General features: G+C 42.8%; 2 protein-coding genes across 11 annotated transcripts in view; one reads left to right on the forward strand and one right to left on the reverse strand.

Annotated features, from left to right (window-relative positions):
• The window catches only part of CKB (creatine kinase B), a 17904-nt gene extending 1763 nt beyond the window's left edge, over positions 1 to 16141 (forward strand). Inside the window, exons 2-8 of one of the 3 annotated variants that reach the window (XM_081914371.1) lie at positions 141 to 350; positions 2849 to 3003; positions 5485 to 5617; positions 7078 to 7249; positions 9561 to 9684; positions 10939 to 11128; positions 15736 to 16141. In XM_081914371.1, coding sequence (XP_081770497.1) covers positions 158 to 350; positions 2849 to 3003; positions 5485 to 5617; positions 7078 to 7249; positions 9561 to 9684; positions 10939 to 11128; positions 15736 to 15914 — 1146 coding nt within the window. In that variant the 5' untranslated portion in view covers positions 141 to 157 and the 3' untranslated portion in view covers positions 15915 to 16141. Of the gene's footprint in view, positions 1 to 140; positions 351 to 879; positions 1068 to 2848; positions 3004 to 5484; positions 5618 to 7077; positions 7250 to 9560; positions 9685 to 10938; positions 11129 to 15735 lie in introns of all 3 variants that reach the window. The other 2 variants (XM_081914373.1, XM_081914372.1) reach the window with 2 other exon arrangements.
• A 28978-nt stretch (positions 16142 to 45119) lies between these two features.
• Positions 45120 to 113856, reverse strand: MARK3 (microtubule affinity regulating kinase 3). 8 transcript variants are annotated; one of them, XM_081910779.1, is made up of 19 exons: positions 112795 to 113856; positions 101341 to 101379; positions 96328 to 96519; positions 92355 to 92408; positions 89416 to 89464; positions 84189 to 84254; positions 77871 to 77941; positions 76330 to 76386; positions 74361 to 74597; positions 74117 to 74236; positions 71662 to 71761; positions 71323 to 71435; positions 69521 to 69674; positions 64420 to 64637; positions 61979 to 62082; positions 55634 to 55891; positions 52256 to 52282; positions 47520 to 47564; positions 45120 to 45724 (listed from the first exon to the last, which is right to left on the reverse strand). In XM_081910779.1, the coding sequence occupies exons 1-19, from the start codon at positions 112855 to 112857 to the stop codon at positions 45379 to 45381; spliced, it is 2313 nt and encodes a 770-aa protein (XP_081766905.1). In that variant the 5' UTR covers positions 112858 to 113856; the 3' UTR covers positions 45120 to 45378. The 8 variants fall into 8 exon arrangements, with proteins under 8 accessions (XP_081766905.1, XP_081766906.1, XP_081766908.1 ...); XM_081910780.1 differs by lacking the exon at positions 52256 to 52282; XM_081910782.1 differs by lacking the exon at positions 47520 to 47564.
• Positions 113857 to 144179: the final 30323 nt, after the last annotated feature.

The following is a 144179-nucleotide window of genomic DNA, read 5'->3' on the forward strand; positions in this document are numbered from 1 at the left end:
GTTTGAATGGGCAGGTAGGGCAGGCGGCAAGGTGACCTTGCTCCGTGGCCCAGCCTCCTTCCGGAGAGCGACTGCTAAGCCAGTGCCCTGCGGGAAGAGGCGAGGTGACGGCAACACGCTCTCTTCTTCTTCTCCCCTAGCCAGTCAGGTGCCAGCCATGCCATTCTCAAACAGCCACAACCTCCTGAAGTGCAAGTACTCTGCGGAGGATGAATATCCCGATCTGAGTGTCCACAACAACCATATGGCTAAAGTGTTGACCTTGGAATTGTATGCCAAGCTGAGGGACAAAAAGACTGCTAGCGGCTGCACCGTGGATGATGTGATTCAAACTGGGGTGGACAACCCAGGTAAAAAAATAATAATGGACACCTGCTTTGATCCGGATCTGTTCTCCCTCCGTTAACGAGGAAGTGCTGCTTTGAAATGGCATCTGGAAGGGGATTCAACCTTGAAGCCTCCAAAAGGCCTGGCTACTTTAAAAAGCCTTGCGTATTGGTGCAAAAGCCCTTGACCACCCAAAACCTTGAAGGTGGCTTTATTCAAGGAATATAAATCCGGTCATTACATGCAATGGCCTCCATGGTCTCCCAGCAAATCCCTATGTAAATACCCTGCTAAATATGCAAACTGCTGCACAAGAAGAATTTTTCTTTTTAACCCAAGTTCTTAAAACTGAGGCTGTGTTATATATATATATATATATATATATATATATATATATATATATATATATATAAATTCCCTTCCTTGGTTGTCTTCCGTGGCACTTCTTTGGCAAATAAAAGGGGAGCAGATCTTGGTGACCTTTTTTGCTGTCTGTCTTAATGCTGCCGTGTTTGCGTTTTGTTTTGTTTTTGTCACACCTTCTCTCTCTAGCAAGGATAAAATGGCCCTCTTTAATAACCAGAAGCTGCCTGCGGATGAGGAATACCCAGACCTGAGCGTCCACAACAATCATATGGCCAAGGTCCTAACCCCGGAATTGTACCAGAAACTGAGAGAAAAAGTAACCTCTAGCGGCTGCACCGTGGATGATGTCATTCAGACTGGGGTTGATAATCCTGGTAAAAAGCCTTGATTGAGATTCCTCTCTGGACCGGTGGCTTTTTGCTTAGGCTGGCATTGACCCCTGTGTGTGTGTTTGTGTCTCAAGCCGTAGCTGTGATTGCGGAAACGTTCCAGCAATTTTACGAGAAGTGTGGTTCCAATGAAACAAGTTACGCAACTGAGCCGAGCTCATAATTTGTGATGGAGTTTCTTAAGGCTTGCTTTTCCCCCACCCCCCACTTCCTAATTTGGAAACAGTGCCCTGTGCCATTAACCTTAATGGCTTTAAAAGGAGATTAGGAAAAGACAGGAACGTGGTTACCAGTCACGATATCTATATGTACAGGATCAGAGCTGGAGTTCTCTGAATATTGGTTGCTGGGGAATGGCAGCAGGAGAGCAATGTTGCTCTCGTGCTTTTGGGTTTCCCTTAAAAACTCTCCCTCCCCGCCCAAGGTATACCTTGGAGTACCAGACATTTGCCCGAGGGCTGCTCTCTTGACGTCCTGCTTGTAAGTTTCTCGGATGTCTGGGCAGCTAGGTTGGAGACAGGATGCTAGACTAGGTGGCCTCTAGGTTTGTCATCTTTTTTTTGGGGGGGGGGAATCTGTGTTAACAACTGGACAGGCTCCTGAACTGTGTGAAGCTTTGTATAATAGCGATTGCATCATCTAAGCAGTATGACATTTTCGAACAAGGTTTTTTTGGCCTTCATGGTCCTATATTGGTTCCAGGCAATACATACTTTGGTTAGCTCCATTGGAAACTAGTTCCTTAAAGGATGGATGGCACACCCCCAGACAGCATAAACACACACAGCATGAAGCTAGAATGTATGCCATGATTATGTGAATCACAGGATTTAGCACTGGGTGCAGAACTTGGTTTCCTGGGAAACTTGGCTGGCTGATGGAGAGAAAATGTTTGCAGTCCTTACTGCTGAAACTTCAGAAGCCAAAGGATTCTCTTGATAAAATTCCAGAGGTTTGAGTGTGAAGCTTCTTCATAACTCCTTGTTCCTGCAATATTAAATGGTGCAAAAAGGAAATGAAAAAATAACTAGAGTTATGCAGGAAGACGGTTCTCCCTCCCCCTCAAATTGCATCATGCGTACTAGCTTCAGAATCTTGATTAACTGGGTCAGAATTTTAATGTTGATGCTGAAAATACAAAGCCCTGTAAATGAGAAATGGTGGCCAGACTCTTTGAAGAGGCCAGTATGGGGCTTGCCAAGCTGTAACCTTCCATTGGGTGATTATATTCTTACGTGGAATAGATGCAATTGAAATCAATCAACTTTAGTCCTTTGGTTTCAATGGGTCTACTCAGAATATGAATGACGATGGATAATTGCCCATTGTCAGTAATCTGCCAGGCTCTTTCTCCATACTAGGCAGTGCCCCAAAGCTAGAAACCCTTTGTAATATCAGTGAACAAAAACCAGTTAATTGTGACCATCCAAGTCTAGTTTCGGGATTTCATAATGTTGAATGGGGACAGTGATCCAGGCACCTTTGCTAAAACTAGCTTTCTAAAAATATTGCATTTTTGTTGTTGATGTAAGCTGGTGTTCCGGATGGTCATATGCATTTGTCTGCAAACTGCAAAATTGATTGAATCGGGCTTCGGCCTTTACACCACAGTGAAACATGCTTTACTTATACCTTATAAAGTGAATGGCATACAAAATCTGTTTTTGTTCTTCCTGATGACTTGAGTGCATGAACCTGTTGGTATCTTGGAACTAGACTCGAGCACCACCCAAACGTTGGCTTTTCTGGCTTCTTGACCTCTGTAGGGCACCCCTACATTATGACAGTAGGATGTGTGGCCGGTGATGAGGATTGCTACGACGTGTATAAGGAACTCTTTGACCCCATTATTGAAGACCGACATGGAGGCTACAAGCCTACAGACCAGCACAAGACGGACCTGAATGCCGATAACTTGCAGGTAGGAAAAACCTCTTTAGGTTTGTTGGAATTGCATTTTAAATTGACCTTACAGGGCTGACAGGACTTCAGTACATCTGAAGGGGGGGAGGCAAAAGCTCCCTTGGTCTGAGACAATATCATAGGTACTTGCCAAATGTTACACCCTGCCTAGGCGCCGCCTCTTGCAAAAGCGAAACAGGCTTCCTTGAAGGCATCCTTAGTTTGACCTTGATATTTCCACGGGTTGACTAGGACAACTGCTCCTGCTGGAAGAATAGTAGACTCAGACTTGTAGAGTTGGGGAAGGGACACCGGGGGCCAACCTCCTGCAATGGAGGGATTTTAACGAAAGCATCCACGACAGATGTCCATCCAACCTCTGCTTACAAACCTCCAAGGAAGGAGAGTCCATCACCTCCCAAGGGAGACAGTTCCAATGTCAAAGAGCTCTTGCCACCAGAAAGGAATAGAGTAGCCAGCAATATTTTGATCGTCTGCATAAAACTGATATTGCTACATGTGGCTGAGAAAACCGATCTGTCTATACCTGTGGTTCTCAGACTTTTTTCTCTGGGCCACACTTCCAGAAGAAAAATTTGCTCATGCCACACCATTATTTTTTTGTTGGAAAACGAAAAGGAACAACTCTTAGCAGTGCTTGATTTATGGCACGGAACACAACTATTTTATAACATGATTACAGGACATCCAGGAAGTATAAAACAATGCGGCTACGTATGATTAGGAATCATTCCCAAAATATAATAGATTGTCCTTGGATCTTCCTCCCACACACATGTTGAGTAGCACTGATCCATTCAGACAGCCAGAGATACTGGGATTGAATGAGCTCTAGATCACGTTGATGGCTGTTGGTTTTAGTGGTGCCATTAGGTAATCTTGGACTTTTAGATGTAATGAGCTTATGGGGCCCCCCTCTGGTAAGCTGTGTTACTTCCAAATGCGGTAGGCTTGACTTGCTGTGCTGGGGGGTCTCATTCTGCTGTGTGGGGCCTGGGATCTCAGCCCCCAAGTCCTAACCTGAGTGAGCTACTGGCTGGATTTGACCAGCAAGCAGTCTTTCTCTGTGTTTGGAAGGTAACTTCTTTCCTGTTTAATGTTCTGTGTGCGCACATAAACACCCGCACACTAAATCTACGGTCCTGTCCACACCATATATATATAAAAAACACATTTATACCACTTCAACAGTCAAGGCTTTCCCCAACGAATCCAGGGAACTGGAGTTTGTTAAAGGTGCTGAGAATTGTTACTCTGTGAGTAATAAGGTTGAAGAGGGGAAATCATGGCTGTTGAAGTGGGATGAATTTGGTTGGAAGGGATGGTGTCGATGTGGCCAGAGCTTGTTTAGTTTAAATTGTAGCCGCTTCCCAGGATTGCTAGGTGGCCTGGTCTCATGGACAAACTGAATCTTGCCACTTTTCCTCCTTGACCACATCCAACAATCGGGAGGGTTGTGGAGCAGGGGCAGGGCACATGCCTTGAATGCAGAAGGCTCCAGGTGGAATCCCCAGCACCTCTAGGTAGGGCTGGGAGAGATCTCAAAACCTGGAATTTCTGTCAGTTGGTGTGTCAACAATACCAACGATGGAACTGAAACTTGTATATTATCATGTGAACCACCCTGTGATCTTGTGTATCATCATCATCATCATCATCATAGCAGCAAACTGCCTTATTAATATAGTAACCCCAAGAGCATTCTCTTTAGCAAGTCTGCCATTTATGGCCAAAGTCCTGCCTCTTAATATGGACACGAGCCATGTAACTATGACTTCTCCCCTTCAGGGATTACGTTGCACTTCTCTGCGTGTGGATGACAAAATGCTGCTTTCTGCAGAACTTCAGGACCAGCGCTTTTAATTTAGATCAGGGTTTCCCAAACTTGGGTTTCTAGCTGTTGTGGGACTACAACTCCCATCATCCCTAGCTAGAAGGACCCAGTGGTGGGGGATGATGGGAACTGTAGTCCCAAAACAGCTGGAGACTCAAGTTTGGGAAACCCTGATCTAGATGCTGTCTGTGCTTGAAATGTCTGAAGGGAAAGCTTAACAGGAGAAATAGGACCTTATCATAAATTGGCTGCACCATCGTCTGGATAGCTCAGTTGGCTAGAGCATGGTGCTGATAACGCCAAGGTTGCAGGTTTGATCCCCACATGGGACAATTGTGTCTTTATTCCTGCATTGCTGGAGGTTAGACTAGAATGATCCTCAGCGTCCCTTCTAACTCTACAATATATATATATATTGTGGCAGCTGAGAACTTGTGATCTGCTGGCTGGGAAATGCATCTGCACCATCTATAATGCATGGCTGTGAGGCAGGCCATTAAAGTTTCAGTGCAGAAGCTTCGCCGAATGACTAGTGTTTTAATTCCCGGGTTGTTGCACTCATTAAATGCTGGGCAGGACAGCCTGATAGATCGTCTGCGGTTGCGCCGGGGTTGGTTCTAAGACGTTCCTTCCTGTATCTTGCAGGGTGGCGACGACCTGGATCCCAACTACGTCCTGAGCTCACGTGTCCGAACTGGTAGGAGCATCCGTGGCTTTTGCCTGCCACCTCATTGCAGCCGAGGAGAGAGGCGTGCTATCGAGAAGCTGTCCGTGGAAGGTAAAAGGTTCTGGCATTTGCATGCTGCAAAAAAAAAAAAAAGCAGCGAGCAGAGACTCTAGCCCGTAGCCCTGAACGTAACCTGATCACGTGGGATGAGGAAGAATGCAAAAAGCATGAATCATTCAAGCCTTGTATAAGATGATATGCGGGTTCCAGTTAAACAAGGCGCTTGGGACTGAATCCTCTCTGGGTTCACCCCCCCCCCCGCTTAGGTTCTTGGCAGCATTTGGGAAGCTGGCACCTCTGTTCCATAGCACCTCTTTAAAAGACAAAAAGGACTGCATTGTTGTCTCCAAAAGGTGAAATGTGGAAGAGGAAGTTTATTGTGCAATAAAGGCACACAGCCAGACAAGCCACACCTGTGGTAGGAAGCTGGAGGAGTTCTGTGTTCTTTCCCATGCTTGCATAATAAGCCTTAGCTCCTCCCAGGTATGGAAAAGCATACCTGAGCGCAGATAAGCAAGCGTTGCTCCTTGATATGCGACAACTTAATAGGGCAACAAAAGGGTTGAGAATAGTGGGCTCGGATTCCTCATTTTCTCTTCCCCCATCCCCGACTACCTGGGGAAATTGCCAGCTAAGCCGGTGGAGAATTAAACAATTATATATAAGCACACCTGAGTTGCCATGCTAAGCTTGGATTTGCTGCCATCTTGGTATGCTGAGGTCATGTCTGCGGCATGCATTTGAAGCACATGACTTCACTCAAAGAATCCTCGGAATTGCAGTTTAGCGGAGCTACAATGATCAGCACCTTAGACAAACAGCAGTTTGCAGGATGGGGGAGGGGAGCCACATGAATCGAATCTTAGCTTTGGGACCCAGGGGTCATCTAGACCAACCCCCCTGCAATGCAGGAATCTTGGATAAGCATTTACAACAGATGGCCATCCAACCTCTGCTTAAAAACCTCCAAGGAAGGAGAGTCTGTAACCTCCCAAGGGAGACTGTTCCGCTGTCGAACAGCTCTTACTATCAGAAAGTTCTTCCTGATGTTTATTTGGGATCTCTTTTTTTGTAAATTGAAGCCATTGGTTCGGGTCCTAGCTTCCTTTATGATGCGCACTTGTATAATTGAAATAAGAACGTTGTTTGAATTCCCTTAGAGATTGTGACGTGTGTTATGTACTGAAGTTCTCACCCTGGGCCAGCAGGGGGATACTGTAGATAGTTCAGGTCCACATATGCAAATAAGGGATCGAAAGTGACGTTCAATGATTGGATAGTTACAGAAAGATGTTACAGTTACGTTGTACTGGAGTTCTATATAAGCAGGCTGACTGAACCCTTCAGTTCTGTTCTGTTCTGGCCTGTGAATAAACAAGAGCTGTTTGAAGAATCGCTATATTGTCTGATATGTTCACCCACAACTTAACAACGTGTTAACTCATTTTTAAAAAACAACAACAAAAAAACTGCAGCAGTAATTCTGCAAGCCTCTCTCTTGCTTTTTCCAGCTTTGGCTAGCCTGGAAGGGGACCTGAACGGGAGGTACTATGCTCTGAAAAACATGACGGATGCGGAACAGCAGCAGCTCATTGATGACCACTTCCTCTTTGACAAGCCGGTCTCTCCTCTGCTCTTAGCCTCCGGAATGGCACGCGACTGGCCTGATGGCCGGGGCATCTGGTGAGTAACGCCCAGTAGAGGCAACCCTTTAAAAAAATGATGGAAGGAAAGAAATGGGGGATTGCTAATATTGACTTGGCTGGCAGCACCAAATATGTGTAGGTAGATTCTGGTCTTGCATGTTTTCAACAGACAGGAAGAACAAGCCCTGGTCAGTAAATAGGAGAATTAAGACCTTTTGAGCCATGATTAAAAAGCAATTGCTTCCAGTGTAAAATGGCCTTAGGGGGCAACCTTTGTCAACCTGGTGTCCTCCAGATGTTTTGGACAACAACTCTGACCACTGGGCATGCTGACCAGGGCTGATGGGAATTTTAGCAACTTCTAGAGGGCCACAGGTTAGCCACCATCCTGTAACTAAACTCACCTGGAGCCATGAGGCTGATTCCAAGGGAGGTGTTGATATCGACTGCTCTTCTGATAAAACAGTTTCACGACCTATTATCGAGCAGCTGTTCCCAAAGCAATGATATCCTCTTCCAGGATCTTAGCTTGGCCTCAAAGAATAAAGGCAACATGAAGCGTTCCCTAGATTGCTCTGATATTCAGTTGTAGTGTGTGAATTTTGTCTTGGGAGCAAGCCAAGTCATGCGCCAGGGAGTGCCGGTTCTGGGATGGGAATGAATCCCTTCTATGCAAATAAATCCAGCATTGCTCACTTCTCCAAGCAGCCTGGATTATAGACGTGGGCATCCCCCTCCGGTATGATTTAGGGTTGCTATACATAAGAGGATGAGAGCTTTAAATGGCACAGCCATGTCTTGGCAAGAATATATGGCAGTCTGAACTTGTCCCAAAGTGAAGATCAGAGCTAGGAATTGAGGATTTTAAAAGCAGAATGCCAGTGACTATTGCAGGCACTGAAAATCTTTCAGTAAGATTTTATTACAACCTTTCATAATACAATACAGTAAAAAACCAACTGATCTAAACAAGAGACGGAGAAGAATGCAAAGTCCTCTCTCACAGGTAGATTTTAACTTGTCCCACACCGAAAATGGTGAACCCTCCCAGCTTCCCTTTCACCTCCCATCCTGCCTCTCACACAGGGTCCTTCTCCAAGCGTCCCTCACCTTCATCTGTATGCAAAACCTCTCATAAATACTGAGTAAAGGGTAAAGGGACCCCTGACCATTAGTCCAGTAGTGGCCGACTCTGGGATTGCAGCGCTCATCTCGCTTTATTGGCCGAGGGAGCCGGTGCACAGCTTCCGGGTCATGTGGCCAGCATGACTAAGCCGATTCTGGCAAACCAGAGCAGCACATGGAAACGCCGTTTACCTTCCTGCCAGAGTGGTACCTATTTATCTACTTGCACTTTGACGTGCTTTCAAACTGCTAGGTTGGCAGGAGCAGGGACCGAGCAATGGGAGCTCACACTGTGGCGGGGATTTGAACTGCCAACCTTCTGATTGGCAAGTCCTAGGCTCTGTTGTTTAACCCACAGCGCCACCCGCGTCCCTTAAACACTGAGGAGACAATAACAAAACAACAACACAAAGAAACAGAGTAAAGTTGCAGCAAAAACAAAGGGGGGGAAATTAGAGATAAAAATATTAAAGTAGTAAAAAAAGAAATGAATTAAGAAAAAAGATAAATCCAGTAGATGTTCCTACTGGCAGAATTTCCACTAATTTACCTCACTGCACTGCAGCTCATGCTGTGCTCCCAAATCTCTAGAGCAGGGGTTTTTTGGGGGGGTGGGACACACAATAAACTCTAGGGACAAGGGGAGATCTTGATAGTTGCTTCCCCCCACAGTCTTCTACTGGTGGGAATGATAAGTTAGCAGAATTCCAGTTGTGGGATCCACCTGCCAATGGGATCAAACTCAGGATCTCGGTCCAATCCCATTTTATCTTTCCAACAAACCAAAGTAGAATAGGCTGAGAAATGGCAATTTGCCAGGGCTCCCTTTTTGGGATCCGAATGCAGATCTCCAGGTTTTGAGTGCATTGTGTTACCCACTGCAAGACCCTGAGTTGTTGCTGTTTTAGAAACCCAAAAGTCTTTACCAGATGGATCCCTACATTTCAGCTGAAAGCTAAAATAGTCAATTTGCAGTGTGCATAACATTTGGTTGAAGGCAGAAAGCTCAAAATGCCCTAGGGTAGTTTTGATGGCCATCTGAGAGGGGGCTGGGCTTCTGCAAAGTCACCGTGGGCACAGAAAGCGTCTGTGGAAGATATCTCAAAAGCTACAACTACTGATGGAGCAAGGTTTAAAAATGTGGCTAGCTTAACTTAGATCTATGGCTTAAGGAAAGGTTAAAGGAACAGCTCTCAACACCGTCCCTGCTTTGTGTCCTTCAGGCACAATGACAACAAGACATTCCTTGTGTGGATCAATGAGGAAGATCACCTTAGAGTTATTTCTATGCAGAAAGGTGGAAATATGAAGGAAGTTTTCACCCGCTTCTGTACTGGGCTAACGCAGGTAAATATAAGTGTGTGTCAACGCAAGTGAAAGTCCCCCCCCTCCCTCCCTCCCTCCCTCCCTCCCTCCCTCCCTCCCTGTGTGTGTGTTCGTGTTTTGATGTGGTGCAACCTTCTCTGCAGAGCTCAAAAGTGCTGACCTAAGTGTCGGCTCTAAACTCAATGCAGCAGAGTGTGGCTTTGCGAATTCCCAGTTCAGGCAGAGGTGGTGGCGCAGTGAGAAGAGAATGCAGCTGCGTCCTGGCAACAGAGCCCTTGTGCCTGCGCTGGAGTGCTTCTTACCTTCGTATCTGGAGAAGTATGAGAAGTCTCGGGCAATTGACCTTGGCCATGTGCTCCCAGGGAGAAGGCCTGTCTCTGAAATTTCTGGAGAGCACTGGAATGCAGGCAACCCTGCATGCTTAAAGCTGTCCTCTTCAGATGGAAACACGGTGCTCTTTGCGGTTGCCTGCATGTACCCAGCAACCTGGTAGGCTCGAATAGATGCTCTAAGGCACATCCGTAGTGGAAGGCTTTTGTAATCTGTTCCTAAGGTGTACCCCTCTGAAAGGGGTAAGAAGGCAGGCTTCTCTTCTGTGTTTCCAAATCTTGCATTAATCATCTGGGTATTTGGGCCCTGCCTCTAAGAAAAGAGTTAGTCGAGTGTGAGGCAGTAGCTACATATTGAATGGGGAACCTGTCTCAGCCTGAGGGCCACTTTCCTTCACAATCAACCTTCCAGGGGCCACACGCTTGTGGTGAAGGGAGCCAGCTGCAAAAGTTGGCAGGGAAACAGGTGCAGTTTGCAGTAACAAAGCCAGAAGTTTTCATGCTCTTCCACCTCTTCATGCTGGCAGGCAAGAGGCATTTTTTTGCCTTCTGAGGACATACTCCTGAAGGACTGCATTAAGCCTCAAGGCTGTGAGGCCATGTGTAGTGGTTAGAGTGCTAGGAGACCAGGGTTCAAAACCCCACTTAGCCATGAAGCTCACTGGGTGAGCTTTGGGCCCAGCCACTGCATAAGCTCCTGGTTTCATCTCCCTTTTATCATCGCAACTACACAGACCATTAGGTCAGGTTGAGAGACTGTGGCTGGCTTCTTGGCTGAGGGAGGATTTGAACCCTGATCTCGCAGGTCTCTAGCCCAATACTCTAACTGCTGCAGCCAACTGACTTCTACCACACTGCAATTATAGCCATGAAGAGGCCTTGTAGCTCCTTAATCTTGAGAGAGGGAGGCGTTACTTCATAACGGCCTGTCTATTTCCCCACGTAGATTGAAAACCTCTTCAAATCCAAAAACTACGAATTCATGTGGAACCCTCACCTGGGCTACATCCTGACCTGTCCATCCAACCTCGGGACAGGGCTCCGTGCCGGAGTGCACATTAAGTTACCCCACCTTGGCAAGCACGAGAAATTTGGCGACATCCTCAAGAAGCTGAGGCTGCAGAAACGGGGCACAGGTGAGGAACCCAAAGCCTGGACTCGGGGCTTTGTATCAAATTTACTCCTTGCTCTTTTGGCAAGAGCAAGCGGTACTCAGGCTGTCCCACAGACCAAGCCATCAAAATTTGCGAAATGATCACAGCAGGCATTTTAAAAAAACGAACGTTGATAATTAGGGCTTTGCACGACCATTCTCTCGATTTGGTGGCCGGATCCAGCACTTTGGAATGGCCCTGATATCAGTGGCGTAGCGTGGGGGGTGCAGGGGGGGCCGGCCGCACCGGGCACAACATCTGGGGGTTAGGGTTAGGGGGCGCAAATCCATGGGTTAGGGGGCGCAAATCCATGGGTTAGGGGGCGCAAATCCACGGGTTAGGGGGCGCAAATTACTTGCCTTGCCCAGGGTGCTGACAACACACGCTACGCCACTGCCTGATATAACCCTGAGGGCAGCCAGTCAAAGCACTGAACCCACTTCATGCAGTTGGAGCTGGAGAATCGTGTGCAGGGTTTTTTTTGAGGGGGGGGGGGGAGAGAGCCCTGATTTGGCATACAGGGGGAAGATAAGGTGATGACAATAACTTTATTTATATGCCACCCATCTGACTGTGTTGCTTCAGCCACTCTGGGTGGCTTGCAACAAAATATTAAAACACAAAAAACCCTCAGGTCCAGCTGTTAGGCTCTAGGTCAGGCACAGGGAACCTTCAGGCAAATTATGCTTGCTGGGGTGCTGAATCAGCCTGCAAACCCACAGCTGCAGCCGAGAACACATGGCAAGGCTGTGGTTGCAAAGGAGCCTTGGAGTCCATTCCGGATTGTTCCTTTTGGTGCCTTCAGCACCAAAAGCGAGCCCTGCTGGGATTGGAGCTATTCAGGAGCTGTTGAGTGTAGCCAATTCCTTTCTATTCATCACTCTTCCTGCTTTCCGCAGGAATCTTTCCAGCCATGGTTTGATTTCAAATAATAATAATTTATTATTTGTAGCCCGCCCAACTGGCTGGGTTTCCCCAGCCACTCTGGGCGGCTTCCAACAAAGATTAAAAATACATTAAAATGTCACACATTAAAAACTTCCCTAAACAGGGCTGCCTTCAGATGTCTTCTAAATGTCAGGTAGTTTACTTCCTTGACATCTGCTGGGAGGGCGTTCCACAGGGCAGACGCCACTACCGAGAAGGCCCTCTGCCTGGTTCCCTGTAACTTAGCTTCTCACAGTGAAGGAACCGCCAGAAGGCCCTCGGCACTGGACCTCAGCGTCCGGGTAGAACGATGGAAAGGAAGAATTCAGGCATGCACCTTTGAAGTTGAAAGTACCTGGTGCAATGCAACATTGGTTGACAGACAAGTCAGTGGAAGGGAGGCTGCATCTGGCCTTCCCCACTTCTGCTCTTGATAGTGCTAAAAAAAAAGTATATAGTCAGGCAGTGGTGCCTATTAGGCAGTGAAGCCAAGGTGGGGCACCCTTTGAAATTCCTCAGGACAACACTAGGGTTGCCATATCTTGAAGGGCAAAAAATAGGAGAGCTTGAGTTGCTGCCAGCCCGAGAAAGAGGTGCATGGGGTCGTAGCCACACTCATGCACCTCTTTCCCCAGCTTGGGTTGGCAGTGGCCATGGTGTGCAGAGCAAGCCTGAGCTGCTGCCAGCCTGAGCATACACAGGATCCCAGCTCCTACCTGATATTTGCTATGACGGCCTCACTCTGTGGTGGTGCTTCCACTTCCAGGGCACAGCACCCTCCAAAGCATGTGCATGACCCCCAGCCTCCCCCCAATATTTAAGGAACCCCCCCAAATCCAGACATTTCCTTTAAAATGTAAAAAATCTGCTGGGATGAGCATGTTGGCTCCCAAAAAGAGGGCATGTCCTGGTTTTCTCGTACGTATGGCAATGCTAGAAAACAGTTATTAAGTTGAGTTAAATGTGTGATGTTAGTTAGCCATTTGCAAATGGCATCCTGTAAACCTAAGAGGCTGATTCCTAAAGACCAAGGTAGTGGAGAAAAATCTGTTTTAGGATTCGGTGCAGGAAGGCATAGATCAGGCATGGCCAAACCTGGCCCTCCAGATGTTTTGGGACTACAACTCCCATCATCCCTAGTTAACAGGACCAGTCATAGAATCATAGAGTTGGAAGAGACCACAAGGGCCATTGAGTCCAACCCCCTGCCAAGCAGGAAACACCATCAGAGCACTCCTGACATATGGTTGTCGAGCCTCTGCTTAAAGACCTCCAAAGAAGGAGACTCCACCACACTCCTTGGCAGCAAATTCCACTGTTGAACAGCTCTTACTGTCAGGAAGTTCTTCCTAATGTTTAGGTGGAATTTTCTTTCTTGTAGTTTGGAATCATTGCTCCGTGTCTGTTTCTCTGGAGCAGCAGAAAACAACCTTTCTCCCCCCTCTATGTGACATCCTTTTATATATTTGAACATGGCTATCATATCACCCCTTAACCTCAGTGGTCAGGGATGATGAGAATTGTAGTCCCAAAACATCTGGAGGGCTAAGTTTGGCCATGCCTGGCATAGATGGACTCTGTATTCCTAAATTTCTTAGAGCTGCAGCATGCTACTCATGTTTCGGAATTTATATCTCCTTATTTGAAGGACCACCCCAAAGCCAGCCTCATAAGTCAAAATAATTAGAAATAACACAGCAATACAACCTCCGGAGCAATGAAATAAGTCATAAATTTGGATCCCATTGTTCGCTTTATTGTACTAGCCTGGCTGTGGGGAACGTCTTTCATCCCTTCAGGCTAACCTTTATGTGCTGCTAATATATAAAAATATCAAAGTGGTTTACAACAACACATAAAAACATAGAACAAAAAAATATTAAAAAGTTAAAAACAGACCCATTTCTGTCTAGCTTCAGGCCTGGTTATGGTACTAAAACAACCATTACTGAGGCGCTTGACTTTTATTAGGAGAAAGAGGCTAGAGATCATCTATCGATTCTCGTTAGCGTCTCCGTGTCATTCATCACCATTGATGATGGTTTCTTTCTGGAGAGACTGTTGGGAGAAGGGATGCCATGTTTATTTAGGAATACATATATATACACACACATATCCCACAATTCATAAATATCAGAGCAGCTGACAACAATCGTACGTAAAAAAACCCATACAGTAGAAACAATATAAAATATTTAAATCAGAGTTCAGCAGTTACAGAAGGATATTTTCTTAATTGTTGGCATAATTTTGGCAGCATGCAAACATTTTCAGAAAGTGTTCAAAGGTGCGATTAGAAGGCACTTCTTGAATCTCCTTTGGGAAAACTTCACGGGGCGGAGCAGTGACACTTAAGACTCTTGTTGCTGTCAGAGGACCCTCGCCAACTCAGGAGATGGGCAGCAAGGCTCCTGCAGACTGTTTCGGGAGACCAAACTGGATATTAGGGTTCAGGTGCTCCCTGAGCTACCCTGGACCCAAGTTGTTCAGGGCTTTATAAATCAATACAAGGACTTTGATGCTTCATTGACTTCACTCCTCCTTGCTGGATCAGTAGCAAAGGAGGGAAACAAAGATGGCTGCCAGCCATATGGGAAAGAAATTCTGTGAGAAAAGGTTGAAGGAAACGGAGCCTAGAGAGTGGTGGGTCCAGCTCTGTGCGCCTTATAGCAGCCCCCTCATTGTGGGAAGCGAAACTACAGGGAACCAGGCAACAGGGCCTTCTCGGTAGTGGCACCTGCCCTGTTGAGACCCTCCCATCAGATGTCAAGGTGACAACTTGAATAAAATATTGTGGTGGCCTAGGTAAGCCCCGCCCTGCATAATTGATCACATGATGAAGTGCAAACACACCATTTGAATGGGAATACCCATCAACTTTGAGGGGGCCCAGCGCCCCTCAAATATTTTATTGTGGGGGCCAAAGCCTCCACAGCCCCTAGGAGTTGGCTCCCTATGGTCAAGGAGATGAGGAACTAGATAACCTCTAGAAGACATTTGAAGGCAGTCCTGTTATCTTTTTATACACTGTATTTTCCCATGTATAAGACCAGGGGTCAGCAAACGTACTGTGCCTCGGCCCGGTGTCTCCAGCACCGATCGTGCGGCAGGCCGGAGGGCAGGGGAGCGCGGGCCCATATGCGTGTGCACAAGCTATTTCCAGCACACCTCCGGGTCGGATGAGCACCGGAAATAGCTTGTGCTATTGTGCGCACAAGCTTTTTTCCGGTGCTCCTCCAACCCAGAAGTGGGCAGCTGCGCTGGTAAGAGCGGGCGGCGGGAGTCACTGTGGGCCAGATAAATGAGTCCCTCGGGCCTTATCCAGCCTGCAGGCTTTAGTTTGCGGACGCCTGTATAAGACTATATTTCCCCCCATTTTTAAAAGTTTAAAATTGGGGGTTGTCTTATGCAAGGAATGTTGCAATTATTTATTAATTTTGGGCTCAAAAAAATAGGGCTCATCTTATACATAGAAAGATACGGTATGTTGGAAGCCATCCAGAGTGGCTGGGACAAGCCGGTCAGATGGGCACGGAGTACAAATAATAAATTATTATTATTATCTGCAGGGCCAACTTGGGTTTTATGCAGAGTTCTTGGCTCCCTATGGTCAAGTAGATGATCCTCAATTTGATCCCCTTTTCCTGTTTGGTTTTCCTCAGGTGGAGTTGACACGGCTGCTGTGGGAGGTGTGTTTGATGTCTCCAACGCCGACCGCCTTGGGTTCTCTGAGGTGGAGCTGGTACAGATGGTGGTTGATGGGGTGAAGCTCCTGATCGAAATGGAGAAGCGCCTTGAGAAAGGCCAGTGTATTGACGACCTCATCCCAGCTCAGAAATGAAAAGCACTTTAACACCCCAGCTCTCCCCCATGCTTCTTCCTAACTTATTGGATAATTAATTAAAAAAAAATGATGCTCCAATCAAAATCCTGGAGTCGAAAGAGAAATTCCCACTTAGTAACACTTGTAGAAAGTCTTCCATCCATATGTGTTAGAGTTTATTTTTTTGATGGCTGAAATGTCACGGAGAAAATGAAATAATAAAAACCATTGTTTGGCCTGACAAATGATTGATTTGTTGCCATCTGTTTTTCAAGGGCATTTAGTGGCTAAGCAAAGCTTCTGGCTCCTCAGGGGGTACGAGGAATTGGGGATGAACTAAGATTACAAGATAATTTATCCTTTGACTCTAGCTTACTTCACCAACATCATTCTAGGGCTATTATGAAATCCTGAATTGACATATACCCAGAACACACTCTCTCTCACCCCCATATTTATGTATCTTCCTATATAAATAAACATGTAAGATTTGCATGCCTCCCAGTTGAACACCCTCCCATCAGATGTCAAGGGAAGGGGTGCCAACTTGAATAAAATATTGTGGGGGCCCAGCCTGCATAACTGATCACATGACAAAGTGAATGGGAATGCCCATCAACTTTGTGGGGGCCCAGTCCCCTCAAATATTTTATTGTGGGGGGTCAAAGCACCACAGCCCCTAGGAGTTGGTTCCCTATGGTCAAGGAGACTGACTGCAGCATGAGGAATGGCAGGCAACCCCAGATGAGCTGTACAGTGGTACCTCGGGTTACAGATGCTTCAGGTTACAGACACTTCAGGTTACAGACTCCGCTAACCCAGAAATATTACCTCAGGTTAAGAACTTTGCTTCAGGATGAGAACAGAAATTGTGGCGCAGCGGCAGCGGGAGGCCCCATTAGCTAAAGTGGTACCTCAGGTTAAGAATGGACCTCCAGAACGAATTAAGTTCTTAACCCGAGGTACCACTGTACTCCCATAGAGACTACCTTACACTGCGTTTAAAACAAAAATCTCATTCGGATAGAAACTGTTTCTCAGGCAGCTAGTCCCAGTCTTTATAACCCTGTACCTTCTTCCGGAAGACAGAAGCTGAAAGAGATTATTTCCAGGGTGCGCACTATCCTTGCAGATAGGGACTCTCAAGATTCTCCTCCAGCACCATAATTCAAATTCTTTGGCAACCAGCCTTCTTTATGGTCCAGATCTCACTTCCATACATCACTACTGGGAAAACCATAGCTTTTACTATACGGACCTTTGTTGGCAAGGTGATATCTCTGCTTTTTAAGATGCTGTCTAGGTTTGTCCTTGCTTTTCTCCCAAGAAGCAGGCGTCTTTTAATTTCATGGCTGCTGTCATCATCTGCAGTGATCATGGAGCCCAAGAAAGTAAAATCTCTCACTACCTCCATTTCTTCCCCTTGTATTTGCCAGGAGGTGATGGGCCCAGTGGCCATGATCTTCGCTTTTTTGATGTTGAGCTTCAGACCACATTTTGCGCTCTGCTCTTTCACAAAGGCAGTGTGGTATGGCTAAGAAATGCAGGCAGAGACCAAAAGCCCAGGGTTTTCATGGTCTCTTCTTCTGCCTTCATGCAGGGCCTTCATCATGCCATTTTATTCATACAACATCCCTTTGAGGTAGATTGAGTTGAGGGGTAGCAACAGACCGCAAACCACCCAAATCTATGGCTACATAGAGATTTCAACATTGTGTTTCTACCGTGTTGGTCCCAAGGCTGTAAGGAGTGGACTACAGTGGCTTTGAGGGTTCATGTGTCTTGAAATACCTGAAGGGCCTGTCAGGCTTGTTCTCCTGTGGTTCCAGAGGTCTAAAACTAATGGGTGGAAATTGCAAGGACATTGGAGAAGCTTTTTAAACAGTGGAACAGATTGCCTTGGGCCATGCTCTCCTACCTAAACAGGAATTTACTGGTAGGTAGAGGTTGGGCATATGCTAAAGTTGCATCCTACATTCAGCAGGAGGGTTAGACTATAAGATCTCCTTTTAACTCTACAATCCTGCAAGTGACCTTCAGGTATACAAAACAAGATTGAGTGTCAAATGAAAATACAGATTAAATATATATATATATATATATATGAGAGTGTAACAGTTACAACAAATTCTCCAAGCACTTCAAATTATTATATCAAGATCTCCTGGGCTGCATCCCAACTGATGCTTCATCAGAATGAAAGGCAGAATTTTTCACAGCTGTAGACTCCATTTATAACTCCATTTATAACTTCTCTTTCGACAAAATTGTGCTAGGTCATCTGGTACACTTCTTCTGCAACAACTCCGTGCGGTAACAAAGGCTTTGTTTTGTTATTCTAAAGCAGCAATGCGGCAGCAAGCAAAGGCTATAGCAGCCAAGTCTGCTGCTTGTGGCTGGAAAGTCAAACAGGAAGTTTGTGACTGTTGCCATGGGAACAAAGGGGCAGTCCATTCTGTACTGAGCACCGGATGTTAGCTCAGTGGGTTTGTCATATGACCTGTGCTGGAAGTACATGGGTGGAGTTTATTCTAACTGCTGATGAGTGCAGACATGTTTTCTCTGTACTGAAGTAAAAGACAGGAATAAAAGATGTAAATAGATTTCTGTCTGCTTCTTTCCCCTCCCTGGGGACACCAAAGGGGAGAGAGGAAGAACGGTGTGTTTTTCTCACAGTCTGAGAAGAATCGCCGAGACCTCGGCTGCTTATCAGCAGAGTGGCACAGCCGGGAGGTCACAAGGAATATCTGCCGGTGCCTGGAAGACTGGCACATCCCTCTGATTGGGCAGAATTCTAACACTGGTAGCAGACGCCGGTTGCTGTTTTCATCGACCTCTGCATCAAGAAGTGGCCTCCATGGAAGCCTGAGGTGAGAAAGCTGATTCTCTGCAGCCAGAAGCTGACCAGAGGAAGCTGAAAGTCAAGCAACGGAGCCCAGGTATGAGATTTTCGGGCTTAGAAGAGTGAACGCAGATTGAGTTATTCTCTGCTTCACGGGGAGCAGTGTATGGGAAAACAGCTCCTGTTAAAAGAGAAACTGCATTCCAAACATTCTTGTGGTTAATCCTGTCCAAGGGATGGAATGCACTGTTGCTAAGCAACGCCCTTCAGTGAAGGCCGTGCCTCAGAGAGGAGAAGTGAAAGTTAAAATGGAATGTTTTGACTACACAGTCTGAAAAGCTCTTGGAAATTTCCAACGCAGCCAGCGTTGAGAGCTGCCAGGTGGCAAGAGTGTAAACAAGCCAGCTATTGGATTTTAGAGGCTTGTGTTTGAGAGTCAATGCAAGGACTCAAAATGGATGCCAAAAAGGGGGAGGTTTGCCTTCTCCGCCCCTTCTGACCAGTGACATTATGCATCTTGGTCTATTAAGATGAAGGCCCTGCTGCAGAATCAGAGACTGTTTGGGGTGATTGAGAACCCCATTCCAGCAGCACCAACGCGTGCTTGGGAGTCACAGGATGTGAAGGCCAGAACGGCTATAATTCTGTGCGTGTCAGATTCGCAGCTGATACATATACAGGCTTTAGACCATGCGAAAGATGTTTGGGACACGCTGAGAAGGACACATCAGAGAGATGCAGGTTCTTCAGCGTTGCTGTATTTTGAGAAGCTGACCAACCTGAGGCTTGCGCCTGATGGAGATGTTCAAGCGCACCTGACGGAAATGAAATTTCTGCGTCAACAGATGGTGGAACGCAATTTCCGTTTGCAGGAGGAAGTGTTTTGCTTCATGGTGATCAACAGTCTGAATCGGACTTACAAAACGGTTGCCAGTCAGCTGGGGTCTCTCCCAGCAGCTGATCTAACGTCGGAGAGGGTCTTTGCCGTGGTTCTTTGTGAACATGACAGACTTGCCGCCCTGGAAGTCAAGGACAGGGGGAGAAAAGAACGGAGTTCTGACACCCCCACTGCTGAAGCTACTGGAGGAGACGCTGTAGCTTTAAACGTTGTCCGATGCTACAATTGTGACCAGACTGGGCATCTTCAGCGGTACTGCAAGAAGCCACATCAGAACAGAGGAGCCAAGGGAAGCTCCACAAAGTCTGAGGCGTCAGACAAAGATCACACCAAGCCAAAGGCAAAGACTGCAAAGGCTTTGATGTCGCTAAAAGCCACACCAGAAGCGGGAAATTTCTTTGTCCTAGACACCGGATGTACGCAAAATATGTGTCGACACAGAGGACTATTTTCTACGTTTAAGAAGCAAAGCTTCGCTGTGCAACTAGCCAACGGTCAAGAGCTGGTAGGCACCGGAATTGGAACTGTGTATCTTAAAAGTCTGAACTTGACTATAAACAATGTTTATTTGGTTCCAGAGTTGAAGTTTAATCTGCTCAGCGTTTCGCAGATTGCCAAGAAGGGACTAAAACTGTCCTATGATGATCAGAACTGCGAGATCTACAAAGATGGAGAGTTGTATCTTTCTGCCAAAGAGAAAGATGGACTGTATTTGTTGACTTTTGATCAAAATGATTACATGGAATGTAATTCTTGTGATTCTAACATGATCTCTTTTACAGGTGTAGCCAAGAAGAACACCAAGCAGGTGACCTCGAGGGTCGACAAGGCATTTCAGCGGGTGTATGCTGATGTGATTGGTCCTTTAGCACCATCTAGAGGCAATGCAAAGTATTACCTAATATGTGTTGATTCTTTTACAGGTTTTGTCTGGATTTATCTTTTGGAGAGACCGAAAGAAGCCTTAGAAAGGTTTAAAGAGTTTTGTGACAAGGTTAAAAATATGCATGATGCTGACATAGATTGTCTTTGCACAGATGAGAAGCCAATTTTTCTTTTACAGGAGTTCCAGAGGTTCCTGAAGAAGGAAGGGATAAGACACAAAATTGCTAGTTCCGAAGAAGCTTGGAACAAATGTGTTTGTGTTAGGGTGAACAAAGAATTGCAAAAGGGAATGCATGCGCAATTGCTAAGTTCACATCTGCCACATGAGTACTGGGCTGAATCGCTGATGTCATATTGTTACACGTGGTTGAGAAAGTTTTCAAAAGAGTTGGGATGTTCTCCTTTTGAGAAACTGTTCCACAGAAAACCTTCTGTTGCCCATTTCAAGGTTTTTGGGGCTCATGTGAGAACAGAAGCTCCAGGTGGGGTAAAGAATGCCAGAGGCATTTTTGTGGGTTATGAAAAGGGTCTCTACAGAGTAATTTTGTCTGAATCTGGAAAGGTGATTCTCACAAAATTTCTAGAGAGTGCTCCTGAACAGGAGAGAGTGATTGTTCACACATTTCCCACAGGAGATGATGCTGATTCTGATGATGATGATGAGTTTGATCTTATTGAGTTCAGTAGTACTGATGATGACAGCGATAGCTCAGACAGCTCAGTTGTCACAGTCATTGAGAGGAAATCTCACACAATGACTAGACCCTCAGAAGAGGAGGACGAACCACTGATTAAGCTTAGTACTGGTTCTCCAGAGAGTTCAGAGGCTGAACCAGAAATCAAAGAAGAGCAGCACCTCTTACGTAGGTCTGAGAGAGCAACGAAGGGTGTACCACCCAAGATGTATTCACAAGAGTTTGCTAACTTAGCTGTTGCTGTTGTAAACGACCAAGGTCAAATTGAAGCTGTGTCTGAGTCAGAGACAAAGGCACAACAGAGAGTTGCTAACCAAGGTAATGCAGTTGCACTCATTCCTTGGAAGTCACACAACCAGAGAGGTACATTGGTAAAACCAGTGGCGGGTAGTTCCAAGGGTGGAACTGAAACAACAGGGGAATGTTATAAGTATAACAACTGTTTGTTTTCTTCTCTGGATGACGCTTTGCTCGCAGCATGCATTGATACTTTAGGGGGAGTATGTTATTCTAAAGCAGCAATGCGGCAGCAAGCAAAGGCTATAGCAGCCAAGTCTGCTGCTTGTGGCTGGAAAGCCAAACAGGAAGTTTGTGACTGTTGCCATGGGAACAAAGGGGCAGTCCATTCTGTACTGAGCACCGGATGTTAGCTCAGTGGGTTTGTCATATGACCTGTGCTGGAAGTACATGGGTGGAGTTTATTCTAACTGCTGATGAGTGCAGACATGTTTTCTCTGTACTGAAGTAAAAGACAGGAATAAAAGATGTAAATAGATTTCTGTCTGCTTCTTTCCCCTCCCTGGGGACACCAAAGGGGAGAGAGGAAGAACGGTGTGTTTTTCTCACAGTCTGAGAAGAATCGCCAAGACCTCGGCTGCTTATCAGCAGAGTGGCGCAGCCGGGAGGTCACAAGGAATATCTGCCGGTGCCTGGAAGACTGGCACATCCCTCTGATTGGGCAGAATTCTAACACCCAAAGACTATAATATGAAGGAAAAGTTTCAAAATCTAGAAAGGGCTGACCTTGCTGTTGCACAGAATAATAATAATAATAATAATAATAATAATAATAATAATAATAATAATAGTAGTAGTAGTAGTAGTAGTAGTAGTATTTATATCCCGCCCATCTGGCTGGGTTTCCCCAGCCACTCTGGGTGGCTTCCAACCGTATATTAAAAACAATACAGCATCAGACATAAAAAAATTCCCTAAACAGGGAAGTTATCTTCAGTTATCTTTTAAAAGTAAAATAGTTGTTTATTGCCATGACATCTGCTGGGAGGGCGTTCCACAGGGCAGGTGCCACTACCGAGAAGGCTGAAATGCTTCTGCTCTAACCACTGCACAACACTGACCCTCTTGCTCACTTGTCAGGAGGATGGCACAGATGGCTAGCCTACACTGAGCACTCAAACAACCACCTTGCTGAGTGATTGCACAACCACCATGCTGTTTTCACTTGGACCACATCTGCATCATACATTTCATGACCGTCATGGCTTCCCTGCAAAGAATTCTGGGAACTGTAGTTTGCCAAGAGTGCTGAGAGTTTACAGGAGACCTCCTCAGCACCCTTAATGAACCGCACTGCCCAGGATTCTTTGTGGGAAGCCATGACTGTTAAGGTAGGACAAAAGTGCTTTAAATGTATGCTGCAGGTGTGGCCTCAGTAAGTAAGCTATTTGCCCATAACTATACTTGCGCCTGAGAGAGAGCTGGATGTTCTTTCATTTACAAACACCGCACACCTTGAGAATTATATTCAGAAGTCTAATGGGGGTCCGGGGACTGATTCTCCACACGGCTCGTTGAGACTGCAAACATACTGTTGATGCTTATCTCTATCAATTTGAAAGCAGAGAATATTTTTCTTCCCCTCAGTGTGATATGTGCTTTGCAGGTAAACCAGGAGAATCGAGACCTGTTCCACATTTCAAAAGGAGATTTGGGGCCATATGTGCCAACTTCCTGGGGCACTGGGTGCCCGAGCACCCACAAAATCCCCCACAAATTTCAGTGTCAGCGCCATGCACGCTGCGGGGCACCCACGGCCCCAGGTACCCAGGGCCAAGTTGGCACTCCTGCTGTTGACATGCTGTTGACACCCAGCTCTATTTCTCAGTTATGTCTGAATCAGGAGAGACTGTGAGACTGGCTTAAGCCTTTACCTGGACGCAGTGGTGGAGGCAAGCGATGCTTCTAGACACCGACTGCCGGAAACTACAGGAGTGGATCGTGCTCATGTGCTTGAATCCTGCTTGTGAGTTTGCCACAGGCATCTGGCTGGTCACCGTGAGAAAAGGAGGCTGAAGTAGAAGAAGAAGAGTTTGGATTTGATATCCCGCCTTTCACTCCCCTTCAGGAGTCTCAAAGCAGCTAACATTCTCCTTTCCCTTCCTCCCCCACAACAAACACTCTGTGAGGTGAGTGAGGCTGAGAGACTTCAGAGAAGTGTGACTGGCCCAAGGTCACCCAGCAGCTGCATGTGGAGGAGCGGAGACGCGAACCCGGTTCCCCAGATTACGAGACTACCGCTCCTAACCACTACACCACACTGGCTCCCAGTAGGTGGGCCATTGGCCTGATCCAACAGCCTCTTCTTGTGTTCTTATGGATGAAGGCCAACAAACTGAATCCTGGTAAGGTGGAGATTCTGTAGGTGAGTGGTTCCCAGGTCTGGAAGTCAGGGAGTTCAACGGTTCTGGGCAGCGTCACACTCCCTCTGCAGGAACAAGCTTGTACAGTGGTACCTCGAGCTACATACGCTTCAGGTTACACACGCTTCAGGTTACAGACTCCGCTAACCCAGAAATATTACTTCAGGTTAAGAACTTTGCTTCAGGATGAGAACAGAAATCGTGCTCCGGCGGCGCAGCAACAACGGGAGGCACCATTAGCTAAAGTGGTGCTTCAGTTTAAGAACAGTTTCAGGTTAAGAGAGCCAGTGTGGTGTAGTGGTTAAGAGCGGCAGTCACATAATCTGGGGAACCGGGTTCGTGTCTCCGTTCCTCCACGTGCAGCTGCTGGGTGACCTTGGGCCAGTCACACTTCTGTGAAGTCTCTCAGCCCCACTCACCTCACAGAGTGTTTGTTGTGGGGGAGGAAGGGAAAGGAGAATGTTAGCCGCTTTGAGACTCCTGAAGGGGAGTGAAAGGCGGGATATCAAATCCAAACTCTTCTTCTTCTTCTTCTTAAGAACAGACTTCCAGAACGAATTAAGTACTTAACCCGAGGTACCACTGTAGTTTGGGGGATGCTCTCAGAGCCACCTTTGTCACCAGAGGCTCAGGTGACCTCTGTGGAAAGGAACACCTATTATCAGCTTGGGTTGATAACGGGACAAACTGTGCCCTTTCCTGGACAGGGATGCTTCATGGGCTGGTGATGTCACAACAGGACCACTCTAATACTCTCTACCTGAGGCTTTCCTTGTGACACTGAAGTTAGTGCAGCATTCTGAACAACTTAGGACCACCTAAGGGTCTTGGGACGAATAATGTGTCTGATGCCCCCCAAATTCCTGCTGCATTTGCTTTTCTATTCCTGCCTTATCAGTTTTAGGTTGTACATTTTGTAAGGACCCTGCAGATGCAACAATTGCCCAGAGAATGAAGTCTAGGCAGCTTGTTAAGACAAGAAATCCTCTTGCTTCGGTGAGTGGCTTTGGCAAACATGATTCAACCTTACCTTGCTTCCACAAAGGAGAAATATCAAACGGGTGTATACTAAATAGGATTGATGAGTGTTCCCTACTACAAAGTAGATACATACCCTAAATTGATTTAGATCATTCATATATATATATATATATATATATATATATATATATATATGCAGGTTTTGGTGTCCTCGGGTGTCTTCCCATGTAAAAGTTGGGGTGTCTAGGCGACGTTTCGACGAGGTCTCACTCGTCATCTTCAGGCTGGTGCTTTCGGCTTCTTGTTACTGGAACAGAGCAGGATCTCAGTGTTTGAGTTCCTATAAATACTGTTGAGGGGGTGTGGTGTATAGCCTCCAATGTTCTGGGCAGAGAGGAAGTTCCCAGGCTAGTGTGCCTTTTCTTCTTTTGTTCCTTAATTACTTGAGGGATATCTTGAGTGATTTCTTGAGTGATATCCTGAGTACCACTTAGGTGGGTCATTAGGTGTGGATTAGTTGCTAAAGTCTTTGTGTCTTGACCTCTTGAACTTTGTGAAGAGTTTTTCTGAGAAGATGGCTGTACTGCACTTAGTTGTGCTCTGGCTTGGCTTCGTGTATAGGGGCGAGCTGTGGTTTTGTGGCCTGTGTCAGCCAGATCTGTGTAGGGATTGCAGGGGGGTGCAGCATCCGGAGGTGCCACCATGGTTTGGCTACTGGATGGTGTCTGTAATTTATCTGTGGAGAGGGTCTGGGTTTGGGTCTGGTGTGGTTGATTGGTGATAGCGTTCTGTGTGCCTCTGGATCTGGTGTCAGTTTTTGTGGGGAGGGCTAATTTCCAGATGTCTGGCAAGCGGGATGTGTCGTCACGCTTGTTCATGTTGTGAGGGTGTTTCTCTATCTCGATGGCTTCCATGATTATTCTCTTGTGGTGATGTTCCATGTTAAAGAGCAATTTGGAATCTGCAAAATTAATTTCGTGTCCTGTATCGCAGAACACAAGAATGCCGTCAAAAAAGAAGAAAAAACTTCCTCTCTTTTCCAACACATGAAAGAAACAGGACACGAAATTAATTTTGCAGATTCCAAATTGCTCTTTAACATGGAACATCACCACAAGAGAATAATCATGGAAGCCATCGAGATAGAGAAACACCCTCACAACATGAACAAGCGTGACGACACATCCCGCTTGCCAGACATCTGGAAATTAGCCCTCCCCACAAAAACTGACACCAGATCCAGAGGCACACAGAACGCTATCACCAATCAACCACACCAGACCCAAACCCAGACCCTCTCCACAGATAAATTACAGACACCATCCAGTAGCCAAACCATGGTGGCACCTCCGGATGCTGCACCCCCCTGCAATCCCTACACAGATCTGGCTGACACAGGCCACAAAACCACAGCTCGCCCCTATACACGAAGCCAAGCCAGAGCACAACTAAGTGCAGTACAGCCATCTTCTCAGAAAAACTCTTCACAAAGTTCAAGAGGTCAAGACACAAAGACTTTAGCAACTAATCCACACCTAATGACCCACCTAAGTGGTATTCAGGATATCACTCAAGAAATCACTCAAGATATCCCTCAAGTAATTAAGGAACAAAAGAAGAAAAGGCACACTAGCCTGGGAACTTCCTCTCTGCCCAGAACATTGGAGGCTATACACCACACCCCCTCAACAGTATTTATAGGAACTCAAACACTGAGATCCTGCTCTGTTCCAGTAACAAGAAGCCGAAAGCACCAGCCTGAAGATGACGAGTGAGACCTCGTCGAAACGTCGCCTAGACACCCCAACTTTTACACGGGAAGACACCCGAGGACACCAAAACCTGCATTCCTGTACCCGTGAAAATCTACGAAAGCATATATATATATATATATATATATATATATATATATATATATATATATATATGGAATTATGAAAGTGCAGAACAGAACAGAACAGAACAGAACATGGAGGCCACTAAGAATAAATCGAGGTGTTCTGACACGAGCAATTATTCTTACTGTGTATTATTGCGATGCTAGCAAAATCTTTGTCACAGTGTGTGTGGGGGGGGGGAGGAAAGTCTTCTAAATGACGTACATAGATGTCAGGGAGTGCAATTTGTTGCTGAATGCATTAAGCCAGGGTCAGCAGACTTCAGGCTTATGAGAGCTGTGCTTTAAATTAGAAATCTGATTTGCAGTAGCCAAAGCCAGATGTAACCATATAATTATTGGGGGTGTGTACACACACACACTCACTTGGCTCTGGGTATGGCAATCATGGGTTTTTTTGTGTGTGGAATAAATAATGTGCATTGACTGCCTGCTAGGGTTTGGGAGAGAGATTCGATTCAGTTGCCATTTCAAGGGGAATTTACTTAATCCACCCCTTTCAGGAACAATACAAGAACTGAAATACACCAATCTTCAAAATGTGCACTTCTTGAAATGCAGTTCACCGGGTACTATAATGTGCACAAAAATGAATACATTAGTGAAAATAACATACCTTGTGCATTATGTTATATATTATAACAACATACACAATGCATTCAGTTAGGAGAAGTTTCACCAAAATGTGTATATCTGGCAAAATAGAAAATTGTGTGCATTAGGAGAATTTTGCACTAAAATACTGATTAATTTTCATGAGGACCTTTATGCGGGGGTGGGGTGGGGGGGTGGATCACAAACCGGTGTGAAAATGTGAAGACCTGAACTTAAGACTGGGAAATTAAAAATGGAGAGAAACGAAAATTGACAGATTCTCCTGTTCCTACTCCCTGAAAAAACCCACAACTTATAGTTGTACCTTGGAAGTCAAATGGAATCCATTCTGGAAGTCCGTTCGACTTCCAAAATGTTCGGAAACCAAAGTGTGACTTCTGATTGGCTGCAGGAAGCTCCTGTAGCCAATCGGAAGCCGTGGAAGCCCCGTCGGATGTTCAGCTTCCAAAAATAGTTTGCAAACCGGAATAGTCACTTCGGGGTTTGCAGCATTCAGGAGCCAAAACGTTTGAGAACTAAGCTGTTTGAAAACCAAGGTATGGCTGTACTCTGAAGGACACTGTCCGGGTTTCCCACCACAAGAAAGTAAAGGATGCGTGTTGACTACATGAAACAAATGATGACTTGGAATAGATAAGGCACGCTCCACTCTGGAATGAAAGTACTATTTTTGCCCAGCTTATCTAGCTTTAAAAACATACTCAGAAATCTTTATTGCCTCTTGGGTCCCAGCTATGGGACATTTGGCACAACTGAGAGCTTTCCTTGTTAGGTAGCTGCAGCTGTGCTTTGATCTTGGCTCATAATCCCTCCTTTGCTAATTCTCAACATGTTCCTTCTTGTCTTCCTACCCCACTGAGGGAAAAATAATAATGCTTGAGTTCACATATGAAATTAATCAGGACTAAATTAAAACTAATGGGGGCACCAATAATGCTGGAGGCCCCTTGGGCGCAGTGACTTTCCCCCACTTGCTATGAACATCGAAACCCACAGTGATTCACACCATTGGAAAACACAGAGGCAAAGCAACCACATTGCTCTGCGATCTCTGCAGCTTCACACATGTCTGTTTACGTAAACGGAGAGCATTTGACAGTAGTTTCCCCCTTTACTGCCAGCAGGGGGAGATGTTGCTTTAACTAGATCTGCTTTAAGGGTTTCACTGGTGAAAAGAATTGCATATGGCGGACTCCCCTGCATTGGAGGTTTTTAAACAGAGATTGGATGGCCATCTGTCGGGAATTATTTAGCTGTGTTCTCTGAATTGCAAGGAGTTGGACTAGATGATCCTTGGAGTCTGTTTCAGCTGTACAATTCTGTGAACTAAACAAGGGTCCACTGCCTTGCCGTGGCGAAGGGGCTTGAATAACTCAGAGAAGCTATGAACTATGCCGAGCAGGGCACCCAAGATGGACAAGTCATAGTGGAAAGTTTGGACCAAACGTGAGCCACCTGGAGGAGGAACCGGCAAGCCACTCCAGTATCCCTGCCAAGAAAACTCCATGGACAAAGTCAACAAGATCCGTATAGTTCAAGCTATGGTTTTCCCAGTAGTGATGTATGGAAGTGAGAGCTGGACCAGAAAGAAGGCTGATCGCCGAAGAATTGATGCTTTTGAATTATGGTGCTGGAGGAGACTCTAGAGAGTCCCATGGACTGCAAGAAGATCAAACCTCTCCATTCTTAAGGAAATCAGCCCTGAGTGCTCACTGGAAGGACAGATCGTGAAGTTGAGGCTCCAATACTTTGGCCACCTCATGAGAAGAGAAGACTCCCTGGAAAAGACCCTGATGTTGGGAAAGATGGAGGGCACAAGGAGAAGGGGATGACAGAGGATGAGATGGTTGGATAGTGTTCTCGAAGCTACCAGCATGAGTTTGACCAAACTGTGGGAGGCAGTGGAAGACAGGAGTGCCTGGCGTGCTCTGGTCCATGGGTCACGAAGAGTCGGACACGACTAAACGACTAAACAACAACAAAACAGGGGTCCCCTGCCCCTAACAGTCAGGGGTAGCCAACCTGGTGCTCTCCAAGTATGGCTGGACTCCAACTCCCACCCTCTCCAATGGTCAGGCACAATGGGAGTTGAAGCTGAATGATATTTGAAGGGCACTGCATGGCTACCATGGCTAGGCGATATCTGGTTTTCAACATTGTAATAATAAAATTTAAGGTCTTATATATATAATAAATGTTCATAAATGTACCAACCAAACACGTACATAGATCAGCACAGGAAGACCGACCTGAAACCATTTTGACTCCCAAACTGACCAAATGTTTTCTCTGCAAAGGGTCAGGGAGCTTTCCCATTGTGTCAGGAATTGAGAAATCACCATCTCAAAGGAACGGCCAGACTACCAGGAAAGGCAATCAGGTAAGGCATTATCAGATAACCTGGCAGACAGGAAAAACAACAACATTCAAATTTCTGTTGTAGACCACCTTTTCTGTGGTGTAGGTATGATGTTTGTGGGGGGTGGTCTTGGGTTACACCCCTTCTGTGATGTATGTATGATGTATGGAGCGGTGGTCTTGAGCTCCAGGGCAGGGAATTTAAAATGTCTATACAGTGGTACCTCGGGTTAAGTACTTAATTCGTTCCGGAGGTCCGTTCTTAACCTGAAACTGTTATTTCCAATAGGAGCAAGGAAACTTGCTACATCTTCAAGAGGGAGTAGATGGAGGCTGTTGATGGAGCTTTGCTCCCCCATCCCATACTCCTTTTCTATATGGCTTTTCCCTCTTACCCTTAATTTGCCCTCCACTAAAACCATATCCACACCCCCAGCTATAACAGTGGTACCTCTGGTTACTAACTTAATTCGTTCCGGAGGTCCGTTCTTAACCTGAAACCATTCTTAATCTGAGGTACCACTTTAGATAATGGGCCTCCTGCTGCTGCCACACCGCCACTACGCAATTTCTGTTCTCATCCTGAAGCAAAGTTCTTAACCCGAGGTACTATTTCTGGGTTAGCAGAGTCTGTAACCTGAAGCGTATGTAACCTGAAGTGTATGTAACCCGAGTTACCACTGTATAAGGCCTTGCATGCCATTGTTCGAGGTCCTCCTCCTTTCCTGCGTGTGAGGGGAGCACCCTGTTGCAACAGATCAATAAAGATCAGGCTTACTAGCTGCTTTGCTTCTCAATATTCTCTGGTTGACCTCTGGTTATTTTCTCCTATCAATAGGGAACCCACATAAGGACTCTATATGGGCTCTTGGGTACCCCATAAGGGGAAAAGGGCAGATTAAATAAGATAAATAAAATAAATAATACATTGAAAAGCCCACCACCAAATTAAACAATTTCCATGTAAATCCGAGGGAGATCATACACAAAAATACAAAGAATTAATATAAAAAACCAGCAGCAACCCCTTAAACAATACCCCAGCCCATAAATCTGCTCAGCACCCTCAGCTTTTGTAGCTGGAGTCAGAGCTGGGGCCTGACCTCACAGGCCAGGTGGAAAAAGGCCCGCAAGGCAGGAGCAGGTCTTCCAGGACTCACAGCCAAAGTAGCCTACTCTTGAAGTTACAACAACAACAACAACAACAACACTCCCCCATCTGACTGGGTTTCCCCAGCCACTCTGGGTGGCTTCCAGCAAAACATAAAAATAAAATAAAATGTCAATGCTCAAAGTTTCCCGATACAGGGCTGTTTCCACCTCCCTTGTTTATGGCTCCTTTTGCAGTGTGCTGCTGGCCCAGACTTTATTTTGCTTCCATGTATGGATTTCTGTTCTGCTTTCTGATATATGCAAAATATAGACCCAGCTTTTGGAGCAATGAGCTTCCCGTTGTGCTTTTGCACTTCCTCCTCAGCCCAGCAGCAGGAGGGGCATTGATCTGACACACGGGCACTGCCAGGGCGACTCTCCTTTGACTGGCTCGTTGCTGCCAGGCATACGTAAACAGCAGCTCGACTTAAAAATAAAATTTGAAAAAGTCAGCTGCAAGGAACAGCAAAGGGCACAGCTTTTGTTTCCATGGGAACGAGGCAAATAAGTGCCGTGTCAAGCAAGGCTTTGTTTGTGCAGGAACAATGCTTGCCCCTCTTAGTGTTACCTAGCCCCAAATCTCCATGCTCTCGTAAAAGAGCTGCTATAGGGACATACTGAGCTAGTCCATTGGTCCATCTAGCCTTGTACTGTCTACACTGATTGGCATCAGCTCTCTCCCAGGAGTCTCTCAGCACTACCTTGAGTAGCTGGAGGTTTAGGCTGGGGCAATCCGTATGCGAGGCCGATCGTCTCCTACGCTCCTACGGTCCTTCTCCAGCTTTGAGGCTGGGGAGATGGTCACTTTTTAACATTTTACATTATAATAAACTTGCTACGCTTTCAGATTTGTTTTCAAGCAGAAACCAAAATGCCGGCCTTCGCTTATACCCAGTGGTTCTCCAAAGGTGCGGATAAGGATGTTAAGAGGATGGCAAGTGCATCAGGAAGATTCAAGGACAAAGAAACAGTTAAATGTTTCAGTGCAATATAGTATAGGACCAAGATCAGAAAAAAGATAAAGGCTTCTTTGTGTTGATGAGATGAGAGTTAGTTTGTCTCCAACCAGACCCAATACAGTCATACCTCGGGTTGAATGCGCTTTGGGTTGAGTGTGTTTGAGTTGCGCTCCGTGGTGACCCAGAAGGAAGGGAGAGTGTTCCTTCCTGGTTTCACCACTCACGCATGCGCAGACGCTCAAATTGACGCCATGCGAATGCTCAGGAGCGGCGAAAAGCGACCCACGCACGCGCAGACGCGTGTTAAGTTCTACTCAGGATGCAAACAGGGCTCTGGAAAGGATCCCATTCGCATCCAGAGGTACCACTGTATAAAGGAGATTACCTGGCCACAGCAAGCTCACACCTTTCACTGAGTTTGTATAAGGCATGTAAGAGTCTCATTTATGTTTTGGGAATGATCCATGCTCCGATGTAGCTGCATTGTTTAATAACTTCTGGATGTCCCTTGATCATATTCGAATGTAGTTGTGTTCTGTGTTATAAATCAAATTTTATCATTATTTTCCAATGTGTTTCTTAGCAAAATCAATCAATCAATCAATCAATCAATGCGGCACATGAGCAAATTTTTATTCTGAAAGCACGGCCCAGAGAAAAAAATGTCCGAGAACCACTGACCTGCAGGGACACTTCCTGGAATAGTACAGAGTTTTAGAGCTGGAAGTTGCAAAACTTCCAAGCTCTGTGAAAATACTTCTGGCAAAAGAAACCATCTCTCACGGCAGTCTGTTCCCTTGGTGACCAGGTCTTAACTCTTGTCGGGCATGTCCAAAGTCCATTTTGGGGGCCTAATCCGGTCCACCAGCTGGTTTAATCTGGCCCCTGTGGCAGTTTATTTTCTGAGGTAAAATCCTAAAAAACCTCAACAACTCCAATCCTAAAAAAAACCCTTCAATAACTTGGGTTGGCCCCTTGGTTGGCCCTCATGGCCCTTCACTTCATCAAATCCGGCCCTCTTTGAAAAAAGTTTGGACACCACATCGGCCCGAGTGTAATCAGGCACCTTTGGCCAGGAAGCGATAAATTTTAGAGGCATGAAATTTAAAACACTCATGTGCGGATGAAGGCAGAGAAACACCCACATCGAACCAGCAACCCATGAGTGCATTAATGCCATAGGACGGACACAGCCATAGTGTGAAACCTCTGGAGAGCACCAGGCAAAGGCTGGCTAAAGCGCTTCAGTCATTGTTGCCTCTCTGCCAGCACTGTTCTTCCCCAGCTATTTGAAGCCACCGATGCCAACAGCAGTGCCATTTATTGTTGCTGCTTTCATTCTCACGATTGTTTTGCAAATTTACTTGACTGCAAATTTGCATTTTGCTGTGTTTTAAAGATAGCAGAATGCTGTTCTGGGGCTTTGCCAGGGAATAGAAAAGGCTAAAAATATTTTTAAAAAGCAGCATCTTTCTTTGCGTCTTTGCATCTGAGCGCCACCTTGTGGCCACTGCAGTCATTACCACTTCCTAGCCTTCACTTTGTGCTAGTTTTTAGCCCTGATATAAATTCCTGAGTGGTAGTCCTGTTAACTGTTGTCTTTGTCCATGGAGTTTTCTTGGCAGGGATACTGAAGTGGCTTGCCGGTTCCTGCTCCAGGTGGATCACGTTTGGTCAACACTCTCCACTATGACCTGTCCATCTTGGGTGGCCCTGCACAGCATAGCTCAAACCTATCCATTCTGAAGGAAATCAGCCCTGATTGCTGACTGGAAGGACAGATCCTGAAGCTGAGGCTCCAATACTTTGGCCACCTCATGAGAAGAGAAGACTCCCTGGAAAAGACCCTGATGCTGGGAAAGATGGAGGGCACAAGGAGAAGGGGACGACAGAGGACGAGATGGTTGGATAGTGTTCTCGAAGCTACGAACATGAGTTTGACCAAACTGCGGGAGGCGGTGGAAGGAGGAGTGCCTGGCGTGCTCTGGTCCATGGGGTCACGAAGAGTCGGACACGACTAAACGACTAAACAACAACAACAACAAAGTCCTGTTAACTGGGGGTGGGGTGGGGCTCCATTTTGGGGTTCTCTTGCAAAGCGTCCTTCTCCAATTCTGCCACATGAATGCTGTGTAGAGGAGCTACAGAGCAGCATCGAAACAATCAATCCCTGGAATACTGTGTCCAGTTCTGGGCACCACGCTTTAAGAAGGATGTTGACAAGCTGTGACGTTTGCAGAGAGGGCCACCAAGATGATCAAGGGTCCGGAAACCAAGCCTGATGAGGAGCGGTTGAGGGAACTGGGTATGTTTAGCCTGGAAAAGAAGAGACTGAGAGGAGATATAATAGCCATCTTCAAATATCTCAAGGGCTGTCACATGGAAGAGGCAATAAGCTTGTTTTCTCCTGCCCTGGAGGGTAGGACTCGAACCAGTGGAGATTCCAACTAAACATCAGGAAGAACTTTCTGACGGTAAGAGCTGTTTGACAGTGGAACAAACTTCTTTTGGAAGGTTTGTGGACTCTCCTTCAAGGCAGCTCTGTATCAGGAAGTTTTTCATTTTGATATGTTACTATGTTTTATATACAGTGGTACCTCGGGTTAAGAACTTAATTCGTTCTGGAGGTCTGTTCTTAACCTGAAACTGTTCTTAACCTGAGGTATCACTTTAGCTAAGGAGGCCTTTTAATTTCTCCCTATCTTTTCAAATGCGGGCAGATGAAGACAATTTGTAAAATTAAAATGGCAATTTAACTGCAGTAAATTCTCTCCCCCTCCCACCCAAAATGGACAGAGGGAAGAGATGGCCTCACTCTTCCTAGCAGCTCGCTATGAATAAGACCCTGTGTGTTCCGTCACAAGGAGGAAAAAACAGACGGCCCTGGGTCCCAATGGTTTCAAAGAAACGTGTGACCAAATCTGTCAAAATGCTAAAGGCCGCACTTCTTACTGTGTGATTGCTTGGTGGCATTCAGCAGTGAACAAACCGCCCTGTGGTTGTGACATTAAGCTGCTGGACTCGGAACGGCCAGTGCTTTGGTTTCCAGAGCAACTGTCAACACAGCCACTTTGTATTGCAGAGAATCCATGTGCGTCCTAAGGGCAAGCAATGTTTCCCAGAGCTTCCTGCCCTCGGAAAAACCCTTCTGTGCCGATTTTTCTGCCCAGAGCCCTGCATGAAGGAACTTCACCAACCTGCTGCCCTCCAGGTGATCTAGTGTGCCGCGAGATGTTGCCTGGTGTGCCGTGGGAAAAATTGAAAAATTCGAAAGATTTTTTAAAAAATAAAATGTCAAATTTTCGCCCACTAGGCGGGCGCCGGACTGTGTCCACCCTATTTTCCATCCGTCCTGGGTGGGGATCAGATCAGATGGGATCGGATGAGAGCGGACAGGTGGTCCGCTCTCATCCGATTCCCCATAGAGAGCAGCGGGGGTCTGACATCTCCCTCTCCACACACAGTGCGGAGACAGAGCTGTCATCCGCCAGCTCAGCGGGGATCAGCGGATCGATCCCCGCTGAGCAGAGAACGGTCTGCAACGTTTTTGTTTGCCATTAAAGAAAAAAATATTAAACATTTTCTAATGGTGGTGTGCCTCGTGATTTTTTTCATGAAACAAGTGTGCCTTTGCCCAAAAAAGGTTGAAAAACACTGATCTAGACAACCTCCGTCAGCCACCAACCAGCATGGAGGGCATTAGATTGCTGAAGGTCTCGTAATCTGGTGAACCGGGTTCGCTTCCCTGCTCCTCCACATGCAGCTGCTGGGTGACCTTGGGCCAGTCACACTTCTCTGAAGTCTCTCAGCCCCACTCACCTCACAGAGTGTTTGTTGTGAGGGAGGAAGGGAAAGGAGAATGTTAGCCGCTTGGAGACTCCTTAGGGTAGTGATAAAGCGGGATATCAAATCCAAACTCCTCTTTTTCCTCTGCATGCATAGAGCAGGAGCTGAGGTTGGAAAGCCCTTGCCCTTCAAATGAAAACACACACCACATTTACAGAACTCCTTCAGGGGAAGTTACTTGCCATTGTGATAATAGATGCAGGTAAATTTGAGGATTCTCGGGGGTCGTGGTCACACAGCTTGGAAATTCAGAGTTTCAGATGAAATTTTTAGGCAGCAATCCCGTACACACTTCCCTGGGAGCAAGTCCTACTGAGCTCTAAGAGGTTTATCTCTTGAGTGTGAAACAGAAACTTTAGTAGAACAGGTTGTTCAATTTGCCCTTGCCCGAGATTTCAGTTTGTCTCAGCTACGCTGTTGGAAACAACATTAAAGCTATATGTAAGGCACAGCAGGAGAATCAGCTTCTGCAAGTCACAGAATTGTAGAGTTGGAAGGAACCCTGAGGATTAATAATAATAATAATTTATTTATACCCCACCCATCTGGCTAGGTTTCCCCAGTCACTCTGGGCAGCTTCCAACAAAAGATCAAAACATCAGTAATTAAAAACTTCCCTAGACAGGGCTGCCTTCAGATGTCTTCTAAAAGTCTGGTGGGTGGAGCCTGGGAATCCAAAGGGTATATAATTATAATTTGTGTTGTTTTTATTTGGTTCTGCTATTTTAATGGAAATTGGGAAAGTCGTGGAAGGGAAATTTTGGTCGGTTTTAGGAAAAATATTTAAGAATGAATAATGAGGTATAAGTATTGTTGTTGAAGTTTGGATAAGTCAAAACAGGTTTTTAAAATGATCTAAATTAAATGAAAATAAGGTTTGCAAAATAAATTGAGGAAATGGAAGAAAGAAGAAAAGTAAAATAATAACATGTTAGAATAAATTATTAAGTTAAAGTGGAGAAATAAGTTAAGGACTTGCTGAGCTGATAATTTAAATTGGAATACAAGAAGGGGAGGTGTGAGGAGGTCTGAGAAACAAGTTAAAAGAAAATAAGTAATTGAAATTTTATGTGTTTTTAATTGTTTTTAAGTTTTGTATTTTTGTATTTTTGTTATTTTTTGTCTATTTTTGTTTTTGTGTGATTTTGGAAAATGCTAATAAATATTCATTAAAAAAATAAAAATAAAAGTCTGGTAGTTGTTCTTCTCTTTGACATCTGGTGGGAGGGCGTTCCACAGGGCGAGTTCCACTACCAAGAAGGCCCTCTGCCTTATTCCCTGTAACCTCACTACTTGCAATGAGGAACTGCCAGAAGGCCCTTGGCACTGGACCTCAGTGTCCGGGCTGAACGATGGGGGTGGAGACGCTCCTTCAGGTATACTGGGCTGAGGCCGTTTAGGGCTTGAAAGGTCAGCACCAACACTTTGAATTGCGCTCGGATATGTACTGGGAGCCAATGCAGATCTCTCAGGACTGGTGTTATGTGGTCCCAGCGGCCACTCCCAGTCACCAGTCTAGCTGCCGCATTCTGAATTAATTGCAGTTTCCCGGTCACCTTCAAAGGTAGCCCCACGTAGAGCGCCTTGCAGTAGTCCAAGCAGGAGATAACTAGAGCACGCACCACTCTGGCAAGACTGTCTACGAGGAGGTAAGGTCTCAGCCTGCATTCCAGATGGAGCTGGTAGACAGCTGCCCTGGACACAGAATTGACCTGTGCCTCCATGGACAGCTGTGAGTCCAAGCTGCACACCTGCTCCTTCAGGGGCACAGTTGCCCCATTCAGGACCAGGTGTTCTCTCTGGCAATACACTGAGAATTCTCTTATCAATCTTTTTAGGCCTATTTTTGTTTAGGATAAGAGGACCACACCATCATCATATAATAGTACAGAGATTGGTTTTGAGGCCAGTTTAGGAGCGTGGAACTCTGGAGATGTTAGGCACTGGACCATGTCGTTTATGTATAGCTTAAAGAGTGCCGGGGCTAAAATGCATCCTTGCTTGGCTCCCTTTGTGGTTGGGACAGATCCTGTAAGTTGGCCATTTGTAGAGCAACTCACTTTCAGCGCAGTGTCTTTATAAAGGCAGTTAATCAGATACAATAATCTTTTGTCTATGCTTGAGGTGTTTAATTTGGCCCATAGTCTTACTCATGAGATTGAATCAAAAGCAGCTTTCAAATCAATGAAAGCAGCATACAGCACACTGCGAGATTGCTTCGCATACTTATCTATTAGGTGGGCTAGGACGAAGCAATGGTCTATAGTAGATCTGCCTTGCCTGAATCCTGCTTGCTCTTCCGCAAGGATAGCCTCAGCATCAATCCAGTTGATTAATTTATTGTGGAGGTGTTTTGCATATACTTTACTAACTATAGGTAAGAGGCTGATAAGTCTGTAGCTGGCCGGATCCGATGTAGGGTCCTTTTTTGAATTTTGGGACGATTACCACAATGGCCCAGCTGTCGGGGAGTAAACCAGATGAATCAATGTGAGAGAATATTGCCGCAAGGGAGTCCCCCACACCCACCCGCCCCCTGATCAATCCCCTGCAATGCAGGAACACACAGCTGTCCCACACGGGGATCAGACCCAGGTGTTATCAGTGCCATGCTTTACCCAACTGAGTTACAGATCTTTGTGAGTGCCAACAGGGAGCCGGCAAGCTTAGGGAGTGGAGAACCTCGGCAAATGGAAGAGAGGAGGCAGCAATATTTGAAAGCTTTCAGTTTCCCCTAAAGTCCTAGCTTCCTAGCTTCCATCATACACACTAGCTTCCATCATATTTGTGAGGTTCCCCCAATTCTCTGGAGCCTTGGAGGGGGGCACTGGGGTGCAGAAGGGAGGGGGGAAACAGCAAAAAGTCACTCAAGAGCGTACTGAACATTAGCACATCCTCATAATCAGGGAAAAGGTTCAGTGGTGTAAGATCATCAGCTAAATACAGTAGAGTTAGGAGTCAAAATTTGAAGCTGAGAGCCCTGGAACTGAAACTATGGCAGGGGTCCAGGCAAGTTTTTGCGCAACGCTTGGGTTTGGGCACTGGTAGCAGAAGGCAGTAAAAAAAAAACCCAGCCTGTATCTCCAATATTAAAAGTTATTTTATTGTATATAAACATTCTTGTGGGTAAACAGTTTTGGCTTTCTATGATATAATGGCATATAATTTTTTTTATAAAACAAACATGAGGGCATCACTGGATGTGTCAGGGCACTGAGCCTTTGCACAAATAGTGGTGAGCTGCATGCATAGGACTGTGGGAACAGTTCTCCATGTAACCACCAATGGAACAAATGGATTTTTAGTGTTGCAGCTCCAGCCTTCTGGAATCAGTCACCAGATGAAATTAACAGGTGCCAAGCGTTGTTATGTTTAGGCATCAATTGTAGATTTTTTTGTTTAAGAAGCCTTTCCCTGAAGTGCAACCCAGTCAACTTTGGGAATATTAATTGCACAACCGTAAAAAGGGTTTTATTGCTTTAGTTGTTGTTAGAAATAGTTTTATTATTTTTAGAGTGTATTCTATTTGTATTTTATCTTAGTGTATACAGTGGTACTTCGGGTTAAGTACTTAATTCATTCCGGAGGTGCGTTCTTAACCTGAAACTGTTCTTAACCTGAAGCACCACTTTAGCTAGTGCGGCCTCCTGCTGCTGCCATGCGATTTCTGTTCTCATCCAGAAGCAAAGTTCTTAACCCGAGGTACTATTTCTGAGTTAGCGGAGTCTGTAACCTGAAGCACATATAACCTGAAGCGTATGTAACTCAAGGTACTATTGTACTACTTTGGCAACTTCTGATTTATAAATCTGAAAAATAAATAAATTGGGGTGGGGGAGCAGGTGGTGAGGTACTTTCACAAAGGAGGTCAGGAAGTCCCATCGTATTTCAATTAGTTGATTTAAAAACAGGCCAGCACACGGATCCAAAGAAACAAGAAAGAGGCAAAGTTTCTAGATACTCTAATGTCTGTATCCTAGAACAGTCAGTCATGGAATTGACCAGAGAAGACATTACCCTGGACTTTGTCTTTAGTGTAATGCAAAATGTTGTGTTGGAACTGACTGGAATCGATTGGTTGGGATCATGACCAAACAGATTTGACATAATATGTAAGTGGGTGAGTTCCAACACATTTGACTTCAAGAGAGAGAAATTTCCCAAAATGAGGGAACTGGCAAAAAGGAAATTGGAAAGGTCAAATCAAGACGGTGAAAGCTCTCCAGAACACTGCAGGTGGTATTCAAAACCACAATGGCAGGTCAGAAAGAAAGGTTATGACATTTGTGAAATTTTAGTTGGGGGGGGGAGGGAGACATGCTAGAAACGTAGAAAACTACACATGGTGAGGAGGAAGCAGAGAGCAAGACGTTTTTCAGCCTCTCTCATAATAATACTCTGGGTTGACCAATGAAATTGGATGCTATTTGTTTTTTATTAATTTATTGTTTATTAAATGTACATATGGCCATTTTATGTGTAGATATCAGGGCAGTTCACAACATGAATGCAGGGAAGTTTTTTTGGGGGGGGGGGGGGAGAAAGCACTTCTTCAAACAGTGACCACCAACTTGGATCACCTTAAAAATATGCAGGACAAATTCAACTGAGAACAAGGCTATTGGTAGCCATGAAGGTTACATAACACCTGCAGTATTGCAAGCAAAAAGCCTCTGGATACCAGTTGCCGAGAGAAGAGAAGAGGGAAGTCGCTCTCAGGTCCTGCTAAGTGAGGAATAGGATGTTGAACCAGATGGACCTTTGGCTGGATCCAGCCGGGCTCTTCTCCTGTACTTACGATAATGTAATGCTTTGAAGGAATTGGCAAACAGAAGCAGAGTGCAACTTTACTAAGAAGCCTTCATCAAATGTCTTATAGAAAGTGTGTTTTTTGAATAACTGTACCAGCGACCATAAACATGGAAAAATACCATTCAGCAAACTTATTGTACATTATAGATAAATGGTTGCTCTTGTCATCACAAAGTATTTTCTATAACTTGTGTTTTGAGTCTCTCTCTCTCTCTCTCTCTCTCTCTCTCTCTCTCTCTCTCTCTCTCTCTCTCTCTGTGTGTGTGTGTGTGTGTGTGTCTGTATGTGAGTGAGAGAGAGAGAGCAAGCAACCGAGACCCAAAAGACAATAGAAAATACTTTGTGATGAGAAAGCACCAATTATTTAGACCTTTGGTTTGGTCACACTTTATGTGCTTCTACAAGGAATTCTCATAACCTATTGTAGCTGCACAAAAAGGGCCTAAATAGCTTTTTAAAAATTCTAAACTAGAGATCTAGATACCCACCTGAGATTTTAAGTGCTTTGAAATGTTCACTGCTTTAACAAAATGGGAGAAGCAATGTCCATTACTAACATTGTTCAAGAATCAAATATCTATACATAGCAAGCAGTTTCAAAACCCAGACATTTTATACTTTCTTTTACAGTAATTATAACCTTTATCTCAGCCACCTGCAACTGGAGTTGATTATAGAGAACACCAAGGCTGGCTTAGGATGCTTTTAACCAATAGGTAAAGAGTCCAGTCAAAGGTGACTATGGGGTGTGGCACTCATCTCGCTTTCAGGCCAAGGGAGCCGGCGTTTGTCCACAGATAGCTTTCTGGGTCATGTGGCCAGCAGGACTAAACCACTTCTGGCACAATGGAACACTGTGATGCAAACCAGAGTGCATGGAAACACCATTTACCTTCCCAGCGCAGCAGTACCTATTTATCTACTTGCACTGGTGAGCTTTTGAACTGCTAGGTTGGCAGGAGCTGGGCACTGGGAGCTCACCCCATCATGGGGATTCGAAGCGCCAACCTTCTGATTGACAAGCCCAAGAGGCTCAGTGGTTTAGACCACAGCGCCACCTGCGTCCCTTTTAACTAGTATAGCATGTTTGCAAGGAAGTTTTACACAGATGTGAAATTGGATGTGAAACATTCAGTACTGGCCTCCTAGGCTGAACTCAAGATGGGTGCATCAAGTATGTTTTAAAAGTAATGTAAAATAAAGCTCTTTCCACGCTTGTTCTTTGCTGGACTGGGGGCCACAAGCACTAAACCACACAAGAGGACCCACATGAAAATTATGTTAGGTAATTAAGCCCATATCAAATCTAGGTCTTGAAGGACATTTCATATAACCAGAAGAGCTAACAAGATGATGCTGTTCTGTGCTTTGATTCGAAGAAGACATATCCATTTGGGTAGCTATCGCAAGAAGTGTTGTCTCATAGAAAAGGTTGGTCACTTCTGGGTTCTTAAGATCAACAGATATGGAGAATCTATACAATGCAAATCATAAAATATACTCTGCAATGCAGGTTTCCGTTTCCCTCACTGAGCAGCTGCTGGTAGTCACAGGACCATGTTTTCATTCCACAGTCCAGATACTGTTGGATTCCCACGGGAAAGGGAGACGGGATGTGACGTTTACTGGTTTCCTGTTTCCTTTGTACTGTCGTTTCTTTGTTGGAGTTGCTCTCTGCTTCTCACAGAGGCAAGATGTATATTTGTATGCTCTCAGCATAGCTTAGTAATAAAGCTTAGGAATGTAGCCATACCTGCCTCATCCTTTCGTTGCGGACTCTGGGTTATACTCTGCTAGGCTCGAGCGAAGATGGGCCGTATCAGTTCGGAGGACTGGAGCTGATTTCATCTAACACCCAGCAGGTTTTTTTATTTTTAGTGATGATGATTTCACAGATGGTGTGCAATTCTTTGGTAATGACTAAGAAAAGAGAGGTATGGATAAAGGCCCAGGAACCAGACTTAGCTACTCAACGTGACAGTTCATACCGACAACCTTGCAACCGCTGTCTCACGCTGTCCCTTTTCCTGATGCAATGGAACGGAAAAGGTTTCAGATACGAAGCTTGCAAACCCCCTGATTCTGTGAGCACACAGATTTGTTCCAATTGCTTCCATGTCTCAGAATATGCTTGCTGTTTGTGTCTGTGTCTGCATGTGCAGAATCTTTTTAGTAGTTTAGAGGGCCCCAATTGCCTTTACACTTGCAGGAAAAATGGCAGCCCTCTTTTAATCACTTTTTTTTTTTACTTTAAGGACAAAATCTCCTGTACACATTAGTTAACAGTTTGCAAAGGAAGAGTGGCCATGCTTTTGCCCTGGCAGCTATTAGGTAGATTTAGTACAAACTGGTACCCCTCCAATTGTTTTGCACTAAATAATAATTTAAAAATTTCCATACCTTACCCACTTGACTGGATTGCCCCAGCCACTCTGGGCAGCTTCCAGCAAAAACAACAACAACAAACCACTACATCTACCACCTTCCTTTATCATTAAACATTCTGGCTGGAGCTGATGGGAGTCCAAAGTATCTGGAGGGTTGTGGAAGGCTAATTTAGAATAGAAAAATTGACAGGGAGAGGTAGTATTTTCCTCACTTATTTTTGCAACCACTGGTAATCCAACCCCCCCCCCCCATTGCCAGCATTAATGGTCAAGAAAGTCAGCATTTTAGTCATGGGACAATTCTCCCATTAACTGGAATTCAAGACTTCTCTCACTCTTGTCCTTTCTTAGCTGGCTTCTGTCCTATAGAAAATGGGTTCCATCCCATAGTGACTTTCTGCTAGCAGAGATGCTTCAGCTTGTGCAAGGAAGGGTAGCTAATTTTTTTTCTGGTCCCTCCTACCTTCTGTCCCCCAAAAGCTGGGGGTTGGGGGAGTCAGTGTTCAAAACTTCCATTGCTTTAGGCTCATTTTGCGACAGGGAACTTCATTAGTGTGAGCCTTTTCTCAGCTCTGGGCGCAGTACTGCACCTAAGGTTTCAGATTAAAACTGCAGAGTGGAAGGAAAGGAGGACCCTTTTCTGCCTCCTCACTTCCAGCTACTCTCTGAAGACTGGAGAAGAGACCTTTAAGAATATTAGGGGGGTGGGCAGGGGAAGGACTAGACCATATGAAAAATGAACATAATCTTTTAGCTGCAGTTCAATCATTTTCAGCTTTGTATTCTTGTTGTAACTTGGCTTCGCTGGGGGGAAGCAAAGTTACAGGGAACCAGGCAGAGGGCCTTCTCGGTAGTGGCACCCGCCCTGTGGAACGCCCTCCCACCAGATGTCAAAGAGAAAAACAACTACCAGACTTTTAGAAGACATCTGAAGGCAGGCCTGTTTAGGGAAGCTTTCAATGTTTAATAGGTTATTGTATTTTAGTGTTTTGTTCCCAGCCAGATGGGCGGGGTATAAATAATAAGCGTGCCATTTCGTTGTTGCGCCCACAACCTAGGTTTAAGGTGCCATTTAGCTCCTAGTTTTCATATCTCAGTTTCTAACACAGGAGGAAACCCCTTAATAGTACGGGTTATGGTATAGAGGACTGCAATTGGTAGGGAGGTTGATGAAATCGGGGTGCCTTGCCTTGTGCTAATGAAAGAGCTTCTGTAACACAAAACCACCACAGGATAACACTCAACAAAAGACATGTTCCAGTAAGTCTGCTGATAAACACATTTCTACCTCAACATAAAGGGTTGCATCCAAAACAGTGCCAGTGGAATTCCTCTGTAACCATTTCCTCTCCTATCCCTGCGCATGGCCCCCAGATCTTTTTGGGAGGGTTCCCCAACTTTCCAGAGCTGATTTCAAGGGTGCGTGGGGGACTGAGGAGGAGAGGTGGGGAAAGTTCTTTCTGCTAACACAACTGTCTTGCGGTAGCAGAAGGGGAGTGCTGGATACTGCCCATCTGTGTTAAAAAGGAGACGTTATGTGCATAATTCTCCAGGAAAGTTCCCTGAATTGGCCCCACTGGAGTGAACAGGAGCAATGCAAGAGCAAAGTGGCCCAAAATAAAATGACAAAAAAATGCAATTTGTTCTAGTAAAAACCTTGAGGAGAAAGGATCAAGAAGATAAAATGCTCAACTTTTGCTTAGCAAGGAAAAAATAAAAACTTGAAGCATTTCCCCACAGTTTTAATTATCACAAATGTGTAGTTTTAATTTTGATTCCAGACTTAAATAATAATAAATAGGTGGGAGAAAGATTGCAAGACTTGAGGGAAAAAAAACACGAGTTTTAAGTTACCTCATGAGAGCAAATAAGAAACCACAGGAATACTGTTCACAACCATAAACCCAAACCCTTCATACTATTCTTAAAACACAGCAGTGAATCGCAAAGCCTGAATTTACTGGTGAGCTCGTTAGCTTTGTTTAACGTATTCTTAAGTGTCTCCATCTTGGCCATTTCAATTTTAGCACCAAAAGTAGCCCAAAAAAGAGGTACCAGTACAGCTCTAATGCTTTAAATGGTTTACATATAATACTTTTTATATTATAATTATACACACATACGGTACATTCACACATCCACACAAACAAGAGGAATATTCAAAGGTATATATTTGTGTGTTTCAGATTGTTCGCCAAGACTCGGAGCAATGGAAATAAAGCAGAAGGGAATAATATTTTACATAGTAGGCAACTTTAATGCTGTAGTGCATATATATATATATATATATGTATATATATAAAAAGTCCAATTCTCCCTCCCAGCTCAGCAGCTTGTCTCAACAGTTTTAATATCATGATTCAGAAGATGCAGAAATTATTGCCCTAAATATTATTCTATACATTTCCATTGGTGTTCTCAAAAAAACAAAACAAAAACAAAAAACCACTTGAAATTTGCTACTTTTAAATTTACAAACTTGATTGCTCTTCCCATTACAGCTTTAATTCATTGGCAATTTTGGAAGCAATGTTTTTAAAAGCTATGGATGTTCCCGATATCCTTTTGAAGCGAACTCCGTTCAGCGACAGTCTTGGCAGCTTACACACCTCCATCTCCCATTGCACGAGGTTCTCCGCGTGGCCGTCTCCATGGACACAGAAAAGCAAGAAACGCTCCCTCTGTTCATAGTCACAGTTATTGGCGTCCAGGACCTTGCGGATTTCCCTCATCATATCGTTAGGGTCCATGGAGCTGGTGGTCTTCATGCTCCAGGTGAATCGTAGCGAGCGGGGCTTGGCTTCTTTGTTGTCATCCTTCTGGTCAACGGACACGTTGCGGCTGAAAGGAAACGAAGCCTTAGTATTCATACCAGATGAGCCCGTTTCCTATCCAAGTTTTTAATGTCAGTGAAAGCCATTATGTTAGTAAAAGGCTTTGCCGCATGCATTATTAAGCATGCTCTCTCGGCAACTGCTTACCAAGCCCCGCTGCGATTAAAAGCTCCCGTTAGTGCCTAGCAGCATCTGAATTAGGGGGGAAGCCCAACAGAGCTGAAGCCAACGGGGTGTTATATGAAAATACGTGGCGCTCGCCTCCAAGGTTTCCTTCCCCTCCCCTTACAAAAACAAGTTTCGGAGGGGGAGATGTGAAAAAGAGAAGTCACACATGTGCGGGTGTGACACTGATTCTCTCTGCTGCAAATCACCTTCCACTTCCCATCACCATGGAGTGCCAAATATGCATAATACACTAAATGTAGAATTTGGTGCTGGGGACTTTTAATGCAGAACTCTGCATGTCGCGATTTAAGTCTTCCCAACATGGGGCACTATCAGTTACATGTGAAAGATCCCTTAGGACCCCTTTCCCCCTAACTTTGCTGGAAGCAGATGAGGACTTTCAGACTGACTTCCCACTTTCCTACAAGTTGAGAGCAGTTTTTTTTTTTAAACTATCACATTCAGGTAGTAATAACTATGGTTTAAAAACTGCCCTTTAAGTTTAGTTCCAGGGAGGATCATAGAATTAACCTCTACTTTTATTTTAAAATGAATAAACTCTGCAGACGAAACAGGAAGGGGCTGTAAGTGACGGGGAAATGTTCAACTACGGTGATTAGAATTGAAGCATACTATCAAACCTGGTGATCTAGTGAAAGCAGCAAGCATGACTCCACCAGCAGCCATAGAATGAATGCTGCCAGCAGTTCCCTGGGCTGGGTGAAAACACGCTTGTATCAAATACACAAAAAACACAAATCCCCATATTGATGCCTTCCCGTCCCAATTTCCCCGTTGGAAGGGCTATGAAAAAAATTAGAAGTCACAGGCATTTCTAGAATTTCATATCTACTTCAACCTGTGAATTAGCAGCCCTGCCTCCTTGAAGGCAGGCAGATACCAAGTTTAGGGGAGAAAGGCGTCTGGTAGTGTTAAACTTTGTGTATGGAATCAGAACCAGACACAATAAAGACACTTCCAGAGGTAATTGTTTCAAGCGGTGTCCAAAGACAGGAGCAGCACTTTATTCAGTAATTCAGTATCTCTTTATTCAATAACAGGATCTCAGCATAATTCAATCCAGGTTTTCATATCTGTTAATGAAATCCCAGAACTTCTGTAGGAAAACGAGCCCACCATTCAAAACCAAGGCTCTCTTATAGACATTTCTGTGATTAATTCTTAGTCACATGAATCTGGCCTTTGTGCTAAAAGGTAATAAAAAAGAAAAGCCTTCTACTGTAGGCAAAAAACATTTCTTCTTATATTTTCCCATTCTCTACTTGACAATGGCAGAGAGTTTTCAATGACAATTTCAGGCTAATTGGGGAAGTCTCCTTTTTGAACTGTCCCGTAATCGGCTGGCTCTCTCAGCTACAATCTAATAGTCATTGCATAGCTCCGAGAGGCTAGATTTTGGTCAGGGTGTATGCATGAAAAGTCAGAATCATGTAATATAAGTGATTTAATCACAGCTTTGAGTATAGGAGGCAATCTTAGTTTTACATATTTGTTAAGTTTTACAGATACCACCACCAGTCTCCTACTGCTTACATCCCTCGAAGGAGTGGAGGGGGGGAAAGAGTGTAAAACATCTAAGGTTAACATTTTAAGCAAAAAATAGTTACCCTCACCTTGATCCCTCATATCTCCCGTTCCTCTCATATTCAGTTGGGAGCCTCAATGAAAACAATGCCGAAGCACAAAGAAAGCAGGAAAGAGAAGACAAATCTTACACTAGTATGGATAAAAGTTGGCAGAACACTGCATAGCAACATCTCACTTAACAATTTACATTTGCAATTAGATGCTTGGCTTTAAACATTCAAATGATTAGTAGACTCAGAATATCAAACATGCCTTTGTCCAAATAAAATATATTTGGAAGCCTCAAACGTTTGCTATTAGGGCTGTACACTGATCTACAAGAAGACAGCTGAAGATTCTGGTGACAACAGAAAGGACTTGCAACAATGGTGCTCGATTAAGCATTGGGCTGCTCACATAACTGTTAGGCAGGCAGAAAGAATAAATTACAAACACTAGAAATTCAGTTCAGGTATACCAGACAAGGCCCATCATAGTATATTTTCAGGACTGTCCAGCCTGTTATCTCTCAGTTTATATATAAATGGACGAATCTCATGATCAGCTGGTAACTGCTTCCCCTATATTAAGACAGTTTCCAGCTAGAAATTTCACCACTGTATAATTCCATTCACTTAGCATTTCTCTGCCTTACCTGTCAAGAATAAACCTTTAGAAAGAAACAGAAATAGTGCAAGGCACTTTTGAACTGCTGCAGAGAAGGGTGGGAAGAAAATGTGAAGACCTTTAAAACCAACTTCTGTTGATACATATGATTTTCAGCAGTTGGGTAGGTATGCAACAGAAGAATGGGAAATCCTTCCTGTACACTGTTCTGCTCCACTTAACACCTTAGGCTTTGATCACAAATGCTGAACTGAAAGCACTTAGAAGGAATGGAAATGCTTCACACAGACCTTACCCCAATCCTCAATTTCAGCACCACCCTTGTTGCCCTCTACAGAGTTTTGTGTTAATTTGATACAGACTTTTGATTAGCTTGGAATGCAGAAGCTCTGTAAAAATTTCTGCCCAGGGATATTCGCAATAAGCCGTCGATAAATCCAGCAAATTGCAGTATATCCACACCCCTGTAAAAAGTTTACTGCTCATCTCTGCAATTTGAAGTTTCATTTGTTCAGCAGAACATGCTGAACGGAGGAAAGAATCAGCAAGGGATTCTATTTTATTCCTTTTCCTCCACCACGGCACAGAAAGCAACTGGAACAAACTCGGATTCAAGGGATTTAAACGACTATGTGGTATGTTGAATTTGGCTGCAATCTCCAAATGAGCTTCACTGACTACTTCATACTGGAGCAATAGAGCTACTGAACTCTAATGGAGGGTAAGAACACAGGCTGAACTTTCTGAATGGCAATACGAATGCATGGAGAAAGTCGAGGTATACCGGAAATAGTCAGAATCCAGTAAAACTGAATTGTCATCTTATCCCACAATCCATTGATTTGTGAAACCAGTTATACAAAGTGAATTTGTACCAGTAAATGCACCAACTGTTCAAAATCTTTCCGTAACAGAAAGAACTGAACATGCTTCAAGATAAAAATTAAGCACCCAATCACAGAAATGCAGGAGGCTGCCTTTTACTGAGTCAGACCGCTGGTCCATTCATCTCAGTATTATCTATACCAACTGGCAGCAGCACCTCTCCAGGATTTTAGACGGGTGTCAGGAGATGCCAACGATTGAACCTGAGCCCTTCCACATGCAAAGCAGATTATCCGTCACTGAGCTAAGGCCCTTCCCTGTCCACTTGATTAAGAGTGACTGAGACGTTCTTAAAATGGCAGAATTCATGGCACATAAATATTTGCAATGAGTCCCCAGAAGAACATATGGCTTTCATGAGACACTCCCTAGTTGCACAAACAGGATGGCTTCAAGAAAGAGAGGGCTACAGAATGAAATTCATCTGATAATTCAGTTGTGATTCACCTATACAGTAAAATTATTCCCTTGCATGCATGAAAGTGTGTGAGTGTCATATGCATGGTAGCGTTCTGAAATAAAAAGGATTCTTGAAGAATTCAAAAAGTGAATGTCACATTTGGGCCATACAGGGTGAAAGCCAACCTAGTGAGAGTGAGCATCTATTTGTGCTTCCTTTTCTCTTGTCCCTGCAGCCCCCCCCCCCCCGATGTCCTCTGGAAGGTTAGGGATCCTGCTGAGCAGTGAAGAAAAATCGAAATCCATGCAAGTGGGTTTCCATTGCACAAGCAGATGGACATCCTTAGGATGGTGGTGGAAGGGAAGGAAGCAGTAGGCTCACAAGTGATGAGCACTTAACTCGTGTGCATTCAGCATTATACACTTGGCAAAACTATTTTTTTTTAATTAAAAAGGGAGTGGAAAGGGGGTGGTCATCTGGGGGGGGGACTTTGGCACCCTACCTGCCATTAGCACCCAATGTGTTTTGACGATACACTATTTTGGCTTTATGCACTATCCTCAGAACATAACCCCCACATATGTTGCAGGTCTATTGTACTGTAAACAAACCACTGGTTTCATAATCTGCTAACTATTGGGATGGGGACATGTGCTTCCTTGAGAAAATTTGACAAAGTGCACTAATATCAGATTTGCACTGCAAAATTAAATTAAGGATGTCGAGCAGTCCAGCTAAGGTTGTGCTTTCAGGGGACTCAAAATATTAACAGAACAGGTTAAATGCACATAAATAAGTGAAGTGATAAAACATTCAATGCAGCCATATCACAAACCAGGGTACCACAAATGCTATGTATCCATTACAGAAAAAGCAGATATTGCAGGGGGGAAAGGCCTAAAAGCATGGGAACAACCACAGGTGGTCACTGGAGACAGTCCAACTTTAATGAAAGTTCTGTAAGTGACCATACATCTGAAAATGCATTGACATTGTGGAGGTGTCTTACCTAGCCTTAGAGGACAAAATAGGATTTTATCTATTTAGAGACATCACAAGACACTTCTGTACTTTCAAAGCTCTGAATAATGATCAACACACTTTAGGAGCTGCTGCGGTTCATTTAAATGCCTCTCAGCTGATGAAACACACAACCAGACACTTAAAATCAATGATATAGCAACAGGTTTTATGGAAACTGCCTGGGCTCTAGCTTTTTTTTTTTTGCCATTGGGTAACCTATTAATGTGTCCCAAAGATCGTACACTTTAACTCTAGCTTAAACTGGAAAACTACTGCGCCCTGGTTAAAGGCTCCACTCCAGATGTGGGCAAACACATTTTTGTGTTCCTTAGATTCATGGACTGGTGGAGTAGGAAGGGACCCCAAGGGTCATCACGTCCAACCCCCTGCAATACAGGAATCTCAACTAAAGCATCCAAGACAGATGAGCATCCAACCTCTGCTTAAAAACCTCCAAAGGAGAGCCCACAACCTTTCAAGGAGTCTGTTCTACTGTCAAACAGCTCTTACTGTCAGAAAGTTCTTCCTTGTGTCCAGCTGGAATCTCCTTTCTTGTAACTGTTCCGAGTCCTACCTCCCCAAAGCAGGAGAAAACAAGCTTGTTTCATCCTTCATGTGACAGCCCTTAAGCTCTTTGAAGATGGCTATCCTATCTCCTCTCAGTCTCCTCTTTTCCAGGCTCAACACACCCAACTTCTTCAACCGCTCCTCATAAGGCTCGCTTTACAGACCCTTCGTCATCTGCACACTTTTCAGCTTGTCAATATCCTTGTTAAATTGTGGTGCCAAAGCTTACAGTGCAGAACCTTAGCTTTGCCCCTACTGAAATTCTCTACCACTGAGCTGTGCCATTTCTCTAATGCCAGCAGCGCTGTGAATAGCAGAGACACTCTGAATTGACCAACACTCGTACGCATAGTGGGGTGTTTTTTTTAGAAACCAAAAACTATGTGAAGGGGGGGGACAGGACCATTTCCCCCTCCTTGCCACAAGCTATGAATTCACATGCCAAATGCTGCATGTGTGGCAAGCGCAACGCTATCTCTGCAGGATGGCCTGAAACTTACCCATTTCTTGCACTTCAATTTCTTTCAAACTGCCTGGTCTACTGTTATCTTAACATACAAACATCTCTCTTGTTCAGCAGGTTCTCAAATGTGGCAGGCCAAATGTAACCACTTCTACTTTTTCTATGAATACCAAGCAAACAGTGGAGATCCTTACCTCCAATGCTGCCTAACAATGCTCTCTTCATCAAACTGCTGAGAAGCGTATCTCCATTCCAGAACCATGAATGCAAACTCAACCAAGCATGTTGCTAACAAGAGAGGCGTTTAGAGTTCTGACTATGTCTCAATAGATCTTCAGGGTATTATTTGAATTTTTTAAAAAGTAAAAACCCAGGTCTAGGTTCCAAATATATTATCACCAGTGAGTGGCAAATAAACTAAAATGGCTCTTAAGCTGAAATTAAGATTGATAAAGCAAGTAGAGAATTACTTACCTTTGTTTTACACTTTTAATCAATATTACTGTACATATCATTTTTCAACCATAAGCATGCTAAGTGTATTAGTATAAAGAACAAAATTATTTTTGGTACTATCAAAGTAAGTAGAGCGCATAAGACATGCTTTGCATTTCATTATTATTCAGGTGCCAGAGATCCATAGGGATTATTCATTGGTTAATGAATTTCTTTACTTATCTTGGGTATGTGAAGAGTATTTAGTTCTCAGCGGAAAGTTTAGTTTTGTTTCAATTTGTTTTAAAGAAAAACCAAGGCTAGAAAGCCAAATTCAATGTTAATTGCGAGAGCTGGTTCTGAAAATAGAAGTAAAATCCTACCTTTTGATAAACCTGAATGACATGTTTCTAAAAGAAATTAAGCCAAAATAATAATTAAAATGTGTTGGTATGAAATTTGAAAATCCACTCAACAAGCGAGACACATAAGACTAACTCAATGAAATACGGAAACAGTTTCAAATTCACTCTGGAAATACATGATGGTTATTGGAATGGATGGATGGATCTTCAGTGTTAAGGAGAATGCAACACTTTCTTCCCCAGTCACTCCCCTGCACATATGAGAAATCCTTCACATCACTTCTGCTTTCTGAATTTGATAGCCAAGTAAAGGCAAATTATATTACAGTTGTCTATGTACAGTAGACACATGGTTTAGTACTACAGTCATACCTCATGTCACGTCCACTTCAGATTATGTGTTTTCCTGTTGTGTCCCGTGGCAACCCGGAAGTACAGGAACAGGTTACCTCCGGGTTTCACCATGCGCATGTGCAGAGGTAGCACTTTGGCTTGCGTCAGTTTCGTGTTACGGATGGGCCTCCAGAATGGATCCTGTCCATAACATGAGGTTCCACTGTATGTTCACAGTAAGTAAGAGTTGTGTTGGGCATGCATGCTCTCCTCTTCCCCTCCTGGACAGTGGGGCGAACTTCAGTAAAGTTTAGCTTTGCTTTCCATAAAACTTGATATTGTTATGTACAAGCCAGGGGGTAATGGTTTAAAGCAAACTGTAGTTAAGCAAGCCTACTTCATAACCTATGGCTTTAAGTTGGCTTTTAGTTTTTAAAAAGAAACTGACTAGTGCAGCAAACTAGGTTTCGTGGGAAGTTAAATTAAATTCTGACTAAGTTCCTTTTTCCCAGCTGCATAGGAGGAAATGGAGTACCCAAGCCTGAGGCTTGCAGCAAATCTCTACTGTCCAGCAAGTTACACTAAACCATTGTTTAGCATTGTGTGCAAAGGGTGACTTTTAAAGCCCTTGGGGGTACCAAAAAACAAAAACAGAACAGAAATAGAGTATCTTCTAGGAACAGGACTCAGAACTTAAGCTGAATGTGACTTCATAACCCTTTCCAATTAATGCACACAGGAAAAACAGGAATGCAAGACCTTGTGCTCACAGACAAGGAAAATGCTTAATTTCTACAGCAGCCAGAAGCCCCTAAAACAGAACTATTAGTGACAACAAAACTTCCAGTGTAACTAGAATGGAAGTTTGAAAACTTCAGTCTATAATCACATTGTGAAAGGACACAAATACTGCGAACTGCTGATGCAACAAAACAGCTTATTCAAGGTGTGAAAAGCAAATAATTACACCGCCAATTATCGCTTACGTGTCTTAAGTGCAAAAGGAAATAATGACAAACCAGGCAAGGCACTGTAACACTTGAAGTCCCTTGCAAAAATCATTTTAAGTTGAAACAGCTAAGTTGCTTCTAAAGTGAAGTCTCTGAATGTTTTGGAAAGCCTGTGAAGCTGGGTAGTGAGGCTTAAGAGTTCATGGAAACCCCCCCCCCCAAAAAAAAATGCATGACAGATGACACACAGACACCAGACCTGCAAAGGCTGCAAGATCTGTGAAGCGTGGACAAGGATGAAATATATATGGCTGTATTAAATGGTAAAAGGACATTAACTGAAATAGGCTGAGCAAAATATATATCTCATTGGTCCAACAACAGTGGCTTACAGAAAGATGGATCAGTGTTTATCTCCTTTTCCTGAATGAGCGCTGTGTCACAATGAAGCACACACAAAAGTTATTGACATTATCACATCATCTGGCCTGAGACCCTGGAGAACTTCTCCAGTCAATCTCTTTCCCAGTCCTGCTACTTGAGACCCCTTTTAGCTAGAGATGCTGAGGACTGGGGCTCTCTACATAAAAACGTCCTCTGAAACCAAACTATTACTACTACTACTATTACTATAATTAATTTATTAATGCCTTCTAAATCCCAGTGGGATTTATACATAATTAAAAACAAGACTAAAACTCTTTAACAAGTGGACACACATGGTAAAAGATCAATTTATCCTACTGGTAAAGTCTACTGCAATGAAAATGCCTTCCACTCTTTCCGGATAGTGGGTGCCTGTCATATTTCGACAGGAATGTTATTGCAGAGGAGAGGGGCTGGCACGCAAAAAGACCTGCTCCAACTGACTGCAGAGTGGGCTTCTGAGATCTTCGGAACTTGCAGGAAAGACTCTCTTGCAGACTGCAGTGATCTACTGGGTGTATAACGCTGTCACTCAAATAACTGGGTCCCAAGCTGTACAGGGTGCCAACACCATGAACGTGGCCTGGTAGCAAACTGGCAGCCAGTGCGAATCCCACAAGCGTGCTGGCCGTAGTTTGCACTCACAAGCAACAAAGCTGCTAGGTTCTGCACCAGCTGCAGCCTCTGGATCAACCCCAAGGCTTTCTGCACCCTTCAGTTAATTAGTGGTATGCATGAATCTGTTATAGGAAACTGCATCTAAGAGACCCATGTTAAGAACACTGTTCTGAGCACAGACAGATGTCTATGAGGCCATTCCTGCTTCCGGAGCATGTCCTGGAAAGAGCAAAGTTGGAACTCTTAAGCAAGTGAAAGCTTACTTGCAAAATACAAATGTGATTAAGTTTGGAACCATGTTTTACATTTCTCAGTTTCCCATTTTGGGACTGGCAGTTGCAACCCTGCACACCAGTACCTAGGCTATCCATCTGCTTCTGTTTTCTTTAGGAAGCTTTGCATCACTAAATCCTGAGGAGTCTAAAGCTAGGGTTTTAGGTGTTTTTTCTATGGAATACTGACTACGCATTCTCCTGGGTATACTTCAGCAGTTAACCAACAGCACGTGACGCCACAGAGTAGATAAACTTTCAAAGTGTCAGAATTCCTGAAAAGTTCAGCTGGTCTTATACTAGCAAGTGAGTGAGAAAGAAAATCTTACTTCTTGCAAAGGGCTGAAGTGGGCTTCTGTTGATTAGACTTCCCAAGGGAAAACTTCAGTTATTAGCCAATTACACTGTTCATCATTACTGCAGGCCACTATTCTTGATATGCCTAGCCTTCTGAAGATGGGCTGATTTAAGCTAGCTTTCCCGCCCCTCACAATTTAAGTAACCAGTCTTGTAGATTAACAATGCAAACCACAATCCTCCCTGCAGCACCAGAGCAACCACATTGCTTTTTGAAGAAGTGTGTATATAGGTTTGATAAAAGAAAAGGCAAATAGTAAAAGCTAAGTTCTATGTATGTCAACTGAAACTCCCACTACTTGGAAGGTGAATATTAAACTTGTAAAAGCTGAACTGCAGCGCATGGTTAAATTAAGTTCTTGGATATGGAGAATAACTGTGCCAAGCAAATTTCTGCTAAAATTATGTTGTTGTTTTTTTAAAAAAATAAGAATACATACCTCCTCGTCAGCTTTGAAGTCAATTTACTGAACAGGTTAGTGGAGCCCCTGCTTCGTGTCTGCGAAAGTGGGGTTGCTTCATGAGAGAGGCTGGGCGATGCAGGGGGCCCATTGTAAGTAGCAGTGCGCCGTTCTCTGAGCTGGCCATGGAAAGTGCTGCGACTGGCAGTTCCTCTTGGGAAACGGATACGGTCAGGTGTTGTTGCGCTGCTAATGCTGTGCGTTGAAGCAACTGGAGTTCTCTGATCAGGAATAGCGCTGGAATAAGATCACGGGTTAAGTTAAAAATTCCACCACAGAAACTCAAATCTCTACAAGGCTAATAGAGTACAGGTGACTCCCCATTTTCGTTCTGGGCCAGACTCCTAGGTGCATATGCAAAATCGCATCAAATGGGGAGCACCCTGGAGAGTCCTAATGGCTTGCGAGGAGACCCACCTCAGAGCCTGAAGAGGTCTCCTCATGAGCCAGAGGGGCAGCAGGACTTTGTTGAGCTGCTCAGCTTCACTGCCTAACAGCTGATGTGCGGGGTAGCACAGCAGCAATCAATGCTTCCCAAGAGTCAGCTGAGACAGTCCCACTGGCCCTCCAGCTCACACAGAGACTCTCCCTGGAGCCCAAAGAGGACGCCCTCCACCTCATGAGGAGACCCTGTGCACACAAATAGATCGCACGTAAATGAAGAGTTGCCTGTACATGTTTACAAGGAGCATTAGGTGCCTCCACAATACGGTACAGAGCAAGGTTTATAGATTACAGTCTAGAGGGAGCATTACTGCAGCACATAAATGATTCATTAAAAAAAACCAACAACCCACAAACACTCTAGAAGCAAACAGGAGATCTAAAAACCTGGGTTTGCAGGGCAAAAAGAAAACCCCTACTGCAAGAAAGGAACTGAGTATTTTCTATGTTGATAATCTGAGAATAGATTTCCAGAATATCACTCTAATTGAAAATATTAATTCTTAATATTTTCCGAAGCTATACAAAATCACAGCATGTATTACATTATCTGGAGGAATTTGGACAGCAGTAAGGAACACTCAAGATGTTCATTAAGGGATCACAGCACAAACAACCTTGACCACCAAAAGATAGAGGGCGGGCAGGGAGAGAACACACCTTCTAGGCAGCATCAATTTCTAGCACTATCTAGAACTAGAATTTCCTTAGCGCAGAGTTAAGCAACAATGGATGCCAGTTAGTTTCACAACAATGCCAGCATTTCTTACATAGACCTGAAGTTATCTGCACCATTGTTTACTGGCGGTAACATCATCTTCGCATGCACAGAAGCCGACATGGACATCGACTTCTGGTATCGCAGCCGAACACTGGTGGAGGATGTAGTATAAACTGTATCAGGGCTAGCTGCACAAGCGAACATTTCAGCCAGGCTGCGAGGGGGGGTTGGGTTCAGGCAGAGGCAGAAAGAATAGCATGATGGACCAATGACAAAGATGCAAACTCAAAAGCGAACACCTTTTCTCCCACAAACATCTTCCAACTTAGACTGAACGCTCATATGCACAATCACGTCCACAACGGGTTAGGGAAACATTTCCTTGCTGGTCACAAACATACGAAGCCGCTTTTTATTGAGAGGCAGGCTGTTCGTCCATCCAGCTTAGTACTGTCTACTCAGAATGTCAAGAATCTCTCTAAGGTCTCAAGCAGAACTCAGGCCTAGCCCTACTACCCAAAACCTTTAACTAGAGATGGAAGGGCTTCAATCTGGGATCTTGTGCATGCGAACATGTGCTCTACCTCTGAACTATTAGCCTCTTTCCTTCTCTAAGTTACTTTCGACTATGCAAATGGCTGGTCCCGTACTGTTCTTACTGTAATTATTTGCATGTTTTAAACAGGTTTCATATATATGTATATATACGTATATATATATACATATGTATATAGTTTTAGTTTTACCAATGTTTAACTGTTTTTCATTATTGCTTTTTATGTTTTTAGCAGTTCTTGTTTTTAATCTGTCAGCAGCCTTGAGTAAATAGAGAAAAGGTGGGGTATAAATTATTAACAACAACAGCAACAATAAGGCCATTTCACTACTGCAGTAGTGAAACCTAAGCAAATACTTATCCTATGCCAATTAAAAATTATGCGATCGGCTATAGTTTTTCCAGTCAAAAGGGAATTCACTGACCACATTTGCATGCAATGCTGAAACTAAACCATTTAGAACCAAGAGTGGATTGGAAGCTCTTCTGTCTATGTTCACGTAACAGAACTGGAACTGTGGTTAGCATTCACTTTGTTCCTTAATACACAGACTGCTAAACGATGGCTTACTGTTACATGCAACTGTAGTCTCTACGCTGTCTTCTCCTGACGATGCAAGACAAAGGAGACTACGACAAGACTGAAAATGCTGTTTATGAGTCTCCTGCTTGGGGAAAAAGTACTAGACCAAGCGTTTCCGGCCAAATCTTCACACCCCACAAGTTATGTATTTTATAACTGCACACATCTCCCTCACTTCTTGCATTACTCACAATCAATCAAGCACTACTCACTTCAGTCCCATATTCTGCAATGCTCTTGCTCCCTTCCTCCTACCCTGCACCTGAAGGGAGGCTGGAATTCAGATGGCAGGGCTTGAGATAGTGGGGGGAGGGGGAGACACCCCATTGCTACCCGGAATAGCACATGGTCTTCAAAAAGATATGAAAGCTCAAATCTTCTTTAATTAGCTTGTCACAGAAAGAAGATGAATAGTTTATGATCCATAACAGCAGAGGACAAAATACATCCTGACTAAGGCATGTTAATCCAGGGCCATATTACAAGTGTAGTACTGCGGAGGACAGATGGCATGGGACTTCCCACCAGGTTCGTGGATGGCTAAGATTCCACCCAAGAACTTCCAGTTCATAGTTAATGTTCTAAATTAGCTACTGTCTGTTACGGTAATTAGCAGGATAGACTATTCTTAAAGGTAAAGGGACACCTGACCATTAGGTCCAGTCGTGACCGACTCTGGGGTTGCAGTGCTCATCTCACTTTACTGGCCGAGGGAGACGGCGTACAGCTTCGGGGTCACATGGCCAGAATGACTTAAGCCGCTTCCAGTGAACCAGAGCAGCACACAGAAATGCAGTTTACATTCCCACTGGAGTGGTACCTATTTATCTACTTGCACTTTGATGTGCTTTCAAACTGCTAGGTTGGCAGGAGCAGGGACCAAGCAACGGGAGCTCACCCCTTCGTGGGGATTCGAACCGCCGACCCTCTGATTGGCAAGCCCTAGGCTCTGTGGTTTAACCCACAGTGCCACCCGAGTCCCTTAGACTCTTCTTAGGCGCAGTTAAATTATGGAATTCACTATTGAAGGATGGCAACCAACTTGGGGATTGGACAAATTCATGGAGAAAAAGACTACTGATGGGTACTAGTAACAGAATCAGAGAATCACAGAATTGTAGAGTTGGAAGGCTTCCTGGGGGGTCATCTGGTCCCACCCCTTGCAATGCTGGAATCTCAGCTAAAGCATCCATGACAGACAGCCGTCCAACCTCTGCTTAAAAACCTCCAAGGAAGGAGAGTCCACCACCTCCTGAGGGAGTCTGTTCCACTGTCAAACAGCTCTTACTGTCATGATGGTTATATTACCTCCAGTATCAAAGGTACTATGTTTCTGAACACCCATTCCTGGGAATCATGAGTAGGGCAGTGCTATTGCGTTTTTATTCTACTTATAGGCTTCCCTTAGGCATCTGGGTGCCGAAAAAGAATCCTGGACCAGACAGGCCTTTGGTCTAATCCAGCAGGACTCTTCTAAGTTTTTTATGCCTTAGCAATATGCATCGTTCCTCATGTAAACTGTAGCAAGTGCCGCCAGGTGTTCTAGGTAGCCAAGAACTACAGAAAAAAAGGTTATGGGTGGCCAGAGACAAAAGCGAGTCTAAAAGGCAGGCTCTTCCAGTCGTGCCAGTAGAGGAAGTGGTCATTTGCAGATCTTTCAAATACTGACCAGTCTTCCTATCCTTATTCACTGGAATAAAACATTCTGTCTCTGGCATACACAATCAATGACAAGTGTGTCCAGTTTGAAAAGACGACCTACTTTGCACAGCCTCAGAGACAAAAATATACAAGGCTTTTCTCCTCCAAATAACCTCCGTTATTGAACTAACTAGTGACCTGCCAAAGCCAGTTCAAACACAATCAGTTGTATTTCATCCACTTTTCCCCCTCAATTTGAAAAATTACAGGGCAGATATCATTCTTTTGAGAGGTTCGAAGCTGCACAATTCGGAACTAGTAAAGTAAAATATCAAATTCCAAGGGTCTTATGTGACTACACAGATCCTGCACTAATTATTACCCTGCAGGACCTTTGCCACAATGTAAGTAGTTTACCTTGAACTACTCTGCACACTGGATTTTATATGAACATTCACAACTGACACTCAAAGCAGTTGTGCCATTAAACACACACACACAAAATCCTCCATGTGTGTGGGTGAAACTACAGGCCTTTCTAGGAATCTTAAAATCTACTTCTCACTGTGCTGTCATAGTGAACTGCCCTTCTTGCTTCTTTTCTGCCACCGCCTCCTTTGTCTGAGCTGCATATTCTCCAGTGGATTACAGGCCCTGGTGGGAGACGACAGGCAATTTAGTCATCCACAAGAATGAGCTAATTTGTTTCCTATAATGTTTCTTCATGTCATGCTGGTGTCTTACTGCACTGCAGAGCAACAATTCAGCCTTAATTTTTTTTTTTTTAAATGCTTGTTGAGGGAAAAGCAGTGAATCCCAAGCTGAGAAAGCCGAGAGGCTGCCTGCAATCAGAGACTAATCAGAAATGCATTTTGTGCTGTTTCTGACAAAGTTGCCCTATTTGCGCAAGGACATCTGTTTGTGAAGTGGAAACCAATCCCCCCCTTTCCAAAGTGTTTTCAGCCCCCCCAACCCTTTGGATCAGATCTAATGCAGGGAGGGGGGATTTCTGTTGTGCAAATGGATATCTTTGTGTGAATGGGATGACTCCACTGGATACAACCCTTTGTTTCCAGGGCAGCAGTACTGTGAGTATTTAGCAGACCTGCAGGTGAATATGGTTTAAACTGGAATTTATTGTGGGGTGTGAGATGCCAAAGAAACATGGATTTAAGAATGCAGCACATAGAGTGTGTGCGTGTGTGCATTCACACATGCACAATACACACAGATGTTTCTTTGGGTTCAATGCAACCCCCCCCCCCAAATAGCTGTTAAATAAATTAGTCTTTAAAAAATTACTGCAATGTGGAACATATCACATGTGTTTCTTCTTTGGAGGCAAAAAACCCAACCCCTTAGTCTTATTCCCCTGTTTTATTGCAGCAATGCACTTAGCACATGTTGCAGACAACACACATGACATATTGTATGTTGCTCTTCTAGAAGACAAAAGCATTTCTTACTCGGGAGACAAATAATGAATTACTGCCTCTCCCAATAGTGGATGCAGCTGAAATACACACCTGAGTGCTTTCAGAAATAAAACATGCCATTTTCTTCCAGCATCTTCCATGCTTTGACTTGTTTACATAGAAGTAATTTTCGCTTTCATAGATACTGAATCTAGATCTCTACCCTACTTTAGGACTTGTAAGCCAGGAGAGAAATCTCTCAGCATGGACAAGTGCTGAAAACTAAAATTATATATATTTGGTGCTGTTCTCCTTTCCTTCTGCTTCAGGAAAAGCCTCAACACTAAAAGAAAACTTGAGTGGAAGCTTTGAACAGAAGCAAGCATACCAACATTACATATAGATTCTGCAGACTTCACAAACAATCATCAGCACAATCCAGTCACATTTAATCTTACCAAGGAATAAGTTCCATTCAGCTCAGTGAGACCTATTTCTGCATAGACATGCATAGGGTTGCAGTGTAAATCTCTATTGACATCTGCTGAATTTAAAGTGCTTCGCATTGGCTGGATCATGCATTTTGCATTTTATTTTCAGGGACGTCAAGTTAGGATTTATCAAGGTAATTCTAAGGTCAAGTAGTGAGCTTATCTGGTGCATGCTCTAGCTGATGGGCACTGTAGTTCTGAAACATCTCAGGGGCCAAAGGTTCACCACATCTGTTTTAGCTTTTGTTCATGCTTACTATTTGCAGAAGAAAAACAGTTGCATACATGCTCCCAGTGTTAAACGGTGCCCCAAAAAAATTCAACGCAGGTTAACATTTATGTAGCTGCCTTGCTTTTATTATCTTTGAGCCTCTCTGATATCCTGCAGGATGAAGGTCTGTTGAAAAGTACCATAAAAAGGAAAAAAACTGACTTTTGTAGTATGGAAAGCATTCCCCCTAAAATACCCTTACCTGCTCTCTTTGCCATTTTGAATGACTGAATGTCTGTCTGCGGTTGTTCTTTCGCTACAAACATATGTATTTCGCCGCGTCATGGCCCCAGGCGCAGTGTTGTTCTAAAAAAGAAAGAACACATTTGTCCATTTCCAAAAAGAAAAGAAAGGGTCACCCAGGATCTTATTAGAAAAAAGCAGGTTTATTTGATTATGCTTAGGCTCCAAGTTATCTTACAGCTACTTGTGAATGTAAGATGTTCCAGTGTTCATATTTCAGCTGCTACGTATTATTACGAATTTGAACAGGGTCAGTTCAAATTCAGCTTTTTACTAGAATAAGCTCTCGACTCATGTGGAAACTGGAACTCAAGGAAATGCAAATTGTTTATATACATCTTATGGTTCTTCCGAAATAAAAGATTTTTCAACTAAACTATGTGCCAAATAAGAATACAATTCAGAGGCTAGCAGACGCCGAGGCACAACTCTTAAATATTATTATTAGGTTCACTGGGAACAAAAACAAAAACTTAACACAAAAAAGCAAGGCTGGAAGGAAAACACAGTTAAAACAAAGAATAGAAAGGATATACAGCAGAAGAGTTGGACAAAACATTTTCAAATATGTACACATACACACAGAGGAAGAGAACCACAAGCCCACTCAAAAATGACATTTTGTTTGGGGGCAGGAGCACAAAGAAAGTTAAATAATTACTTTGCCTCTGTCTTTACAGAGAAAGAGTGTGGAGATATGCCCAAGCCGGTGGTCAATTTTCCAGGAATGACAGAAGAGCTAGTGGATAACAGAATGGTTTTTAAAAAGTGTTAAGAAGCACTGAAAACAGACAAAGCATATGGTCAGGAGAAAGGCTTTAGAGGCAACAGGGAGAGGTTGAAAGGGTTGATCTCTCTACCTCCTGAATAGTGCAGTGAATCAAGAATGGGGTAAATCCCAATAAGGACCAGTAACGCAACAGGCAATTCCATTACCATCCCCCTCCCCCCACTCTACGTTTCAAGGAATACTGCAAGAAGAAAGGAGGTCACTGAGTTTAGCGTTCACTGGCGAGGGAAATCTAGCAAAAGCTGTTGTCTCTGTCTAAGTCCTAGAGCTAAGCAAAACACCTTGATAAAAAGCCAGCTAATTAAAAGTGTAAAGAAAAACAGATGGGACATGCTCAATTATCCTGTGCATGTTCTTTGAAGATTTAGTACTACAACAGAAAAGGAAAATATAATGGATAGACACCATTAACTATAGTAGTGGACACAAGTATGTGGACACAAGTAGTGGACACAAGTAAAAACTGGTATGTGGCATATGGTGGCAGAAAGTAATTTATTTGTTTTAGACCGGGGGTGGGTGCGGAATTCAGGAAGGATAGGGTCTTCCACTGCCTGCAATATGGCACAAGCAAAGGCTTGTTAAACAACTTCCCCTGACTAAATTTAACAAGATCCCAGACATCTTGCAGAATTTACAATCCGCAAAACTATGCCAGATTCAAAGGGAAGAAAAATACTTTTGCTGTCATATATCTTTATAGCGTTGACTGGACTGGACTGGTTGAGTCAGAAAAGACTCAGAGAAACATACTGTGCTTCTCTGGGTGTTACTTTCCAGATGCTTCTGCTGAGATCTCAACAATAAATCCAAGCAAGGAAAATAAGGTAAAAAACACAGTAAAAAACACAGAAAAAGAAAACAAAGGAACATGTGTGTGCGCTGAGAATCCAGAACTCTCCTTTCCCAACAATCAGGCATGGCTAAACTGGAGAAAGCATGGCTAAACTGGAGATCGGAGGATGGCTCCTCCCCCAAGCAAGGATCTTTGAGCATGTGACCCTGCCTATCCAATCCAGTAAGAGGGAAGACTCATCCCACATGTAAGGCTGTTCTCAGGAGCCTCTAGGGGAACATACTGTGCTTTCCCTCCTGGACCTTTCCGAGGGACATACAAAGACCAGGAATCAGAATGGTTCACAAACTCTCGCCGCTGCAGGGAGAAATGGGGGACCACAACTATCGGAATGAGACACCTCCCATTACATTGCTCACTTCCCTCCACGGTGAGGTCGGAAGGCAAGGGAGTGTGCAAGCTATAAGCTTGATTCTAGACTCTCCCAAGATAAAATTCTGAGGGCTAAATATCTCGGCTGCCAGACCTCTCCATTTCACGCACAAGGCCATTTCAGGCAAGGTGCATCCACTCGTCCCACACCTGATATCAGGTGCGAGGCAGGTAAGGGTGGGACTAGGCCAAAAGGCGCTTTGCAAAGCCCACTGTGCAGCGCTTCCAAAATGCTCAATGAACAGTTGATGGTTGGACACCTTGTAAATTAGCTATGCCATAAACTACTTATGATACATTAAGCCTAAGAGATAACTAAGAGAAAGATGTGCATGCAAACAAGCTCTTTATGGTTTTGGTTTTTTTTAATCCCATGACTTACATTGGGTGCAGCAGAGCTTCTCTTACGCTCAGGAATATCAGCCTTATTTGGATTGCTGGCATTCCCAAGCATAGGGCTAGCAGGAGCAACTCCTCTTCCTCCAGCAGTGCTGCTGCTGGATTTTCGAGACTGGATACCTTCTTCTTTGAGGTCACTGTCTGTAGTGCTAGTTTGACTTCTTTTTGGATACGCCACTACTGGAGGAACAGATGGACCAGCTGAAAAAAACCAGAGAATGGATTAGACATTTTGATTCCAAGATATCTTAAGGCAAAGTAGTAATAGTATGTGTCCTTGATCCACCCATGAAAAAGAACAATGAAGAAGCTCAGTGGGGATGATCAAAAGCGTTTAACAGATACGGTTTTATACAACGTTGACAGTATAAAGAGTAAAGAGAATGTGGGCTGCTCTTCAGGCCTTTGCACAAGCAGTGCAAAGTCTGAAGAGGGTTTTAAAGTATGTTTGACTGGACTTCCGGGTCGGCGCCAACGCCGAATGGCGGGCTCCCTCCGAGCTCCGGAGGGAGCCTGCTCGGCAGGGGCTGGGTCCTACCGCACCGGCGATGCGGGGACCCTTAAAAACCACGGCCACGGAGGCCGTGGACATGGAGACTAGGCTGGCACCGTCAGCGCCCTCTCGATTCGTGAAGAAGCCTTTTTAAAGGCTACGGATCGGGTGCCGGGGAGGAGCGTGGTGCTTTGAGTCCTCTGCTATCCCTGCCGAGCGCAGCCGCATGCCATCCGGCGGAGAGCGCTGACTTCTTCTATTGAAAATTTGGACCCAAAAGAAGAACCCGTGAGTAATTGGAATATGGACTAAAAAGAGGGATAAATTTTTAGAATTTGGAGCGAACGGGGGAGGTGGAAAAAAGGAAGTCAGCCCCCCCCCCAAATTGTAGAAGAGCCAAAACAAAGGACTGGATAACTAAGATCGAGAAGAACCTTATCTTGCCGAACTAGCAACTTCGCGAGGGAAATTTATAAGATTGAGCTGGAGGAGAAAAGTGGAATTTGTATTAAAAAGTAACCCCCCCGGAATCCCTGGAGCGATTCGTGAAAATGCCTGGAGAAGAACAACGGAGGTTTTGACAGCTGTCAAAGAGCTGTCAAAACGGAAGAATGAAATTGAGACTTTGTTATGAGGACTTTGCCGGCTACATTTGTTATAAATTGGAGATAAATTGTTTCAAATAAGGATTTATAAGTTATTTGGACTGGCGGATGTGATCTGGAAGGGAACTTTGTTATTGTAATCCACCTAGAGGAGCTGAGGGACATTGCATGTGTTTTCGACGGGAAACTTGAACAGTTGGATAGAACTTTTAATCTCCTGGGAAACTGCAGAAATGGAACATTATTTTGTCTACAGAGGCCTACACTTTACTGGAAACAATGGATTAATCTGTTGAAAAATGAAAGGAACATGATGTAATGTTTTGCTCCTGAATAACAAGCCTCTGTAGAGACACTAGAAGCCTTTGGAAAAAGAACATTTCTGTGAGGGAACAGGGAAGTAAAAAGGAGGAGAGTGATTGACAAGAACAAGGAAACAACAAGAACTGGACAGAATTGGAGTGGGAACATTTGGGATATCCAGATTTGACAAGCTTATGGATATAAAATTGGAGTTTATACTCCTGGATATAAAAATCTGGATAGAAGAAATGGGCCCCCTTTGATAGACTCCTTCTATGATTGGACATCTGTAATTTTAAAAATGCCAGAAGTTTAATATATGCCATTTAAAAAAAAAAAAAGACCGGTAAAGAACCAGAGGGATGTGGGTTTAGTGAAAGGTGGGTTCATCAGGAAGACACTAGAAGTGGAGGGATAGGGGGAACGCAACAGGGAAAGAGGGGAGGGAAATTTGGAATCCAAAGGTTGTAAAATTATTGTTTGTTTTTATTCTATTTTCATCTGTATTATATTTGAAAGGGGGGAACTCGTGGAAGGGAATAGGTCGACCTTAGGGGATGGAAATTTGGATAAATTGAGTTATTGATGATGAGTGTATTTTGGGAATAAGAATTTGTTGAATATTATTGCTTTTTTGGAAGATTTGGAACACAAGAGGGGGTGGGGAGGGGAAGTCCTGGATATTGGAAAAAGTTTATGAATTGGATTTTATTTGTTTTAATTTGGAAAACCTTAATAAAAATTATTTAAAAAAAAAATAAAGTATGTTTGACTGATTACACATAGAAACCCTCCTGCGAGGAGGAATTCTCATGTTCTCAGAAGAATGCCTGAATATGGCTGGAGACACTATTAGTAGGTGGTTCTGCAGTCCAGATGCATGAGATTCAAGCTATAGTAAAGGTCATAGTCCCTCTGAGTGATCTGGCATGTAGCTTTAGGTGCCCTTGAATCCATCATTTTTCATTAGAGGCTCAAGTGGCCTTGAGGGCTCAGAGTGTCTTTTACCAACTTATCTGGAGCTGGATAACCTAGCTGCAATGATCCATGATTGGCGTTCGGATTGCTGTAGTGAGCTGAACACAGGGCTGGAAGTCCAGAAATTTCAGCTGGTGCAAAGTAAGGCAGCAAGTTTTAAATGGAAAGCAGTTGTTATGAACACAACTCATTGGTCTGTTCTGGCCTGCACTGGCTTCAAGTTAGCTCCCATGCCCAATTCAAGATGCTGGTATTGAGTATAAAGTTCTATATGGCTTATATCAAATGGAACACCTCCTCTTGGATGTGCCTATCCATACCCAAAGGTGATCTATGGAGGCTCTTCATCATGTGGTCCCCTCCACCTGAAGTTCAGAGGGTGTCTACAAGAGAGAAATCCCTGTAGGTATGTAATGCTCTTCCTAGAGAAGTTCATGTTCAAGTTAAGATTTTTTTTTGTTCTCCCAGGCTTTTTAATATTTGATTTTGAGTCTCTGTGTATGATGTTTTAGTATATTTGATGGCTGTTTTAGTTCTGGTTCTCTTTGCTAGCCTTTAAAAAAGGTAAGGGACTTAAGTCCAGTCGTGAACAACTCTGGGGTTGCGGAACTCATCTCTCTTTACTGGCCGAGGGAGCCGAAGTTTGTCCGCAGACAGTTTTTTCGGGTCATGTGGCCAGCATGACTAAGCGGCTTCTGGCGAAACCAGAGCAGCGCACGAAAATGCTGTTTACCTTCCCGCTGGGAACTGCTAGGTTGGCAGGAGCTAGGACCTAGCAATGGGAGCTCACCCCGTCACGGGGATTTGAACCGCCGACCTTCCGATCGGCAAGCCCTAGGCTCAGTGGTTTAGACCACAGTGGCACCCGGGTCCACGTTGCTAGCTTTTACCTTTGCACTAACATAAAAAGCTGAAACTTTAAACTTTTGCTTGCCTACTTCAAGCCAGACTCCATAAGAAAAAGCTGCCCCTTTTCAGGTTGCAGTTAAACTTTGCAGTGCATTCAGCTCAGTAGAAGGTTGCTTTTACTAGGTCATACAAGGCAAATGCCTGTGTGTTGCTGCTCTGCATAACTAGTAGACTTTGCTGAAGAGATGACAGCCGCTCAGGATAGAGGAAATTCAAAGAAATACTGTTGAACACCCAGTCCCCCAAGTTCTTTTAAATACAGGCTGACCTAATAGTGTCAAAAAGAAAACAAAGACAAACACAGTAGGATAGAAAGAAGGGGCTTTTGTGCTTTTTCTTAGAAATTTCACAGGGTACTTAATTAAGTCTTCTCTAGAACAACTATGAATGCCAGGGGGTGTACTGGCAAAGCAAGCACACATGATTAAACTGATAAGGAAAAGCAACCCATTAGCCAACCAAACCTGTAGTTGTGTGATATAAATATTTTTGCCAGAAAGCACTGAGCAATGTGGGGGAAAGGAAAAGTCTAAAATGAATATTTTAACACTACATAGGAGTAATTTAACAAGTTTATTTGTGACACTCCACATTCTGATTTTTTGTTTGGAAGATTTACAAAATATCCCCTAAGTAGGTTTGTAGTTTGTAGATTACCACAAATTTCGGGTCATCTTTGCCACCAATGTACAATATAAAGCGAAGCATTCCAGAAAAACCTCCTGCAGCTGGCTAAAAGTAACTTATTAATGATAGGCTGCTATCAAGGTGAGGGAGCCTTCTATGTAAAAAAACAAAACAAAAAACCCATACTGAAACCACCTAGTTAAAGGTCTCAATGAAACTGATCCACATGGCAGAACAAAACAATGAACTTGTCTCTTCTGGAAGAAATTATTGCCTGCCAAAGAAGTTTCTTGGTCCGTATCGCCAACAGAAACCAAACTTATGAGAAGTAATAGGGTCTCCCTTTTACCAGGACACTCAAAAAGTTAGTGAGAATTGGAGATGCTAGGCAGTCTTTAAGGCTCTTCAATCTGCGGGATGGTGAGGGGAGAAAGGGTTTAAGTATTTCTGGGTGGGTCAAATCCCATACAAATACATCTGGATAAGTCACACATATGAAGTTGCTGAAGTATCTGAAGATAGCTCCTAGATATTTGAAATGTATGTCTAGCATCTCTTCACAGTTCTATGAAATATCTCTGTAAATACAATGTAGACGTTTTCATTGATAGCCATTACTGGAAGGAAAGCTCTCTGAAGTAAAACTAGAGATGACATGGGCAATTGGGAGAGGACTGATGGCTTAACTTCTGAAAGAACCATCACTCTCTGTAACAACTGTCCTTTCAATTTGCCATGTGTATTCGATCAAGTGGCGGTGGCATAACTAACATGCACTAGCCAAAATACTTATCACAGTAGAACAGGACCACACCAAGTATCTAACTGGCTACCCTTTGTCTCACTTTAGAATTTACACGGCGAGAATGTTTGAAACTGCTTATCTCAAAGCATTACCAAGATCTGAAATAAGATTGGGGCATAGAATTATCTGCAATAAGTTGGGGCATAGAATTGGTCTCTGAATACCAAATTAAAACTTCCCATGGTTCAGCATATGATGAACTCTTCATCCTCAACACAAACTTTTCTTTAGCTTTTCGAGAAGCCTTCCCCAATCATGGGTCATCCAAGCTTGGGAAAGGCTGTTTTAGAGAGACTCTCTCAAAAGGTAGCTTGCAATCGTCTTTCTGCAGTAAGAGTTTCCAAATAATGAGAAGGCCGCTCACCATGGTCACTGTACCGTCGCTGCTTCTGGCTGGAAGATATACTTCTCTGCACTTTGTGATGGGGAGATTGTCCAGTACTGTTGTTGAGATCACTACTTGGCCTGACTTTTGCAAGCGAAAGGTTGCTGCTGGAACTTGAGTCGCTGGCATCCAACTGAACAGAAGCAGACAGGGGGGAAGTTTGAATTATTAGTTCTGTGGCCCCAAACATAACAAAGGGATTTATAAAGGGAGCATGAGCAAACAGATTCTTTCAGAACTTCTTGTAACAGGAGGCAACTGACCAATCCCTGCCCATGAAGCATAGGGGGCAGCATCTTAGCAACACCTATGAGAACTGTGTGCATCTCAAGTGTCTCAGGCTAACCTCCTAGCACCTCCCATTAAAGAATTTCAAGACCATGGATAGGAAATTCCTTTCCTTGACGCCCTGGAGAGATGCTGCACTTAGGGGTTGATAGCAATGGGGCACGTTGACCACTGGTCTCATTCAGAAGAAAGCAGCTCTCTATATACCTAGTCAACCTGACATTCTTCAGAGTTTGCTAACTCACCAAGAGAAACAAAATAAAAAGGTTTTAAAAATAGGGTTGGTTTTCAGAACTTGGGCACCATGTTTTCGCTGTACTGAAGAACAAGGCAAAGTATGTGGTTGTGCTTTAGCCTGAAAGCCTTTTGGCTAAGATCAAGTGTGATGTACTGCATTTTTCTCTAACTGGCTGAAACTTAATCAATAAAAGGATGCTTCTAAAGAACCATCTGTCAGAGTGCTTTGTCTTGCAGCCCAGTCACCACTAAACAAAATATTGCAAGTCATGCACACTACTCACTTAAATGATGTGTAACTTTCAACTGGCCATAACAGCATGAACGCCAATAAGGAGCATGTGTCATTTATTGCCTTCACTTACACAAGTCTACAAGTCACGTTAACTAAAATATTATTATAGTGGTTACCCTGTGGCAACAACTCTCTTCAAACCTAAGAATGCAAGAGCAGTAAGTTGAAGTAAATACAATTTGAGAAAGCCTGTAAAGCACCTCACTGGAGTTATGCCAAAACATGGAGCAGAAATATTTTAAATATATTCACTGCCTCTAATCTAAGTTGACAATGCAGCTTGCTGAATCTGGACCCAGTCACTCCAGACCCAAGACTGTACGTATTATTGGAAGTCTGAACATTTCCTTCCACAGACACTGCAATTATCTTCAGTTTGCCAGCAACATGCTTGATGGGAGTTCCATAAATTTGGAGGACCCACACTTATGGTGCAAGAGTTGCCCTAACCTTGCCAAACCTAGAGGCGAGAAGTTCTTGTTCAACTAGGTTCTAGGTCAGTCTTAAAATAGAATGGAAGCATTAAGAGTGGTCCTGGGTCAAATTAATATTATTAATTCTTTAAATAGAAGAATGGGAAAATATTAAGCACCTGGCAGCTTGACAAGAGAGGTAAGATGACTGCAAGAGTCAATAATAAGCTACCTCATATATATCAAGAGCCAAACCAGGTTTCTTCTTTACATCTAGGTCTGTGGGCCAAATGTGGACATCATAATAAACCACGGTTTACTATGATGGGAGTGGGCCACAATAAGCCTCAGATACTTGCTCCTCTCATCCTCCAGTGCAGCTGCAAGGAGATTAGAAGCTTCTACTTCTAACTTCCTCCTTGCATCTGTGATGAATGAAGGGGAAGGTGAGGCTCAATGCTTGCTATTAACTCCTTCCCAACATAATAGAGCATTGGTTATCATGAGTACAAGCCAGTTCTCAGCCATGGTTTGAGCATTTTACTCACCTCTGATGATTTTCTCCCCAGTAGCAAGTATGTAGCAGTAATTTCATCGTATTTCATTTTACTAAGAGATTCTTGTATTTCTTCTTGAGAATATCCCATTCCAACCATAATGTCTAGAATAAATTGAAAGTTTTCTTAAATATACAATGTTCTACTAGCTTGAGCAGTCATACAAAATTACTACTTAATAATGGAACAAATTTAACACCTTGCGATGGGAGACGTCGTTAGCCAAGATCTAAATCTGAGCATTTAAGCAAGCAATAAGGTGCTGAGCCACAATCCACACCGTTTGTCATGTTTAAGTATGTATGCTGGTGATCTTCACCCTCTGCTTACCTATTCTCTTCTGGTCCGAGATGTCTAGCTCTGGTTCAACAAAAGGCTTAAGTTCATCATCCTCGTGCCCTGCATTGATCCATCTGTCCTTCATAATTTGCTGCAAAGATAGGTTTTGAATGAGCATTGCCAGTAACAAAGATCTGTAGTCAAGGCCAAAGCTTAAGATTTTTGAGCTGCTTAAGTGAAGGCAAATAAACTACCTTGTATGAGAAAGAAACCTGCCTTTTCCACCTCTTATTTACTCTGCCTCTACCAAAGGGTGTGGGGTTTGCTTGTTAAAACCCCTATAATATAAATTATCTCATATTGAGACACTATGGGGACGACAACCCCACTTCATGGTTGTGTTCATTGAGTATGGTGATGCTCGATGCTGTTCAGGATAACTGTGTTGAACAGCTGGTAGAGAGGTTAAATCTGACTACTTTACAGGTAGGAACTGGTGGCTGGAGAGAGCTTGATTGTGGGTGAGTGTTTGGGTGAGAAGTGTGAGGTTTTATTGGGGCTGGTGGAGTCCTGGATTAAGTTTGGTTTTAGCCTCACAGTGTTGGGCTGTCAGTGGCCTAGTGTGGTTTCTTGTATATGTACTTGAGAGATTGTTAGGACTGGTACCCGTGAAGTCTGTGTGCTGTGCCTGGCTGACAGTGTAAGTGGATGTGTGTGTGCAGGTTGGCTGAGGAACAGGTGTGCTAGCAGATGTGGAATTCATGTGAATACTGAGTGGAATCCCGTGTTACAGACTTTGATGTTTCATATACTGCATTTTTTTTTTATTGGGTTTGTACTCAAATGTAGCGCTGCAGTGATCAATGCAAAGATTTCACCTTGTGCAACGGAAGGTTCTCTGCTCCCTCTGCACATGCCTAAATCTGTTCTGGAGGTTGCTCCAACCCCCCAGAGAAGATTGGGAACAACACAGGAAGCATGTGTACGGTGGCAGGAGAAGCCACAGAAGTGCTCTTGCAAGAATTTAGTTTAATACTGGCCAACATTTCACATTTCTTTTTCCCCTTTTTTAAAAATTCATTTGAAAACCGATTTGTTTTCTGATGAAGAGCAGTATGCAAAAACATGATTTTTTTTTTAAAGGAAAACTAAGTGAATAACAAGTGAATACTGAATATTACTGAATACTGAATATTACTAACTTAATATTAACTATTATTCAGTCAACAGCCTGTACTAAACTGTGCTTCATCTTAATAACCTGGCTTTAAAGGATATGGCTTTTATTCAACCACTTGATATGATGCTTTGTATGTGAGTCACCATGGGTGGACTAGGCCCCCAAAGGTGGCATATAAATACTTTTAATTGTGGTAATAAAATTTATTTTCTCAAATATAAATATATGTATATGGGTTAAACCACAGAGCCTAGGGCTTGCCAATCAGAAGGTTGGCGGTTCGAATCCCCATGACAGGGTGAGCTCCCGTTGCTCGGTCACAGCTCCTGCCAACCTAGCAGTTCAAAAGCACGTCAAAGGGCAAGTAGATAAATTGGTACCGCTCCGGAGGGAAGGTAAACGGCATTTCCGTGCGCTGCTCTGGTTCGCCAGAAGCAATTTAGTCATGCTGACCCGGAAGCTGTACCCGGAATACTCCCTTGGCCAATAAAGCGAGATGAGTGCCGCAACCCCAGAGTCGTTCGCGACTGGAATTAACTGTCAGGGGTCCCTTTACCTTTATATATAATTTTGGTAATAAAAGGCAGCATCAGAAATCCCAGAATGTGGTTGGTAGCCAAAGCGTCAGTTCATAAAGGGTGTACTGACACCGACGTACGTTTCATGATCTGCCAACGTTAGGTAGGTCTAATGAAAGAGAGCTAGTGGGACTTCCAGGTTCTGCTTAACGTGAAGAATGCCCTCTAGGTGGAGCACCGCACCTCCATAACAATCACAGCAGCCTCGAGCTGCCCCAAGAGGAGAGATCATGAGTCATTACAATATCCTGACTTCTCTCCAACTGAAGAGTAGCATGACGTGCTTCTTCAGTACAATACAATGGGATGATGCTACGAACACTTCCATTTAGACCAATGGCAATGTCGAGGTAGCTTTTGTGTGTGGGTTTGAGCAAATCACTGTATGACCACCGCAGATGCGGCTTAATGCACTTGGAATGAAGTATTCCACAAGGTAATGGCACCATTTCCCTGCAATTCCAAAATGTACCGTTCTTTCAACCGGGCGAAACCATTAGAGAGGACCAAGAGTAAACAAGTCATCTGTAAAAGGCATAACTATCCCTATTATGTCCCTCGCAAACCCCTAATTGTACACTGCTTAGAAATTACTGTATAAAGTGGCGTAGAATTTATTTAAAACAACAACAAGAAGGCCAAAATAACCTGGATGCACAAGCAATTTTAAAATTCAAAATGTGTAAATTCCTTTCAATGAAGCAAGAGGGGAGAAACGATATTATAATGGTGAGGAAGATAATACTACCTCAAGAGTGCCTCTTTTAGTTGGGTTTAGCACCAGGAAACGTTTCAGTAGGTTTTCACAGTCCGTTGACATGTAGAATGGAATCCTGTATTTCCCTCTCAGCACTCTTTCTCTCAGTTCCTTTAATCAAAACACGCACCAAATAGGAAATTACAGGTGTGCTATTAAGTATTGCCATAAAAAAATGACAGTCCAGGAACTCCCCATCCTCCTCCCACCCTTTAAGCATAAATTAGGTGTGTACCTTTAGATTCTGCCCATCAAAAGGCAGAGAACCGCTCACAAGAGTGTAAAGAATGACGCCTAAGCTCCAAACATCTACTTCAGGTCCATCATACTTCTTGCCTTGGAAGAGTTCCGGAGCAGCATATGGAGGACTGCCACAAAATGTGTCCAGTTTATTTCCAACTGTAAACTCATTGCTAAAACCAAAATCGGCTATTTTAATGTTCATGTCTGCATCAAGCAACAGATTTTCAGCCTGGAAGGGAAGAACAGAGTAAGACGTGAGATTTCCCTCCCTGGAAACGAACAGTTTCTTCTAGTTGAAGTCCTTCAAGATCCAATTCATATAGTCGGGCATATTAACATGTGTCTTAAAGAGTTTGCTTATTTGCTCACTTACATTAATTACAGCCAGCTTTTCAGAAGAGACTAAAAAAAAATTGTTTTGTTTATAACAGATCCTTCTCTTTAGTAAGGAACCCAGTTTATTGTAATATAGTAAGCAGAGCTCTTTTTCTTTTTTTAAGTAGAAAATTGACAGTGAGTTATACAAAATTGTTATAGACAGTTCAACATGCTCCAGTTGTGGAAATTGGGTTTACTGTTCATGATGGCAAAGGTGTTCGGCAGTAGGGAGGAAACTAAACGTGTAGGGCAGACAGAAGTGATGGAGGCATTCGGCAGAGAGAGATTAAGTGAAACAGCCAAGGCAACGTTTGAAAAGCAGCCTTTGAGAAAGGGAAGGGGAGCCACGAGAGGCTACACTCACATATTTAATCAGTGCAGGTTCTGGTGGATTTGGGGTGCCTTTAAACTATTCTATTCTATTCAATCAGGAATTTGGTTAAATTGGTTGGAAATGGCGCCTGTCCTCTCTCATTTTGATCAATCTGTGATTATTTTGATTAGTTTGTAGAATTGTATCATTGTGTATGTTTTATGAGTTTTCCTTGCAACCTGTTCTTGGGATTGATTTTAATGAAAAGTGAGTTCAAACTGGTTCAAATATACAAATAAACTGATTTTGTGATACACCAAGAACGGGTGCAAGCCCCAAAGAAGGTGGAGCTGTGAACCAAGGGAAGTAAGCAACTAACATACTCCCATGAAATGGGGGTTCATCTCAGGGCGATTCACAACATAAAATCACAACATAAAATATAAAATACAAAATTAAAATTAAAAAGACAACCAAATAATCCTCCCTTCCACAACACATTTTAAAAGGGCATAAGACGTCAATCAGCCAAAGGCCAGGGAGAAGAGGAATGTTCCTCCTAATGACACCTAAAGGAATGACACCTAAAGATACGTAATGAAGGTGCCAGGCAAGCCACCCTGGGAAGAGCATTCCAGAAGCAGGGAGTTACTGCAGAAAAGGCCTGTTCTCGTGCTGCCACTCTCCGGACCTCTCATGGAGGAGGCACACAAAGAAGGGACTCAGAGGATGATCTCAGGGTCTGGGTAGGTTCATATGGAGAGAGGCGGTCCTTGCAGTCCTGAGTCATTCTATGTCATTTTAAATGTGTTTCTGGTAGGAGGGTTATTGATTTGTTGTTGTTGTTGTTGTTTATTTTGTGTTCTCATTTTGCATTTTTATGTCATGAACTGCCCTGTGATCTTCAGAAGGGCAGTGTACAAATTTAATAAATAATAATAATTCTCTCTTTCACCATGACCCATGCAAACCTGAAAGTGAGAATTGAGCTAGCAAAATCTGTACTTACAGCAGAGTCTATTTACTACCATAAATCATTTCTACTTCTCAAACTATTACCCTCAGCCTTCATAATATACTAGCCTGCAGTAACTAACATGGTAGGTATTTTACTCTTCACATGCCAACTAGTAGTCAAAATTCATCACAGAAATTCATCCTTTACTTTTCCAGTAAAGAACAAGGAAACTTGGTATTAATCTGAGAACAGAACAGAGTATAAAAATATTTAATAATGTTTAAATACAAAATCTTGTGTTTCTCTTCTTACCTTGAGATCTCTGTGAACAATATGCTTTTGGTGGCAATACTGCACTGCAGATACTATCTGGATAGAAAACAGGCTCAGTTATATAAAGTGACATATATCAGACAAACAGTATTGCAATAATAGGTTTTAGTAGGAGTTGCTAAAATTGGGAAGCAATTATAAAGTCAATATAATGCCCATTATGAGTAACAAAATTACCAAAAGCTCCAAGCCTAAGCACACTTAATTGTGGGTAACTCTTACTGAAATCAATAAGAATTATTCAAAAAAGTGCATTTAGGATAAGAGTCAAAGTGACAATTGAAGGCAAGCCTATTACTTACTTAGGCTACTGTTACCCTTCAAGCAGATTGTTATGGTTTCTCTGTATGGTAAACAAGATTAACAGTCAGTCAGACAGTATGCGACAAGTTATAGACATCTTATAAGTGATGCTTATGAAAATCCCTAAGATTTTTCCAGCTCTTACTGTTGACTCAAAACATGGCATGCCCTATTGCTTACCAGCAGCACTCAATTATTGCCCATTTCCATGCATATGCCAAAACTCCGCTATGCAACTTGAAGATATTATAAGAGTGCCGCCAGACACAAACAGAATGAAAGGTAAATTTCACCAAGAAATTTCACTAAATCAGAAGCCTGTTCTCAACATCAGGGTTCAGAACACGCATAATGACACAGACAGGCAAGTTAACATCCTGACAGCCAATCTCACAAGAATCTCAAATCTCTTTAAGAAAAGGTTCATTTCTAACTGTAACAGGTATCTCTACTGCTTCCAACTGTCTGAGTAATAGATCAAAAGTTAAGCTACTTTCCCTCTGCGCTTTCACAGCAGATTGGTTTGCAAGATGAACAGTGAGAATCACAACAGAGAATAGGAGCAGGGGGCGGACGACTTGCAGTTTGAAACAGGAGAAACTCAAATCAAGGACAAGCTGTTCTGCAGCCAATACTTGCTTTCTTTGAGCAGTTTCCAATTCATGACCCTTTATTCCACAGCAAACTTGTTATAAAAAACAATGGCTTCAGACATAACACCAAACCATGGCTTGGCACTATGTGAATTACCCTCGTTTTTATGTACCTACCCTTACACAGTCTGATTGAATTCCTTCCTTTTGTGCAAACCATAGTCTGTTGTTACAGACTAGCCAGCAAACTATGCTTTGTGCTTGCCCTCGAAACCAAGATTGAGACTAAAGCTTAGCACCTCTATCTTAACACCTTTACTTGGAGTTTATCCTTATTGATTTCAATGCAACTTACTTCCCAGGAAGTGTGTGTGTGTCACAATAAAATAGTCAAGGGCTTCATTTTCATACACACACTGAAAAATGTAGGAGTGACTTCCCTGTAGTGATAGATAATCCAATGTGGCTTCAGCATGAATGTGAAAGTATTTGCTGATTGGGCCAATTTTGCTAGTATTTCCCAACATCAACACTCCCTCCAGGAGGGAGAGCAATCACTGACTGGGGAAAATGCCAATTAACTTAAAACATTTAAAAGTCTAGTACAGAGTAGTCCATACATACCTGTCTAAATTTAGCTCTTGCTTCTTTTTCCTTCATTCTTCCATGTGCAACTAGATAGTCAAACACCTCCCCTGTAATTGAGATATATGAATGGTGAAATCTTTTGAGCATTTAAGTAATAACTAATTTATTTCTGACTATGACAATTGGATTTTCACGTTATGGAGAATTCAAAAGCCTGCCATATTGTTGTGACTTTTAGGTTGGCCCTAATGACAATATTACCCAACTGTGAACAACAGAGCCTTAATAGCAGCAGCAGTTTATGAGGGGAAACAAAACATACAAGAATTTGGAAAAAAAAATTGGTGTGTGCATGAACACATGATATATGCAAATTACAAGATTAACATAGCTGCCAAGTTTTGAAATTTTAATCAAGTAGTCAACAGAGTAGCATGTGTTTTTACAGGGAAGAAAAATATTATCTTATTAAAATCTTGTTTGACAGGGAGGGCTTCCTTACTGCTTGATGATTTGTAGGAAAACATGATAAATATTATTACTTTCAGAAAGAATTTTTAAAAAGCTTTTATCAGTGACACACAACCATCACACATTCTATTTCTAAGGCTTTTAATTAATGAAACCAGTCAGAGGAGCCAATTAAAAATACATGCTAAAAGACTACAGTCACAGTACACAGTAAGTGATTCATTCCGAATCAGACAACCAAGGCAGGAAATTCTCAGACAGTGATATTAGATGTAGCCCCTGACAACTCACCCTGCAGGCTTGTCTTTCAGCATCTCTAGAGAATGATTTTAGCTCTTTTGCAATAGTGACGTGGCATGGGAATTAGATATAACACTACACTGGTTCCATCCACACACCTATAATGCTCATGGAATATATAACTCTGTGCCAGCATTTTGATCTCTTCATGTGATTTAAATGGGTATAATCAAAACAGTGTAAACTGGGGTGGTGGTAGAAATGGGAATTTGGTGTACTTTGGCATATAAACAACTTATAAGACCATTTGTGAATATGAGCCCTTACACAGATTCTATGCTCTACTGACCTAACGGAAGCATAAGACATCACGAAGAGGTGGCAAGAATACACAGAGGAATTATATCAGAAAGATATGGATGTCTCATACACCCCAGGCAGTGTGGTTGCTGACCTTGAGCCAGACATCCTGGAGAGTGAAGTCAAATGGGCCTTAAAAGCACTGCTAATAACAAGGCCAGTGGAAGTGATGATATTCCAGCTGAACTATTTAAAATTTTAAAAGATGATGCCGTTAAGGTGCTGCACTCAATACGCCAGCAAGTTTGGAAAACTCAGCAGTGGCCAGAGGATTGGAGAAGATCAGTCTACATCCCAATCCCAAAGAAGGGCAGTGCCAAAGAATGCTCCAACTACCGCACAATTGCACTCATTTCACAAGCTAGCAAGGTTATGCTTAAAATTCTACAAGGCAAGCTTAAGCAGTATGTGGACCGAGAACTCTCAGAAGCGCAAGCTGGATTTTGAAGGGGCAGAGGAACCAGAGACCAAATTGCAAGCATGCGCTGGATTATGGAGAAAGCTAGATTGTTCCAGAAAGACATCTACTTCTGCTTCATTGACTATGACAAGGCTGTATATTGTCTTCCTGCTTATTCAACTTATATGCATAATTCATCATGTGAAAGGCTGGGCGGGTTGAATCCCAAATTGGAATTAAGATTGCCGGAAGAAATATCAACAACCTCAGATATACAGATGACACAACCTTGATGGCAGAAAGTGAGGAGGAATTAAAGAACCTTTTAATGAGGGTGAAAGAGGAGAGTGCAAAATATGGTATGAAGCTCAACATAAAAAAACACTAAGATCATGGCCACTGGGCCCATCACCTCTTGGCAAATAGAAGGGGAAGAAATGGAGGCAGTGAGAGATTTTACTTTCTTGGGCTCCATGATCACTGCACAGGGTGACAGCAGTCATGAAATTAAAAGACGCCTGCTTCTTGGGAGAAAAGCAATGACAAACCTAGACAGCATCTTAAAAAGCAGATATATCACCTTGCCAACAGAGGTCTGTATAGTTAAAGCTATGGTTTTCCCAGGAGTGATGTATGGAAGTGAGATTTGGACCAGAAAGAAGAATTGATGCTTTTGAATTACGACGCTGGTGGAGCAAGATCAAACCTCTCCATTCTGAAGGAAATCAGCCCTGAGTGCTCACTGGAAGGACAGATCCTGACTTCCGGGTTGGCGCCATAGCCGAATGGCGGATTCCCTCCGAGCTCCGGAGGGAATCTGCTAGACAGGGGTCGGGTCCTGCCGTGCCGGCGACACGGGGACCCTCAAAAAACACGGGCGTGGAAGCCCGTGGACCTGGTGACTCAGCGGGCACCGTTTGCGCCCCCCCGACCTGCGAAGAAGCCTTTTTAAAGGCTTCAGAGCGGGGGACGGGAAGTGGCGCGGTGCTGTGAGTCTTCTGCTTCCCCTGCCAAGCGAAGCCGCATGCCGTTCGACTGAGAGCGCTGACTTCTTCTTTTGGAAATTTGGACTAAAATCTAAAGATGACAACCCGTGAGTAATTTTGAAACTGGACTAAAAATTTCTTTGGATTTGGTACGAGCGGGGGAGATGTAAAAAGGAAGTCCGTCTCCCCCCCATTGTATACAATTTAAAGCAAGGATTTGACAACTAAGGTCGAAGAAGAACCTTTTCTTAACTGGATAAAAGTTATTAATTGCACGGATTGATAGTATAAGTAATTGTGCTGGAGGATGAGAGTTAATTTTTTGAACTAAAGTGCCACCCATCCCGGGACCGGGAGTGATCCGCGAGAGGAGCCTGCTGAGGAGACATAAGAGATTTTGACAGCTGTCAAATTAGCTGTCAAAGTCGGAAAAAAATAGAGAACTTTGTTTCTGATGTTCCTGCTGGTTACAATAGATACAATATAGTTATAAATTGCTGAAAATAAAGAAGAACTGAAACAAATTAACTTGGCTTTTGGGTTGGAAGTGAAAGGAATACAGTACTGAATAACCAGAATCCCTCTAGTGGGGGTTCAGGGACATTACAAAAATGGAAATTGGTCGAAAAATACTAGCTGACCTGGAGGAGGTTATTTTTCTCGTGAGAGAAAAGGTTTTGTTTTGTCTACAAGTGCCATAACTTTGAAGTCAACAGCAAAGGAATCTACTGAGTTGGAAAAGGATGTGATGTACAAAACCCAGGCAGCTGAACAAGAAAAGAAACTTGAGAAAATTGAAGAAGTGGAGAAAGAGATATATGTTGAACAGGAGGAGCAGGAAGGAGGGGCTGCAATGCTGCAGAAGGCAAAGGAGAGCCGGAGGCCTGTCAAGATGGATATAAAAAAAAATAAGAACTGGATGATAAAAACTGGGTTTGAACTGGAAAGTGAGGAGTGGAAAGATCTCCTTTTGTGGAAATCTGAAGATCTATGGTCTATAAATCTGATCAAGGTTGAAGTTGAAGCCTTTGGGCTGTTTGGACTTAAAAAGTTTGAGAAACAAGATTTGAGCTCCACCTTTAAATATGGAGGTCTGGCTGGAAGGAACATGGACATTATAGGGATAGTGCCCCTCCGAGATTTGGTGTTTAATATAAAGGACTTTTAAAGAAACCGGCAGAGAGGGACTGAAAGAGATTTAAGGGCCTTAGACGTGAGGTTGCCAGGCTGATACAAGATGGACTAATGGACAATGGTTTGGGGATTCAAACCAGGGAAGGGAGGGTGGGATTTGGAAATCCAAAGGATGTACAAGAATACTCTGATTTTTTCTATCTTTTTTGCTTTTTGTGTTGTCACTAGTAGTAAAATTCGTGGAAGGGAAACTGGGACGATCTTAGAAAAAGTCTCTAAGTATAATGATTGATGTATATAAGCTAAAAGTCGAGATACAAATTGAATTTAACATAACAATAAATTAAGGTTAAGATTTAGGGATAAGAACTTGCTGAACAAACTTTTGGATATGGAATACAAGAAGGGGAGGCGAGGGGAAGTCGCGGAAAAAAGGTATTGAAAATATGGATTGTACGTTGAATTTTTCTTTTTTTTTCTTTTTCTTTTTTTCTTTTACTTTTTTATGTATTATTTGAAATTCCAATAAATATCATTTTTTTAAAAAAATGGAAGGACAGATCCTGAACCAGAGGCTCCAATACTTTGGCCACCTCATGAGAAGAGAAGACTCCCTGGAAAAGACCCTGATGTTGGGAAAGATTGAGGGCACAAGGAGAAGGGGACGACAGAGGACGAGATGGTTGGACAGTGTTCTCGAAGCTACCAACATGAGTTTGACCAAGCTGTGGGAGGCAGTAGAAGACAGGAATGCCTGGCGTGCTCTGGTCCATGGGGTCACGAAGAGTCGGACACGATTAAACGACTAAACAACAACATGCTCAAACCACCTTGCCCCTGTGAGCAATCTGGCCACCAAATTCTGCACCAGCTGAAGTTTCTGAACCGTCTTCAGAGGCAGCCCTATGTATACTGCATTGCAGTAATCTAACCTAGAGGTTAACAGAGCAGAGACAACAGAGATTAGGCTACCCCTTTCCAGGTAGGGGTGCAACTGGGCCACCAGCGGAAGCTGATGGAAAGCACTCTGCACCACTGAGGCTACCGGACCCGTAAGTGACAGCATAGGATCCTGAAGTACCCCCAAGCTGCGAACCCACTCCTTCAGAGGGAGTGTAACCTGATCGAGAGCAGGCGGCATATGATTATTATTATTAATTTGATATGATAAAAAATAATTGTACCATTTATACTCTGCTTATATCATCACATGATTTTTTCATTTACACTCAGTTTTTGCATCATGTATCAAATAACTGTTCACAAATAATTCAGAACAAAATGTAAAACAACCAACATAGCAAATGTAAAAACAATCTAATTTTAAAAACTGTAATTTCAGCATGACTAAAACAAAACTTAAGCAGAGCATAAAGCACTTTTAAAATAGGTTTTCAAAACCCATCTAGACACGAGAAGAGAAGGGGCCTGATGTATTTCCCCCAGACAGCAATAATATTCCTCACTTTTGGCACCATAACAAAGAACACACTCTTTCTCTCTCTTGTTCATCCTTCCGCCTCTAAAGCTGACCTCATGACGTACGCAGGTTCCTATAGAGGCCAACCTTGGGATAATTTGTTCCCAGGTCATTAAATATTTTAAAGGTCTGCAACAACACTTAAAGAAGAGCCCAGAAACAAGCACCAATGTAGCTGGTAAAAGATTGGAGGTATACGGTCTCATCTCGTCAGTATTCTAGCAGCACATTTTGGACCAAGTGCAGTTTCTCCAATGGTTTTTTAAAGATCTTTGGATCGCTTCATGCAATAAGATCTCACTATTTAGTTTACCGGCAGTTCCATCAAACTGAGGGGGCAGCAGTTTGCACACCTATTCACTACATAATTCCTTTACAAGCTTTACTTGTTTTTTCCTCTCTTTTGGGGGGAGGGGAAAGAGAGAAACTCTATGTCAAGTTTCTTTAACTCACAACCCATTGAGCTAAATACAGCCCATCAGCCATAGCCCACCTCCCATTTTGCTGTGGCAAAAATAGTACAATTGTTAAGCACTTGGAAGGTCACAACATATGGCTGGAGGGCTGTGTTTGGCTCGGGAGATCACGTGTTGTGCAGCAGTGCTCTGCATTTTCTGTTCCCTTAAAACCTTTGTATTTTTCACCTGGTTGTTTTAAAGTGCTAGCCTCTACTTTACACTGATACAAACATCCAGGGAATATAAAGGGCTCTGGATTTGTTTTCCCTTTCATATTGTTTAATTATGCAACGATGAAAGAAATGCTGAAAAAATATATATTGACATCAGCATGTCTGCAGTTGGTAAAGTTAGCACTATGGTCCATGTAGTTTTGCATATGTATATTTTTGGAAAATGTATACCTTATGTTAAAAGAAAACTGATACATCTGGCTTCAATGTGGAACACTTTGTATTGCTTTATTTTGTACACCACTCTGAGGGCCTTCCAGATTATAAAACATGAATCAGACACACTCTCTCTCTCTCTTAGACTGAGAAAAGCAAATCAATAGTACAAGTGTCCACTGAAGGTACAAGGCAACTAACTGGAATTTTTGGAGTCTGACCGTATGACTAACTTAACTGCTTCAAGATAACAGCAAGGGCAGTAGGCTCTTACTGAAGTCTGCAAATATTTACATGCTCTTACATTTATTATGCGGAGAGTATAAGTGGTGGTTTTGAAATGTTATTATTATTTTTTCCAAACATATACATTATATAAAGTTTATCACTTGATTTTTTTAAAATCCTATTTGGTTTGAAATAGTTTTGTACTTACCTCCACTTGCATACTCCATGATTAAGTAGAGCGTTTTTTCGGTTTCAATTACCTCGAATAATTTAACTGGAAGAGACAAGAACTGATTTAGAGATTAACATCAGTCTTACCTATATAGACAATATTTGTTACTGGACTTCAGTTTTATTTATCATTTCAAATAGTGACCTTAAACACCATGGGGAGGCAGGGTCAGTACATATTTTTAATCTATTTTCCCCTGCCAGGCACATGAACATTACACACTGGTGCCTTATAGACACTCAGGTCAAGTGTCTACCAAATATCCTTTTACTGGAACAGCTAAAGGCTGAATCTGCAAAACATGTTCTCTGCCACAATCTCTCCCCAAGCTGAAGCCCTGAGTCACAACCCAGAGAACTGTTTGCCTAGCGCTGCAATAGACAACAACTCAGACCCCAAACCGCATGATAAGCCGCAACAGAAACACAGGGGGATTTAAAAGCAGTATATAGTAAGGAGTAGGTATTAAAATAGAAATACCAGAAGCAGCAATGAACATCAACCTAAGGGGAGCTCCCTGGACTGCTGCTGTAAGTATTTGCTATGTATTTGTTGATGCAGGACTAATTTTGCAGTATTGAGACCACTTACAAAATCAATGAAGCAGGTCCTCTAAGTGCTTTCAGGAAGCATCAATTGATTGTGTTTTAGAAAACTGACAAATCACATTTTTCCTAGGCACACACATCAAAGACTAATGCAGAAACAGTCTGCTTTTTCATATGACTATCTACACTAGACATTAAAGTAAAAGTATTTAAGACTTGAAGAATAAAAAAAAATACAGCTCTGTAACTGGATAAAGGGGTAAAATAACCATATCCGACAAATAATTATTTAATAATAGAATCTGAAATAAGCCATTTACATCATCTATGAAACTACCAGACCTGCTCCCAAAGTATCATATTTATAAGGCATGTAATGTATTTCTTCATTAGGAGATAGTTTGCTTTGTGTGTGATAAGCATAGCTTGGTTGTTCCCAGGACATTGCTTCTGAAAAGTTTACCAGAAAGTGCCCCTTGTTTCAAAGGGCACAATGTTTAGGGAAAGGGCTGCAGCCTGGCAATCACACATCTGTTTTCCATTCATAAAGTCAGTGTTGGGAGAGAGATTCCAGTCTGGAGAACCACTATCAGTCTATGTACATAAATACTGGGCTAGATGGACCAATGGTTTGACTCAGTATAAAGCAGATTCTCATGTTCCTGTGGTTGTGATAATCCAGCACTCAATTATGTAATAACGTAATATAAGACAAGAGCTCGTTGTCGCTAATATTTTAAAAATTATTTCCAACTGCCAATCATTTTCTTACAGAACACGAAGAACTATGAAGAAGCTCTCGGCTTCATAATACATGCATACATCATTATTCAATTATTCATGCTAGGGTATGATTTGTGCTTAAATCCTAAGTGGTGGGTATTTATAGATTGAGTTGGATGAAAAGTGCTCATCTAGCTGTTGGAAGAGATTTATGGGAATAAGCTACATTGACTTTCAGTGTTACAGTAGAGCCACTAATCACTTCCAAGTCCTATCTTGACATCTCCCTTTTTAAGTTAGCACTGTTATCTCTGGATCACATTTATATATATATAAAATTCCCATGCTTATCAATCTGAAATTCCCTCTACAAACCTGATAATGCAGAAACTGATAGTAAATTACACTTCATCTTGTAAATGTCAAACCACTGTGTGGAGACTCAAGAATTAGCTTCAATCTTCTGCGTAGCCACGCCGCAATATGCACAGCTTAATTACTTCCTGCTTTGATCAACCATAGTTTGTCACTGGCAACATTCAGACGTAACACTAGAACATAGTTTAGCATGACATGAACAAGACTAGCCTTCTTCCCCAGTCTCGTGTGTTCCCTATAATCCCTCAAGAACTGCCTCTCCCCATCTGAACCAACCTAGACCAATCATAGTCTGAGGCTCTTCTTTGTGTGCTTCCTCCATGAGGTCTAGAGGGCCTTTCTGTGGTGGTTCCCCACTTGTTTAATGCTCTGCTCAGGGAGGCGCACTTGGCACCTTCATTAAATATCTTTAGATGCCAGGTGAAAATATTCCTCTTCCCCTAGATCAGGCATGTTCAACTCCCAAGAGACTGTGATCTACCCCCAGTATAAAAATACTGGAAATGCTCTACCCATGGAGGGGGCGGAGCCAAAGTTGTTGCGCTTTTCTTGGGGGGGAGTCTAAGTTGTTGACTTTTTTTGGGGGGGGCAAAGTTGTTGAGCCACAGATGTTTAGCTTTTTTTAGGGGTGGGACTCGCTCACCTAAAACAACAATGCAGCGGAAACGACTACTTCCGTATCCAAACCCATCAGCAAAGACAATTAAAGACCGCCCATTTGACATGACGGAGGAACAGAGCAAGGGCGGCGGGGGACTGGGACTTTCACTCCATTGTTTTTCTCTTTCTCCGATCGACAGGGATCCCGCGATCAACCGCGATCGTATGGGGATTGACCTGTTGATCGCAGTCGACCGGTTGGACATCCCTGTCCTAGACCTTTGGCAAATTAATCTATGGTCTTTTAAACTGTGGGAGGTGGTATTGTTCATTTGTTATTATGGTATGTATTTTTGTGTTTTTATATTGCAAACCGCTCTGTGATCCTCCAAAGAAAGGCAGTATAGAAATTGAATTCATCATCATTATCATCATCCTCCACTGGGAAGAGGATGACAGAAGCCTTTACTTTCCATTTCCCTTAGATGCCATTTTATATGCTATCTGGATAATGGTTTGTCACTAACTATAAGAAGTTTAATAAGAAAGGTCCATATCCCTTGTTCTGAAGAAGGAATATTTTGAAACTGAGCAGAATTACTGAGAAACCATGACACAAGGAAATCCTGTTCAAGGGAAACCAAATGTAAAAGCATTCAAGCTCCTCTTACTTGCTATGCAAGGGGAGCAACTAGATAGAGAAAGCCTGCAAGAAGGCCAAGCTCATTCACTTTGCGCTAAACTACCGTTTCAATGCAACATCTGAATGCAGCCAATTGTGTCTGAAAGTTGCAAATTATTGCAAACCAAGATGATCTGAAGGCAGCTTTCCATTTTTGTTTTTAATTAGATTTTTTAATTAGTGGTCCTCTCACATACATACACGAAAAGTAATAACAGGCATCTTGAGTAAATAGGCTAGCGTTATGTGAAGACAGTCAAAAGCATTTAAAAAAACAGAACTCTTTCAAACTATTACCGTATAGTCCTAGAGGATTCCAGAAGTTTAATGTGATCAGTATTGACTGGACTTCAGATTTAATCTAAGAACAGTTATTTCCTGGTAGTTGAAGACTTAGCTTCCTCTTTATTTTCTTCTCCCTGATGAATAGGTGTCAAAGCTACAAAGCCTACCCAATGTACACAGCAGAATCGAAGCAATGTTAATTGGAAGAGCTCTTGGCTACTTCTGAATGCTAGATGCAGGTAGCACAATTAAATCACTATTGCCAAAGATATGTTTGCTTCAATTTTAGATACAGCATGTGAATGTGTCCCTGGGTTCTGCATGAACTATAAATGCTAACAAGTTCCGATACTAGTTTTCTATACTGCATATTAAGTCTGAACTTTGTATCAAGAATATTGAACTGCATAGGAATGGAATTCCCTCAGAAACCACACTTATAAATGACAGTATCAATTACCACTTATTTTTACACTGAGCTTAATTTTAGGTTGACTTGAATTTTCATAGTAAATGTGATAGAGGTATTGGGGATTATGTAGGAGCTGTCAGAGAAACCTGAGTCGACTGGAGATTTAAAGTGCTGAGTCAGGGAATAGCTGAATCTCTTATTTAGGAGACATGGGATTTATTTTATAAGCTTAGAAACATGTTTGAGCAACAGCATGCATCACTTTAAACTCTGACTATCCCCATTCTCTTCAGGAAAAGCAAAAGGGAACTTCAAAACTGGAATGTATCTTTAAGCCAATATACCCCTTAATACTACAAAATTAAGTAAAATATTGTAATTTAATGTTCCTCTTTAACATTCTCCAGAACAAGACATCTAGAACATCAACTGGACTGGGTTTGTTGCCCAAAAATGTCCTATGAGAGGAAGCTGCTGGACTTATTGTGCCAAAATATGTGGTAATGGATAGCCAATGGATAGGCATTCATCTAGGACAGGCTGGCTAGTAACCATGCAAACAACTGCCTCTATTTCTTGAGTTATCAAGAATCAACTTGTTATTCAGGCTCTCTGCTTATGGTACACTATATCCTGAGGGTTCATATGATGAATACATTATTTTGCCTGGCAGCAAGGGAGAGGCATTCAATGAAGGCAAGTTTAAGCAACAAGTGATGGGCTTGACTGTTGTACATCAATTTACGACTTCTGTCGAAAGCAACAAGCAAATAAACTAAATAAATACTACACAGATGTTGTTGTGATCAAGTCCATCTTGCCAGCAGGGTTTTTGACCCCCCCCCTTTTAACTGGACATGAGGAGTTTCTTGCACAACTTTGTGGAAAGGTGGGATTTGCAAAAGCAGTTTGAATGCGGCACAGGGGACAGCCACTGAAATCTTGTATTGTGTACAAAAAAGCCCCATAGGCTGAAGAGCCACAATGTATTTTTTAAATAATTTTCTTAAAACCATTAATTTCAGTTGGAGGACACTCAAATATAAATTTAGAGCAACACCTCTGTGATTGACATGTACATGTATGGAATAATAGAAACAGAAGCCTTCACACGTTTTATGCACATGGGTAACGTGTAAGTTTAAAATACACAAAGCTAGTTAAGTGCACCTAAAGCAAAAACATGAACCCTGTCAAAAATTACTGGGATAATGGAAACCCTTCATATTCTCTCTATCTGAGGGATGCATTAAAAGTAGCACTAGCAGAGTTGTACTGAGACAGGGACACACCTACTTCCTCCATCCCCTGCCTACCCCCAAAATCTTCTCCAGTCGGTCCCCCATCCTTCAGAGCTGAATTTTGAGGGGAAGCAGGGCACTGCATGAGAGAGGAGATATTTCTGTTCCACTAGCACACATCCCTTATACTAGTGGAATGGGAGCATTGGATGCCGCTCATATTTTATAAACACACGCATACTTTTAGTCAATTAACTAATGAATATATATTTATAAATACAGTTATTCCCACTTCTCAGCCCTCAAAAGTAAAAGGCTTTAACACATGCCTTACCTATATTGGGATGGTTTAAAATCTTCATTATCCTCACTTCCCTGAACAGCTGGAACGGAGAGAGAAAAATACAACCGTTTATGATTAAAAAAAAATATCATCAGCCGTTTCTTTTTATTTTAAAGGGTGTATAATCACATTTTAGGAACTTGGAAAAGGGTTCTTATATCTGAAAAAGGTTTAAGAAACACCCCATCAAAAAGCAAGCCACACATATTGGGACACAAAGCTGTAACAAGCTGATGCTAAAGAGATTTCAGAAGGACATTCAAGCTTCTTTGCATGTCTTCTTAATCTGAACTCTAGAAATACTTTAGTGCTCCAAGTGCCAAAGGATGAACATTCCAGGAATAATTATACAGTTTGATATGTATCTGGAATCTGTCCAGTTCTGGGTCAAAATAAAATGTTTACCTCAAAAGGTTTCACAATGATTTTTGTAACTGTGCCAACAAGCTAGCACAAGTATCTAATAAGGAGGAGAAATTTCATTGCTGTAAAGCTTTCCTAGTGGTGACATCCAAGGTATAGAAGAATGGCCCAGTTTGCAGTGTTCAAATGAGACTGTATGATCTGTGTATGTCTGAATAAAACCCACAGGTCTTGCTCATTAATTAATACAACTCCCCAAAATTCAGTTGCTTATGCTCTAAACAAGGGCTGTGCAATTCCTTCCCACAAATACTGCTTTTTTTAAAAAAGGTTGTACTAAAACCTCCCAGAACACTACAGATTTAACAGTGCAGCTCAAGACCTCTAACAGTAATCTGCTTTTTCATATTGCAAGATAAACAAAAAGCAATCATAAGAGTTGGCAGCGGATTAAGTCAAATGTCAGCTGTATGGGGCACTTCCTGGGATACCTGGCAGATGTAAGGGATTTAAAATATATATACTATATTAAAACTTCTCTTTTTCAAAGTCTGAGATAACATTGAATGAAAATTCCCAAATTCCTCATGTATATATTTAGCAAATTGCTCCATCTATTCCTGAGACTGATGATAGCCAATCACTCAGAGGGCAACATCACAAAAGGATTCCTTTGGGGTTTAAAATTATATCGAGGAGGAGGAGAAAACTCTGGTCCTCTTAAGTTTCCAGAGATGTCTACACAGAAGAAAAAGTGGGACATACAAAAGTTTATCCATCTGTCGTTCCTTTCCTTTCCTTTGTGTTTAAAAAGTCTATTATTGCATTATGTTGCTAGGCCATTTGCCTTATACTAAATGCACATTCATTAATCAGCAAATCTGAATCCATGTTTAAATATTTTTAGTTCTTGCCTCACAAACAATGCAACTTCCATTGAAGCATTGACCAATAAAGTACATGATAGACAGCAGGTATAATTTGGAGGGTGTGGGTGTCCAGCTTTTGAAGGCTCCCCAAGAATGAAAAGTCTGGTTCCTGGGAAGTGCAGTTATCTTACAATTCTCTGCAAAGGAGTGTTCTGCTCTCACATCCTTTCAAGAAACCTAGGATTCCAGATGGCTGGTACTCTCAAGCATTTTCCTGATTATTTTCTAAAAGCTGCCCTTAATGCTAAAGGAGGAAGAGCAATCAAGTGGTTTTGTATTAAACCAACGACTCTCCTTAGAGATATATTAGGGCATTGCTAGTATAGTATGGTGGGAAAATATGGTGAGTCAGCATACAAACTAGGTAAAAGTAAAGGGAACCCTGACCATTAGGTCCAGTCGTGACTGACTCTGGGGTTGCGGCGCTCATCTCATTTTATTGGCTGAGGGAGCCAGCGTACAGCTTCTGGGTCATGTGGCCAGCATGACTAAGCTGCTTCAGCACACAGAAACACCGTTTACCTTCCCGCTGGAGCAGTACCTATTTATCTACTTGCACTTTGACGTGCTTTCGAACTGCTAGGTGGGCAGGAGCAGGGACCGAGCAACGGGAGCTCACCCAGTCACGGGGATTCGAACCACCGACCTTCTGATCGGCAAGTCTTAGGCTCTGTAGTTTAACCCACAGGAAAGCAGCATAATTTTATAGTCTGAAAGTCTAGCAATAATCCAGGTTACCACGAACAGCGGAAAGGAAGCAAGGAAAAGTGCACAATCTCCAAGAGAGAAATCATGGGGAGGGTGGAGTACCAAGTCCTCCCCACTTTTCACCTGAAAGCCACACGCAGGTTGCTTTCCCCAGTAGAGATTCCTGGCTTGGGCTTGCAGCATTTCAAGAAAAATCCAATTGGATTGAGAAGGGCTGCAGTGAGGGAAGGGGATAGGTTAAGCCCCAACTCCATCCTGCTGCTTTTCAGTTTTTCCACAAGAGTTGGGTTCCCAGGCTTGAATCTGTCATTCACTTTGTATCTGTACTGGTACTATTTTTAACTGGTTTTATATGTGGAACTGTTTTCAAAATGTTTGTACTGTTTTTATATGGAAATGTTTTAAATTGTTTTTAGACATGTTTTATGGTAACAACTGTTTTATAATTGCATATTCCACAGTTGTAAACTGCCCTGAAACATAGTGCAGGGCAGGAAAGACGCCTAGTAAAATAAATAAACAAATGTGCAGCTCCAGTCCAAGAAAGTGCATCCCAGTAAATGCTTAATGTTTAATACATTTTGCCCATGAGACAAAACAACAGAAGAAACAGAGGCTCTTGTTCAGTTTATGCAGCAGTTTGGAGTACTAGAATAAGGAAATAAGATGGATAGGTGTTATTTCAGACTTTTTTCGTATGTAAATTCCTAGTTCAAATGGGATCAAATTCATCAGATAAGACTGTGCACTTTCTCCCACCCCCTGCAAAATGCAGGAAAAAGTCAGCATTAAGTTGAAACCACCATGGACTGTGGACTTCACCGAAAAATGCCAACACAAAGTTAAAACTAAGTCAGGGCTAACATGAAAAATACTATAAAGGGATAGGAACTAAAATACCTGAATGGCTAAACAGCTAAGTGAACCTACCTTCTGTAGACTAGTTGGGTTCAACTGTGTTTTGTCAATTATTTTTATTGCAACCTAGAGAGAAAATGGTTTACAGTTAATATTTGTTAACAAATGATTTCATGTTACAGTTCAGATATATTGGTGATGCTAAGTGCATCACCCTTTGAGCACAGACTGCACAATACAAAATGACAAACACATCTGACATAATCTGAAGATTCAAGCATTAGTACTTAAAACCTGTGGATTGGGGATGCTGTGAATCTATCATGAACTTTCATAGGAGTATCAGACAATCTTTGTCCAAAATCAACCACAAGCTGCATTCCATCATATGCAACTTATGTGGCACCTGTATTCGTGAGAACCTAACCTGAAGGCAGTCATCAGCATCCTATAAAATGGAGTTGGTGCTCAAAAAGCAAACATGCGACTTGGCCACCAAAACAAAACACAAACAAACTGGATAGAAAATAATTCAGGGCTCAAAATAGTTTATCATTAATGAGATCTGAAAGAGGTTCTAAATATTTTTGCTTGGGATCTGCACAAAAATATGTTGCAGTGTCGTGTTCCTGTTCACTGCTTGCATCTGTCCATCAAGCCCTCTCTAAACCCTAAAGATTTCTTGTATTTTTGCAAAACAGGGGTTTCCTGCTCATACCTAAGCCAGAATGCCTGGGGCAACCCAGTCTGAAGGGCAGGGTATAAGTAAATATTATCATCATCATCATCATCATTTCCCTCCTCTGTGTGCATAGGTCAATTCTGGCATCATAAGCAATAGCACTTACACCTGACATCTGATATAGACAGAATAATGATAGAGTGCAATATGGTGATTTGCAAATAACAGGAAGAACAAATCCCTGTCCTTCAAGGACTGAGCCATGAATGGAACACTGGATCCAATTAAATGAAATCGCTACACATACTTAGACAGACATAGTTACATTAAGAAAAGAGGGGCAAATGAGAAAAGCCATGTTTGCAAAACTAATACAAGATCAATTTTTTCAGAAGATGTTTTGAGTTAAATTTAATTCCTGGTGCCAGTTCATGCCACTTTCAGAAGCTCTGTTCAATATTTCAGCCTCAGTAGCAGCAAAAGAGAAAGAGCAATGGGTACAGCGGCAGCAGCTAGGGAGGTGACAAATCATATGACTGTTCTATATACTAGAGGCAACCGCACTGGAAGAGCAGGTGTAATTCTCAAACAGAAAAAAGAATTATGAATCCAGCCTTTGAAAGAATGCCAAAGTCTCAAAGGTACCCTTAAGGCAATTTAAGGCAATTCAGTTTTGTCCCAAGGGCATGTCACCTCAGCAAATTTATGAGGTGTTCAGTTAACCATGTTTAGTGACTGCTACTCCTAATAGATAGAAATTCAGCCTGTTGTCCCACACGTAGGAAGAAATCTGTGAATCAGCTGAGCATATGAGAGAGGAAGAAAAATTCTCTTTATTCACACATCTCAATCATTTAAAGCATTTTTACAGTGCTCTTCATCAAGAAGAGTTGTTAAACCCCTTGGCATACACCAAATATGAAAGTTTTAATACCAAGGAGGATTTAAAAGCTTCTCACAGTGTACACTGAACTTTCTATCTGCAGATGATGAAATTTCAATTTCCTTCCTTCCTTTCTAAGCGGCTGCTGCATCTCAAACAATCAACTTTAACAGAAGTTTCTACACAAGCGTTACACTGAGCTATAAGCCTCTTTGCCTTGATTCAACTTTCAACAATGTGTTCAACACAGATCATCCCTATACACAGCAGCGCCAGCCAATCCCGGTAAAGACGACACAATGCTGCAAGCCCCTTCTGCGACTCACCAGATGCACATTGATCCATAGCTTTATCACCTCCAGACCAGATTAACTGTAGCACCGTATACTAGGGGGATGCTGAAAAGCTACTCACAAATATCAGCTAGTATAAGACAGCTGTCTGTTGGCAGATTGGCCTTCCTTTTGTAACTAGTGTTATCACACTTGCCTGCGATCCACATTGAATTCCATTGCACTTCTAAGTGCTCATTTCAAAAGGTAACTTTTCAAATGCTAGGAATCCTCAAAAGCGAAGACCAGCAGTTGAGCAGAAACAGTAGGTCATGCCTATTGCCCAGCCCTATCTTTTCTTTAAAACAATACATTCGCCCGGATTTGCAAACATATTTTATATTATATTATCTCGAGTACCCTCTGGACAGACACTCCTTGAATTTATCAGAATAAGTCATCCATCTACTTTTGAAGTAGCTTTCTGAAAAGTATCTGGAGACGAAGGCAGCACCTTTCCATGAATATGAAAGCAAATATGTGACCGAATAGCATATTCACTGTTAAGTGCGTGTGGAGAATGTAAAATTGTGGGACACAGCTGGATTGAGAGGATGTCCGCATATTTGAGTTCCTTTATTTTTGTCTATAGGAATTAGTACTTTATTCAGTACATAAATAAAATAAAAATAAATGCATTTTACAATGATGCCAAGTCAAAGTGGCAGCACCATAAGCAGCAAGAACTCCAGAAGTTATCAAAAAGTGAGCCACCATGCCATCCAGATTTGCAAATGCAAGAGAGATTAAGGAATGGCCATCTTTTAAGCAGTCTGCATCTTTTAATCAGGTACAAGTTCAAGGTGGCTTAGAGACACATAATCACCAATTCCCAGGGTGCTGCTGACTAGCACAAAGCAACAACCTGAGTAATTTTTTTGCCTGCTCCCTGCTCCAAAAAAATGTCAGCGTTCAGTCCAGACTTCAGTCCAGTCCATTTGCAGGGGAAACAGAGCCTTCATTTCTCCCAATTGTCCAAAATTACATACTAGCTTTGAATGGTTTCTGTGCTCCCCCATTATTAAGGTCTGCCTCACACTTCAGTTCAAAAATAAAACTACATTCCACACATGCCGGCTATTTCTTATTTTTGGAACGTGATCCTGAATGAATTTAGAAGCAAGTTTCTCTGAATTTAATGCAACTTACACCCAAGTAGGATTACAGTAACATTAGCATACTGCATAAATGAAACCCAGATCATGAGTTTATACAAAATATAAAGTGATGCATTTTTTGTTTACGATGAAAGAATGTATGACACAAACCTACTCAAGCATGGCAGATCCAGGTTAACCAAAGGAACATAACCTCAATTTTAGATTAATTATCAAAACTGAAAATTAAGCTGGGCTACAATTGGTCCTAGACCTTTTAAAAAGGCACAACAACAGTCAATACATTTAAAACAAAACTAAAACAATACAAAATAGACACTCAGGGCAAAGACCCATTTACTCAGCTGGGAAAGCCTGTCAAAACAAAAATGTCTTCGATTAGAACTGGAAAGTACAGATAGTGAGCACCTGTTACATCTCAGCAGAAATACTATTCCACAGAACAGAGCCAGTTGAACCACTACTATATTTAGCTAGCTGGTTTTTCCAGGTGACACTAATCTACAAACTGATGATTCAAAACTGATGATTCAATTCTATTCCTAAAAAAAAAAAGATTTTAAAAAGAGTACTGGCAAAATATTGCTAGGAATACCTATGAAGCACAGAAATTCATTTGAGTCAGGAGGTGGGAAACCCATGGGCTGATATTTATTTATTTTATTTCCGCAATAAATGTTATTCTCTCTCTTCTGGTTTACACACATTTCAGTCTGGAAAAGTATCTTCTTTGGATCAAACCTTTGGGGTTTTTTATTCAATATAAAGATGGAGTATTCATGCACAGTTTTGAGGTAACATGATTATGTGCTAAGTTCACACTATTACTGCATTTACTGGAAATTGCTGTGTTAGGGACTTCTTGATAAAACCAAAATATTAGTAATAGTAGCATTAATTATGGTAATTAAATTTGTATATTGCTCTTCATCCGAAGATCACAGGGAGGTTTACAATATATTGGCTGCTCTTTTATGCTTAAGCATATTTAAAATAGCTTTTAGTTTTCGAAACATAAACAACACTGTACCTCTCTGCCAGTAAGAATGTGTCTGGCCAGTTTGACTTTCGCAAAATTCCCCTTTCCAATTGTTTTAAGAAGCCGGTAATTCCCAATATGGGGTTGTTCATCTGCACAGGAAGCTATAGAATTCCTACAGCGGGCACCAGACCGACTAGGTCGAGGGGGAGCTTCCTGCCGTCCTTCGCCATGAGAGGTATGCTGTAACAAAGAAACACACATATTTAAGACAATGTACTTTGCAAAACATTGTTCCAAATCAAAGAGAGAACAGACTCCAATGAACTAGAACTTGGCGATCACAATTAAATTAATGGGGCAGTAGATAAGGGCAGACGAACAGTGTTTCACACAGTGACTTTTGTCATCATAAAAGGGAAATGAACAAATTCATGGAGGGATACAAGCCATGATACATAATAATATGCTGTATGCCCATCAACAGTTCCTCAGTATTATCCAAGTACAGTGGTACGTCGGGTTATGAAGTTAATTTGTTCCGGAGGTCCGTTATTAACCCAAAACCGTTCTTAACCTGAGGCGTGCTTTTGCTAATGGGGCCTCCCGCTGCAGCTGACGCGCAATTTCCATTCTCATCCTGGGGCAAAGTTCTCAACCTGAGGTACTACTTCCAGGTTAGTGGAGTTTGTAACCCAAAGTGTTTGTAACCCGAGGTACCACTGTATAAGATCTGTAGTGCTCTTGTGGCATCCAAGGAACAGATTGTTAGCTTCACCCTCTAAAAAGTGCATTTCAGGATTTGGCAAATGTGTCTTAAGGAATCACCAAACAGGAAAGTTGGCATTAACATAGAACAAATGTGGGCAGATGCAGCCAGGTACATATAGGCTACAGTCATACCCACTTACTTAGGAGTAAACCTCACTGAACTCAACCAAACTGTCTTCTGAGTAGATGTGTATATAACTGCATTGTTAGGCTTTGTTTTGGTCCACAAACTCCAATAGAAACAGAGCCCAAGCATGTGTAAATCTATTTGCTCACACCTCCTTCACTTCCCCAGCTCTTCTAATACATTTTTCCTGTTTCCATTTGTTAAGCTATTCTGGCCTCTCCATCCACCCCACTCTCCACACTGTCCAAATGCAGTTGGTAACCTCATTGAGGCAGAGACCTGCTTTTCTTATATTTCCCTTGTATTTCACAGTGCACACTGATGAAGCTGTAGAACATAACAAAATGGAAGTGAATCATTGTTCCTCTTTCAACAAGGGCTGTAGCTCAGTAGCAGAACACATCTCTCAGATGCACGAAGCTCCAGGTTCAATTCCTGGTATCTCCTGACAGGGCTGCAAAATATCTATTTGACAACCTAGAGAGCCTGTGTAGACCAGAGGTAGCCAACATGATGCTCTCCAGATGCTGTTGGACTACAACACCCATCATCCCTGACCACTGGCAGGGTGTTAGGAGTCAAACAACTGCTGGAGGACATTGACATGTTGGCTAAACCTGGAGAAGACTATTGCTAGGTGAACCAAGGACCTGATGCAGTATTAAGCAACTTCCTACATTTTTCACCAAATCTCTTTTCTAAACTTCCTTTAAAATATGTTACTAATAATATCTGCAGAAACATTGCTTAGGGTATAAAAAGAGTTCCCTAGAATTGTCTACATTGTTAACTGCAAGACAAGGACATGATGAACAGCAGGCAATAGTTTTAGACAAACTCAGTAACATCAATGATGCCACTATAGTCTTCATCCAGAGGACCATAGCTGAATTATCTAATTCTATCACAATTTTTAAAGGTCTTGCCACTAAAATTGCTTTACCTGAAGTAGCAGAAGTGCTAACGTATAAGAAATGATAAAGAAATGTAATAACGTAAGCCAACTGCTATCAAAAGCCAACTGAGTAACAAGTAGAAATGCATAGAATAGCCACACCTACAGTGATAACAAAAGCTTCTTCGTTCTGCCTTTTTCACTATTAATGTTATTCTAAAGCACCAATGCGGCAGCAAGCAAAGGCTATAGCAGCAAAGACTGCTGCTTGTGGCTGGAAAGCCAAACAGGAAGTTTGTGACTGTTGCCATGGGAACAAAGGGGCAGTCCATTCTGTATTGAGCACCGGATGTTAGCTCAGTGGGTTTGTCACATGACCTGTACAGGATGTACATGGGTGGAGTGTTTTGGAGTCTCTCTCTGTCTGTTGAAGAGAGCCGACACGTTTACTGTATGACTGCTTAAAGACACAAATAAAGACATGTAGATACGTTTCTATATGTGTCTGATTCCCCTCCCTGGGGATATGCAGGGAGCAGGGAGAAGGAGGAGAGGAGCAGTTGGTGTGTTTTCCTCACAGCCTGAGGAAAATCGCCGGAACGGACCTCGAGTATGTTTTATCCTGCCGGGAGTCGCCTGAGGGAGGTCTAAGGAATTCAGCCGGTGCCTGAACAGATAGGCACATACCTCAAGACGGGCCAGAATTCCAACAATTAAGTGCTAAAGAAAGGGAAATTAAGTACTGAAGAAGTGATGTGAAAATGTATGAAGTGACTGACGCACAAACAAAGTTGCAGAAGGTTGTGAATGGCAAGACAACTGAAATGGTGTGCCCTGTTCTATTTGTTTTTAAAGGGGAAGTGGTATATGTACAGGATGATGTAGCGCTTGGCAAAGCCTAAACTGGCCTATTTGCTCTGACATTTATGGGATATGCATCTGTACACACAGAGAGAGAGGGGGGGGGAGGGAAAAAGAAGATGAGAAAAATGACCGGGTCATTGAGAAGACATTCTGGTCCAAGTAGCTAGACAAAATAAGCAAACTGTGATATGGTTACCTTACAAACATGCACCTAAATTGTTTCTCTACACTCAAAGTGCACAGCACTTTTTACTAAGGGTGTGCACTGACCAAAAGCCCTTTGCTAAAGAGCTGTGATTAAAAAGCTTTGGTAAAATCATTGGCTATTGTATCTAGAGTAGAGAAGCCAGCCCATTCACACAAGAACTTAAATTGCACAGCACTGCTTGCCTCCCTCTCAAGCTCCCCCCACCAATCTGTTCTGGAGGTTCCGCCACTCAAAGCAGATCTGGAGGGCCATGAGGCACAGGGAGAGCAGAGAGGAAGTTTTTGTGTGTAAGTCCTTGTGCCAATGGGATGTTTTCATTGAATAAAACCTAACCCCCTTAAATTAGTCCTTTCATTGACAAAAGAGCTCTCCCTCCTACCACCCACCTGCTTTTCTTATAGGGCAAGCTTGGGTCAAAATGTTTAAAACATGGCTTTTTTACACATCCGTATCTCTGAATTGCCCCAGATCACTTCAAGATCCATATTTTAGCTCAAGATGCTTCTGAAAGCTCTTGCTTTGTCCTGCCGAAGCCACAAATCTGTCTGGGGTGCCCTATTTCAGTTACTGATTTGGGATTCATTCAAATCTGATGCACTTCTAGTTTCTACTATGTTAAGGATCATCTCATTGGCAGTAAATATTGGCCACCAAGACAACTGTAGAGACTTCATTTTAGTTTAGTAGTTGTGGCATCTTGCCAAAAACACCTCAAAGACTATCAGCTGGCAAAACAAAGTGAAAAAGAACTTGCAGATAATGTAAATTGAATTTAATCCCTCTCATTCTAAACATCAAGTATGTTGTGCATGGACAATGGCATTCCTTCTGAATTCGAAATAATTATTTTACAAGATTCTAAATAACCTAGACAAGCAGCTTTAGGTTGTGCACACACAACAGGTTCTCCTACACTGTTCATAAAGGGAAAATATTGTGTTGTTTTGAGACTTTTACAGCATTTTTTCTTTAGTCCTGTGCTTGAGAATGCCTCAACAAGGTGAAAGGCTCTGCGGAAAAATATGGTAAACTAGCACATAAAGGTGATAAAATGTAAAACCATGCGAAGAGTTCACTTCCCTTTAGAAACCACATTTTCTCATTTCCTCGCTTCAGTCTTCAGCCATTCTCCTATTTTCATTTTTCTTCTATCTTTTCCAACATACTTCACAATTTATATCCAAATGCCACCCCATCTCATTTATCTTTTCTCCCCATTATCCTTACATCATTTTATCCATCACTTCCAACCTGATGGGCCCTGACCCAACCAGCTTATCCTTCCATCAGATGCAGAGCTTTTGTTTTTAATTACTGATGGAAGCAGTGGGAGGGCATCAAGAACTAATAAAAAAGCAACAACAGAGTGTTACATAATGTGTGCAATATAATCAGCAGTATTTGTTCAGAGGCTGAAACTTTGTGTTGAGTTCTCTGTATTTCAGTGCCAAGTGAAGAAGCCAGTGGATCAAAAGCTAGTGGAAAAGTAAACCCTAGAAACATCATTGCATGAAGACTATGTTGTGTTCCTGGGCAGCCCACTTCAGGGCTCCCTACCAATAGTCACAATGAGGCAGCTTAGGATTTACTTCTCAAGTAACAGATTTTGGGGTACCATTAAATAGGCAAAAGCTGCCCATTATTTAAGAAAATGGGGGTACCATTTGGATATCCTACCAAAACTTCTGCAGTGCTCAAAGTCAAAATATGGAACAGGGCACAGTACACATCAGAAAACAAGAAGAGGAAACCTTTTTATTTTTTAATAGAAATAGTCAAGCCTTCATTTATGTGTATTCAAATCCTTCATTGTGGAAAATTGATCCAGAATCTGATTTAAGAGCTGGCAGCCACTGAGAAGTCAGCAATACACAGGAAGAAAGTAGCACAGATAAAAGCTGACAAGCCCTGCTTGAACAAAACTCTCCTGACAAAGCAAGAAGGGGCGTAGATTTTGTCCTTGTGATAGGAGTCACTGCCTTCTCCAGTTTAAAAAACTCTTAAAAGTCTACAAAATGCTTATGGACAGGGTTTGTGATTTCACAGGCTACTTCCTTGTCAGCGACTGAGCAAGATCTTATCTTCTGGAAGGACAGGAATAAAGCAGCAAACTAAGGAGAGAGAAATAAATTGCGTAACATGCATACATAGAAAAAAGGCAGAAACAAGCCAGCTTTTTGAACAAAATTTATAACCCACCTTTTCAGAAAAGCTTTCCCCTACTGATGTTCCGGCATCCTTTCCCATTAAGAAATAAGCATGAAGGAAAGCAAGAAAAGAAAAGAAAAATGAACAAAAATAAAACCTGGGAAGTGCGGTTTTGGAATTTTAAGGAGATACTTGTGCCAACTTTCAATTTGTACATATTGCAAAAAAGTTAACACATTGCAAACATTAGCAGCAACTCAAAGAACAACCATTCACCAAGGTTAAAAAATTCATGACTGACTATTCTAAAAAAGTAACCTGAAAATGAAAAACCTGTCATATGAAATTTTACACCCACTGAAGGGGAAAAAATCTTATAATATAAACCGTGTGCATGCTTAGAAAAATTAGTTTATTTAAGGAAACCTATATTTATTGTATTCTGCAGGGAAGTTGTAAGTGCAAATGCTTACCTAAGCACGAAAGGCAACAGAAATAATTCATATGTTCAAGTTGAATAATGCACAGCAGCCTAAACCTATCTATGAAATATTTCAGCTATAGTAAAAAGAATCATCATTAAGATATATCTCTGGATCCCAGATAAACTCAAGCGGATAGCAGTACATGATTAAATTATAAAGCAATAAACCTTTAAGAGCAAGTGTGCAGAAGTAATTGAGGATACATCTTACACGCCTTCAGTTTTACCCTACCACATAATCTGTATTTGCATTCTACACAGTTCCCTTCCCTAACTGCATGAACACGCTTCTGTACCATGGGCATAGCCGGGGGGGTAGGGGCAGCTGCTCCTCCCCTAAATCAATACAAATCTGAGGTTCTGCCCCCCCAAAAAGCCTGCCCCCACAACAAAAAGCCTGGCTACACCCATGTTCTGTAGTCTAGACAGGGAGTTGTGTAGGCAGCAACCTGCTCCATCCAGAGAGATGCTGTCGTGAGTCAATTAGTGGGAAGTGATCTCTCTAGGAAAGGGAATTGTGCCCCCCCCAATCCAACCAACATCATCACTATTTCTTGGGAATTCTTTCAATGTGTTTGATTTGGAAATAGAACACAATAAAGGGAATATGTTAAATTTGAGGTCAGAAACACCCAAGTATTTGTGCTCAACAGCATTCGAGTAGTCAAGCATCTCTATTACAAGAGCATCAAAACAAGGTTCTGTCATTCTGTCATCATTCCATAGCATACAGAAATGACATTTGTTGGGCTACTTAACTTGAAACTTTGCATACATTATCTACACGATGTGATTTTTCACATTTATCGCCAAAGAAGAATGTCTAGTTGCCATTTTGGGGCAAGACCGCTCTAAAGTCCTATTTTTCAAAGGACTGCCTGCCTGTGATTGGTTAAGCATCTGGTTAGTTCATATGGCAATCCTGAGTTAGGTTAAGAACTTTGAGAATTTAAATAAGGAAAGTCACTTTATCCAGGGGCAGTCCACATATATATTGGCCTATTCCTACCTCTCTTTCTTAATGGTGACACAGAACATTCATAACATAGGAATATTCCTGGGCAGTGGGGTTGGTAAGTGAAGTCAAGCTACAACAATTAATTATAAAATCGTTCATAACTATAACGACTGCACAAAAAAAGCATTTTGGTTCCTGAAATTCATTCTGATTGTGCAGAAAAAATATAACTGATAGAACTCTACAGGATGTTGTATTAGTGTGTGAAAATAGTCAAGATCCAATGATCTCCAGAAACACACCTCCAGATGGGTTATGTCATGTGCCGTCTTGGCACCCAGGCATCTTCACTTGGTTGCAAGTGGCCAATAGGTGCAAAATACGCCTGGCTAATTTTGAACACTGCTACGTGCACTACAGAGCCCCATCCCATGCAGCAAGACCCGCAAATACCCTCTCCATACTTACTCCTGCTCCACACTAAAACCTCCACACACACCCCACAAACCCACATAATTTAACACATGAACACCCTGAGTGATATCCAACAAAGCAGTTCCGTTAGCAAAAAGATTTCCACTTATGCAATGGAATTTCTCTTCCATCTCCTATTTTCTCCCCATGCCCCCCCCCATCTGCTCCATTAAGCCAAATGGGAACCTGTTTTCCCCACCATATATTTAATGTTGTCAATCTCATGTTGAGAGGGAGATAGGAACAAAGTTACATCTGAAGCAAGAGTAATTTTTGAGGCTTAAGGGAGTCTGCCTGCCAGAAGGTTATCATTGATCAAGGAGGATACGGAAGTTAAAGAATATAGTGCAATCCTGTGTCAGAATACTCAGAAGCCTCTCTGAACAAAAGAGGCCCATATCTGTTCATCTGCACACATTTTAAATAATTAATAATAATAACAAAATGTATGCAGGTAACAGCTTGTTTGTAGTTTCCCCTCTTCCCAGAATAATTCCATAACTTGGAAATAATGCACAGCTACCATACAAGTTTCATGCCAGACCAAGCATTGGTAAAGATTAAGTGCACTAACTGGTGGAATAAGAGCCTGGGTAAATACTTTGGGGGTGGGAAGAGAAAGATTGTGATTGTTTAACTGATCCTGAGAGAACATGCTATCTTGAAGGTTGTATAGCTCCCTTCAACTGCTGCCCGTGGCTCATGGGTTTTGGAGGCGAGTCAGATCTGTACAAGATTTTTCTAGGTCCGCCTAATGGCATTTTCAAATTTATAATTTTAACTTTCAAAAAATGATATGGCATGGCAGGTCATTAGGAGAATAAAATAAACACTACTGTTAAGCTCTGGACCACGGTCTCCCAAACTTGGGTCTCCAGCTGTTTTTGGACTACAGTTCCCATCGCCCCTGACTACTTGGTCCTACTAGCTAGGGATAATGGGAGTTGTAGTCCAAAAACAGTTGGAGACTCAAACTTGGGAACCCTGTCCTAAACCAGCCTGAGCTCAACTTCTAACACTGTGAGCTGCACTGTGAGCACAACCCAGTGCTCCATAGTTACAGAACTACTTTCTTATGTTCAACAAGCCCTAATGTTTTAAATGCATTTTCTTCACTTAAAGAAAAGAAAACCTACTTCAGAGTGCAAATTGTTCAACTCTTCCTAGTTTCAACAGTTGCTATTTAGAATTTGCTGGGCAACAAAGAATGCAAATAATCACTCTCAGCTGCACCAAATACAATTAGGTGTAATCTGTTACATTCTTGCCAAAACTTTTTTTTAAAAAACTTGCAAAATTACAAATGTATTTGAAATCCCAACCTTTTTTAGAATTCTGTTTTCTAATGTAGCAAGTTATAGAACAGCTAAAGGAAACGTATTTTCACTTCATTTCATGAATACACAGTGATGCTGGGATAGTAGAACAAGTTCATAAAATGATACAAACTGTCCTTGGACAGGGTCTTTGCTATACTGTATAGAAAAATTCAATCTCAGTAGTATTGTTCCAGCTTTGATATTCTTTCAGGCTGCCTTTTGTCCCTAAGGCCTTGACACTCAGCCCTCACCTTCTATCTTATTTCATCCACTTACCCTTGAAGTCCCTAACTCATCCTCTTGGCTTCTATGAATTTAGAGTAGCTCAGCCTATGGTTAGTGCAGACAGAAGCAAGATGTACTGAATTCAAGGACACACACACACACAGATATATGATCTAATTGCCAAATGGTGCCTTAAACCTGGGTTACAGTCTCCACAATGGGATGTCTAGGCGCTGTTTTCATTTGTTTTTGTTTTTTGCAATGGACTACATTACTATTATTATTATTATTATTATTATTATTATTATTATTATTATTATTATTATTTCTATACCGTTTTATATTTTTAAAAGCAAATCTCAAAGTGGATGACAACACATTAAAACATCAAATACAACAATGCAGAACAAAACAAATTCAAGCTTCAAGGAAAATAGTTCAGATCCTTCTCTAAGTGACATCATGCTTTCCCCAGTCGCCAACCCAGCATGCATCTTCATATGGTTGCAATTGGACCTGTGCCAGTCGCAAAACGTGCCTGGTGCCTGGCTAATTTTGAACACTGATTTCAGTCTATGAGGTCCCTCCAAAAGGTTTGGGGAAGGCTGTGGATAGTTTTTAAGAGGTCAGCAAAAACTGATGGATAAAGCATTGGTAGGATTTTGTAAGTAAAGAACTTGTGGTCTTCTGTGGACTGTGGCTTTGCCCAAATTTATATTTCTGTTCCTACACTCATTTTCACATGATCATTTTCTGCAAGATTGTTTTAACCATGTGGGACTACTGCAAGTGAATTAACACAGAATCCACAAAGCACTTGGCTTGTTATGAATATTTTAGACTTCAAGTGCAACATGTCTACCATAATCACAGTGAAAACTTTTACAAATAGAGAATCTGTGCAGCCTTTGCTCTTTTACACACATTAAATTCTTTTATAATTTCCATTATTTTATACAAACTCTCTTTCATATGGTGTTAAATCCTGGGGATGCGGCAAATGTTCTTTTGTAAACAAACCAGTCCCTAAAAATAGATTCAAGGGAACATATTTTGCAGTTATATACCTTGAGCAACTGTGCTGTACTTCAATGTGAACTGAATGCAAGGTCAATTTTGTGTAAGAACTAGACAACAGGACAGCCAGAAGATTGTAATCAAAAGTCACATTCCAATTTAAATGATAAAATATTTCATTGTGGAAAGGCAATCCGTTATGCTCTCTTGGCTACTAGCTTCTTCTCCTTCCCAATCATACTGCTCCTAAGAATGTTAAACTGATTGGCCAGGTTTACCTGCCAAACAATAATCAGTTTAAAAAGTTGACAGCAGACAAAGTATAATCTTTATAACAAATAGCTTGATCACCTTAAAACACATCCTAATTTTTCCTCCACATTAAAAAGTACACCCTAACAAATCAAGCCTTCAAAGGCAACCAGTGTGAAATTATTAAACCTACAAAAAGGGCATAATTCAAGGACAGTAGTGCATTAAGTAGCCAATAGAAAGCTAACAATATTGACCTGTCAAGGCCTACATGACTCACTGGATCACCAGCATATGTGATCAACAGAGTTCTTCTTACTGTAACATTTTCATGTGTCAGTGTAACTGCATTTCACATACAGTTTAACCGTGTAGGTCAAAGGCAAGCACACATACTCTAAATATAGACTCCCATCTGCAGCCAACCTGCAGACTGGGGAAGACTGACAAAGCCGGGCATCATCATGCCAAGGAGCTAGAAATGGGAACAGCCTGGCAGCCAAAAGAGTTTAAGGCCTTTAAGGCCAAGGACTATTAAAATGCCAAAATTCAGCCTCTCACTTGCACTATTATTTTCTCAGCTCCTGCTTAGTTACGTAAGCAGAAGTAATCATTAGTTTGGGCCACAAGAATGCTGTATTAATGTGATGTTATAAATAATGAGTACAACCTAGCTGCTATTAATCATGGAAAACACAAATTTAATGCTAGAGCTGTGCAACAGCATAACCCCAAATATCTGGGTGCCTATATGAGGGTGGCATTAGATTTAATCACAAAGTAAAAAGATAAAGGTGCATAAAGGGGGGGGTGGACTAGAAAGAAGTGACACATCCAGAATAAGGAATTATCCAGCAATAGCACAACAGCTTTATTTTAGTGCAGGAATATTCAGAGCGGATTTTGTTTTTAAGAAAAGGGAGAATCTGTAGGACGCATCTGAGATTTACTATATCATCCAAGTCACACTGACTTTGTTCACTGATCAAAAGAAGTTTTTACTGACCTCAGCACTGAAGTGTAAATATAGCAGCTGAAGAGCAAGATGTAGTCAAGCCTGAATCATCAATAAAACTGCATACTAAGTCCAATTCCCATATAGCCATTGTTAGTAATTATGTATGAAGCCAGAAGGACACCCAATGGTCAAATATCTGAGATTGATGTTGGAAAGTCCCTGTTCAGATTTTTATCCTGTGATTCAGTGTCGTGCTATTTTTAAATAGTCAATTTTTGGCCAAAAAGTTCACTTACAGATTTGATCCCCAAGGCTAGCTATAATAGGAGCTTTGGGAGTTCAGTATCGTAAAGGTCAAACTCCAAATCTAAGAGGGATACATAATAGCACCTCAATTATTCCATTGCCTTGAAATAACCAAGGATATACATACCAAGTGATCTAAAATGTACAGATCCATATTCAGATTATCAAAGCATGCATATTTTGTAAGATAAGAATGGCCACAAAAGGCCTTTTTTGATGCAGTAGATATCTCTGATTCCACAGTGCAGTTCCAGGTATATGTCTCTGACTGATGGCACAATACTGTGCAAACTAACCAGGGAATAATGAACACAGTGGAATTTACCTCCACATAAAAATGTGTAAGACCATACTGTGAAAAGAGTAGTGATGCGCAGCCCAGCAGCAGATATGTGGACCAGACTTCATAGCAATGCCCACTGCTGATGTAAAAAGTGTTACTACAGAACGGAACAGGCTATATAAACAGACCTATTAGCAAAGGCAATGCAGTATCTTTTCACTGATCAGCTATTATAGCAGAATTCACTATGACATCCTCAAGGCCACTGTACAGGCGGACCGTACAGAAAATGGGTTTCATTTCACACCATAAATATGCCTTCAAAATGACTGAACAAAATGTGTAATATATTCCAGGAACCTTGATAGTACTTCCTATGGGATGAAGGGTAGTCTAGAAATACAAACAAAGGATGGACTGTAGCTCTGGGGAAAGAATCTGCTTTGTGTGAAGAAGTTCCCAAGATCAATCCCTGGCATCTCTGAGTAATGCTGAGAGAGGACCCCACTTGAAATCCTAGAGAGACACTACCAGGGAGCAGAGATTATTCTGAGCTACATGGACCAGTGCTCTGACTTGCTACGGCTTTTTCCTGTGTTCCTAAATAAATAGCACCCAGAAAAATGCAATTCAAACAGAAAGCATTAGGAGTTCCTCCCCCTTAGAACAATGCTTTCCAAGTCAGCTTACTGAGCCACTCCTGAACTACCCCCCCTCTCTCTATATATATTAATCCAATTTTAAATTTTAAAATTTAATTTTAATTTTACTTTACTTTTAATTTTACTTTAATTTTAAAATTAAAGTAATCCAATTAAATAAAGCCAGTCTTGAAAAAGTGTCAGAAATTAGCTAGGTGCCATGCGCATTTTGCGACTGGTGCAGGTCCAATAGCGACCACACACAGATCTCTAGATGCCAGGTTGGTGACTGGGGGAAAGCACTTAGAAAGGATCTGAAATATTTTCCTTGAAGCTTGAACTTATTTTATTCTGGATTGTTTTATTTTATGTTTGAATGTGTTGTAAACTGCTTTGAGATTTGTTCTTTAAAATATAGAGTGATATAAAAATGAAATGAGGAACAACAACAACAAACTTCACAGGGGCGGATGTACCTAGAGATTCCATAGTGGCGATGATTATAAACTAGGTTTAAGGTGCCATTTGGTGGAGTTTCTAACACTGCTCGGAAACTGAACATTATCTAACCTACAAAACTCAATAATCACTTCACACAAGTTACATACACCCATGCACTACATCACGTGTAAAAACCATGAAGATGCCCATTTCCTTGTCTCAAAGCTACTGCTTTGTAGGAAGGCCTGGCTCAAAGATTACATTAAACCAAGAACAAATGTTGCCCTCTCAATCCTTCAACAGAAGCAAACTACAAGTGCTAGTTCACACATAACAAAGGTAGCCTCTGGGGTGTTGCCTGCCTAACATGGCAGAAGAAGCAGGGGAAGAGCAACTCAGGGACTTCTGAGCAACATGCACCAACATGCAACTATGGGATAATGTGATGTGTGAACCAGCTCCAAGTGTGAACATTCCCAAGAGGCCACATCTCTGACAGGAAGGGACATGTGGGACAGGCTGTTGCTGGTATGTGAAGAAGCGTAACAGTGGAGCACACAACATCTCAGAGCTGCAACTGTATCAGATGTGGGGAACCTTTGGGCCTCCAGTTGTTACTGAACCATAAGTCCCATGATCTCTGGCTACTGCTCATATTTGCTGGGGCTTATGGGAGTTATCATTCAGCAACATCTGAGCTAGATAAACTCTAAGCAGAAACTGAGGGCTTAAGTTCACATGAAGTAGCCATAAATGTCAGAATTCAAGAATCAAGACGAGATTCAGAATCAGCTATCTGAGTTCAGAACACAAAGGCTGTCTTTGGACATTCATATGTACCTGTAAAGCTTAAATTGATTTTGAAGCATGTCATTGTGCCTAATGGTTTTACAAAAGAAAAATGGGCTTCTGCACTGACTTGTAAGATATGTCTTCAAAATTAAATATAGTTCAACTTCAAGCACAGGCAAGAACAATGCTCATTCAGCATTTTTCTAGAAACTAATACGAAACTGTAGTAAACATTATCTGTCTTTGCCAATAAATGTTGTAGATTGCTACCTTGGAAAGTTCAGCATTGGCTCAATTACATCCCTCCCAGGTAACAGAAATAAGCTTTAAAAATTTAGTATAAAGAAATTAAGATGGCAGTCGCATGACTAAACCAAAGAGCAATTTCGTAATTTATTTAGGTGACTTATTGAGGTGACTTATAATCTGTTCTTCATTAAAATCAATCCTAGATACAAAAACAAAGCAATAGAAAAAAGTAAAGCACAAAAATAGATCAAATTCTATTATAGCACTTTGGGAGCAACAAAAATCTCTTGCAGTCAACAAAACAAATGCCTGAGTAATTAAAAATGTATTTACATGGTGTCTAATACTTACGACCCAAATCTGCAAGACGAGGGCTTTCCACCATCAGAGTGCTACTCTAAAAGACACCTTCTCACAAGTTGCTACGTAACACACCATCAGCAAGTACAGCTCTGTTGTCCTACCTGACCTCAAAGATTGGTGGGAGTAAAAATATAGGGGAGCAGGCAGTCTAACCAATACTTGGGTCCTAAGCCCCAGTTTTCATTCTTTCTTTCTTTATGACACACTTTCTGAATGAAAATTTGCTCATGCCACACCTAATTTTTTATTGGTAAAAAATACATTGGAAATAAAAGAAGACACAACTCCTAGCAGTGCTTGATTCATAACAAAGTGCACAACTACTTTATAATGCAGTGTTTCTCAAACCTGGGTCCTCATCTGTTGTTGGACTGCAGTTACCATCGTCCCTTACTAGCAGGACCAGTGATCAGGGATGATGGGAGTGGTAGTCCAACAACAGCTGAGGACCCAAGTTTGATAAACACTGTTATAATATGACCATGGAACATCCAGAATGTATAAAACAATGCAGCTACATTAGAACATGAATCACTCATGATTGTCACTGAATCTTCCTGCCACACTTGCTATCCTCTCCTTCCACACCAGTGTGGTGCACCACATCCTTTGAGAACCAGTGACCTACCTGTTCCCCCACTAAGCACTGTCACCACACTTGTAATGGAAGACTCTTTCAACCTGAAGAAATTACAGGTGTAAAATTTAAATTATCAAATTTAAAATGCAACCAGGAAGCACTGAGCTGTGTAATCTAACGCTAAGGATCCTCCTGCAATCTAGTACTTGCATGGTTAAATGCAGGCCTCAATATAAATGATCCTTTAAAACTCACTACTACCCACATGCATCCTCTGAAACCAACCAACCCAATTCAGCTTAGTTTGCAAGCTGGGACATGATCAAAGAGGCAATGCAACTAAGCAAAAAATCTAACAGCATACGGTTTTAATTTTAAATTTTTAACAAATGGGCTATCCACAATAAGTTTAAGAATTTATCTCATCTAGAACTTGAATATACACACTGGAGAATGGTATTAAGACAGTTTCCCACCAAATACTTCTAAGCCTGATGAACTTGCTGATACTAGAGTTATCTAGTTAGTAAAAGAGTTAAGTGATCAAACCTACTGAATAAACCTCAAGACTGACAATGAACTACAGAAGTGTCCAACACAGGACAATTTTCCCTAAAAGACAACTCTGGAGGCCTGGAATGAAATCCACAAAGATTCTATAATTGAATTACTTAATTAACTCTGGCTGAATATAGTCTTTAGTTCTTTTAATAATCTGTAAACTAAAGTAAACAAAGAATAGAGAAGTTTTATCTACTATGTCAATAAATCCAGAGACTTGACAATGCAACAATTGTTCCCCTAAGCATATTTTCCACTTCTGTATCTAAGCTTGTTGCAAGTATCCTCAGTCAATCACAATGAATAGGCCAGCTAACACACATACAACAAAAAATATGCATCTAAGTATATCTTTCTCAACAGTGGATGGAGCCTATTGAAGATCTTCCTTTTCCAACAAGCCTTTTAAATGGAGATTTTTATTCCCATCTAGATAGGTGTACTGAACTTGAAATTGTTTTTATATATTTTTCATTGTTTAACTGCTTTGGGATCTTTTATGGGAGGCAATTCATAAATGAGATAAATAAAACGCCTTCTTTCTTGGAGCCTATCAGAGATTCTTAACTTTAGAGTAAAACTGGCTATCAGATAAGCAGCACACACAGATTTGTCACTTGTGTCTTCAGTCCTGTATCAATGGACATGCTGCCAATTTCTTTGACAGAAGGAATTTGCATTTGAAATCATATTGATAGCAAACCTGGTGTTCCGAAAGTTAAAGAAAATATTCAACTTTTTCTCTCCAAATTCCGGAGACACCAAACGTCCAAACCTTTATTGTAATACAGCATAAATACCTCTCAATTCACATATTTCATTTGAAAATAATTAAATTTTCTTTAGCATTTATGCAACCAAACTCAAATGCTATATATGAAGATAAATATAACATCTAGATCAAAAAGAGGGGGGTCCTTTAAAATCACCTAAGTGACTGCCAACACAAGGGCTTACTCGGTCATTTATGAGATATACAAATCAGATTTGAAATATATGTTATCTAGGTCACTCAACCCAATCTTTTTCAGAGGAAAAGAACCATTCTTTACCATTCTAAGTTTATACATGATCCACTTGTAATGATTACCATATTTTATGCCCAAGAACATCTGTTCTGATTATGTTACATTCTAAAGACATAAGACTAAAGTGTGAGGGACTTAGAAAGAGAAGTAGAAGTGAGAGGGATCCCAAGTTTAAAGAGAAGGTTATTGCAGGCAGGCCTTGATAAGAGCTTCCCTACTGATAACATTCTTCACAACAACCTGTACAACATCTGTCACCAGATGTCCAGCTGCCAGACAATGAATGTCATAACAGTAGAGCAATGGATGCCCTAGGTGATGTCAAGATGTCCTCTGAAAGGATTTCAATTATCACAATTTGATCACCTATTCTCAATTTCATCCATATTTTCATAGAAAACAGCACATTTCCACCCACTATTTAATAACCCATGTCATGATACATCTTTTAAGATGGAGGCAAAATATACTGTGCTGCATACTGTGAAATTTAACACCAGACGTTAAAAAAAAAGGCATTCAGCTTACTATAAAATTCTCATTACAACAATGGACAATCCTGAAGTACACTCACGTTTTCATTCACGGTGGGCAGTTCATTCACTGTGGGCAGCGGAGTTCTAGTGGACATTTTCATCCACTTGCGCTGAAGCACCGTTTGCAATGGCAAAATCCAGCTAACGTATGGTGTATACAGATATAGAAAATACTAACACTCTCCCCCCTCCGAATAGTTTAATATATATATATGTAGATGTATATATATATATATTTACCAAAAAAATCGCATTTTTACTGCATGATAGTGGTTACAAAGTACCACCATCAAGGGTGGGGGTGGGTGGGAAAAGAAGGGGAGTGTGGGGAGGGAAATCCGGCTTGCTTCCCCCTTCTCCACCACGACCCCCGTTTCTCATCTATATTCCAGTCTGATAATGGAGCATTGTATCCTCCCGGGAGTCTTCAGGGATCATCCTACAGACCAGATTAGGATCCTTCGAAGGCGGTGGCGGCGGCGGATTAAAGAAGACGGGGATTCTCACGGAGCACAAAAAAGAGGGGTGGGGGAGAAAGAGAAGTGTGTGCCTGGGTTAGAGAAGAGGGACAGGGAGGGAGACGAGGAGAGACCAGAGCCGCTTCTGAGGAGGGAGGGGACGGGGCTGCGGGCGAGCAAGGGCGGGGGGTGTTTCGGGGCGCTGCAGAGACGGAGTCCAAGTGAGAGGGGGGGATAAACCGGAGTCGGGGAGGACGAACCCCCTCTCAGAGCTGCCCAGGGGAGGCTTCTGTCCGCCTCAAAGGACCCCAAGCCCCGCTTCACCGGCCCTCGGCGCTCATGCCTTTCGCCCCCCGCCCCGACTCCTCCTCCTCCTCCAGAGAAAGTCCCGGTTCCTCCTTGCCGCCGCTATGCTAACAAGAGCGGGCCCTCCTTCCTCAGCCTGAGGGGTCTGGCGCCGAGCCTTCGCTTCTCCGACAACACCGAGCGCGGAGGAGACCCGCCGCCGCCGCCACCGAGCGGGCTTCCTCCTTCCTCCCCACCACCCAGCCCGCTTCAGCCACAAGCAACAGCAGCAGCAGCAGCGCCGCCGCTCCCGGATGATCCAAGATGGCCGCCCGGCTTCCTCTGCTCCGGCGTGAACCGGAAGAGACCACCCCCTGCACCGAGAGAGGCCGCGGCTCCTAATGCTGGGGCTGCGGGGAGAGAGGCAGGGAGACTGTGGAAGAGGGCGCAGGCGCAGGCGCGCGTGCTGCGTTTCCCAGCCCTCCCCTCCTCCCTTGTTGCTAAGGTCCCCTGGAAGGAAGGGAGGGGGAGGAGCTTTGATTTGGGCGCGCGCTCTGGGTTTCTCTCGGGGAGGGGGGGGGGACGGACGTCGTGAGGTGGGGGGAGGGGTATTCTCGCCTCAGAAGATGATGATGATGATGATGATTATTTAATTAAAATTGTACACCACTTTTTATCCTGGAAGCTGGGTTATCGCCTCAGAAGATTGTTAATATTATTATTTATTAAAATTGTATACCACTTTTTATCCGAAGATCACAGGGGTGGAAGCTGGGTTAGCGCCTCAGAAGATTATTAATATTATAATTTATTAAAATTGTATACTACGCTTTATTCAAAGACCACAGGGCTGGAAGCTGGGTTAGCGCCTCAGAAGATTATTATTTATTAAATTTGTGTGCCACCCTCCATCCAAAGATCAGAAGGCTGGAAGCTGGGTTAGTGCCTCAGAAGATTGCTATTATATGATTAATACACTCCAACTTTGTTGAAAATAGGGACATCCCATTCCATAAGGATAATTTGACTATTTATACCTCACACATCTGAGCAGCTTCCAACATATATAAAAACATAATAAAATATTAAGCATTGGGGAAAAACACTTCCCTATACAGGATTTCCTTCAGACCGCTTGTGGGTCAGATAACTCCATACCCTTCAACATTTATCCAATAGGGAGAAAATAGGGACATCCTAAGGAAAAGCAGGACATTCTGGGGTCAAATCAGAAACCAGGACGGCTTCTGTAAATCAGGGATGTCTCTGCAAAATAGGGACACTTGGAGGATCTGTTCTTGCTTCACAAGATTGTTATTATTATTATTATTATTTATATTAAATTTGTATACCGCCCTTCATCCAAAGATCATAGGGCTGGAAGCTGGGTTATCGCCTCACAAGATTATTAATAATCTTATTTATTAAACACGCATACCACCCTTCATCCGAAGATCAAAGGGCTGGAAGCTGGGTAAGCACCTCAGAACATCATCATCATCATCATCATCATCATTATTATATATTATTATTATTATTATTATTATTATTATTATTATTATTATTATTATTATTATTATTATTTATTAAATCTGTATACCACCTTCCATCCAAAGACCACAGGGCTGGTGACAACCTAAAAATACAAAATGAGAACACAAAATACGTAAGAAAACAAAAACCCATAACCCTCCTCTGACAAACACATTTAAAGGGCCACAGAATGATAATCAGCCAAAGGCCTGGTTATAGGGAAATGTTTCTGAGAGGCTGCTGAGGAAGAGCATCTATTTTTGTATTTTCATATTTGAACCGCCCTGTGATCCTCAGTATGGAAATTTAATAGATGACAATAATATTAAAGAGTCTGCCCTCTTTTCACACACAGCTAATAATATACCTCCCAGCAGTAGTCATACATATTGATGATAATAATAAAAGAAATCCATTTCCTCTCAGAGTAGGGCATGCTTAAAGTTTCGGGTTGTTGCAGTCAAGAAAAAGACTGCACCTCAAAACCAAATTCCCTAAATCAGATTTATTCTGGTGAAAGCTTTTGTGTTCTGGAGCAGAACCTCTGCCTGGCATGCAAAATGTTCAGTCCCCAGTGGTATCTCCAGGCAGAGGCTGGGAGAAACCCCTGTGTAAAATCCTGGAGAGCTGCTGCCAGTCAGTGTAGGCAATACTGAGCTAGATAGACAAATGGTCTGACCTGGTGCAAAGCAGATTCTCTTATGTTCCAATGTGTGTAAGAAGCATAGCTGTCAACCTTTCCTTTTTTTGCGGGAAATTCCCTTATTCCAGTGCCGTTTCCTGCTGCTTCCCACTGCTATCTCGGATTGTTAGATATCCCGTAGACTGTCCCTGGAACAGGTGAGGTTGCTGATCCCTTATTTTTGAGGCTGCTGATCCCTTATTTTCAAATCTGAAAGTTGACAGCTATGGTAAGAAGCTGGCTGATGTTGAAGAAGCTGTGGCACCTCCCGAACCAGTGGTGTTCAATATTTATATAAATGACTTGGATGTCACATGAAATACAGAGCAAGATTGTTTTTCTGCTGCTCCAGAACCAATGGGTTCAAATTACAAGACAGGAGATTCCAACCAAACATAAGGAAGAACTTTCTGACTACCTCAGAAGCTGGTGGACTCTCCTTCACTGGAAGTTTTTAAACAGAGGTTGTATGACCAACTTCTAGTGATTTTTTTAGCAGTGGTTCCTGAATTGTAGGTGTTTGGGCTAGATGACCCTTGGGGTCTCTTTCAGCTCTACAATTCTATGAATCTAAGTCTACAGATATGTCTATGGGCAAGAAGGTCCTGCATGTATATATAAATGTGGTATCTAAAGACACAAAGACACACACACACACACACAGAGGCCACTATGCAAATATGTGAGTGATTCTAGGAACTGAAGTACCTGCTAAAAGTGGTGTTTGTATTAGCCCTTAGGGAACTTGGGTGTTCTTTCACTTCCCCCTGTCATTTAACCATGACAGTTGCAAAGCTGATATTGGCATTTGTCTTAACACACCATGGAAGTATTTTTTGAAAGCATCCTGTCTGAATTTTCCAAAACACTGTGTCATGCTTTTTGTACAGTTTGCTATATGGGCATCTTCCTTAATGAAGAAAGCCTTTCAGGGCTATGAGCTATTGAGCCACCCCACCTGCTTGAGGTGGGCTTTAAAGGAGCAATTTATCAGCTGGAAGGTAGCCAGTGAATAAGAAATAATACTGCATTTTTCAGCTACCCGGCAAGAAAGCAACAACGTGGGAGAACTGGGCTTCAGTAATATGTTATTTTTGATAAACTCTAGCACTATGTGTCTATCAGATGGGTGAGTGCTCCTCCACTATTTTTTTATCATAATGAAATTTACACAGGGAAAGGCTGTCCTTGGAAGTTCCTACTGCTTGGGGAAGCGGGGAACATGAAGGTTAGGATTTAAGGTCTGAGAGAGCCTCTTGTCTGAAATTCTGGAGAGTCACTGCAAGTCGGTGTGCACTACTCTTCCCCAACCTGGTGCCCTCCATAGGCTGTGGACTACATGCCCCATTAGCCTCAGCCAGCCATACATGTGTAGCCTGATGGGATGTGTAGTCCAAAACATCTGAAGAATGCTAGGTTGGGGAAGACTGGTGAAGGCAATACTGATTTAGATAATCTAATAATCATTAAAAACTGCGAGAGGCAGTGCAAGACAGAAGTGCCTGGCGTGCTCTGGTCCATGGGGTCACGAAGAGTCGGACATGGCTAAACGACTAAACAACAACAATAATCATTAAAGCAGCTTACTGTGCTGTTAGGCTGCCTACCATGGCTGATTTGCAGGATTTGATTTGATTTGCTTCATTGTATTTCTGTGCTGCTTTTCATTCAAATGACTCCCAAAGCAGTTTGCAAACAATAAATAACAATAACATGATAGAACACCACAAATACAGCGTAAATCATAATTAACAGATCATCAGTAAAACAACTACAATCCATAGAACACTGTTGACAAAGCAACAGCTAGAAAATAAGCATCACAACTAAAGCAAAAGTCATATTATATGATTAACAAATCAATAGTGGAGGTGGGCATGATAGAGATATTTAAATTTCTGCATGGTGTGGACGAAGTGAATAGAATATTCCTTCCTCTATCATAATACCAGACCTCAGGGGTCATCTCAAAAATCTGTTGGCAGTAGATTTAGAACAAAAAAGTAAGGATTTCACATCATGCACAATTCCTTTATAGAATTCATTGCCACAAGCTATGGTGATGTGTACTAGTCTAGGTGGCTTTAAGAGAGGATTAGACAAATGAACACACAATAAGGCTGTTTGACCATGGTGGGTTCAGTCACAGGTATGAGCTGCTGGAGGTCAGCAGTGGGAGTGGTCAGTTGCCTTTAGCTGCAGCGACTGGGCTTCCTGGAGGTATCTATAGGGCAATTATCAGAAATGCTGGACTAAATGGGGGACAATGCAGCCAGTCTCTTCTTAGAACGGCTGTAGCTCAGTGGTAGAGCATCTGTATTGGGTACAGAAGGTCACAGGTTCGGTCTCAGGTAAGGCTAGGACTGAGAGAGACACCCACCTGAAACCCTGGAAAGCCATTCCCAGCCAGTGTGGCCCATATTGGGCAAAATGAGCCAATGGTTTGACTTGGTATAAGGCTTCCGATGCCAGTTAAGATTTGACCCATACAAAGGAAAGTTCAAGTCATAACAGACCTCTTGAAATTAATGGACCTATTTTAGTTACACCCATTAATTTCAACGGGTCTACTCTAAGTATGACTTACATTGGATACAACCCAAAGGCCATACCAGTTTTTCATGTGGCAGACTACTTGAAAGTTTGGGACCTGGGAAAACCTGGCAAGTGTAGATAACAAACAGGCAGGGCAAGTGATTTTGTTCCAGAAAAAAATCTGGAAAAACCTGCACGCTATGCATTTGTCATCTAGTTTTGCTGCATGTTCAAAATCTGGCAGTGTTCTTTGGCTTCTAGGCTCACATGGTGAGGGAAAGAAAGACAAATGAAAATGATCCGTAGGGATAATTTCCATTTAACTTTCTTTCCTCACCATGAGACTCTAACATACAGCATATGAGCACTGCCTTGTCTAGATATATTGTTCTTCAACTCCACAAAACAGCCCTTTATTATGCAAATAATTTTGCAATTCTACTCGATCTTTATCCTCACAGTATCTGGTGCTTTCATGGGAAACTGAAAACACCTTTTCTTTGAACCTGTTGTTTGTATGAACACATGAATATTGTTAAAGGGCGCAAAACAGGCATTTGAAAATGGAATGCACAATCTAATTAATTTGTCTTCAGCTTTTTCAAAGCTAGTGTTCACTTTTAACCTCCACCAGCAATATGGCACCCTTTGTTGATTGCTTTCGATATCTGCGGAGGTGCCTTGTGCCTGTAGATGCAAAGGGAATTGGGCCCCATTCACCAGCCAGAGCAATATGTGTTACTGGGAGGTTTCATCTCCTTCATCTTATATCAGGAAGAATGTATTACTTGCTTGCTTATCTTAAATACTTTTATCGCACCATTTATTTGCTTATTTGGGTGGTCTATGGGGTGTTTCGGGACAGGTAGTACTTCGGGTGGGGGACATGTCGTGCTCCTTCTGGGGTAGGTTGTCCACCTTTGGTCTTCACCCTGCACTCAGCTCTTACCTGAAGCTCCTAGAAGCTGCCAACATGCAACAGCGGCCATACCCCAAGAAATGGCTTCAACTAGCTGGCTAAACCAGGTGAGGATAGCCGATGAGTCTCAAACCCTTGGTGGGTGAGGGGCTTCCCCTGCATATAAAGATGGGCTCCGGCGGCTTGAGCTGATGAGACCAATCATGGGTCTAATTAATAATAATAATAATTTATTTATACCCCGCCCATCTGGCTGGGTTTCCCCAGCCACCCTGGGCGGCTTCCAACACAATATAAAAATACAGTAATGCCTCAAACATTAAAAGCTTCCCTAAACAGGGCTGCCTTCAGATGTCGCCTAAAAGTCTGGTAGTTGTAGTTCTCTTTGACATCTGATGGGAGGGTGTTCCACAGGGCAGGTGCCACTACCAAGAAGGCCCTCTGCCTGGTTCCCTGTAACTTGGCTTCTCACAGTGAGGGAACTGCCAGAAGGCCCTTGGCACAGGACCTCAGTGTCCGGCCTGAACAATGGGGGTGGAGACGCTCCTTCAGGTATACTGGGCTGAGGCCGTTTAGGGCTTTAAAGGTCAGCACCAACACTTTGAATTGTGCTTGGAAATGTACTGGGAGCCAATGTAGGTCTTTCAAGACCAGTGTTATATGGTCTCGGCAGCCGCTCCCAGTCACCAGTCTAGCTGCCGCATTCTGGATTAGTTGTAGTTTCCGGGTCACCTTCAAAGGTAGCCTCACATAGAGCGCATTGCAGTAGTCCAAGCGAGAGATAACCAGAGCATGCACCACTCTGGCGAGACAGTCCGCGGGCAGATAGGGTCTTAGCCTGCGCACCAGATGGAGCTGGTAGACAGCTGCCCTGGACACAGAATTGACCTGTGCCTCCATGGACAGCTGTGAGTGCAAAATGACTCCCAGGCTGCGCACCTGGTCCTTCAGGGGCACAGTTACCCCATTCAAGACCAGGGAGTCAAGAAGACAGTTTCTGCTCCTACTGTAGAGGGAAGTGAAAGGCAGATGGGTCTCATCGAACTGGGAAGGTAGCCCATCTAGGAGAAGTAAAGTTCTTTAGGCTGGAGTATGATAATGTGTTTTTGGGTGGTATTCAACTCAGTTTTACTCATAATACACCTATTGAACATTGAACCCTTTGCAATTTCAGTGGGTCTGCTATGAGTAAAACGTAGTTGACTATCATCCTTGGTGTTTCTCCTTCTCTTTTCTCTATTTCTCTCTTCTGTTCTTAAAAAAGAAGCTTTAGCAACAGCTACAGGCAAAAACATTCCTCTTGAACTAGGCTTTTGAGTTTGTGGGAGTGGGTAGGGAAGCGGTGTTACTGGTTTCTTTTGTTCTTGCTTTTATTGTGCATTTTGTGGTTTTTTCTTGTATTTTTAACTGAATCTTATGCTGGGTTCGTACACTTGTTCCCAGTTGCTTAAGTTAAATTTCCAATTATCTCTCAGCCACACCTGATTTAAAGCATTATTGCAAAGATAAAATGAGACAAGCATGTATGGCATGAGGGTGAGATAGAAAAGTGAAAAAAAGTGACCTAGAAGCTCTAAAAGCTTCACAGATATAACACTGAGGGTGTCTCCAGATTATGGCTATTAGTTTGAAAGCCCTTCAAAGTGCGAGTGATAAATAGGTACTGCTCCGGCGGGAAGGTAAACGGCGTTTCCATGCGCTGCTCTGGTTTCGCCAGAAGTGGCTTAGTCATGCTGGTCACATGAGCCGGAAAAACTGTCTGCGGACAAACGTCAGCTCCCTCGGCCAGTAAAGCGAGATGAGCGCCAGAACCCCAGAGTTGCTTGTGACTGGACTTAACAGTTAGAGGTCCTTTACCTTTACCTTTTACCATCACATCCTGGCAAATTCAGGATGTTCAATTAAAGTTGACTTGGAACTTTTGCACAACAAATCGGGGTGTTGGACTAGATGACCCATAGTGGTACCTTCCAACTCTACCATTCTGATTCTGCTTGAATTGACTTTTCCCCAAATAGGACTTCTTGTGATAAGGAAGGTGATGGGCAGATTCACTGGAAAGCTGGGATAACATTTGATTGAGGCAACATTGTCTAACTTCTATGAAAACAAATGGGATAAATTACATCATCTAGCCTCCAACAAGCCTTTCAAAACCTTTTAAGAACTTCCCCAGTGTACATCTGCATTGGAATTATTTGAACGGATCTGCTTTAGAGCAAACATGCATAGAGGACTGTGCTGTAAGTGTTTTTTTTGTTGCTAGCAGGTTCAGCTGACAGCCGTAAGCACTTTTGTGGCAGGAAAGGAAAGGGTCATATTTCCAGCTGAATGTGCTTAGGACTGGGCTATAAGTTTAACATGCTTTACGTTTAGTGTACTATAAATCTGCAAACACTTGTAATTTGTGAAGCAAAAGCTGCTAAGGGCAGAAGATCAAACTTCCCCCGGTATTGTTTCTTTGAAGCCGGTGCAGTGATGCTAATAATTAAATTTTGCCCAACATGTTTAAAAACCAACAAGCTTGTTTTATAGAAGCCTTCTATTCATATCTCAGCACGTCCCCCGTGGAGATTCATCTCCTTTAGGATGCTTTGACTTCTGAGTCAGGCATGTAACTGTTCCACCTACACTGTATTTCCTGTGCGGTTAATATTGAATCAAAGACTCCATTCACAGGGATGGGAAAGGAAAATAGATTACTCCAGTCCGTGTGATGTTTTCAAGTGCAAATTAATAATGGATGGACCTGAACATTAGCAGGAAGGAACCAATTCTGCAGCAGCAAGAGAGACGACCTGAGCTGTTCTGCATGTTGCTATAGTAGTAGCAGGTGTTGGCACCCATCTGTCTTGGGAGACAATGGAGGAGTGCGCCTTTAGAGGTGAAGTCAAAGCGTTGGAGAGTTACAGCACCTGCTGGGGCTGTAGAGACAGATGCGGGAGAGACATGTTTTGTTGCGGCTGGGGCAGATGAAGGCATCCTGTTGGGCTGCTTCAGATGCACCATGGCGTTTCTTCTCTCTGGGCTCCTCCCAGTGGTCATTCCTCCTCTGGTCATTGCTGCAGATGCACAACCTGTCTCCAGGCACTGCAGTCGTTTGCAAGGGATTCCCACACAGCAGGATTGATATTGCCAGCCTTCATGTCATGCTTGCAGACTTATTTGTAGCACAGAGTTGGTCTGCTAACTGGCCTGGTGCCTGAAGCCAGCTCCCCATAGAGCACATCCTTGGGATCCTTCCATCTTCTGTTCTGTGGCCAAGCCAGCATAGATGTTGCTGAGCCAGGAGTGCAGACATGTCGGCTTGGAAAAGCACATCTTTGTCTGAAGCTCTGGTCGTAGTAACAGAACAGTGGTCTAATACTTAGAGGATAATCTCCAGTGTTAGTCATCATTGGGGTTGATCCACTTAAAGGAGTTGAGTAACTACGCCTATCATTGGCTATCACCATAGTATTAACATTTAAAAAACATTAAAACATTGAAAACAAACAAACAAACAAACTATAAAATATCTCTTAGAGTCCCCATACAAGTTGAAATATACTTGGAACCCAGTGCATAACACAAGTAATAAACAAGACCATCAAAATCAACCATTTGCATGCTCTTCTGAATGAAATGAATCCCATCGAGCTCAACTGAGTTTACTCCCAAATAATGTGAGCACAGATTATAACTCATTTATCTATTAGCTGAGATTAGTTAGATGACAGCTCTGAAGTTCACTTATAGAACTTGAATCCTTTGTCTTTAGTGAGACAAGCAAAAGTCAGGGCAGTTGAGTATGTGAGAGCTGGGCTAGAAGCAGGAAGAAGATCGTGTGAAAACCATACCTGATTTCTGCTTGATTATGTGACTATGGGACTTGATTATGTGACTATGGCTGTGACTGTGGGAGAATCAAGACCTCTTTGGGCTAAATGCTGTGAGGCCTTTATCATAGACTCTGGTTGTATTTATGATTGTTGTTGTTTAGTTGTTCAGTCATGTCCGATTCTTCATGACTCCATGGACCAGAGCACGCCAGGCACTCCTGTCTTCCACTGCCTCCCGCAGTTTGGTCAAACTCATGCTGGTAGCTTCGAGAACACTGTCCAACCATCTCATCCTCTGTCGTCCCCTTCTCCTTGTGCCCTCCATCTTTCCCAACATCTTTGTATTTATTCATCTTTGTATTTATGATAGCCATCTTCAAATATCTGAAGGGCTGTCACATGGAAGATGGAGCAAGCTTGTTTTCTCCTGCTCCTGGAGGGTAGGACTCGAACCAATGGCTCCAAGTTCAGGAAAGGAGATTCCGACTAAACTTCAGGAAGAACTTTCTGACAGTAAAGGCTGTTCAACAGTGGAATGGTCTCCCTCAGGAGGTGGTGGATTCTCCTTCCTTGGAGGTTTTTAAGCAGAGGTTAGATGGCCATCTGTTGTGGATGCTTTAGCTGAGATTCCTGCATTGCAGGGAGTTGGAGTAGATTACCCTTCCACCTCTTGTTTAGTCGTTTAGTCGTTTCCGACTCTTCGTGACCCCATGGACCAGAGCATGCCAGGCACTCCTGTCTTCCACTGCCTCCCACAGTTTGGTCAAACTCATGCTGGTAGCTTTGAGAACACTGTCCAACCATCTCATCCTCTGTTGTCCCTTTCTCCTTGTGCCCTCCATCTTTCTCAACATCAGGTTCTTTTCCAGGGAGTCTTTTCTTCTCATGATGTGGCCAAAGTCTTGGAGCCTCAGCTTCAGGATCTGTCCTTCCAGTGAGCATTCAGGGCTGATTTCCTTCAGAATGGAGAGGTTTGATCTTCTTGCAGTCCATGGGACTCTCAAGAGTTTCCTCCAGCACCATAATTCAAAAGCATCAATTCTTTGGCGATCAGCCTTCTTGATGGTCCAGCTCTCCCTTCCAAACATCACTACTGGGAAAACCATAGCTTGAACTATATGGACCTTTTTTGGCAAGGTGATGTCTCTGCTTTTTAAGATGCTGCTTCCAACTCTAGAAGAAGAAGAAGAAGAAGAGTTTGGATTTGATATCCCGCCTTTCACTCCCCTTCAGGAGTCTCAAAGCGGCTAACATTCTCCTTTCCCTTCCTCCCCCACAACAAACACTCTGTGAGGTGAGTGGGGCTGAGAGACTTCACAGAAGTGTGACTGGCCCAAGGTCACCCAGCAGCTGCATGTGGAGGAGCGGAGACGCGAACCCGGTTCCCCAGATTAGGAGACTACCGCTCTCAACCACTACACCACACTGGCTCCCATCCTATGATTGTATATGTGTAAATAAACCATATAAAGGCACCACAGTCCCTGCTGTGCCTCATTTCCAAAAGGAAACATGGAGCCTGCATAAGCTAATGGAACCGCTAGAACCCCTCACTTGTCAGAGATTGGTGCACAACAGTATTCTGTGGCGCCCACAGCCATGTTTTAGATTTCAAAATGTCTCCCCAGGCCCCCCAAGGCTGAGGAGCCCTGTTAGGGTTGCCATATTTCAAAAAGTAAAAACCAGGACACCCTGAAAGTTTTTGAGCTTTTTTTGGCAGCCCTACCTGTTACAGATGGACAAAGGAGAGTAAAAACATGAAAGTATTGTCAAATCAAATGAGCCTCCAGAAACCGAATGGTCAGGTCCCTGTGTTCCCTAAAAAGGAACAGGTAATGTTTTCTGGAAATGTTACAGTTTATTATGCTTCATCGACTGTCGTCTGACGTATTTAGTCTTTAAATATTTTATGGCAGCAAGTTATAGCAGCAAAGGAAAAATGAGAAGAAAGACTTGTGCATCTGTCAAAACAAGGAAAATGGAAAATAATGCAGGGACGAATAGCTGTGTTTTTCAAAGACATAAAAAAGGAATAGAATATTAAGTACTATTTATACCAGACAGACCGGTGGAAGACATAATGTGCCCACATGCTTGAAGGTATGTGTGGTTAAAATGAAGGAATATTCATGCAGCTTTGGATCATTATGGTATTGACTTTCTAATTACTTAAGCATGTAGAAGACAGCTTTCCTGCTCTACCATAATTGTCAGAATGCAATTAAAAGTTGACTTTTATTTGTTTGCATAGCATTTATATGTTTTTCTGTGCATCATACATTTCAGTGAATTCCTCTGTAACTTTCCTAACTGCAAAAGCCAATCTTCAATTTTTTTATTTTTTTTTAAAGGATGTTTGTCTCACTAGAGCAACTGAGCACTTTAATCTACAGCACAAACCCAAATTTCCAGTACTGTATGTGTTTGAATCTGTCCCTGGACAGCTGTGCTATGAAAAATTGAGAAAAATCTGAATAACAACATACCCTTCAATATTACTCTGATGAAAATAGGGACGTCCTGTTTAATGATGATGTGGATGATTCTATGCTGCCCATCTGCCTGGGTTGCCCCAAGAAAATATAAAAAACACAATAAAACCTCAAACATTAAAAGCATAATTTTATAAACCTTGATTGTGTCCTTCCTTAGTCCCCTTTCTATATTAAAAAGCCGCAAATGTTGCAGCAGTGGAGCTCCACCCATCTGGTCATTTTGGTTTCCCTTTGCCAAATCCAAAATATACCACTGTCACCTGCCAGGGCCACAGCTCTTATGCGACCTTACTGAAGGCATAGCAGCTGAGGACCCAATTTAAACGTGAAGGCAGCCATGGGGAACACCACATGGTTGAGCAATTTTAGCTTCCCTGGCAAAATCTTTAAAACAGAAAGGCTTTGCAGAGCTCTGAGGAGTTTCTTTGCTGTTCACACTTCTCTGCCTGGTTCTTTCAAAATATCTCTGGCAATTGTCTGCCCACATCTCTTTACGGTTACATAAAACCCCGAGTTGTATGTGGCCCTCCTCACACTTCTCATGCTACCTCTTCTGTTCCATGATCCAAGGTTCTAAAATAAAACCATTTTCTCTTTGGCTTGAAAATAGATGCCTCTGTGTCAATTCTGCCTGTCTTTTCCTCCACTTGGTTGCACAACTGCGGCAAGGAACGGCTTGCAGAAACAAGGTGTGTGACTCACACAGGTAAAGTGTACTTATAGAATTAACATAATTATTTAGCATACATTTTGGCTGACAGATAACAGGAGTCCTAACAAGAAAAGGCAACCTTAGGAGAAAAAAAATAACAAGCTGAACAGCAGAGCGAGAGATGCCCTAATTTGGTTCAGACTCTGTAACAGTCAGTTGACAAATTGTGCAGCAATGACAAACCTAGACAGCATCTTAAAAAGCAGAGACATCACCTTGCCAACAAAGGTCCGTATAGTTCAAGCTATGGTTTTCCCAGTAGTGATGTATGGAAGTGAGAGCTGGACCATAAAGAAGGCTGATCGCCTTCAAAAGAATTGATGCTTTTGAATTATGGTACTGAAGGAGATGTCTTCTAAAGGTTGTATTTCCTTGGCTCAGGGGTCACAGAATTCCATACCCTCCAACATTTGTCCGATGAAAATAGGAATGTCCTTAGGAAAAGTGGGACATTCCAGGATCAAATCAGAAAGCGGGACGGCTTCTGTCAATCTAGAACTATCTCTGGAAAATAGGGACACTTGAATAATACTAAAATTATATTATTGTATTATTATAATTATTATTTATTAAAATTATTAATTAAAACCCTGCCCATCTGGCTGGGTTTCCCCAGCTACTCTGGGCGGCTTACAACATTTATAAAACATCGAACGTTTCAAAGTTCCCGATGCAGGGCTGCCTTCAGATGTCTTCTAAAAGTCATGTAGTCCTTTATCTCCTTGACATCTGAAAGGAGGGCGTTCCACAGGGAGGGCGCCACAGGGAGGGTCTGTGACAAGCTGTTTTTTATCTAGAAGCCTTGCCGCCCCCCACCCCTCACCCCCATGAGGAAAAATGTCAAATATATGACCTTCCCTCCACAGTCTGAAATGGCACAGGTTTGAGTAGATCATGAGGAGTAGTTTAGAACTTTGCTTCAACTTGGGAGTTGCAATGCCAGAAGCTTGCATTAGCTGGAACACTGCAAATGCAAGCAAGCAGCTGATATGTGTAGCTTTCACATGATCTTCTGAAATGCGGCAGCCAAGTGTCTGTCTCAGCACAGATTGTCTTGCTGGCAGCTACAAGTGCCTGCAGATTCAGAGCCTCCCCTTCGCTGCTGTGGAGCTAATCTTAACTCAGGGCATTAGCGTTAACAGGTGCCTTCAAGGAAAGAGGGATGAGGGGATATTGGTACAGCTGGAGCAAGTATTTATAGTCGCTGTATTTTTATTTTTATTTTAAAAAAACAACAGCTTATAGATCATATCTCTGTTAATACAGTGGTACCTCAGGTTACATACGCTTCAGATTACATACGCTTCAGGTTACATACGCTTCAGGTTACATACGCTTCAGGTTACATACGCTTCAGGTTACAGACTCCGCTAACCCAGAAATAGTGCTTCAGGTTAAGAACTTTGCTTCAGGATGAGAACAGAAATTGTCCCCCAGCGGTGCAGCAGCAGCAGGAGGCCTCATTAGCTAAAGTGGTGCTTCAGGTTAAGAACAGTTTCAGCTTTAGAACGGACCTCCGAAACGAATTAAGTACTTAACCTGAGGTACCACTGTGTATGTAACACAATCAGGAAACTCCCCCTTCATTTTTCTCGATTCTATATCGATGGAGGATTTCCCCTGGAATCTTCCTGCGACCACAAAACTGCGCTAAAAATAAACATTTTCCTTTCAATGTGCGGTGAAATATGTGCAGATCTTTCTTTAAAATGCTCAGGCGACACTCGCAACAATGACTCCTAGCGTGGAGCTGCCCTTGGCTTTTCTCATGGGGAGTAGAAGGCCTGTCCATTTTCCATTTAAACCTGCAGGTCTGCGCGAATGTTTTGGGTCGGAATCTGCTCTGTACCAAAACAGCTTAGTCTTACCGTTTAATCTTAAGCAACAAGCAACATCTAATTGCACTTGGCTTTGGCTATTGTACGAGTCCCTGGGGATTGTTTGGCATCCACACACAGCTGTTCGCAGCACCAGAATAGGCTTATGGGTTGGTGGGCAGGTGTCTTGGGGTCCCATCAAGGACTCGGTCTGGATGCCCTGTAGGTTACGCTTTAAGATCAGGCCTCCCAGCTGCCTGTACTCAGAGCGCACCGAGTTTAAAGAGCTGTTCTTTTGCATGAAAGATGGCAACGTAGAAACAGGGCCAACTCCAGGTTAGAAAAGGCCTTCAGCAAAGTGTCCTGTGCTTTTCCCTATTTAATTCACTCCCCAAACCCTGTTTAGACCACCCTCCATTCTTTTTCTTGAATTTCAGGGCAGTGTACAAGCAATCATCATAAAAAAAATTCCATATACTGTTGGCTATTTGCAGTTTAGTTGCGCTGCAGAAAGCTTGCTGGGGAGGCCATGCATTACAAAGACCTCAAAAATAACTTTAACAAGGTTTTAATACCTAAAACAAAAACTCCTTTTACACTAAATATATCAACAAGCATGACCCAACCACCAACCCATCCAACAGGGTACTGAGAGAGCTAGGTGCTGCTCTTTATATACTGGACCCAATTGCTGACACAGCTTAATTAACACAACTTAGCAGCACCTGCTATACTGTTTCACAGCTGTAAAACTGGGTCTCGTTATTTGCTCTGGCCATTAAAGACATACACATTTTGTGGAACAATAATGAACCTTCACATTTAAAGAGTCCATTCAACATATACAATACAATCCCATACCATAAAGCACTGTAGTTTGAACCACTGAGCCTCATGGTCTTGCCGATTGCAAGTTGCTCTGTCCCAGCTCCCAAACCCTCCCAGTGTCTCTATTTTCCAAGGAAATCCCTGGTTTAGAGAAGATGTCCTGGTTTCTGATTTGATCCCGGAATGTCCAAATTTTCCTTAAAGGTAAAGGGACCTCTGACCATTAGGTCCAGTCATGGTCGACTCTGGAGTTGCGGCGCTCATCTCGCTTTATTGGCCGAGGGAGCCGGCGTACAGCTTCCGGGTCATGTGTCCAGCATGACTAAGCCGCTTCTGGCAAACCAGAGCAGTGCACGGAAACGCCGTTTACCTTCCCTCCGGAGTGGTACCTATTTATCAACTTGCACTTTGACATGCTTTCGAACTGCTAGGTTGGCAGGAGCAGGGACCGAACAATGGGAGCTCACCCCGTCGTGGGGATTCGAACCGCCGACCTTCTGATTGGCAAGTCCTAGCCTCTGTGGTTTAACCCACAGCGCCACCTGCGTCCCCAATTTTCCTTAGGATGTCCCTATTTTCATTGGATAAATGTTGGAGCGTATGGAGCTATCTGACCCCCAAGCTGTCTGAAAGCAATCCTGTATAGGGAATGGGTTTTTTAAAATGTTTTATTGATTTTATATATGTTGGAAACTGCCCAGAGTGGCTGGGGCAACCCAGTAAGGTGTGTGGGGTATAAACAGTCAAATTATCTTTATGGAATGGGATGTCCCTATTTTCATCGGAGAAATTATGGCGGGTACGAGTTTCTGCCAACCTAGCAGTTCGAAAACATACCAGTGCAGGTAGATAAAGAAGTACAACTGTGGTGGGAAGGTAAATGCCGCGCTCTGCTACTTGTCACAGTGTCCTGTTGCACCACAAGCGGTTTAGTCATGCTGGTCACATGACCCGGAAAACTGTTTGTGGACAAACCCTGGCTCGCTCAGCCTGAAAGCAGAGAGGAGTACTGCCCTCCGAAGTCGAATTTGACCGGACTTAACCTCCAGAGGTCCTTTACCTTTTACCTTTATAATACAATAAACTGTACAATACAATACCATATACAATGCAATAGGTACATTCCATAAGGAATATCAGGATATGTGAAATATAATAACGGGATTTGATTTCACTTCTTAATTTTTGTTGCATCACTAGGTATTCCCTAGGCCAAGCTGGGATTTTACTGCTGCTGGTTATTACATTGTTTTCTGTTGCATGTTTTGCATGCGTATTGTTCTACCCTGCTGATATTGTTTCAGTTGCTGCGCCTCTAATTCTTTAAGGTATTATTCTTTAAGGTATTGTGTGTCTTTCATATTTATTTTAATTTAGAGTTTGAACAGGGCACACCTGGTATCCCTGAAAGTTGGTTTTTAAAATATTGAAAATGAACTTTTTATTATTATTATCTGCCCACATGAACCAAACTGGACTCTGTAGGCATTATCTGACGTCCTTCTAAGCCTGCCCTCTCCAAGAGAGGTGCAAAGGATAACAACATGATAAAGGGCCTTTTCAGTGGTGACTCCTCATTTGTTCAACATTCTCCCCAGGGAAGCACACCTGGTGCCATTGCTGTTTGGTTTTAGGCTAAAACATTCTTATTTAATTGGGCAGGTAACTAGATATGCTAACAACCTTGCTGTGGTATGGGCTCCTTTTAAATAAATTGCCAGAAGAGCATTTTTTAAAATTTAACCTTAATGCCTTTGGTATTTTATTGGGCTGTGCAAGTCGCTTTGAGGCCCTGGAATGGCAAGGTGCAACTTATAAATGCAATAAATGTATTTGAAACCAACGTGCTTGCTGAGCCAAGGGATTTCTTGGGGAGGCTGTTGGCCCCCATACTGCAAGTCAACACAAGGCTGCTGCCTCTTGCAATAAGGGGGGGGGGAGGTTTGCTATTAGCTGTGCAGCAGCAGCAGCTGCTAACGGGGAAGGCTGTTAATTAGAACCACATGAGGGCAACTCCAGCACTGTAAACAGTGTCCCTCAGAAAGGAGAAAATGCTATTTCTGGCAGGCAGGAGCTGAACCTTATAGTTAAAACCTTGCAATTATCCTAGGATGCTGCAAATGTCACTATTTGAAGAATGAGAAGAAGAAAACCCAAGTTCAACAACCCGCAGCTGACAGGAGAAGGAAGGGGGTGACTCTTAAACAAACTGCAGTAGCAATAATATCCGTGCAGAATTGTTTTTTTTTTTTTGCAATTGCACATCCCTTGAAGGGTTGAATAGTAGAACTCTGGCGGGATTTTTGTGTGGCTTTTTGTCTGGATTGTCTCAGTTGGTTAGAGCATGGTGCTGATCACACCGAGGTCACAAGTTCAATCCCCGTACGGGACAGCTGCATTTTCCTGCATTGTCGGGGGTTGGACTAGATGATCCTCAGGGTCCCTTCCAGCTCTACAAAGAGAGGAAGTGCATAGAAGCCACGTCCCCAAGCATTTAAGCCTTTCGCAGGAATCACCTCTATTTTTTGGGGGGGGGGGGAGTCACATAAGAAGAGCCCTGTTGGATTAGGTAATGGGTAAGCAAACTAAATCCCAGGGGCCAGATCCGGCCCATTCGCCTTCTAAATCTGGCCCATGGATGATCCGGGAATCAGCATGTTTTTACATGAATAGAACGTGTCCTTTTATTTAAAATGTGTCTCTGGGTTATTTGTGGGGCCTGCCTGGTGTTTTTTACATGAGTAGAACGTGTGCTTTTATTGAAAATGCATCTCTGGGTTATTTGTGGGGCATAGGAATTCGTTCATTATTTTTTTTAATGTAGTCCGGCCCCCCACATGGTCTGAGGGGCAGTGGACCGGCCCCCTGCTGAAAAGGTTTGCTGACCCCTGGATTAGGCAAAAATAGAGTTGCCATATTTCCCGGACATAGCAGGTATTTAGCCCTTGTAAGCAGCGTCCGGGAGGAAATCACTGAAACGGCTGGGAAAATCTGGACATATGGCAGCCCATGCCAGTAGTGTAGATTTGGGCAAATTTCACTAAAAATAGCTTTTGTGTCCGGATTTTGACTTTTTGAAATATGGCAACCCTAGCAAAAGTCCCATTCAGTCCAGCACCCATTCAGTCTGCAGCTTGGTCAAACTCATGCTGGTAGCTTCGAGAACACTGTCCAACCATCTCATCCTCTGTCATCCCCTTCTCCTTGTGCCCTCCATCTTTCCCAACATCAGGGTCTTTTCCAGGGAGTCTTCTCTTCTCATGAGGTGGCCAAAGTATTGGAGCCTCAGCTTCAGGATCTGTCCTTCCAGTGAGCACTCGGGGCTGATTTCCTTAAGAATGGATAGGCCATGGGACTCTCGAGAGTCTCCTCCAGCACCATAATTCAAAGGCATCAATTCTTTGGCGATCAGCCTTCTTTCTGGTCCAGCTCTCACTTCCATACATCAAAACTGGGAAAACCATAGCTTTAACTATACGGGCCTTTGCTGGCAAGGTGATGTCTTTGCCTAGCAATGGCTATTCAGAAGCCTTCCGTCCTGGAAGTAGTACACAACCAGCTATTAGTGTTGGTTGTCTTCACTCACATCCCACATTAAATTTAGATTTTTTATCTTCAAATCCTAATTTCTTTTTGTCTTCTTTTAGCAAGTCGTTTACCTGGTGGTATTGCAACCACCCTATAAATAAGTTCTTTACCTCTTCATAGGGTTTAAGTTTTATGCCCTGATCGGCTTTCCTGGTAAGTTCTTCATAAGTGGCTTCCCCCCCTCCATATTAGTTTTTTTTGACAGTCAGCACTTCTGTTGGTGAAATCCACCAGGGTGTTTTCTTTTCCAGCAAATCTTTATTTCTTTCCCAAACTTGGAATATTGGTCCTCTAATTATATGATTTTGAAAGCCTCTATGAACTTTCACCTTCTCGTACCACAGGTATGAGTGCCACCCGTACCTGTTATCGAAGCCCTCTAAATCCAAAATATCAGTATTTTCCAGTTTTATCAAATCTTTTACCCACATTAAACACGCCGCTTCATAGTATAAACTCAAATCTGGTAATGAGAAACCTCCTCTCTCTTTTTTATCTACCAATATTTTCATTTTTATTCGCGGTCTTCTACCCTGCCAAATATATCTCGCCAAAGCCCTTTGCCACTCTTTGCACTGTTTCAGCCCCTTAATTACTGGAATAGTTTGAAACAAAAATAGCATTCTGGGCAAGACATTCATTTTGATAACTGATATCCTCCCCAAAAAAGAAAGTTTCAGTCTCTCCCAGATTTCTAGATCTTTCTTAATACTCTTCCAAGTAGCTTCATAGTTATCATTATATAAGTTTATGTTTTTAGCTGTAATCCACACTCCGAGATATTTCACCTTCTTTACTGCCATAATTCCGGTTTTTTGTTCTAATTCTGGTACCTCGGGTTAGGTTGGCAGGAGCAGGGACCAAGCAACGGAACTCACCCCGTTGCAGGGATTCGAACTGCCGACCTTCTGATTGGCAAGCCCAAGGCTCAGTGGTTTAGACCACAGCGCCGCTTGTGTCCGCCTGATGGAATAGGATGTCCCTATTTTCATTGGATAACTATTGGAGGGTATGGGACTGCTTCATGCAGATCACCGAAATGCAAGGCAGTGAAAATGCCTTATATTTCAGCTACTCTGTGGGACATGGGTACCAGAACAGAACTTGGCTTCTGAAAAAAAGTTTTAAGCAAAAACAACAAAGTATCTGGTCCTCACAGTTGCGAAGTTTAATTGCAATACTGGGGTGCTACTTAGTTCAATGCAGCTTGAGCAATGGTGGGCTTTGTTCTTGGTGAAACATGTTTTCTGGCTTCTAAAAACCTCTCGTGATAGCCTTTACTTTCTGCTATTATTATTATTATTATTATTATTATTATTATTATTATTATTATTTGTACCCAGCCAGATGGGATTGCCCCCGCCACTCTGGGCGGCTTCTATTCTGAATTCTATCCAATGCCAGCCCTAGGGATAAATGAATCTGTCAATTTCACTTCAAATTTACCTGCGATTCAAGATGCAACTATGACCAAAACAAGCTGTTTCCCACCACCCCCTTTAAAAGATGTTTGAGCACTTACAGACCGGTTTTTAGATAATACATGTTTTGAGACTCTCCTTCCTTGGAGGTTCTTCAGCAGAGGTTGGATGGCCATTTGTCATGGATGCTTTAGCTGAGATTCCTGCATTGCAGAGGGTTGGACCAGATGGTCCTCAGCGTCCCCTCCAACTCTACAATTCCACAGTTCTGTGCCTTAACAAAACCTGCGCAGTGCATGCAGGAGGCTCGCTCCTGCATGTAGAGTTCGATTCACTTTCCTTTCTTAGTCCTTTCCAGAGAAATAGGGCTGCGGGCCTCAGCAGGTGCCCAGGAATGCCAGCTCTTGATGCCTGTCTTGCAATTTCTTTAAAAAGTGGCAAAGCTCTGCTCCTGGGGCCAAGTTCAGTTGGGGAGAAAGCCTTTCTGGAATGCTTTTCAGACCTAAAGCATTCTGGCAGCTCCCAGTATGCGATGAGTGCAGGCTGGGGACAGCCTAGATAGACGAAGCCTGCCTAGCTTCCTTGCGGGTCCACAATATCAATCAATCAATCAATCAATCAATCTTTATTATGGTCCAGAGACCCAACAAATCATTACAAAGCAATGCACAATCCATACAGCCTACCTCCAGGTTAAACAAGCATTTTGTTCAAAAGATAGGGATCATTGGTTCCGTCCCCAATATAGCAAAGGTTTGGCATCGAGTTTGAATCCTGCGAAGAGAGAAGTACTGTTTTTGGGGGACAGGAGGTGGGCGGGTGTGGAGGATTCCCTGGTCCTGAATGGGGTAACTGTGCCCCTGAAGGACCAGGTGTGCAGCCTGGGAGTCATTTTGCACTCACAGCTGTCCATGGAGGCACAGGTTAATTCTGTGTCCAGGGCAGCTGTTTACCAGCACCATCTGGTACGCAGGCTGAGACCCTACCTGCCCGCGGACTGTCTTGCCAGAGTGGTGCATGCTCTAGTTATCTCCCGCTTGGACAACTGCAATGCGCTCTATGTGGGGCTACCTTTGAAGGTGACCCAGAAACTACAACTAATCCAGAATGCGGCAGCTAGACTGGTGACGGCCACTGAGACCACATAACACCAGTCTTGAAAGACCTACATTGGCTCCCAGTATGTTTCCAAGCACAATTCAAAGTATCAGTGCTGACCTTTAAAGCCCTAAACGGCCTCAGCCCAGTATACCTGAAGGAGCGTCTCCACCCCCATCGTTCTTCCCGGAGACTGAGGTCCAGCACCGAGGGCCTTCTGGGGGTTCCCTCGCTGCGAGAAGCCAAGTTACAGGGAACAAGGCAGAGGGCCTTCTCGGTGGTGGCACCTGCCCTGTGGAACGCCCTCCCACCAGATGTCAAAGAGAAAAACAACTACCTGGCATTTAGAAGACATCTGAAGGCAGCCCTGTTTAGGGAAGCTTTTAATGTGTGACATTTTAATGCATTTTTAATCTTTGTTGGAAGCCGCCCAGAGTGGCTGGGGAAACTCAGCCAGATGGGCGGGGTATTATTATTATTATTATCATCATCATCATCATCTTCTTCACAGACCTCTTTGCCATGCTGGAGGCCTCTGAATAAATGAAGCAAGGCTCCAGCACCCCCTAGGGGTGGGGTCTCCAAGCTGCGCTCACATATTCAGAGGTCTCTAGCATACTGAGGGGTCCAGGATACTCAGGGATATTCATCCTTGATATTCCTCTGTCTGGCTCTCCCTAGCAGGTTTGGAATGAAATGTCTCAACAACAGTTGTTTTAACTTACCATATTTACTCGAGTCTAACGTGCCATCAAATCTCAAACGCACCTCAATTTTCAGGACCTCGAAACCAAAAGAAGTATTTACTGGCAAATGTAAATGTACCATCAAAGCTAATGCACGCCACAATTTTTGGAATGTTATTTAGCCGAAACAGGTGAGCATTAGATTCAAATTAAATACAGACCTTTCTTTTGACCCCAAGTCCTCGGAAAAATCTGTCCAAATCCCCAGTCATTTGAAAACTAGGAAGTTAAATATATATAAAAAATTAACATCAGGGAGTACCTTTCAGGCAGTCAGTGAGTCTATTTTGCAAAATTACAAAGAACATGCCTTTTTTCATCTTATTTTTAAGAAATCTAAACTCAAACAAGTTTTCTTGAATTTGCTGGAAACCTTTTCAGCGCTTTCTTCTCAAGTTCCTCCTTTTTCCAAATGCAGTTTTTCTGTACACATTCATAGCTCCCCTGTCAATTATTCTGGTTATTTCTACTTTTAAGGTAAAGGTAAAGGTACCCCTGCCCATACGGGCCAGTCTTGACAGACTCTGGGGTTGTGCGCCCATCTCACTTAAGAGGCCAGGGGCCAGCGCTGTCCGGAGACACTTCCGGGTCACATGGCCAGCATGACAAAGCTGCATCTGGCGAGCCAGAGCCGCACACGGAAACGCCGTTTACCTTCCCGCTGGTAAGCGGTCCCTATTTATCTACTTGCACCCGGAGGTGCTTTCGAACTGCTAGGTTGGCAGGCGCTGGGACCGAGCAGCGGGAGCGCACCCCGCTGCAGGGATTCGAACCGCCGACCTTTCGATCGGCAAGTCCTAGGCACTGAGGCTTTAACCCACAGCGCCACCTGCACCCCCATTTCTACTTTTAGTTCAGTATTTTTATTTATTTACTAGATGGCGCTGTAGAGCACAGAACTTTTATATGCAATTTTACATAGCAATTCCCCCCCTTCATTATAATGATTTAATTTACGACTTATTTATAGCATTTTTTCCTGTGTGTGGATCCACCCTGAGTATACTTTGTGGCCCGGGAATGCTGAATGTAACTTTGGAAGCAGGGAGCGGAAAATGTGCAAGGAGGGGAATACTGTAGAGGGTTTGAGCTCCGTATAATTTATAATATCCTGAAGGAGGGCAGAGCTGACTGGCTGGAACCCAAGTAGGCACACTCCAGCTAGGAAGCGATGATACGCTGCAACATTTTGCTGCAGCAGGTCCCACTTGTCCAATCTAATTGCAAGGCTGCTAAACACAGTTAAGGATGATAATAAGCAGGTTTGCTGCAATTATTCTGGACTGTTAAGATTCTTTCTAAAAGCAGAAGCGAATCACAGTCATTATTCCCTTGGGTGGGGAGAGAGAGAGAGAGAGAGAGAGAGGGAGGGGGAGGGAGAGAGAGAAGGGTGATTTTCTTAAAGAAATAAAAATGAACAAGTTAGAGTTCAGTAGCTTCGCGATTTTGCAGTGTTGCCATCAGTCCTCTGTTCCCTCCCCTCCCACCTACGAAACCCATTTTCTGCAATGAAATTGGAAATTGCTTGTGATTTAAGACCAGCTTCCAGGCCATATAAATCATTATTACTACTTTTGAATGGAAGAAACTTGCATTGCACCTGGACCAACATGGCACTTATCCCTGCAGAGTGCAAGTTTGTTTTCTTTATACAGTATATATAAAAAAATCAGCCCCGATCAAAAGATGATTATATATTTTGTGGTAATTTCTTTAGGGAGTAAATTTGCTGAAACTTCAGTTAGTGATCCCCCTCTGCTGCCCCCATATTAGAGAGACGATGGAGCTCAGCATGAACCTGAATAACTTGATTTCTTCTTCTTCTTTCATCTGCTAGCTCACTAAGGCTGCAGAACTGGTCCAAGACATGTTGCTGCCTGAGGCGGAAGAGCAAAGGGCAGTGTGCACCCCCCACAAACACACTCCTTGCAAGAAGTGAAGATGCACTGTACCGTACAAAGTTGCCCAATTTATTTTGACCAAATTCAGAAAATGCCATAAGTACGTCTCTTCCTCCCTGGCAGTAAAAATAATCACAACAATCTAAAGAACTAACAGTACAACTAAACAATAACAAATTAAACAACTCATCATTTTCTGCCCTTTCAAGGCACCCAAAACCAGTAGCTGGAGGTGCCTGCCTCAGTTTGCCTAATGACAGGGCCGGTCCTGGAGGAGTCTTGATGGAAAAGCTTGATCGTAGAATCAATAGAATTGAAAGGGACCCTGAGAATCATCTAGTCCAACCCCCTGCGATACCAGAATACTGACCACAGCTGTTCCTGGGTGGGCTTGAACCAGCAACCTTTTGGTTAACAGCCAGACCCACTGCACCACTGGGGGACATGTAAAATGTGAGTTTGCGTTTACCTCAGCTCTCCATGCATTGGATCCTCCAAAATGGAAACTTCCAACTTCATCTCCAAATATTTGATCTTATCCCACAGATCTCCAAGATGTCAGGCTGCTAGCCCTACCTGGAGATTTTACTCATCTTCTGTAATTTCTTCTCCCCTTCACACTTAACTTCCAACTTTTGTCTGCCCCCACCACAATCCCTCCTTTTACATTCACTTCCTGGGGAAGCTGTGGCTAGGGCTGATTGGAGCTGGAGTCCAGCAACCTCTCGAAGGCCCACAGGTTTCCTACCCCTGATGTTGTTGTTGTTTAGTCATTTAGTCGTGTCCGACTCTTCATGACCCTATGGACCAGAGCACACCAGGCACTCCTGTCTTCCACTGCCTCCCGCAGTTTGGTCAAACTCATGCTGCTAGCTTCAAGAACACTGTCCAGCCATCTCATCCTCTGTCGTCCCCTTCTCCTTGTGCCCTCCATCTTTCCCAACATCGGGGTCTTTCCCAGGGAGTCTTCTCTTCTCATGAGGTGGCCAAAGTATTGGAGCCTCAGCTTCATGATCTGTCCTTCCAGTGAGCACTTGGGGCTGATTTCCTTCAGAATGGAGAGGTTTGATCTTCTTGGAGTCCATGGGACTCTCAAGAGTCTCCTCCAGCACCATAATTCAAAAACACCAATTCTTTGGCGATCAGCCTTCTTTATGGTCCAGCTCTCACTTCCATACATCACTACTGGGAAAACCATAGCTTTAACTATATGGACCTTTGTTGGCAAGGTGATGTCTCTGCTTTTTAAGATGCTATCTAGGTTTGTCATTGCTTTTCTCCCAAGAAGCAGGGCGTCTTTTAATTTTGCAGCTGCTGTCACCATCTGCAGTGATCATGGAGCCCATATGTCATGCGTTATTATTATTATTATTAGTAGTAGTATACTTCCTTTCATCTGCACATCTCAGGGCGGTTCACAACCTAAAATATAGATAGGGATGATTATATGGGTATTATTATTATTAATTTATGCCCCACCTTTTTCCTTTATGGAACTCAAGGCAGCCTATAGATAAAAACACAAATCTCTAAAAACATAGAAAAAACCCACAATCATTAGAAAAACAACCAGAAATTAATAGAATTAAAACTATATACAGACGTACATTGGAAGTCGAACGGAATCCATTCCGGAAGTCCGTTCAACTTCCAAAACCTTCGAAAACCAAAGCACGGCTTCTGATTGGCTGCAGGAAGCTCCTGCAGTCACTTCTGGGTTTGCGATGTTCAGGAACTAAGTGTTTGATTTCCAAGGTACGACTGTACATCTATAAAGCCTGTTTAAAACATACAACTGATTACAATAAAACCAGCATAGCACGAGCTCTTTCATGAAAAACAGTCAATTCCCAAAAGCCTGTTGGAACAAGAAGGGAGGACCAGAGTAGGCAGGGTGTGTAGGCTTTGGGTGTTCCCCTTGTGGAGATTCCCTGTTGCCTTTCAAACAGACACTAACCATGTTTAAAATAAAAATTAAAAAAATTCAACCAGACATTTAAATCTGCAGGGGCAGTTCCAGGTCTGAGGGGGCTCTGAGCAAAAGGTCTTCTGCTGGGACCCCCACCTCCAGCAACAAGGAAACTGCTGGCTTGCAAACTGCATAGCAGGAGCAGAAAAACCAGAGCACTGGGGTCTGGAGAAAGCGTCTCAGAAAGACTCACCCCTTCCCAGTGTGCCGTAAATCATCAAAGCCCCTGGCAGATGTCAGACCTGCTTTCCAAGAAGCAGACGATTCACCGTTCTTCCAGAATTATCGACACATAAAAGCAATCGCTTCAAACATGACTAACACTTGGCGCCATTCGGAAGGCCGAGAGCTGAACTTTAAAACAACGGAGGCATCGTCTTTCATTTCCAGTTTTATAGTGCAGAGAAGCAATCTGTTTTAGTTGCCTGTGATGAGCCATACTATAATCTAGATGTTAAATGAGACAAGATGCAGGGAAATCGAGCTTCGGCGCCAAGTCTAGTAACTTGTAGACTGGGATACACAGTTTTACAAAGGTGTACACATTTTGGTGGTAATGCCTGCTTTAGCTGCCGATCAAAGACTTTGAAGATCCCAGAAGCTATTCACACCCACCAGACCACACTTGGAATACTGTTTCCAATTCTGGGCACCACAATTTAAGAAGGATGTTGACAAGTTGGAACGTGTGCAGAGAAGGGCGACCAAGATGATCAAGGGTCTGGAAACCAAGCCTTATGAAGAGCGGTTGAGGGAACTGGGTATGTTTAACCTGGAATAGAGGAGATGAGAGGAGATAGGCCATCTTCAAATATCTGAAGGGCTGTGTGGCAATCATACAGGGTCCCCGGACATTTAATGTTCTATTGATCCCTGTGCCACCACTGTGCTCACTTCCCCGCTGCCACAAACCAGTTGTTGTTATTGTCGTTTAGTTGTTTCGTCGTGTCCGACTCTTCGTGACCCCATGGACCAGAGCACACCAGGCACTCCTGTCTTCCACTGCCTCTCACAGTTTGGTCAGACTCATGTTTGTAGCTTCGAGAACACTGTCCAACCATCTCATCCTCTGTTGTCCTCTTCTCCTTGTGTCCTCCATCTTTCCCAACTTCAGGGTCTTTTCCAGGGAGTCTTCTCTTCTCATGAGGTGGCCAAAGTATTGGGGTCTCAGTTTCAGCATCTGGTTTCCTTCAGAATGGATAGGTTTGATCTTCTTGCAGTCCATGGGACTCTCAAGAGTCTCCTCCAGCACCATAATTTAAAAGCATCAATTCTTTGGCAATCAGCATTTTTATGGTCTAGCTCTCACTTCCATACATCACTACTGGGAAAACCATAGCTTTAACTATACGGACCTTTGTTGGCAATGTGATGTCTCTGCTTTTAGTTACTCTCTGGTAAAACACTGAGTCCAGTCAGTTGTTAAGAGTGAACCCCCCCAAAAAAAAGTTTATTTTACAAACATTAACAAGTTTATGGTTTCTCAGATAATATTCCTGTCAGTATCTTAACTTTAGTTTCTTTACCGGCCTATACCTTCCTAATACCTTCTGACTGATTATCTCAACTGTTTGACTGACTCCTCTTAACAAATTCTCTCACTCTCTCCCGCCAGACTAGCCCAACCCACAGACATTTCTTATCTGTCTCTTCTAACTCCAGACTGTCTTCTTAACAACTCTAACTCTCTTTAAAAAAACCTCTGTGCTTAAACCTTATACACAGTTAACTCTGCCCCCTGGGTTCCCATTGGTTAGTCATTTTACAATTAGTTAACCCTTTCCGTATGAACCCAGTACGATGTCACACACCTAGGAAGTGCAAACGCCACAGGCTGTCACAGGGAAGCTGTCACTGGTTGTTTTTTTTAAAGAATCAGATAATGTGTTGGTTCAAGGAAAAAAATATATAGAAAGGCAAATTCCCTGGATATAAAGATCCAAGGGGCAAGTAACCTTTGGTAAGAGAACCTTACCAGAGATTTATCATCACAAAATATGCAGCAAAGCAAAGTATGGAAATCTAGCCTTTAAATTATATCATTCCAAAATAGTCCCCTCTTTCCCCAGGATAGGAAAAGACCACACATTTAGTAAGTTAAAAATAGTTTACTTACAAACTCTCTAAAGGTCAGAGACATGTGCTTTCCCACACATCAGTCAGAAAGGTTGCACAGGGAGTAAAATTTAGTCTAGTTCCAATGTGATGAAAGTTCCTAAATTATTGGTATATGAACTCAAGAATGGCTGATGAGAGCCATGTTGAGTTACACAGGTAGACTGTGAACAAAGGCTTGGTTACCTAGTTCCTCCCAAGGTGAGCTAAGCCTGACAGGACAGCTTACTCTATGGCATTAACCCCTTCATGCATTAATTAGGCTTAAGCATGTTGGTTATCTGAGGCAGGTTGTCCCACAGAATACACAGTTCGTTACAAAAGATGAAGATGGATAAATCTGCAGGCTATTTTTAAACTAATTTTTAAACTTACAGATGTACAGTGGTACCTTTGGTTGCGAACGGGATCCGTTCTGGAGGCCCGTTCACAACATGAAAAGAATGCGACCCGCAGCGGCACGTCTGCGCACGCATGGGTTGCTATTCATCGCTTCTGTGCATGCGTGTGATGTCATTTTTGTGCTTCTGCGCATGCACGAGCAGCAAAACCCGGAAGTAACCCTTTCCGGTACTTCCAGGTCGCCACAGGATGGAACCTGAAAGAACGTAACATGAAGCGGACGTAACATGAGGTATGACTGTATTAAAGAAAAGCAAACAAAAGGAAAAGAAACAAAGAACCCTGTTTCTATGGCATCCAGCATTGGACCAGAACACAACACCTTGTGCACTAATCTGCCTGCGTACTAAGACTGTCAGGAGGCCTTTCTCTTCTCTAGCAGCAGGACAATGTTCATGTATAAAATGGAGGGCCTTGTCTGTGGTGGCACCCCGACTCTGGAATGCCCTCTCAAGGGAGGTTTGCTTGGTCCTGACCCTGCAGTCTTTTCAACACCGGGATAAAATGCCTTCCCATCCCTTGTGCATTTCATATTGCTGTATTTTTAGCTGGCTGGATACTTTTTATCCCTCTTAATCTTATTGCAATTCTTTCATTTTAAATTTCTTAGCACATTGCCCTGGAATCCATCCTTTTGGATGAAGGGTGGCTTGGAATTATTTTTATGTATGTGTAAGAAAGAGAGCGAAAGCAGGGTGAGTACGGAGAAGGTGCAGTTTGAAAGTGCAGCTCGAACAATGAATTAAACAATTGTTTAAAAACAAACAGCAGACTAGAGCGTGAGCCTTAAAACCCATCTCCTTAGCCCAAATTTGCTTCCAATGCATCTTCCAAACTCAAATAAAAGTCTCTTGCCATACGCACGCCCCCTAGTGCCTTCTTGGCTTTTAACAACTTATTATGGAAAGTAGTCAAAGGAAACAAACCAATTATTATTATTATTTATCAATAATATTAGTTAGGACTTTTCTTCTTAATGAAATGTTTACCAGCTCTTCCTTCTCTGTCTTCTGGCAGCTTTTGTATTGCTACTTTCTCATCCTCCTCCTCCTTGTATACCTTTAAGAAGGCCTCTTTTTTTAGCCATAATTCACCACAACTCAGTTCCAGCATCTCTCAGGTGGGTGCCATTGTCGTTATAAGAGAACAGGGGAGGCGTTCATGGTGAGTTCCAGTACCTCTTTTTCTAGAAAAATAGCTCTGCCTTTAAGAGATAGTCACCAGGTGCAACTATTTCCCCCTGTAGCTCAGGCATGATTATTCTCAGTCTTTCCAGCGTCCTCGCAGTGGAGCTTACAAGCAGTGATGTACAAAGTGAAAATTCTCCATCCTGTCAGCTTATATTTCTAACACCTTTGGTGTGGTTCATCTGTGGGAAGGAAATCTGGGCTGGCATTTTCTCCAGGTTTTTAAATTCTGGCAGCTGGTGGTCAAAGCAGGATACAGAAATCATTTTCAGCCTGAAGGTTGCTTGCTAGTGGGGGCAATTTCTGGGAGCTGCAGGCCAGAGGTGGAAGGGGCAGCAGCAAAGGGGGAGGGCAATGGCTGTGACCTTTTGACAGTGATCCATAATTGAGCAAAGCAAAAACTAGAGATTTTTGTGCAAACATAAATGCATCACATACATATCTCACCATCATGACATGATCACAGATCAATAATCCTAGATCCATTACCTAAATCCATCAAAAGACATGATCACAGATCAATAATCCTAAATCCATTACCTAAATCCATCACAAGACATGATCACAGATCAATAATCCTAAATCCATTACCCTAGGATTAAGCACTTTTGGACTCATAGAAGCATTGACTTGTAAGAGTGGAAAGGGACCCCGAGGGTCATCTAGTCCAACCCAAATCTCAGCTAAAGCATCCATGACAGATGGCCACCCAACCTCTGTTTAAAAACCTCCAACGAAGGAGAGTCCACCACCTCTCGTGGGAGTCTGTTCCACTACTGAACAGCTCCTACTGTCAGAAAGCTTTTCTGAATGTTTAGTGGGAGTCTCCTTTCTTGTAACTTGAAGCCATTGCCTCTAGTTCAGAGCAGCAGAAAAAGCTTGCTGCATCTCATGCGACAACCTTTTAGATA

Source organism: Podarcis melisellensis (genome assembly GCF_964234715.1).
Source record: "Podarcis melisellensis genome assembly, chromosome: 1".
In the NCBI taxonomy this organism is placed as follows: domain Eukaryota; kingdom Metazoa; phylum Chordata; class Lepidosauria; order Squamata; family Lacertidae; genus Podarcis; species Podarcis melisellensis.

What these genes read in the sequence shown, in the direction of transcription:
- MARK3 (XM_081910779.1), bottom strand. Translation starts at nt 112,857, where the DNA reads ATGAAAATGTCCACTAGAACTCCGCTGCCCACAGTGAATGAACTGCCC. An exon ending in CTCGGACCAGAAGAGAATAG is followed by an intron (nt 71,436 to 71,661) that starts GTAAGCAGAGGG and finishes AATTTATTCTAG; the next exon opens with ACATTATGGTTGGAATGGGA. An exon ending in GAAGCTCTGCTGCACCCAAT is followed by an intron (nt 62,083 to 64,419) that starts GTAAGTCATGGG and finishes TTTCTTTTTTAG; the next exon opens with AACAACACTGCGCCTGGGGC.